Genomic DNA, 117,110 nt, shown 5'->3' with positions numbered 1-117,110 from the left:
CAGGCTCCACTGAATACAGAGAAATCTTTTCACGGCAACCTCTTGGCCCATAAGTTTTTGTGCTACACTTTCCTATCTGGGTCTTTTTTGCTTCTGTTGCAGGACCTACAGGACAGATGGGGGTGCTTTGCTGCACCTTAAGTCAGAAAATGCCATATAGCCCTTGCCAGGTGAGAAAAATGGGTTATTTATTGCCAGGTAAAAAAAGAGAAGGGCGTTGATGATGCAAGAGCAGGCAGAGAGCACGCTGGTGCCAGCAGCGGCTCTGCTCTGGCCGAGGGGTCTCTCTCTGCCAGGGAGGAGCAGGGGTGGGAGCGCAGGGCCGGAGCTGTGCTGGGGTGCTGCTGGCAAAGGCTGCTCAGGGAAATGGAGCTACTGAAGCTTCTCAGTCAGCATGTCCTTGATCTACATTTTTCCCTTTCGTGTCTGAAACTGCACCAGCTGCAGGCTCCTGTGTGGGAGCTCCAAATCCACCTCCGCTGTTCTAAATTTTGTACCGTCTTTGGGAAACATAAACCTCTGAACCCAACCTTTGTCCCTGCCCAGCCTACCAGTTTTGGTACCTACCTCTGAAATGCAGTTTAGCTTGTGTTTTCCACAGAGCCTTAAAGCTTTCCGTAATAAGAACATTCCCACGCTTGATGGTTCTGTACCAGAGTCAGATCAGCACAGCGTGAGCGCAGCAGCCGACAGAAGCCACTCGGGTGCCCAGCTGGGAGCATGCAGGGCCACAGCACCGGTTGCAACTGGTGAGAACTCGCTAGTACTCCAGGAAAGAGGTATCCTTACGAGTCAATAATGCAGCAGCAGTTAGTAACTGCTGAGTTTGGAAGCCAGCGCAGTTCTGTGCGTTTCCTTAGATTTACTGATTGAAGCTACTCCTATCTGCAACTAGGCTTTTGGGCCACAAGGTCTTGAGATCTGTACTGAAGAGCCCTTGCACTTTCATGCCTGTCCTGTCATGTCCTTTTTTGGACCATTCCCATGAAGATTAATATTTCATCCTTTATATAGCATACTTCACCTTTGAGTCCTAAGATATGTTATCAGTTCTTCTTAGTTATAAATAACTACGATGGCAATTGGCTGCTTGGTGCTTTTTATCCCAAAAAGACACAACTCCCAGAAGCAGCAGCACCAACAGAGCCTCTTCTGCCCCTTTGGTCTCTATTGAGCGTGTCACGCTCAGGCGCTGACCAAATACTTGTATTTTTACGAGCCACCATGCAGCAGCTCCGCTTCTGTGCACTGGTGTGTGTGTATAATCCTTGCATTTCTAATTGTGGCTTGTGATTTTCTTCTTAACTTAGCAGCTTTCAGGGAAAGCTGACTCTCAGAATAGTTCAAACTTCTGTAACTCTCTCCTCTAAGTTTTGCCTTCCCTGGTTACCCTCCCCCAAACCTGTACAGACATTTAGTACATCAGTTGCAGAATCATGGAGAAATAGATAATTGAATATTCACACATGCAGAAACAACACAGGCAGAATGTGGAACAATGTGGAAACAAGCGCGAAAAGAGGCGGCATCTGTTTATTGAAAATTAGAATGTAGAATAAATTAAGAGGGCAAGGTTAAAACACTTCCTCTGCAGGCAGAGTTTGTAGGGGAGGAAGACTTTGCAGGAAGTTTAGCACATAGACTATATAAAGGGTGTATACGGTTTTATTTTTGCAAAACAGACTTTTTTGCCTCCCCCCCGCCCCCCCCAAAGACACATTTTAAAGGGGAAAAAGTGTCCACATAATGAATGGTTTTCCAATAGAGATGATTATATATAGTTGTTTCACAGTAATGCCAGAATTAAAATGCTTGTTAACTCTTCCTGTGGGTAGATTAGGCTAAGTTGCATTACTTCAAGTACTGAAGAAGAGAGTAAGTATTTTCAGCAATATCCTTGATTCATGTAAGTGAATGATGTGCTAATTTTTCCACCAGTGCCAATACAGGTCATGTTGGCCCTTTCTAAAATGAATAATGAATTTAGCAAACTTGAATTTTTAATACCTGTTTGGATTATATTCTACAGGGAGGAGAGTAGATCCAAGATAGTGTTTCATGGACTGAAAAATGCCATGAATGTGGTTGTGACATGGAATTACCCTGCTGGCATTTCCCAAGGCCTGCAAAGACACCACATGTACGAATACAAGATCTGAGTTTTGTAACTTTTTGTTTGTTTGTTTTATGCATACCTTCACATTTCATACATTAAGCCTACAAAGCGTTTACCATTTTAAAGCTGCTCGAGTAGACAAAAGCCATATCCTAGTCATTCATCATAAAACAAGCTTAATTATGCTAGGGCATATTGACACTGCATCAAATTTTTAATCTTCAACATAATTTTATAACCATTGCTAACAGATGGGCTGATTACACTGAATTTGAGTTTTAAGTAATAGTTAAAAATTATAAAATATGATTAAACTGAAAATACCCACGCATACATAATTTTCAGAAGCTACTGAAAGGAGGAAAACCAGAGCATGGTAAAACCTCTTTTCAGTTTCCTGAGGGAAATATATTGCATTTAGGTGGACAGATATCAAAGTTCCTTAAATGACTCTGTAAGTAGCGTATGCTGTTGGCAGCTCCTCTTCTGTGCAATTACAACAGATATGCAGAACCTTATTCTTTCCATAGGTCTGCCGCTCTATTCCATCATAAAAGGCATAAATTTTTCTATTTCACAAGCTCTTTTATTGAAACAAGTGCCTTTCCCCTCTATTTTTTTTTTGTCATTGAAAATGAAAGCAAGGCATAATTTAAATTACCATGTTCCTGCTCTTTAGTAACAATAACAAATGGGAAATTCTTATAAAATAGAGGGACAGCTTTGTGGGACTAATGGAAGTTGCATGTGAATTTTGAACAGAAGATGTCTGTTTTTTTCAGTTATCATTTTAAGGTTACTAAAGGAAAGATAAGCTAGACTTCCCTCTCCCTGCTGGACATCTGTTTCATATTACAAAGATAATAATTGGTCTGAGGTGATCAGTATCCTGAATTCTGGAATAGGGAAAATATAGAAATGAAATACTTTCTATTCAGCTCTCAATTCTATATATTGCAAAAAGAAAAGGGCAGAGTAGTCCTCCTATATCCTGGAACAGTCCTCTGGCCAATGAGATCAGTGTAGAAAATGCTCACAAGGCTCACACATGCTATACTTTAAACAGGTCTCCTGTCAACATCATTAGTGTTTCTAAACGAAGGGAGCAGCTTACTGAGATTTAATATTTTGTTAAAATGCCACTGACATACAGTGATCCTATACATAAGAGTAATTAATTAATGTTCAAAATTGTTGGGTGATAGAACAAGAGGAAATGGGTATAAGCTTAGTCAGGGGAGATTCAGGTTGGATGTTAGGAAGTATTTCTTCTCTGAAAGGGTTGTCAGCCACTGGAATAAGCTGCCCAGGGAGGTGGTTGAGTCCCCATCCCTGAATGTGTTTAAGAATAGGGTGGATGATCTACTTGAGGATATGGTTTAATGGGGATTAGGGATGGTTGGACTCGATGATCTCTGAGGTCTTTTCCAACCTAGAAATCTATGAAATCTATGAAAATGGCTTAATACCACCAACTTTTCATATACAGAAGGAGAGCAGGACTAAGCCCAGGTGTATACGTTGAAGTTTTGCTGAATTTCATTAGGTACTCTTGCTACAGGTTTATCTTCAGGATCTTTTTAGCCTTAATTATGGAAGTTACAACTGCAGTAAATGTCCATCCTTGCAAGCAATGTCCTGGGCTGCATTCAAAGAAGCGTGACCAGCAGGAAGAGGGAGGTGATGCTGCCCTTTACTCTGCTCTCGTGAGACTCTACCTGCAGTACTGTGTCCAGCTCTGGAGTCCCCAACACAAGGAGGACAGGAAGCTGCTGGAACGGGTCCAGAGGAGGGCCACAAAGATGATCTGAGGGCTGGAGCACCTCTGCTATGAAGACAGGCTGAGACAGTTGGGGCTGTTCAGCCTGGAGAAGAGAAAGCTCCGGGGTGATCTTATTGCAGCCTTTCAGTACTTAAAGGGCGCCTACAGGAAAGCTGGAGAGGGACTTTTTACAAGGGCATGTAGTGAAAGGAAAAGGAGTAATGGCTTTAAACTGAAAGAGGGCAGATTTCTATTAGATCTAAAGCAGAAATTCTTCCCTCTGAGAGTGGTGAGGCACTGGAACAGGTTGCCCAGAGAAGTTGTAGATGCCCCATTTCTGGAAGTGTTGAAGGCCAGCTTGGATGATGCTTTGAGCAACCTGATCTAGTGGAAGGTGTCCCTGCCTGTGGCAGTAGACTTGGAACTAGAGGATCTTTGAGGTCCCTTCCAACCCAAACCATTCTATGATTTTAAACAACTCCCAGAGACCTTTCCCATCCAATAAGTAAAATGCTGCTGTAGCGCTACAAAAATGCAGGCCAGTATAAAAGGCAAAATCTGGGTATTACTCTATGGTGATGCTTCAGACCAAAATTGTGGCAAAGCAAAGGTGTCCAGAGTGGTCACCTGTTAGTACAGTCACCACACTCACTTGCAACATCACTTTGGCACATCAGATCTGACTTATAACTCACACCAATGTGGTCTCTTAACACATTGCCTTGCACTCAACAATGGTTTGCCTTTCAGCCCTTTGTTAATACTGAATGCTCCTGTGAGACAACAGGTTGACGGTCATCATGACTTTCTACAGCAGCGTGTGTGGGCATGTGCTGGCTGAAAAGAAGGGAATGAAGGAAGGACCTGGTTAGGGTTCTTAGCTAGCAATGCTGGTGCTCCAAGCCTGCGAGAGGACACAGAAGTCTGAATGAGCTGGGTAAACGAAGCAGAATGGCTGTGGTGTCTGTCTGTCCAAGTACCAGTGGTAAGATGGCTTGTTCTTGAAGGGTAATGTTTTAACATATAAACAAATACATCAACAGGGTCTGTAAATCATAGAAGAGTTTGGGTTAGAAAGGACTTTAAAGATCATCTAGTCCAATTCCCCTGTATTGGGCAGGGACAGCTTCCACTAGAGCAGGTTCCTCAAAGCCTCATCCAACCTGGCCTTGAATGTTTCTAGGGATGGGGCATCCACAGCTTCTCTGGGCAACCTGTTCCAGTGTTTCACCACCCACATAATGAAGAATTTCTTCCTTATCTCTAGTCTAAATCTCCCTTCTTTCAGTTTAAAGCCATTGCCCCTTGTCCTATCACTACACGCTCTTGTAAAAAGTCCATCTTCAGCTTTCTTGTAGGCCCCTTTTTAGGTACTGGAAGACTGCTAGAAGGTCTCCCTGGAGCCTTCTCTTCTCCAGGCTGAACAACCCCAACTCTCTCAGCCTGTGCTCATAGGAGAGGTGCTGCAGCTTTTGGATCATCTTTGTGGCTCTCCTCTGAACCTGCACACTACTCCAGGTGGGGTCTCACGAGAGCAGAGCAGTGGGGCAGAATCATCCCTCTTGACCTGCTGGCCACAGTTCTTTGGATGCAGCCCAGGATATGGTTGGCTTTCTGGGCTGCAAGCGCACATTGCCAGCTCATATCCAGCTTTCATCCACCAGTACCCCCAAGTGCTTCTTGGCAGGGCTGGTCTCAATCCCTTCATTCCCTAGCCTGCATTGATAGCGGGAATTGCCCCAGTACAAGTGCAGGACCTTGCACTTGGCCTTGTTCAACCCCATGAGGTTCACATGGGCCCAGTTCTTGAGTTTGTCCAGGTACCTCTAGATGGCATCCTGTCCCTCAGGTGTGACAACCGCACCACTCAGCTTGGTGTTGGATTAGGTCACACTCAGGCCATTGATCCAAACGGGACCAACAAAATGGGTAAAGCTCCCCCTGCACAGGTCTACATCCACACATGATACAAACAGCATAATCTCAACCAACATATTTTCCATAAAATGGTAGAAATAGCCATTATCTTCTAGAACAGCCTGAATGAATGTAAGCAAAAATCCTCCCGTTGTTGTAAAATTGTAAAGCAGATGCTGGGTGAAAGGAACACGTGTGTGCATTCTCAAGATATCATGCAGGCTCAGTTGCTTGCAAGAGTCACTGATCCCAAGCAAATCCACAATCCTCAGCTCGTTTGTTGCAAGCACCTACTTTAAGGTCTGGCATGCCCCCAGAAGCATGGCCCCCACTAGCAAACTGATTCACACAGCTGCTGCTGTCAGGGGTTTGGTGACATCCAAATGGCAGTTTCTGGAGTCCTTTCTTCAGTCAATGACAGAGCTCACGTTAATTATCAGTCTTATTAAGTACGGAGTAAGGCTTGGTATAGATCTCTGGGAAGGCGATCTTGGGACATACCTTTCTTCATCTGCTGGAAATCCTCACAGATTTGAGGCACAAGCCTTTTCCTCTAATCAACCTTATCACAGACTCATGGAAGCCTTGCTTAATAGCTTTGCTGTGATACTCACCTGGGACAAAGGGGAAAACAGGCATCTGATCTATATCACTTAGTGCAGCATGGGTGATCCTGCAAATGGATCAGCAGAGAAAGACATCTGCCCAGAATTGGTGGAACCTTTTGGTAACTCACTGCCCATTGTCTCTGAGAAACAAAGACTCAAAAAACTGTAAGGCAGGGCAAGGCCGTGACCCATATTCACCCTCTAGTCTGCAGAGAATTTCTGTCCTGATGCTGCCTGGATTTCTCCCTATACCACCTTGAAAACAGATGTCTTAAAGTGCCTGTCCCGACACCCACAATGCAGAGGTGATGATCTCTCAGTGAGCCTCTGTGGTTGCTCTATGACTCGCTGGTAATACCAGAAGCATCTACTGGTTCTGGTTCAAAGTCAAAATGCTTACAAAGCGCCTATACACACACTCTGGCAGGAAAACTATTCCACAACAAGATGTATAAGTAAGTATAAAATGTATAAGTAAGTTTCATAATAGGGAGTTACCAATTCTTCTTGGCTGCTGTCCAAAGTCACTGCACACTTAAGTATCTGCTGGCTAACCTCTAAGGCGACATCTTCAGCTGCCGTAGAGCCAAGCTCCATGTCACCGGTTATTGATCCCTGGCAGAACTAACAGCTGAGTTGCTTTTCCTACTCTGCATCCAGGGTCCATACAAACACCTCAGCACACGCCCACCAATTTCAGCCTTGCGCAAAGGACCACAGGGATGAGTCTTCAGTGGAGAGAGAAGAGGACAGCAGCTTGGCAGAAGACGAGTTCCTTTCCTCTGGCAGAGGTTAAGGATACCACTCACAAGTAGATGGAAGTCTTATTTCCAGATCTCCTCTTTATCTGATTTACAGCAGGCTCTATCCTATTGTTTATTAAGCAAAGTGAAGAGGCAGACTTTGCATCTACATGCAGATGAACTGCTCCTGTCAGTGATGGTAACCAGTGTAAAAGCTTTCCAGGATCTCCTCCTCTTTAGCTTAAGCAGTTCACCATGCATTGTATAAGGAAGCTAGACATTTGTACTGTTTGTAAACCAGACTGTTCATATGCAAAATAATACAGACAGGTTCAATTTAAATAATGTTCAGTGTCCTGAGTAGCCTTTACACAAGACAGCACCTAATAAGACATCATACGTAATTTCTTTTAGTTCATGGCAGTTTTCAGTCTTCACCTTTTCTATATTGCACTTAAAATCAGCACTTTCTTCTTTTCTCCTAACCAGTGTTGGACTGTTGTTTTGGTGTATACTTGGTAAGTCAGGCTTGACTAGCACTCTGCAAGCCTTCATCTCATTAATATTATCAGAACTGTCAGTCACAGCTGCAAATGTCCATACCAAATAATTAGACCAAACCAGATTGCCCATTTGGCAGTGGTTGATGAATATGATACAAAATGCTTTATTTCTGTTCGCATTAACTTTTTGACAGAGAAGAATGCTAATTTCCAAACTGTTTAAATTAGTTTCTCATGCACCAGGAGCTGCTACGAATTTACATAAAGCCCTGTTGCTCCTTCAGAAACTTCCAACCACTTCAGATAGTATTAAATATGTCTTTAACAAGCCACTAAACACATCATTAAATGTTTTGTTGTAGTACCTGCTCTATCCTTTAAAAGTCAAAAGGTTTTCCTTTCAGGAAGTAATACTACAGTCAGACATCTGTTCTGTAATCTACTATGCAGTAGGACTCAAATTTCAAAGACATTTCTATTATTCTTTCTTGGGAGGTTTTTTTATTATTATTATTATTTTATTTTTTAAAAAAGCTTTTTACAAGCACAATCCCCTTGAGATGAATAAAACTCCTCCCAGGTACAGAAGCTTACAAGAAGCTACAATGCAAGTTCATTAAGTCACTTTCATAATGAAAAGAACCTCCATGTTCTGCACTATTAAGTAGCCTAAAGAGGCTTTTAGTTACTGCATTATCTGAAGTAACGATAGCTGATTTAGGCAAAAAGATTATCTAGTTTGACTTGGTTAAGATTACTGTAACAAAAGAGAGGCTGCTCTGAACAAGATTTGAGAGATTTTTGTGGAGTAGTTAGCCACAAAAATAATCTTTCCTTCCCATTAATATCAAAATTAAAATTTGAATAACTTTAAGCAGCCTGTTCACCAGTGTTGCCATTAGGGGCAAGCTTGCCACTCCCAAAGTCCAGTAAGTAGTTGCAGAAATACAGGTTATTGAGGGAAGTGCAGAATGTGAATACCACGGGAATTAATGAAAGTTTCCTGTGAACTTTAGAAAAAAATGTAGAAAAAGTTACAGAGCTAGACCTGTCCTGGAAAGACTCAAAAGATAATCCAAGTCACAACAAAATATTTGAAAGATCCAACTTTCTAGGCAAACAGGAATAATTACTAGCCAATGATCAAATGGAGTAAGTTCCCCCAATGAGTATTTTCTTTAGAATTCTGTCCTCGCTGCTTTTTTCTCACACCATTTAGACCTAGTCTAAGTTAACGGGATAATTAACAGTGTCATGACTAACAAAAAGATCATGGGATCACTGGAAATTATGGGTTAATTTTGAGAACATAGTATTGAAAAGGAAGAGGACAAGAAACCTGAACCTACCTTTTCTTATGTTATCCACAAAGACAACAGAAGAGATTTTACACTGGAATCTGAAAGTCTTTAATGTTTTAACACAGGTGGAAGGTTAAGACAGCTATATACATTTTGTGCAACATATACAAAAGCCCTCTCTTACCAAACAATAGCTCTGGTGCAGATACTGGCACAACTCCTGGTGAATGCACTGCATTCAACAAGTTCGGTACTAGAGAGCACGATTTTTTCTCATTCTACTAAAATGATAACTTAAAAATTACAAAGTTATTATTTGCTTCAGAACATACTGAACAAGATTTTCAAAAGTACAGTGTTAAGAGGGTCAGGTCTCACTCAGTGTGAATTGAGTTGTGAAATTACTTTGATTCTTTGAAATCCTACCTCGTATGTGGCAATACAGGCTCTGCTCATACAGATGTTTTAACACGTAATAAATTTGCTGCATCTTTCAATCGCCATTCAACAGTATATTGGGAGTTACTCTTCAGATGCATGACGATATTCAAATACCACAGAAATTATTAATTAATACATAACTTGGGGCAGGGGGAACAACACAAAATTGATAATCATATTGCCATTGTAAAGAAAAAGAACTTTGCTAGTGTGTCGTTGAGTGTAGTTTCAGGTATTGACAGTGTCAGACCATTCAAGAGGAAACAATTAATCACCAGCACACTGCTAATCTGTCTCATTTTCCAGTTTTTGTATCTCATTTTGTCCAGCCTCTGTGAGGTAAGATAAGAGTCTTTTATAGGCTTCTCTGTTGAAAAAACCAAAAGAATGTAACATGTTACTTAAACAATCTCACACATCCTAGCAATAAGAGCACATGATTCCCAAATCCATTGTTTACATATCGGGATATTAAAACACAGTAACTTATCTTCCCCATCACCCCCCTCCCCCAATCTATTCATCTGCTTTGTTTGCTGTGAATTTTTAGCTTGGCCAGGTTGGAAGAAGAGTAAGGATTCATTGTTTATGGCTACAAGTGTAGCGAAGATGCTTACAAGTCTAGTTGTTTAGTAAAACATTGTGAAATATGTTTTTTTTTTTTAATTTTAAAACATGGAGTTTCCAAGGTTTAGATGAAATTGACATTCTGACTTCATCATGTTTGCTATCCAATTTCTGCATAAGAAATCTCTCTGTGACTCATGCTACAGCACAGTGATGTGAGCCACTGGCACTGGAGTGCAGACTGGCACAGACATAGATTCAGCCCATCATCCTCAACAAAGGGCAATGACTGTTTTAAAATAAACCTGGAATTCAGAAGAGGACTGTCATTCAAGTGCATTTTCCAGAAGAGTGCATGTGTGTTGACGAGACTTTTCACCTCAAGTTCATTCTAATACTCTCCAACCTAGACAATATAAGTACTATTAAAGTATTGCCTCTGACATTTAGGTCTATTCTAATTATATATCTTTTTCATGAAATACTAACTTGAGCAAACAAAACTGCAGTTTTCATACTAATTCCTTGCAATAAAAATGTTGGACATCACCGCTATAAGCATCTAATGCAACTTCTGAACTTTGTTGCTTTTATATATATGGGTTTACGCTTTAATGTCTACAATAATTGCACAGAATATGTTAATATAATGTTATTTAGTGGCCGGGACTGAAGAGAGAAAATCAGTTATTAGTATTCTTACAATAAAATGTTCATGGATTGCCTTAGACTGCTGGGTAATAGAGCACATTCTAAATACAAATTATTAATACAAAATATCAACAACAGGTTAGATAATACATATGTTAAGCGATGAAGCTAAAAGAAATTTAGCTCTTCAGAAATTTCCAAGCATATATTTCAGGAAGCTCAACCAACCTGCTTTTTTTTCTGTATTTTCTAGGTAAAGGGATGACTTTTACCTTATTAGCAGTGTAAAAAAAAAAGTGAAAGTTGGCTATGAAGTACATTGTCAAAAGATCAAATGCAGGTGATATGAAAATCCTGCACAAAATGGTACTTTAGTCTGACCTTGGGTGAATTCCTTTAAATAAAAGCAAATGTATTTGTTGTTAGAGTAATTAATTACAAATTAATTACATTTATATTTAATTATATATTTAATTATAATTACAAATGAATTAAATATATTTTTCGTTAAATGGAAAAGTAATACCCTTAGACTACCTTTTACTGACTCAAGAGTTACATTCTTGCATGACTCTGTCTTTCAGGTTTTTTTATAGCCCAGGCCATGCCGACGTGCACCTCAAAACTTCTCCAGCCTGAGGCGTGAGTAGGATCCTGGCCTTTGAGTAGTCCCAGTATGTGCATTAAAGCAAACGCCAAGGCCACTTCCTGGCCCAGACCCACACGATGGTCAAGGTCCAGCTTTCCAGTGAGCAGAGCTCACAGGAGGAGCCCTTTGGGCTCAGGTCCTACACTGGGCAGAGCTTCCTAGCGTTTTGTAACAGCATTTATATGGGTGCTGAAAGTTCAGTGCTGCATCTGCACCCAGAGACACCGTCATCTGTGCAGAGATGTTCACCTCATGTGCCATTTCCTCCTAATGCTAGATGGAGTCACAAGTCAGGTATCTCTGTCCTGAGTTCTTAGGGGCCAAACGGAGGAAGTGTGAGTCTGCTCTGCCTATCGGAGAGGGGAGATCAGCCTTTTCTGGACATCAAAACTCTCCGATGTTTCTATTATAAAAGAACTCTTGAAATTAACCCATGGGTATTTCTTTTCCAAGCATCTCGGATCATACATCATTATATTGCAATTTTAGGTATGACCCATAAAGTCCTCTAAAACAAGGACTGACAGGAAAATTATTCAGGGTAGGAATTATTCTTTTTTCTGTTTTGCAACATGCAGTGCAGTGAGCAGAGGCAACCTGGCCTTGCATGAGTTCTGCTGAGGTCTGTAGCCCTACTGTCAAAACATCTCTGAAAATATTTAGATAGTGTAAAACCATGAAAGGCCTGAGTGAAGGGAGATTTCTGGCTCAACACACTTAAAAAAAAAAAAAATCACTCATTTTTGAGTACCTGCGCTGCTGCCTAACATTGCCTTCTTTCAAGAGAATAAACTACTTCTGCTTATTATCAAAAACCAATATTAAATAAAAATCAAACCTCTGTGCAGCATTTCTTCCAAGACCTTGTTTGTGCTCTGAATCCTTCAGAGACTGTGTAATTGTGGGAATCAGGCTGGTAACGAACGTCTGATCCAAGACTGCCACTGTTTCTAGTATGCTGAAAACCCGGTGATCATAGACGGCGGTATAGTCCTGGATAAACTGCCTGAGGGGGACACAGAGGCATTTAATGCAAGGTCAAAACTAGATGCAGAGAACATGCCAAGAACAACTGAAGAGTCTAATCAGAACAAGCAATCTGGCTGCATGGCAATTTTCATATTGTTATACTGAAATACTCTACATGGAATACTTTCTCTAAACCAAGCTATGCTTTTGAAGGCTAATGCTAAAAATCCCACGTTTATTTTCAAGCAAATTGTCAGATTCTGCCGCTGTTTCACCAGGTCTGACTTGTTCCAGAGCACTTTACTTTGGTAAAACGTCTGTCTGAATGCAAAACTAAAATATATATTAAAAAAACAAACAAACAAAAAAACACCCCAGCAAACCAAGATACCTAGATTCAAGCCTGTGGAAATAACGTTAGCATTTCTTATAAAGCTCCACTGGATCTTAAGCAGGGCAGACCACTGTATGGAAGTGCACTTGTTTGTCTTCCTGAGAGTTTGAGCTCTTTAAAGATCACAGATTACATTTGAATGAGAAGAATTACCCTAAACATGAAACACCCCATGGAAGTGATGTATCACGTAGAGGGAGATTGGCAGCCCACAAACATCCATTCTTATTTCAGTGAGTCTCTCTTGAGCTTTCATCTAGGCATGACCCAGTGCAGCACCAGTGCTTAGGTTTGCAAAATGTCTTTAGGTCTCAGGTCATGCAGCTCTTCTACTGTATCCATAGAAGAAACTGGATTCACTTTGCAGAGGTATGGAATAAGTATAGTTTATGTTACAATAATCTGTTATTTATTTGTCCCAAAATCAAATCAAATCAATCAATTCAATTAAAAAATAAAAAAAGCTAAGCTTGTTGTATGAGGATTTGATCTCCAAATTAGGCATGCACATCTTTCACAGCACCTAACACTGACCATCCCCATTCATGAGAAGTTTTCCCATTGCGGCAGCAACACACCTCTCTATTATATACCTTTCAAACCAGTACCTAATTCATCAGAAAGAAGGTATGTTTCTCTCCTCTGCTTTTTTTCTCTGGCTTTTTGGCCAAGCTGTGTTTAAAACCCGTGCCAAAAGCACCATTATTTAAATACCATAAACAAATGACAATGCAGTATGTTAAGGATAATTAGTTATTTTAAAAAAACATGTTTGCTGTCAATTGGCTTGCAGTAGCTTCACTGCCAGTTGGCATATTTTCTGGTTACCTAAATACAGAAGTCAGCTGGGTGGCACGTTCTCCTCCTGACCCTGCTTGGCAGCCTTCTACCACGTACTGTACAATGTCTGTAGATATTTTTTTAACTGTAGAAGAAAAATCACAAGATTCACACAGAGCTCTTGAACTGACCATCTGGAGAATGTCTTTCATGAAGACTACAATTTTTAAATGAGAAAAAAAAAGGTTTTATCTTACTTTGATGCACAGGAAATGACTGTGAAAGCAGTCAGTTAGATTCATTATAAAGAACAAAATGAATCATAGATTTATGCAAAAGTCGTATTTTCACCACCATTATCCTTTAAACATACAGTTTTTAAGTACACTATGGTCTCTTTAAGCCAAAGCAAAGAGACACACACTTAAATAAAATAGAGAATTTTATTTAAATGCAAGTTCTGCTTGTATTCTTTAATCATTCCTATTTGAATTAAAGAAAAGTGGTCATGGGATTATATCCTGCCAAAAGCTATATAGATCTACTCCTTACTTTCAATGATAAGTATTGTTCTGAATTCCATCCTGCCTCTTTTTTTAAGGAGAAAAAAAAACCCACAACACAAAACCCCACTATTTTCTTCTCCCTAATTGTTTCCAAATAAATATTCAAATTGCAAGATACAGCTCTTCCTTTACAAAGGTGGAACTGGGTTGCAAGGACTTTTCTACAAGAGTGTGGTGGAGCCCTGCCTAGGCAGGCAGCGAGAGGGTGGCTGCAGCAGCACAAGATGTTCAGCTCATTCTACTCCACGGCACATTGCAAAGTAGGTGCTATCAGCTTCAGGCAGATATGGCTATGACGGCAAAAGGGGGAAGAAAGGTGTGTGATGATTCAGCTAATTTCCTAAACATGTCTCGTCCTTGAAACTTTTATAGGCCAGAATCAAAAAGTACTTTATTAGACAAAATTCCCAGGAGAAGTCAGAGGTGAATCCCCAGTTTGCTTAACGCTCCCACTTTGGCAGAAGTGGAAATTTTGAGCTTGTGCACACGTGCACATTCATTATACAACTGTGGGGTGAACAGAGTGCTTCATTTTTTTAAGAAGCTAAAAATAAAGAAGTTCTCATTACCAAACAAAGCACGCTAAAGAAGAAAGAAGACTCAAAGATGCCTTCAGAGAGCAACATGCTACTTTTAACCCATTTATAATGCCTCTACTGGGAGAACGTACGCTAGTCTTATTTGGTCTCAAATCTTTACATGCAAGAAAACTTCCACAGTTACCAAGTCTGGGAGAAATGAGACGGGTTTAGAAGGATGGGGAAAAAGGAAATGCTCTTCAGGTTCCTGAGAAGTTGATCATTAGTTCATTAGAGAGCAAAACAAGACAGGACTTCTCTGCCTTTTGGAGACAGACCAATTAATGAAAAAAGAAAGCCTGCCCAGTTTATCTGGCCAAAGTATCTCATTCACCTCATCTAAGAGTCTCTGATATTGGGATGAAAGATGCTGAGCAGTACAAAAACGTTACAGGTGTGTGGAGATGTATTTAAAGCAAACAAGCAGCTTACCTTGTAACTCATTAACCAACACCATGCATTTCAACACGGCCGGGAGAACTAAGTCAATGTCACATAGTTCAGTGCTCTGGGTTCTCTGAAGTACTTCAAGAATGAAAGCAAGAACTGAGGCCAAGCGAGGAGGTGGAGCGTTACCTTTGAACTGCAGGTAGTTTTCACTGGGAAGACAAAGAAAACCAAAACAGAGTCTATAAACTGTTTTTTTCCATTCAATGTAAGCACCATACACCTTAAAATAACTTTGTGATATTTCAGCAGGAGGCTTATTACAAAGATTTCTATCTTTATCTAGGCTCGACTAATGGCTTCTATTTGTCTTAGTCTTGGAACAACTCCCAATTTATCAGAGGACAGTGATGCCTTCTGACTCTTCTGTTGAGGGAAGTGAGAAACAGCAGCTATAAGAATTACAGTTAAAAAGCCAAGTGTGACCATAAAAGTTAAGATATAAAGGCAGTTTCATAAAATAACTGAAAAAAATCCAGAGAAATCAAGATTCTAAGACCTTAAACCAACATCCAAAATACAACTGTTGTTCAATTACTTTATTTAGCTTTATGTGCTTTTGTCAACTCACAATCCAACTTGTTATAACAGCTCTGCTGTTATACTGGTACTGTTATTTTATTTTTGTCAACAGTATGTTGTAACGGGACAGCAAATGTCTGCTTTTGCTCCGTCACAATTAACACAATCATGTCCAGTATAAAATTTGTCACAAAGATAAAAGGTGCCCTGTCAATCTGCAGCAAGAGCAAATTTTGACATCACGCACACTGAATGCTCCAGTTTGAACGGCTTGATTTGTTAGTTTTCCACAAAAGGATTTAAAAGTCTGAAGTACTGTTAATTTGACATTATAAATGACTTCACTGAAATCTGAAGACAGGTTTAAATTGAGACGTTCAAGCCAAAAAATGCAGGTAAAAAGAACAGAGCATTTATTAATCAGTTAGCAAGCGCACTCTCAAAAGCTGCAAAATAACTTTTTATATATTTAGTAGTAGCTACCATTAGCTACCCAAACAGGGCATGCATGTTTACTGAGCAACGCATCAATTAAAAAACACCATCTTTGTTAAAATCTTAGTAAGGCTTGCTTCTGCCACTTTCAAATGAAACCTGATTTTCAGAGATCTGAGCATTTCATTGCACAGCTTCAGAGCACTGGTGTAACTTGGCAAATGAAAGCTGTAACACTTGAATTCTATATTCCTTGTATCATGCGGTCTTACTCACTTTAATATTAGCAACTCTGAAATCTTCTATCCCATTAACTTACAAGGAAAATTTCACACCAATTTTTTTTTTTTTTTTTGGGTGCTCTTCCACTAAAATGGTTTTCTGAACTGGATAATACACCCCTGATCATTTGGTTCAGTTTCCTCTGTGCAGCAGCAAGATATTCACTAGCTTTCAAATGGCAAAATGGCGAGCGAACTCTGTATGTGTTTATGTGTAGACCTAGTGACCGCCTCCTGAGCACCCAACAGTTGCGCATCAGGCTGCTGCTCAGTTCTGAGATATTTTCCCCAGACCACTAAGGAACGTTTCATGTCTTAAAAATCACCAAGTGCCATTACATTTTCAGAAATTTCTTTCTACTATCAATCTTAAAATTCACCCATGCATGCACACACTCAAAAATAACTTTATTAAGATGACAAAGTTAGAGTGTTCATAAGTTAAAAACATATCAGAACTAAGACTGTGAAATCTTAATTCACTCCCTTACTATGTGATAATACAGGCTTTACTTACAGGACTGCCTATCATAGTTACTTAAGATCAACACTAAAATTCTTTTAATCAACATGTATACACACTCTTTAACAAAGAAAAAATATAATTACCTTGGATATAAGCAATCACCTTATATTTGAGAGGGTTTAATTGCTCTCCCAACACAGACAAAAGGTACAGATTCTTCCCTATTCTACAGTACATAAATTAAAGCTTTGGCCTTTCAGCAGCAGGGACCCAACATTTATAGCTGCTGTTGACATTGCGCAAGTAACGGTGGCACAGTTAACAAGTATCGTTTTGCTCTTCCCACAACCCAAAGTTTCCATTTCCCCTGGGTAGCTGACACACCTATGTATATCCTGACACTTAGAAAAGAGTAATGAGGCCTCCCATATAAAGGTAACTGTGGCAACTACAAGCACTACGACTCTGTGACCCTAAATACAGCCTGAGACACAAACATATGATAATGTACATTACAGCGCAGTATTTCTAGAAAAATACTTGCTTTTCATGTGGCCCCACGCAATATTTTTTCTTACAGTCTAGGACCTCCGTCCTCAATGACTCTCTCACTAGTCTCCAGATCTTCCCAGTTTCACTCTCCTGCTCTATAGATATTGTCCTTCCTCGCACTGAGAGGAAAAACAGTGGCATTCCCTTTCTCATTAGCTATCTGTGAAATCTGAACAAGTGATGGTTTTTTACTTCACTGGTCCTTACTTTACGACATGCAGAGTGGTCTTCCGTAGACGTAGCATCTGGGGGGCTGTAATGGAACTGCATAAAGCAGTCAGCATAGGATGCTGTCCGGCTCCAGGCACAGTCGGAGAAGAAGGGAGAAATCGTCCAAAATACTGTTGAATAATGCTCCCAAGCAGTTGATTTAAATAGGCACCCTGAGTTTGGGACTGACAACATATAAAGGACAAGCCCTGTAGGAAAAAATTTTAAAAGTGAGAAATGGAACAAATTTTTAACAATATTTTTGAACCAATCTTTAACAACCGTAGGCTAAATACCCGCTACACGTTGTGTAAACTGCTGCACACAGAGTAACTACTGCATGACAAATAAACATCAGTAATTTTCTGCAGATATGATGGTCTACAAATGCAGAGAGCCAGGGCAAGCCTTGCAAAAGAGAGAAAAATCTTTTACTAGACTAATATATTGGATGATAAACTTTGGAACATGCAATCTCCCCTTCGAATTTGAAATAAAACCTTGGCATTTCAGATCTGAGAAGTGTTTCAGTGCCCAAGACTTCCTCGTTTCTTTTTCAACTCTGTGCATGGTCTAACAAAATATATTAGTCAGGTAAGGTTTATGAAGGGAGAGAGAGAATACCTCATCTGTTTGTTAAACACCGTGTGAAATTTTTGTATGAATGACATAGCAGAAAAACGAGCACTTAGAATAGTGGTCTGACAAGAAAAATTTTGCTCATAGTGTGAACAAATTAGGGTAAATTAGGCATTTATAAGGGATTTAGAGTTTTTTAAAAATGTTTAAGGCCAAAACTGCTGTCATTTATCCAATATAACCTATATTGATTCAGAGAAAAATCTATAATGAAAGTACTTGTCCAGAAAGTGCCTATCTGAACACTACCCATAGTTATACAACATATACACGGTATGCCTCTGAAAAAAGAGTATTCTTCTTACTCGTACAAGTTGCTGTGAGAGAAAGTTAAGTGTTTCCTTCCCCTTCCTTTGATTACTGAAAGGAAGAAGAACAAATCACTAAGGAAGAAAAAAAAAAGTCCAGTGATCTCCTATCGCAAGGGTCACAGTCAGCGGCACAAACAGAAGCCTCTTGAGAATTCAGTTTTCACAACAGTTTTGTCCAACAAGAATAATGGCATAAAAGAAGTTCAAGCACAGGGTTCCCTAGACAGCAACTGCAACAGTACTTCAAACTTCCACTAGCATTGCAATTCAGTCTCCAGTTTTGGCAGGAGGAGTATCTGCCTGCATATTGATGATTCCTGAGGTAAGCTGATGCCCCTAATATATGAATGAACAGCTCAAGACAAGCTGCTTTTGTTCTCCAGCTACTGACAAAGAGTACTTCTGTTGCTTTTCGTAGAGGAGTCCCTGCCCCAAAAGATTTTAATCTATCCCTGTCTATGTGAACATGACAGAACAATTCTTTCAGCAAAAAAGCAAGCTGAGACATAGCTGAGAGTCGTCTTGGCACTTTCTCAAAATGGGGAGTTCCCCCTCTTGGTTCCACAGTAAACGAATACAGGAAAACATGAGATGTCAAGAAATGAGGTGCTTCAGGATCTGCCTGAAGACTTGCTGCAGGTGGCCTCGCTTGATCACAGACATGTTTGGTTAGAGTTTAACTTCACATACTTCTAGAGTTCCTTGGTAATTTTAGTAAGTCCCAATGATAAAAACCACACTTCCTGAACTGGGCCTTTGATAAGCAGTTCAGATTCTCTCCGCTTTCGTGTACATAAAGCAAAATTTTATAGGAAAAAGCAGTCACTGCTTTATCAGAATTCTTAAAAACATCGCTTTGCAAGTAGCAGACGCAGAGCCTGGTACAGATGACAGATTATTTAGTACGTAAACTTGAATGCTTGATGTTTTCAATAAGATGTTGCAGCGGGCATAAAGAAGAGTCACCTGTGCTTTCTGTAGTACAGCTCTTACAAGAAGACAGAAAATATTGCATAAACCCCAAATCAGAGCTGGCGCTCTTAAGACTCTAGACTATTTTAACACTAGAAAAAAAAAACGTGAGGAAGTGTATTAATCTATCTGATAAAAGGGACACAAAGAGCATCACAACCTTACAGAGGACATCTGTAGGAATACACGAAGAACATAACACCTGTGAAGAACTAACTGATAATTACTAAAATGAGAGAGTTCTTCAAATTGAGGATCAATAAACGCTACATAGTATGAAGAAAAGAAGGAAGAAATCAGTTATTATTAAATAATGAGTTACTATTTTTAAGAAATGATCCTAAAGATACTTAATTGGTGCAATAAAAAGAAAAAAAATATCATTTAGGTATCTGAAGGAACACTGACTAATTTTTGCAGATCTTCTAATAGCTTCATTTGAAGATGGATGAGCAAACCTAACCTGATTCTTCATAAAAGCATTTTTTTTTTTTTTTTTTTTTTCAGTTGAAGCAAACAGATTCTAAATTTTGGGGGTGTGGGATGGGGAGAGATGTAATCTGAAAAAGGAGGAAAGGATTAAATAAAAATCCCAACATCCTTTCAAGAGCATTACTGACTCGACTAGAGAGGGAAAAAAGGGTGGACGTTAACTAGTGAATTTTTTTCTTCAGTTATCTGATAAGGATAGAGAGAGGTCTTGTAAGGACAGTTGTTAAGATGCATTTAAAAACATAGAAAAGACCTTTTTTCAGTAACCTAATGTTTTTTTTAGAAAGTATTCTAGGTTTCTTTTTGGTGGGTCACGCAAAGATGCTGGCTCTCAAAAAAGATGTAATTTTTAAAACCACATAGTAATACAAAATTCTCTCTTCAGTAAGGACGATCCTCATCATTTTTCTTCATGAAAGTTACAAGATTAGCACCAACAGCTTCCAAGATACAAATTCTTTTTTCAGGTGAGAGAACAGTGAGAAAAGTCACCTTCCATTTTGTTGGGAGCCAGGAAAACACCCTCAAACAAAGAAATCCTTCTCTTCTACATTGTAGAAAAATCCATGGAATCCAAGAATCATCACACCTTTGACCCTGATGCTTCGACTGTTCCCTGAAAGTTTCCAGAATAGAACTTGGATTCCTCTTTTGGACATGAAGGTCCATTGACTGTAGCTCAACACTGTGTTCTTTATTTTGGACTCTTCCTTTTTCTTACAAAATGCAGAGAGCAACTGACCTGCCTAAGGTCTGACAATGCCATGTCCCAAGTGGCACAAGGGATAAATTACCAACACTGCACCGTAGCTGCAAATCTCTGAGTACAATGGCAAAACATCCTAGGCTGTGCTGGCTAAGGATGCGATTACAAGGAAATCACACGGAACTTTCTTCTTGTAAATCCCACCAGTAATTAACAGAGATGAAGGAAGCTACTGTTCATATGAGAGAGAAAAGAAACACATGCTACTGGACTGCAGTTCTGGACCAGAGATCTGAAATCAATCACATCAGACCCCTAGGACAATCCCTACAAAGCAGATGGACTTTAAAGGGTTGATAGAGCCGCTCACTTTTTCTTAACTATGTTCTTTAGCCATCTTCTGAGGTTAAAAAACCCCGAAAACAAACAGAAAAAAACAAAGACATTTTAAGGGGAGCAGAGGGGCATGGCAACATCTGCTCCTCATTTTCGCAGAAAGGCAACTGATTCCTGTGTGTGTTCACTGCAGGAACCTTTTGTGGCCAGAGCTGCCTCTTTCTGCTGATTTATCCATATATCTGTAAATCACCTGTGGAGAGCGAGGAACCGATTAGTATGGATTACTGGAACTATTCACTGCAGAAATGCCAAGCTATCTAATGATGACTTATAATATCAGTCCTGCTGTTGGAATAAATCTGCTGTTCACCAATTAATGTTGTACAATTCCTATTAAACACATACTATAATTCACAAATTGTATTAATAAGCTTGCTCAAATACCAGACCACAGATGTGGCTCACAGGAGGGCTTTTAAGGTCTGATCTCTGACAAATGCTGAGCCTGCACAGACCCATTAAAATCACTGGAAAATGTATGTGCTAAGCACTACTTAGAATTAAGCTCTTTCACCACTCTCCTGTATTTAGATAGAAATCAACCATCTTCTGTATTTGGACAGGATTAACGCTGATAAATCAAGCACGGTATCTTACCATCCCCATCATTACGTACATTATGTGTATTCCATGCACTCACACTGTATCCTGCAAGATATATTTAAACTGCTATTTCTTCTCTAAAAGAAGTTGTGTACACTGCTTCCATTATTTCCCATATTATTGGTAAATGTGTACTAAAATTCCTACAAATCATTCTCCAAGAAATCCATCCAAGAGCAATCTCAATATGAAATTTCCCATGGTAGGCTTCGGTGACCTGCTATCACACAAATCAACTCAACTCAACTTCTTTTTACAGTGTCAAATACCTAATGTTAGATTTTACATGCCTCACTATCTCGTAATTAAGAAGAGTTCCATAAAATTATAAAAAGGCTATTCATTCATGTTCTTCATGCTTTACTTTCTCAAGTCCGTCATTCAAACAACTCTGAGGACAATTTTGATATTATATCCCAACAAAATCTTTCTTAGGTCATCAAGTATTATCAAAACAGATGATGCACAGTGAAAAATAATATCCAAACAGTAATCCCTTAGGCAAGAAAAAAAAATATCAGTTTAAACGTCGCAAGAGCTAAGCTGTTTTGACAGGGCAGCGTCAGTGATCGAGTCTGAAGGAAACTTCTAGATAAGCTCAACGCATAGTGGAGAACAGACCAATTGCCCAGTAACTGTCAAAAGACACAGCTGTATAGCCCAAATTTATACATACAGTAAACACAAACATAACAAGTAAATACAGACAGTCTGAATTGAGGAGAGAGAAATGCAATGCCTAGTCTTAATTAGCATATTTGACAACTATTTGTGCTTGTGTACAATTAAACAGAGCCTATAATTTAAATCTATTAAAAATAAACCTGAAGGTATGAGGTGATGAAGGTGGGTGAGATACTGTCATCAGTTTTGATGAATTGTGAGGGTAGCAATAAACTATGTCGAGGATAGAGAAGGAGCTTCGTACGTTGTCCTACAAGACGAAGAGTTGGCCTCCGCCATTATCGGGCGGCGAACAAAGGCGATGCCCTCTCTTAGTACAGCACAGTGACAACAACATTGTCCTTGTTTCTAAGGCTGCCACCAAAGTCGCACGGCCAGTTGCATTACCATTACACAGAGTATGTGACTGTCTGGGGAATCTTTTTCTATACAATTGAGGAATTCTATAGGATTTCATAAAACAGCTCCATCAATGAATGTGTGAAATTAATTACCTGCTAGCAGGGCTGATTTCAAATCCTTTCAAAACCCACGTAGAATAAACCACATTAAGATTAGTTGTTAAAAGCTCTGGAAAGAGGGAAGTTTTGCTAACCACTGCTTGCAAAATAAGATGTTTTCTGAGATCTAAGGAGGTTTTTTTTGGACAAAGGAGGAGCAGCAGGCACTGAAGGAACTGAAGAAGGCGAATTCAGGACAAGAAAAGAAGACTGAGATGGAGTCTGGAACTTTTCAGAATACTGGAAAGAAAAAAAAATAAAAAATTGAGAAGACTTCTGAGTGGAAATGCTACTCCAGTGTTTTTATGCTTTGACTATGAATAAAGAATTTGCATGTATAAGAAGATATTTTGCATGGTTGCCAAATTCCTGTCTCTTTATTTTCATGTAACTGCCAAAGGATTAAGTTGTAAAATAGGGTATTAACAAGGACAGATGTATAGAACGATGTTTGTCTAACATTAGGGTGAATTAGGGCTCCTGCACTAAAATACCACTGCTCCACCTCCACGAATGGGCACCAGACATGGGGCAGCCACCCAAGGAGTGTCTGATCACACATCTCACCAGCAGTTTAAGGCAGTCAAGGTGGGGTTATTCCCAGATTCTGTTTCTCCATCTTTCCTCCCACCACGTTTACATGCTTTCCGTCCCACATATATCATTTTATCACTTTTCTGATATGCCTGTTTGGCTTTTGCTGGGGAGAGGTTTGTTTGGTTTTTTGTTATTCACAGAATCATCAAAGCAAATTAAATAGGAATGCACGTGGGGGTGAAAGGGAATTAATTTAGCTTTAAGACAACTGTGAAACGATAACCTGAGAAGTCAGAGTGCCTAGAATCCATTCGATCTCAAAGGAGCTCAGAAGTAGTCCTAAGAGAATTTTTTTTTTTTAAACATGATATTGAAATATTTTCATTTTGAGTTGATGCTAAATCAGAATTTTTCCACTTTCTCAAATAAAGGGAAGAAAGTATTTTGGAATGAATAAAGCATTTTGAAGCACTTAAAAATCTTGGAACTTTTTAAATACAAACAATTAATAAAACGTAGAAGGTTCCATATTGAAATAGGAAAATTAAGTCTTCTCCTCTTTGTCTTCTCTCCTCAAAAGTGTTTGTCAAATTAAAGAATTACTTGTTTTCTAGAAGCAGCATTTGTCTAAAATAGACTATTTGGTCAATAAGATCATCTAGCTTAGTTGGAAAGCACACAGACTATGCAGCAGACTGCTGAAGAGTAAGACAGTGAGGTCAGGAAGTCAGAGACTGACAAAGAAAACAGGAAACAAGGGTCCACAACACTTGGACTTCAAAACCAGCTTGAGTAGCTTCATCTTAAAACTACATCCGTATGTGCAGACTACAGAGAAACAGTGCTCTCTGACTAAAATACTAAATTAGCAGCTAGCAGACAGTCACACTCTGCAGTAATATCAGTGTCCAGATGGTCCTATATGTATGTAGCTTCTGAAAATACCTACAGAGGAGCAAAGCAAGTCATATTTTGCACATCATTACATAATCATATTCACTTCCATATGACATGCCATCGATCACAACGCAACTTTTGAAAGAGGAATAAATCCGAGGGATGTTTACAATGTCACCACTGCATTGTTTCACAATAAAATCCTTACTTTACGTAAGCAGTTAAGACTGCAATCAAAATGAAGACTAAGAGGGAAGAGGAAAAAGCAAGAAAAAAAGACCCAAGGATTTACAAGCAAAAACATGTCAACTTCTTTATTTTAAAAATATATCCTTTTCTCTTCCTCACTCACAGGAATTAGTTTCTTTCTACAGCATCACCAAGCCTTACAGGCTTTCAAGAGTGATAGGTAAGCTGAGAGAAGAATAGGAGGAATAACGGCAAGGAGGCTTTAGTCATGTAAGTTTAAGCAGCAGGAATTTCATTCAGGACAACATATTCTGAAACTATTAAGATAAAACAGTGCCATGATATGCAGAGGATTGTCTTTTGTTCCTAAGAGCAACAAAAAAAAGAGTATCTCATCTCTAATTATCTACAGCCAGTCAAGTCAGGAATGTTCTAAAACATTTGTTTGCTCTGTCATCTCAACAAGTGAACAAGTGTCTTGCCACATATTATGATTATTTGATCCACTATTTCAGAATTCTCTCACAGCAGAGACCAGTGTAAACAGCAGGTTGGCTAAAAGCTTCTTCCAAACACAGCGATTAGACTAGCAGCTCTGGAGCGTACCACAGCAGAGCTGCATGCAATGAGAGGAAAGCCAACGGGGTGGCATTTTTCCTTCCACTTCCACAAGAAGAAAAAACTCCTCTTGCTGCTTCTTTAAATTCAGTCAACGTTTATTTTGATTAGAGTAAAAGAAAACATCCTCTGCAATATGAATCTTTTCCTGAAAGATATGTTTCTCTGCTGATTAATAGAGTTCAGATACTTACCTGAAGATAAAGAGGCAGGCTTTCTTGAATGGCAGACAGCAAAGCCACAGGCAGCTCTTTGTCCTGCTGGAGCACAGAATGTGGGAGTAGCAAGCAATCCACGATGCGGAACAAGAGCTGCTGCGCTTTGGAAGTAGCCAGGATTGGTGCCCAGAACTTCACAAGACATCCTGTTGAAAAAGAATCAAGAAATTCCAAAGCAATTTAGTCAGGGGAAAAAAACAAAAAAAGATAAAACTAAGAAAGCCTAAAGAGGCAGTTATGTTAAATTAGATAATCCAAGAGTAGCAACAGCAACTGAAATGTCTCTGAAACTGAAAAAGTCTGATGAAGATGACTCAAAGTCCATTTACAGTTCAGCAAAATGAAAGTACTAAATTGATTCAATACGTTACAACTACAAGTTCATAGGCAAGTGAAGCTGCTTTAGGAAAAGCACAGTCATGATAAAGAAAGGACAGTCTCCCACATCCCTGCAGAAAATCTCGAGTAACCTTGACACACAACGCTATCGCAATCAGCACACATGCACTAAAATATTTACCTTACTGTGTGCATTTAACACATTTTACAGAGAAACGCTGCCTTTGCCTTCCCTTCACATTTATCTAACACCACTTGTGGCCACATCAGCAACTGCTAACACAGTGATTCAATGTTAGGAAAACATTAAGTATCTTTCAAATTGTATTTAATGCATCTAATTTGACAGATTAAAAAGAATGAGGGGCAGTCAACTCCATTAAACCAGCACAGTCTCTCCAGATCTTTGTGGGCTCTCAGTCCACAAAATGAGAGCCTCAGAGAACATCTTTCTTGTTTTCAACACATTAACATATCACTTGTGCAGCTTTGAGGCAGTTTTAAGATCTTGCTTTTGAGCTGAAAAAAAAAGGCAAAAAGGTGTTGATGTGTAAATGCCCTGACTTTGAGAAACATCTTTATCACAGGTGAGGTGTAATTTTTCTTGAGAAAATAACTCTATACTCATGAGTGTTAATACTCAAAATACAGATTAAATAAAACAAGATTTCTATGTAGTAGTTCCCACAGACACTCCTAAGTTTGTATTTGATTAGAAGCAAGGAGGCGTTTGCTGGGTTGAAAATACAGGAATATCCCAAGAAAATACGTTTAAGACTTCAAAAATACTGAAAGAGCAAAAGTAGGCTGCTACAAGGTATTATTAATCTATAAAAGTCATCCATTGCCATCTCTAAAAACAACACAAAACAACATTAATCTTGTGGAGTGAAAGAAAACACAATGATCAATCATAGAGAAAGAGAACGATCACTTAACAATACTTCTAATAATGTTGTCTAAGCTTCCTGTTTTGAAAGAAACACGCTCATTCCTGCTAGAAGTACTCTTTCTATTATCATTGCTGTGATGTATGGGACAGTAGAAGACACAATCTGACCACGGACAGGAGGTGTTTAGATTTGTTAAGTTTCTTGCTTTGTCCTTATAATTTAACAAGCCCACAGAATGTGGAGAAGTGAATGAAATACATTTAATTTTCTTTTTCTTTTAAACCTTTTTTATGTTTTCTTAACTAAAAAGAAAGGACAATTCCTTGCATGCAACAGCATGACTGAAGATTAATCATTTCCTACTGCAAAGAACACAAAGGAAAATACCAATCTAAAATTACTTTACAAGGCTCCAACCCAACGTCTGGATATCTAAAAGCATTTAATTTGACATACGTCCTGTATATTAAAATATGCAGATCTTGCAATAGAAAAGTAAAGTATTTTACAAAATTCAAATTCCATTACATTTGATGCACCTTCTGCATCACAGTTCACGCTTTTGACTGTACTCCTTACAACCATGATGTACACTGCGTGTATGTGCAAATCATTACCTCCATCCTTAGGATACATAAGGTTTGCCCTATTTTTAAAGGTTAAGTGGGTCAGACTGGCACATTTGTTCATAATAAACAGCATTGTTATTTTTCCATCCTATCAGTGGTTCTATACTTTCATGAACAAACACTAGAATTTGAGCTTTAATAAAGCACAGAGTGTATGTTAAGAGAAGCAGTTCTAAAAGGAAGTAAATTACATTCCTAAGCCAACCTGTTCACTATAACTCCAGTAAATACGATGCAGCATGTCATAACATTGCTTCACTGGCTTGCCACTGTTTCTGGTTTTGTTTAGGTAAATCAGGCGGGTTTCAGTGGTAAAAGACATGAAAATATCTTACTTTTGAAAACACTGATTTGCAGCAGTAATTTAAAAAAAAAAAACCATAAGGAGGTTAGGCATCAAGACAAAAACCAAAGAAAACTAGTGGAAGAAAATTAAATATCTAACTAACATCTTGATGACTTGCTTTTTTAAATCATTGAGATGGACAGTAGAGAGAAAAAGAAAGTATTAAACTCCAAGTTTTATGATTCTTTAAACTACTTCCTACAAGAAAAGAGGTTGCAAAATAATTACCTATGATCCAATATGTAAGCTGCAGACCTTCTGGAGGTCCTTTTACCTTCAGATAAGGTTTTACATACTTTAACACATCACCTAAATACTCCAGAGTCTTTGCTACCATGGCAGATTTCTCAGGGAGTGTCTGAAGGCCACTGTAAGTTCTGCCAACAGCCTGAGAAAACAGAAACATTGAAATAAATATAAGTAAACTTACTAAGTCTCTTAGAAGGTTTGTGTGAGTTAATTTCTCTTTGTAGACCAAAACTACTCTGATACATAATTCCTTTTCCCTAAAATTGTACCATAAAGCTAACAGAGATGTGCAGTACCTTAATGAATTGGACAAGTGCATTTTTAGGGTCTTGCTTGAAAACTGACTCTTCAACGTGAGCCTTTGAAAGAATGTTTTCTACTTCTGAGAGTTTAAAAATCAGTCTTGTCATTTCAGTCAGCTGCTCCATATAGGCTTTCCCTGTTTGATACAAGAGAGCACAGCAGTAAACACAGTATATAGTTATGCTTTTCAATTTACTTCAGTCCCAAAATCATAAAATGAAACATGACTTCAAAATACAAGGATTCTACAACCAACTGCATCTCTTTAGGCAAAGAATGTGTGTCTAAACTAGTTACATCTTTAATATAGATATTCAAGAATGAAGAGTACTAAGTATGTGTAACCAAATCTTTCATTTTACTGATGGTTTTCTTCAAAATCTACAAATTGCATATAAAAATAGCTGCTACAAGATGTGTTCTACAAATAATTAGAACTGCAGTGTTTTATAGCAGAAGCGATGAAGTATTGCTGTAAGAAAGTAAAATATCCAGTATAGAAAAAGGAAGAACTACTCGCAACTGGATTTTTTTTTTCCTTTTTTTCCTTTCAGGGCATTCACAGCATGATTTCTAACTATTTACTTCAGATTTTCACTTTTTTCAGAGCAGTTTCTCCATGGGGGAAAAATAGCTTGTCTCCTTGGGAGCAAGTTTTTGTTCTTTGCTTCCAAGGAAACAAGCTCTTTTATCTTTGTTTGTGATAAATTTGTCATATGCAGAGCAGGCAAACTATCAATAAATAGCACAAGCAGCGTAAAGAAACACATTTTGTAATTAGGTAAAAGTAAAGGAATACAAACAGAAATACATTTTGTAATTAGCTGAAAATGTTTGCCAGTTTTGCGATATAGAATCGTTACAGCAAACATTAGGGGAATGTGAACACTTACCAACTGTTCGCTCAGCATCTGTCTTGGCCAGCGTACCACTTGGTTGATCTATGAACATTTGCAAAACGCATCGAAACCAAGAACGTACTGTCAAAGCTTCATAGGATGTATATCCCATGCTAGAAAAAGCTTCACACAGTGCACTGCACAGGCAGAAGAGGAAGAAAAAGGTAAAGAGATCTAATAAAAGTATGCAAAAAGGTGGCAGAGCGTCTCATTTGGCTGTAGACATCTAGAAACAGTGCACAGAAACAATTATAAATAAAGTAACAGAAAGGCCAACTGGCATTCCTTTTGTGTACTCCTTTTGTGTACTACTTTTGAGTAACAGACTTTACTCACCATATCCTGATGCCTACATATAGAGAACATGATAAATTCGGTAAATGGTGACATAAAAGCATATACAGGCATATGCATAATTTTTCGGTACATAAAACAAAAGAGAGAGAGCGAAATTCATACAATGGGAAATGTCTTATTCTAAGAACAGATAATTTGACAGTATTAGCTAAATTTACAATGCACAATGCTGGAAATAGTTTATCTGAATCAACCTGGAACTTGACACTGACGCTGCTTAAGCTGCTCCAGCCTTTCATATAAAGCTAGCTCAGGTGCCCTGCACTACTCTGCAGACTGCTTACTCCTAACTACATAAAAAATGGAGAAGAGAAAGTCTGCTTTAGCAAATAAAGACATGTCATGTTAGATCAAAAGGGAAACACACAAAGGCACCTTGGAGATGAGAAAAGAAACCGCTCACACTTACAGACATACGTATTTATGTATATATACACACACAAGTATATACATTCCCACACAGAGCAAATTTGCTGTATATACTTTCAATCAAACACTCACTACTGTTCTACCAGCCAGGTGTCAGGCTGGAGTCAACGGTACCATCAACACTCAATGCACAATCCCTCTACTCTACTGTTCAGTATTCCCAAAGTTTTACTTGCCTTACCACCGCGAGTAGCTGCTGCAGTCACTTTTTTTCCAAGCACATCGGCCCCACATCATTAATTCTGCAGAAACTCCTTGCTAATGGACAGCGGGTCTGTTGTGTACCCTGTTTGCAATTCCTATCGCATGAGCTCTGGGTGTGCTTCAGGTCAGTGAAATTTCTTGAAAATAGTTATACCTTTTTATTTGAGAGATTTCCTCCCTGGTCAGTCCTAGGTGCTTTCACTTTAATGAAAAATGCTTGTACTCTTTTCTTGATATATGTACATATAAATCTACTTATTTTCTACTACTGAATTTTTACTCATGCTTGCAACAGAAAGCCAGCACAGGTCCAGGTGGAAACCAAACTGGATTCTGTTTCTCACTAAACAACATGAACAAAGTTTTTTTTTCCCTATTTCATTTAACTAAAACCGACGACAACTGTATATTTTGTCTGAACATCCTTGCTGAAGTAGTATTGACAAAATAAATAAGGAGACCAAATGCAAGCAAATAAAATATAAAAAACGATAATTAAATTCCAGTACCAAAAGAGAAAAAAACAGGAAGCCTATGGACTTAATGGTCTTTGCAGTATGTATAACCAATAAAAAATTCCAGCATTATGTAATCTTGACGTACACGCCTAGTCTACCTGGCCCCAAAGGCTCACAAAAACATTCTCTGCTATAGTCTCATTCTTGTTTCTCTTGCTTGCTGGTACGTAGGCCACTTAAGTATCTTCCTAAAACTGGAGAGGAATGTGCTTCTAATCCTTAAGAAAGGATGAACAGTAACTACCTGCTAGAAGCATGGCAAGTGGTCCTTATAAATCAGTGCACTTATATACATGCTCAGGGTCAGCTTAAACAGGTTATAATGCTATCACACGCTACACAACACGAATCTGGAGAGGAACTTTCAGGCACTACTGCAAAAGAAATGTCAAAACTTGTGTGCACGTTCCCAAGGGCACAGCTTGTCCATCAGAACCTTTATTATCGATACTGGAATAGCTGATATGCAGAACAAGCTTCAATCTTAAAGAGACCAGGCTGAGCTTGCAGGCTATGTAACAGCATCAGCAACGAAATAATCTTTTTACTTTTTAACTGAGAATGTTTGATGTGAAAATTATCACAACACAGTAACCATGAAGTCTTAAGATCCCAGCACTTAGATACTTTGATAACTTTTGCTCTACAACTGCCTAAGGTAAATAAGTACATGAATCATGCTACAAAAAATTCCAACTTATTAGCATATAATGAAATGACAGTGTTTGGAGTACGATACCTCTGTATAATTCCACCAAAAAAGTCTTATCTTAGGTACTCATTGTCCTTTCCAGAAGGAAATCTGAGCACCTTACAGCTCTGTTGAGGAGGTAAGGACATACCTTCACCTAGTCTCAGATACTTCAGTTTTCACTTTGTTGGTCTTGAGGCAAAAGATAGGGGGGAAAGAATTCTCCTTGAGGCTGAGCAATTGCAACCCCATCAACTCAGGAGCAAAAATATTTGCCTCTGTGTGAGCGCCTTCTATCCCATGCTTCCAGCAGCAGGGAGATTCAGAAAAGCAGAGAGTAACAGAGAGCGAGAACATAAGTGAGAGAACCAGAAAGAACGAGAACGTACACACACGTAAGCAAAAGACAAATACGCATCCTCACTCAGCTAGGGAATTATGCTTTCTCCTGCTAGTTCTCTCAATACAGATCCATGAACCTGACATTTTCAGTTAGTCCATGGGACAATCTGTAAGAGGAGAGCAAGGTCCTCTCGTTCCTTTCTAAGGTGATACTTGGAAATAAAGGTTTGAATTCCCTCAGAGTGCAAGACTCGCTTAACTTGGGTTTTCCAAATTTCCAAGTGCTCTAACCTCTCAACCAACGTACAACAGGTAACTATCATCAATACTAACTGCATTTTCATATGAAATTATGGCAGCAAGGCTGTATGGGAACTCAGTACCAGCCACGTGTCCGTGGTCTGCACTTGCTAATGCAATCATGCTCCCAAGCACTTGGGAACAGGAACGTTTACTGCATTTGGAACCATGGTCAAAATGTTACCTCAGCCAGCATAACATTGTATCTGTGGATACACATGTAAAAATATGCCAGGTGCTTAACGAACATTGCTAATGAATACTTAAGGAACTGCTTTCAATCACTTCCGTGTTTACTGGAGGAACTGGTAATTAGCCTTAAGCACTTGAATGATATCAAAATTCCAGGGTAGACATTAAAATATTTTTCTTGATCTCACCTGAAGAGCAACAGAATTCAAACTATAAATAGGTATTTACGTGCTTAACTCCTATTTCGTTCAGCACACGCTAGGTATTTGCAACCTTGCATGAAACTCATCCTATAGAGATCATACAAAAGAAATATGGCTAATCAGAGGACCAATTGCTCCCATCGAGTTCCAAACAGATACAGGAGAAACTAAATTCAACCTCTTTTAACATCTTCCTGCAAAAAGGCCATAGGCTCATCTTTGCCTACCACACTGAAATAGTCTTTACCATATCCTGATTTACAGCTATGCTTCTTAGTACAATATGCACCCTAAAAAGGTGCAACATTTTTCACTTTCAAATACAGTCCAACATGGAAACACTCCCTCTTTCTCTCTTCTCTCCCACCTCCCCTGCTTCCAAAGCCTGATTCTGAAATGGGGTAAGGGAAGAAAAAAAACTCACCACAACAACCACCACCACCACTCCCCATCTATCTTAGGTTCATAAAGGTCTACTTAAAGCAAATAAAATTTCTCAGGTATATAAAATTCTAAGTGAACAGAGCCCTGGACAACCTGCCCTACCTGACCCTGCTTGAGCAGAAGCATTGGACAAGTTAGTCTACCTGATCTCAAGAGTCCCTTCCAACCTAAACAATTCTGTGTTTCTGTGAAAATTCAACATTGGCATGTAAAACATAAGAATGCGATAAATTTTCTAAATTTTTAATTTAGCAAGTCTTAGACACCTGAGCTACCTGAATATTGATATGCACTCAGAAAGTGTTCCAAGCTTGTCAAAAAGAAAGTTTTAATGCATACATTTCCTTATGATCATTTTCCTTATACGTTCAATACTGCTCTACCCATCCTCCTCAGCTTCTTGCAGAAGTTCTTTTTGAAGAAGTCAAGATATTTAAGCATTGAATACTTACTATATAACATCTTCAGACTTCTGTGATAGCATTTATCTTGACTTTTTATAAGATTTAAGTTTTTGTGTTAAGTATAACTGGTAGGGGAAAAATAAGACCAGTACTTTTAAATGGAAATTTTTAAATTTACCAAGTTACGTTGTTCAACTTCAAGTGCAGCTAGGGCAGGAGGCTACTGCCTTGCCAAGCTGTAACAACTTTGCTCAAGTGTAACAACAACAGAAGGGGGTGGATAACTGTAACTATGCAAATTAAAAACAGGTTATGGTTTCAGGCATTTCACTTTGATGCAGTATTGCTCTTCACAGAAGTACTTCTCTGAAGATATTGTCCAGGTCACCATTTTCCAAAATCTGTTAGTAACAACGCTGTTTCCAATGGAAAAAGTAAGTGGGTAGCTATATGAAAGCTATATAAGTTTTTCAACATACTTACCTCTCTTCCTGAGAAATTTTGAGTATCTTAAGCTATTTTCACACAAAAACAAAGAAACAATCCAACCCAAATAACACCCATTATCCCCTGTGCAATGTCCCAGACGATTTCAACTTTAACAGATGCAAAGAATTTAGACCATCTTAACGAAACATTACTGCTTGAAGCAACATTTTCGACAAGTCTAATGAAGGAATAAGAGGGTACTGGAAGAACAAGCAGTCGCAATTTTCACCTGTTTTGAATTAGGTGACTTAGATATCTTGACACCAGCTGAGGCCACACCATGTCATCCCATCCAAACAGCTGCATCATTGAGAGAACGGGCTGTGGCTGGAGATCTGATAGGGCTTTGCTGGGTATATCCAAAGCTAAGAGAGTAAAACCTGATTTTAAAGAGAGAAAAACATGGCATCATGATAATAGTACATTCCCGTTCCATTAAAAAGCATTGAAAATTAATTATGATTAATAATGTGCAGTCCGAGTGTACCAGAAATCTCAGTTAAAACTGTTAAAACTATTCTAACAGCGTTTGTATACATGTTAAAATGTAGTCTCTCCCCTAAGGAGTTTGTAAGTCAACATGACACACTGAATGCAAAGGAGGGAAAATGGACCCAAACACACACGATTTTAAATATAATTATGAAACCACAGATTACGAATCCTGAAAGCATAGCTTTACGACCTGTGCAATTAAAATTATGTCTTAAAAACTTGCTTTTTTGTCTTCTTGGCCTCCCTTTCTTGCTTCCATCTACCATTTCACATAAGCATTACTGTACTTTACAGGGCTAAGTATTATTTATTTGCTTAGCTGTTTTTACACCTTCTCACAGTGAAGAACTGTATTTGGAAAGAATTCACTCAGTAAAAGCTGGTACCTCTTTATTTTTAGAATAGACTTTCATGTATCAGAAGTTACTGTGTAAATAAAGCACTACAGACAAGCTTATTCTTGAAAAGAAGGATCTTCATATAACAGTTGCAGATCTAGAAACTGGGACAGCTCTTTGCACAGAGTTTTTGATGAAGCATAACCTTTTGCTGTTTCTGTTAGGTCTGCTGTGGAATCTATACCTAACATTACCAGTATTAAAAATATAGCACATTCTTTATGCTGCAAATGACAAATGCATTTAAACTCAGAAAGAAAATGTAATCTGAAATGCTAACCTATAAATTAGGTTATAAGAAATGAGAGGCATCAAATTACTTTGCAGGACAATGAAATAAAGCGGCTCACTAGTCCCCAAATTCTCCAATTCAATTTAAACATAAGTGCAAAATTAATTTATTAAAATAATGATTTATAAAACTGCATGCATTGTGAAGCTGACTTTGAATTAGAAAGAGCTAGTTTTCAGAAACAACAATGAAGCTATTTTAATTAATGGTGTAGGGACGGACTACCTTAAGCGATGAAAGACTTCACATTTCCTTATATGCCTCAAAACAAAAAAAAAGAGGTCATGCAGAGTCCCCACTCTGCCTCAGGTAAGGAAGCAATTTGTGCCAGCCTTCTTCCAGATTATCACATTGTTTTTGCAGCATCAGCCATCACATGGGTGGGGGAGACATGGGAGACAGAAACGATAACGTGAGTCCCAGACTATTCGCCTGGCAGGGGGAGCAGGAGAGCTGTGACAGCTGATCTCCCCTCTGGGCTGCAACCTCTACGGCAAGAAGCTCCCACAGCGTGGGAAGGGTCTGCCTTCCTCTGTAGTGTTGCCTAACACAGCTCTATAAAGCAGGTCACAACTGCACTCCCCTGCTTCTGAGCGGAGTTTATAATAGGTTGTTCTTCTTGCTGTTCCACTGTGTTAATATAAAATAAAAAGATATGACACTGTAGGAAATGAATGAAAGTTTTGACATTAACAACCTCGTCCTTTGATTTGTATTGCTGTTGCCCACACACGCTTCGGTGGTGTGAGACCACTACCGTTGCACGCTGCCTCCTTCATTAACGTTACCTACTAACTACTGCAGAGCTGCTTCAAACGAAGGGTCTTCTAACTTCTCTATTACTAACTCGGTACTTCTGAGCGTACAACTGTATCTAATTCCTATCATGAGGGGAAAAAAATATTTCATATTTCACTTCTCTAAATTCTAGTTAAGCGGATACAGGATTTCAGAGTCACCAAAGAATACAATGCTAGCTACTGATGTTAAAGATCAAACCGGGATTTCTTTCTATTCACTGCCATGCTGACTCGTTGCACATGGAGTTCACATACATATGGAACGTTGTACTTAAAGATTAAAACCTTTCAGTGTAAAAAAAAAAGATAAATAATTAAAATGAATTATGAAATAGTTTTATGACCATGACCATATAGGTTCAGCAAAAAACAATAGTAATGTAATCAATCTTTCAAAAATTGTCTTTGAATATAAAATATTATTTTAAAAAATTTAGTTTGAATCACAACCATAACAAATAGTTCAATACAAAATTGTAATGAACTTCTATAAAAAGACGTAAATTCTAGATATGATGAAAGAAGTTATTTTTATTTATATTGTATAACATTTGCAACATTGATTATAATCTGTGACTAGTAGGGCAAAAGAAGTCAGGCTGGTATAGCTTCAAACCCCTTTGGAGTTCTCAATCTGTTTGTATAGCAAGTAATTCAACTCTACAAGATTTCTTCTTGTCAAAATACTTAGCATGGAATCTACTTTTTGCACTCATGCATATTTAAGTTACTACAAAGAAGTAGAAATATCCCAAAATACAAAATCCTTGAAAGTCTGTGACCCAGGAGATAGCACCCAATCCAGCGGTCGATGCGAGGAGGGAGGGTGGATGCTAACCTGCAGCTGTATCGGCAAGCTGTGGGGAAGGTGGCATCTGTGACATTCTTTGGCTCTTCAAATAGGGAAAGAAATTCCTCCAGAGAGCACTGGCGGCAGCGAGGTGGTGCTCTTTAGCCGCTAATGGAAGCGGCGCGCCCGGGGCCGCGCTCCCTGCTTGAAGCCCCTGGCTCACACGCTTGTGCACGCTCCTAGGGAGAAACGAAAACAACGTTTACGTTCAATAAACGAAAAATTCACATCTTTTTAAAAAAGGCATCCGCAACTACTTTAAACCGTAGAGCCTGAGAACTGAAGGGTCGTTTTGTGCAATTAAAACCTTCATGCAAAGACATTACGCATACCGGTTTATTTGATGGATGAATGATGGCATATTAAGCACCATAAAGTTAATGCTAATTACTAATGTCAACCATTAATTACATGCTTTTTAATATGTCAGATCAAAATGAGAAATAGGCAGCTTTAAAATGAATATCTGCATTTTGCAACTGCTAGCATGACAGACAAGCAAGTCTGCTTACAACCCGAAGCCAGACGCTTTTTTAAAATATTTGTCAGAAAGGTTTTTAGAACGGGGCTGCGTACAGCAAATAATGGCAAATGATTTTGATCAATTGTAAAGCTTCCTTCTGAAACCTATTCCTCATTTATAAAACCTCACTAGGTAGGAGTTTAGATAAGAGAAAAGATTCATTTTATCCCGATGCGCTGCAGACAATTAGGTTCGACAGCGATGCCCAGAGCTTTGTTAGTACAGTAAGGACAAAAGTTACCACTACACATAACTCCCATCTCTTCCTGAGACAATGTGGCATGAATTCAATAACACACTCAATTTTCTTTGATTCTTCTAGTACCATTCCTGCTACTTAATCTAATTTGGAAGTTGTGACTTTCTAGAGGTTTAATAGAGATATGTCTGCAGGGAATCAATGTTCTCAGAGAAATGGGGGGGGAAGCATTAATAAATTTGTCTAGTAGAGCAGGATAGGAGACATTACTGCACTGGGCTGATCAACTAAATAACATGCTTATTAAAAACAATCTGTAGGAATGTACTATCATTCCTGTTCCTATTTATCTTCTGGTCAACTCAATTGAGATTGTGCATTAAAGCACAGGCAGCATTATTACATTTGCTTTATTAAATTCTATAAACAGCACTGTAAAGTCAGAGTCAAGATATTTATAAGATAATGGCAAACAGCAGAGGCATCGAGACTTGCCTTAACACTAACATTTATAGACTATAATATTTCTTTTCTTAATTGCCGTTCTCACGATACAAACTGTTTCACAAAACTCTTCCCCTAGATCTTTATTTGGTGCTCACTCCAATATGAAATAAACCAAAACAAAAATAGAAAAAACTCCAGCCCCTAGTTCCCTTCTGGGAACGTGGGAAAATTATGAAAGAATTACACAACTCACAGCACTCATTAGGACATCTGAAACGGAATAATTTTAAATAAAGAGTAGGCTGGCTGCAAGGCCTTCCCACACTAGGGTTGATATTAGAAGTGCATCTCATTACATCAAATTAGTATCCAAAAATTCTGCTTAACACATAATTTAAAACATAAAACATACTGGCTGTCAAAGGTAAAGATACCTTACGCCTGCCTGCAGGCGTCCATTAGTTTCAATAGAACAGACAGAGAGAGAATTGAGTACTAGCTACTTTTCGAACAGCCACATTTAACACACACAGAAAGGTACGTAATATTAGGAGGAATCAAGTATTTCTTTGACAGGTGGCATGAGTCCAAACATAGGAACTGAAGCCAGGAATTCTAAACCCAAAATTTATTCCCTCTGGGGCTTCACATAAATCATACAGCCTTTGTTAGCCTCAGTTTCCCAGCCATGATATTTGGATAGTAAGAGAGCTTACCCTTTAAGGATGCTCTGAAAACAATCAATGCTTAGAAACTGAGGCTTATATTCCGTTGGTATTCCTATTTACAAGGCATATTCTCCAAGTCAACATGAATTGAAATAGAAGCGAGATTAGCCCAAAAAGTCAAGCAATGCTTCTTTGGGAGTACTCCCTTATTAAAAAAAGGACAAATAAAAGGGTGTAGAAATAGTGAGGCCTAGAGGACAAACAATGAAAAAGTAAAAGCTGGGTTAAAGAAAGAAGTTGAAAATGTATTTTTGCCTATTACAAAAAAAAAGAGAAAAGGTTAACAGTAGAAACAAAGTGCTTTTCTGTTTTATTTTGTTAAGAAAGGAAAGCATGATGCCTCATAGTGCAGAGAATAAAACTTCTGGGACCAAATTCTACCCTATTTACACCCAGACTACGCTGTAAAATTGTGCAAAGACCTTTTTCTCTCCTCTAAATTGCCTCTCCAAAGAAGGGTGTCTTGCATCTCCTTTAGCCATCTATGCAAAGTAGAAAGGTGTACAGACTTCCAAAGCAAGGTAATATATCTCTGTGTCAGTGGAAGGGCAACACGTACAAATCAGTATTTATGTTTATTCATAGTAACCTACACAAATGCTTGCAATAAGGTAAATGCTTAGAATCCATCAGGCATCAATACATGCTATAGCCGATGTAAGTCAGCTACTTCTACCAAAAAGCAAATTTTTTAATTCCATAAAAATATAGATAAATACAATTTTACTTCTTATTCAGGCTTCCACATTTCTCTAACACTAGACAAGCACACCACCAAACGTCACTCAGTTTCTGAAACTATATACATCTAGTTTTCCATTGTGTTAAGAGCTCTGGATCCACTGATCGCGTCATTATGATGGTAAGATCCTGGTGCGTTTTTTACTTGTTTTAAATCACGAATTTCCTATTTCCCTAAAAAGAGGTGGGCTTTGTCGTTTTACTATCAGATCAAATAAACCCTGGCTTTATAAAAGAAGGGGACGTTTGTGATACCTCAGTGAGGATTGCGCTGGATGTGTAAGTATAGCAGTAGCATGTGGGATTATTTTCTACATCCTACATCTGGGTAAGGACTTGAAGCCATTTATCTGGATGCAGATACGTACTCATGAACCATCCTTTTGCAAACATAAACCATGCCTTTGGAAGCCTGGATTACTAAAATGGAGTAAAACTTTAGGTCAAGCTGGAAAAGTAAAACACATAAAAGGCAAAAGTCTGTCTATATAATAGAAATTCCAAGTAACTACTAGTCCACAATCCACACTGGCTGCATATTGACATCCAGTCTTAATACAATGTCATTTAATTTGACCTACACAGCTTCAGAATTTCCCAACATAACAGAAGACCTCTCTCCTCCCACCAGCATTGCCAGGGACACACACTACCACCCTCAGGGGCTCCCAGACTATAAACATAGACACCGGTTTCTTCACAGATGGTATTCCCAGTTCCTCTGCTCCCAGATCATGCTAGGTCAGTCATAGCATTCACAGAACTGAGCTGGCCAGTACAGCCAAGATTAAGCTCAGGAAAGTCTTTTTAAAGGAAATGAATGACCTTTTGATGTTGAAACAAATAAATAACTAAAAAACAACACCTGCAGGACCAACACCCTTGGATAAATCTAGGGCGATTGGGTAGAGATATATGAGCATTTCTAAAACGATAAATGGCTTTGATGCTTAGAATTTCAACTACTAACATCAGTTCTTTCAAGGAAAACTCAGGCAAAGTAAAATGAAACAAAGCATCATCACACTCAGATTCAAAGACAGGTAATAGGGGATTTACGCTCTCTGCAGATCAATGGAACTTGAGTGATACTTGAATTTGGAGACTTCCCTTCCAAACATTCTCCCTCTTTTCGCATCACGGTATTATGATCAATGCAGTTTCTCACTTTGATGTTTTGGCAACAAATGCTTTGTGCCTTGGTCCTATTTTAATGTTGCCATAGAGGTAACAGCAACAGAAGTGAGTGGGGGAAGTTGAGGCTTCTTCAGCTCTGTGGTAGCTACGAAGATTTCAACAGGAAGAACTGAAGAGACATGGAGATTAGCCGATGCAGGGAGCAATAAAGTGACAGTTTTGATTTCAGAGAAGATGACAGAAGAGCTTTACATTCTCTCAACAAACCACAGACACAGAAGTGATTTCAGCTACTTGGAAATGTGCACAACAACAAAGTTATCTTAAGGTCTCCCAAAAATCAAAAGCCCCAAGAATACAATGAAAAGCATGTTTGTTTCTGCTGAAAAGATTATCAACAAGTTACACAATAAAAATGGCATTAAAATAAAATCCAAAACAAAAGTGCCAATGTTGACACAATTTCCTACAGAAATGTGTTTCTGCTTCCCTTTCCCTCTTACTTGCCAATACAAAGAAATCATATAGCACTATTGTATGGCAAAACACTGGGCTTTCCTGTAGAAATCTATCCAGTCATATTTTCTATGGTTGTATAAATCTCACTGCAGTATTACACTCAAAATTTGTGTCACAGGTGCAAAACTCTGAGATCTCTGTGAGACAGCAGTCTGCTCAGCTTCAGTGACCAAACAGTATCTACCAAGCAGCATTTCAGAATTTAGTTCAAAATTACTCATCCAATTTCTCTTGCTTCAAATGCCATAAAACATCAATACTTCTTTAATACTTCTACTTATTTCTTCCTTTCATTCTATCAGAATTGTTGCTTCTTACGGTGACCAGAACTGGAAGCAAGGTTTAGGCAGAAGCCACACACATTTCCAGCAACTAGTCCTATCCAAGATTAAGATGAAAAAGATCCTTGAGTGTCCTCCATATGCCTTGGAAAATAATCCAGTATGGGTATTCAACTAGGTAACCATTATGCCATTTAGTTACATGATGGTTATAGAAAACTGCAACTACGGCACGTATTTCATTGATCCATATAGATACCAACTTCCATGTTGACAAACTCACCATTCAACTTTTACTTAGTAATTTGTTCACAAGCATTTACTTATTTTTATGTCTTGAAATACACAGTTTACTCTAAATACATGTACATTTCTGAAGCCCTATTTTATAGTAGTATAACAGGTTATAATACAAAATGTGAAGGAGAACACATTTTTAGAGTCAAAAATAATTATTTTCATATAGAATATTTCAAAACATTCAAAAAAGAAAACCTAGTTTAAGTATAGACTATAATACTGGCATTCATGGTTGCATCTGGGTTCAAGTTTGCTTTCAAGTAGTATCATGGAGCTGTGCCAAGGTACAAGTAGCAAACTGCATGATTCTACCTCTCTTACACATGCAGATTCATGAAAATGAAATGGATCCATAGAAGTGGCACACTAGTTGCACAGTGGTTTCACAATGGCTCAGCTCCTTCAAAAAGAAAGTATCCAAACTAATTATGCTTGGAGATTGGTGGGAAGTCGTATATGTGGTTTTCAGGCATCTCATGGCAAAGGCTTTTGGCTTCCTCATCACTGGTGAATGATGTGACCACTTGACCTAATGTGTAAAAAAGTGAACCTTCCTTCTCTTGGCCATAGTTCTGAACGCAAGTAGGCCAGGTCTGCACTGAACTCTTCGTTATCAGCACGTTTAGTAAGCGCACTGACAGCATGCTTACAAGAATTTTAAGTGATAAAACATCTAGTTTACGTCCTCAAAGTGCCTCAGCTGGATGCTAAACAGCTAAGGCCTATGAAAACAGCCTTAATGTCTCTGGGCATACAAGTTCAGATACTTAGGGAACTTTAGTGGTTAAAACGGAGTCACCTACAGACTTTCAGACACTTCCATATTCAGGCTGTTTCTGTGAAACACGCAGGAAGGAAGGTGACTAAATTCTGATTCAAGCAACAAAGTTCTCTTTTAAACCTGTTTCTAAGCTGTTTGGGATACAATTTCTTTTTTATATTCCTTTATACAGCAACCAGTATATTGAGACTGGCATGACTGCAACCACTATCAACCGGACAGAAGTAATCCTACCTCAATTCAAAATCTCTCAACTTAAATTGTTTCCATATATATATATATGCACACATATACACAAAGTATCTGTAAAGTTTCTTCATATTTGAGCAACAGCCTCCTCATTCTTTGATAACTCAAAAAACCCCGGAAAGAGCACAGAATTTTAATCCACCTTTATGGAATTAAAAAACAGATTTCAGAAAGATTAGCAAATGAGAAACTTAAGGCCAAAAATAATTTTTCCCATCCATTGAAAGAAATATTTGAAAAAAAATTCCCAGTTTATAATGAAAGTGTCAGCACTGTATAAGCCACAAGGACAGCATCACCACTAGCACAGAGCTGTACTGCTGACTGTACAAACAGAACCAGAAAAATCATGATACAATATTAACAAACATTAACATGCCCCCATCAGATCAGTATTTATTAAATCATGTTTCAGTGTTCTCCCTTCAGTTTAATTTGCTTCAATAATCCACAACAAACTGGATGTTTAAATGTTTACTGCAAAAAGGATGTCCAAAGAATATACTTGGTTAAGTATGTGTATGATAATCACTGATTGGTGTGATGAGGTAGGGAAGGCTAACAAGGGAAGAGGGACACTTTTCAGAACCCTAACATCCAGGATTTTATCAAATGCTTTAATTCATCTATTCCTGCTTAAGCTTTTTATGGCACAGATTTGCACAACAACATATATATCAGTGTTACAACATGCCTTCATCAGGCACAACAATGTGAAGCATACAGAAAGTGACATCTTAGATGTTGGATGAGATCCAAAGGGATAAAAGGATCCAATAGTTAAAAAGCAAGGCACAAACAGATCTCAGGCTCCTGAATCATAATTCCCAAACTGCTCACTCAGATCATCCTCTTCTGACTGAGAAGTCCCCAAGGTGCTTGCAAGTCAGCTATGCAAATGCCTTCAGCTGAGCATCTAACCCACAGTCTCAGCCTACTGGGACCCAGAAAGCTGATCATGACTAACTCACACCAAGAAAAGCAGGCTGCACGAAGCACAGCAGTAGCTACCTTCATTTTAAACCCTGGAATAGATCTTTTTTTTTTTAATATAAAAATCAATGAGTCACAGCCTCAGAGTGGAGGGCACCTAGGTCCAGTTTTGATAGCCTGGTGTTGGGATCGGGCTCTGCTTTTGGATTGTGAGTTTTACATTTAGTCAGTCACTGGATAAAAATGCGAAATCCCAGAAAAAGGACTGGAGCACATAACACTCTCCCTCCCTGTATTACGTCCTATCCACCAGGTAACAGATATTTAATTGTTCAGACTACCTGTTGTCTGTTATTTAAAAAAAAAACAACAAAACAAACAACAAAGAAACCACACAGAAAAGACCCCACCAAAGTCAAACATGTTTAAGTACACATCTTCAGCAGTAGGACTTAATAATAGTTCCAAGCACACAGATTTCTGTTCTTCATGAGATTGAATCAGACATCTCTGGACCCACCAGACACACATTGGACTCAACTCTTCACTCCATAGTTTCTGTAGGTTAGCAGTAGACAGCTTCCCATGCAGGAGGCAAGAGTGGCTTGTTTTATAAGACACACATGCTGCACATGCCAAACAAGTTGCTGCTCAGCTGGACTTGTTACTGTAGGCCATCAGACCATTGAATCTTGGAAGACCTCTACATCATTTGAGAGCAAGAGCCTTCCAAGTTTTGGTGTCCTCCCAGCTCATCTGAACGGAGCTGGCAGGGAGGCAGATGGCCCTAATGCTCAGGAGTAAAAGGTCGACAGAGGCCTAAATCACTGTAACACTCTAGGACTGAGGTGCTTCAGATCATAATTTAAAGGACTTGTTTATATAGGTGTGTGTGTAGATATATATAGAGAGATAAATAAAAATACCAGGGCACCTAGCTCAGGCTGCAAGAGACACACAAACATTAGGGCAGCATTTCAACTAGGACAGCTTCTCTGTAAAGCCTTAGTTAATCATTGCTAAAAGATACTCCACCCTCCTCTATCCAAAAATCCTAACCATACTGTGTTCTGTTCTTTCCACACATACACACATATCAGGAAAACATTGACCTTAAACATCCTAAAAACATATTTTGCATTAAGTTGCCTTAATTGAAAAAATGCCTATTAACAAAATAGAAAAGGCACAGATCCTTTCAATTTACCACACATCAATTGCTGCCTGAGTAGAAGCAGATCACATACTCTTTCCAACTGAAGATACAGTAGGTTTAAAGGGAGCCATTCCAATTCTCTCATTGATGGTTTAAATCTTCAAATCTCAGTGGAAGAGCCTAGTATATTCCTATTGTTAGTGGATCATTGACAGAACAGACTCAACAGTTAAGAACCTTCTAATGTGACAATTTATATAAGCAGAGTAATTAAAGTATATTAGAAATCCAGATAATCTCCCCCAATCAAACCAATGAAGGGCAGCCCATGGGCATTCAAATCACTCATTGCAATTTAGCTCAGGGTCACCTTCCCAAGTTAAATAATATCAAGAGAAAATACCTTAAACTAAATGATCCTTACTCATTACTAAACCTATTCAGGAAATCACATAAAGTATTTTAAAGACACAAATATTTTAAGAACAGTTAACCACTTTAAACAACTACTTATTTCCTTTTAGTGATTTGAAGACTAAAGCCAAGTTTCATTTCTCAGACATTACTTGGGATATTCACTAAAACATAGGAAAGAGCAGGGAAAATGTGACAGATACTTTTAAATGTTACAATGCAAGTACAGCAGCAGAAATATTTTCTCACGTTATCAGAGTGTGTGCATTAGTACAGATGACGCAAGTTGTCAGTAATTAAATAATTATACTATCAACGGCTAGGGAATCTAGCTCTTCAGATTTTTTAATATTCTCACAAGCAATTATATTTTTTTACTTTTTCTGTTTCGTTTTTTTTTGTTTGTTTTATGTATCTTCTACAAGTAAGACTATCAACTGCACAATTAAAAGCATTTGATTACATTACATTTTGACATAAAATAACAAGTAAATAAAAACTAGTATTCTTTATAAAGCTTTCCGAGTTAAAGGTTACATTAAAAAAAAAAATCCAAAACATAACTGTCGCAACTGACCCTGTAATATGCAAAAATGGAAAACATACACTATGGAAATTTTAAGTCAATGTTCCTAACATGTTGGGTTTTATTTTCTAAACAACTGAAACTTTAAATATATTCATTCTTTGGGAGTTCATCTTCTGGACTTCTAGAAGTAGCACACAGGAGTGACAAAGAAGACTCAATATCTAGGTGTAATTCATAGATACTTCTTTACTTTTTTCTACTGAAGGGCACAAAGACCAAAGCAGTACTAGCCTCAACATTCCTGCCCTTTACTGGAGAGCAGTAAAAGTTCCCAGGATACCATCAACAGACTTGGCAGAGACAAGAGGATTAAAAAAAAAGTCTAAAACTCATGCTGTTGCAGGAAGAACTATGGAAATCCTTCAAATAGGGAAGTGGACAGATAGCAACTGCTGAAAATTTCAACTCAGAAAGAAAAAAAAAAACAAAAAATCCAAACAGAAATGAAGTGACTTCCAAGCACAGTCAGCTCTCCCTCCTCATTATACCACTTCTTTCATCACTTTCTTCCTGCAGCAACCTTTCCCTCATGCACTATATGGCAGAAGAGAGACCTGGAATGTGTTATGAGCAGCCTGTCCTGTCCTTCTGACTCCCGGACAAGTGTGGATGCAGTGAGACTTGCAATGATCTAGGCCAAAGAGATGCCATAATAGTGAGATGCAAGTGAAAAGGCTCATACAAACATGTGGATGAATTTTCCCCCAGTTGCTTGATGAAGGTCTTAAATATATGTAGAACTGGGCTAGCAGTCCACCTGAAAGGCTTCTTATTAAATTACAAGAAACAGCAAATATTTGGAAAAGAACTAGGATAAAATAAAATCATCGACAGAGAAAAAGGAAATCAAGCTTGAAATTCTTCTTTACTGGTCGGATTCTGTCTACTTTAATGAGAGGCAACGCAGGTGTCACCAAAATTGTGATTCTACAATGTGCAATATTAAAGATGCAGCAATAAGTTTGAATTATTTTCTATGCATTTAACTTTACAGTTTAGAGAAAGGCTGTTCATTAGTAGGTCTACATTCGTCATGGACACAAAATGTCAACACATCTTATATTGCTCCTTCAATCTACTGATACATAGGTAACACAATATTTTTAGATGCAGAACACTAGGAAATGTTTTTCTAAATTACTCTAAAATGTTATTTCAGATTTCTTCTAGAATGCAAATATTTTCCTAAAGCATTTACTGTTTTGTAAACAATCAAATAGCATAACAGTCCCTTAGTTAACCACTAAATCACTCATCAATAAATTGTTTTACCCATTTTTGAATGGTTAGGCTTAATGAGTATTCCCTGCATATACCTAGGTGGAGAAATGGCCAAGACAACATCTGCAGGACTACACTAATAGAAAAAAAAATAATAAAAAAAATCTGCACATCAAAAAGCTCATCTCCTAATATCAAAGGTTCTCATCTTCACTGGGATGGAAAGTGTTAATCCTGTGAATAAAAGGTTTTCAACTGCAGTTGAATCATGTGAAGATTATCAATATAGCAGCAATGTACAAAGGGGCTTCAGCAAGGTTACAGAGTTTAATATAATCCTCTCTATAGCAAAGCATAGTAATAGAGAACCCTGTGTTCACTGTGACAGCATGTTGTGTGCGCTCAGTAATACTTCTAAAATATACAGGGAGAGCAAGAAATCCCCAACATCTCTACTATATTCAAAGACAAAGTAAAGATATTAACAAGAACAGACACCCAAGCCTAAAACACAAAGGTACAAAAAAGCCAAACATTCAGAGCTGCAGAATGTTAGCACTTTCTCCTCAACCTTTCTCAAAGGGTTTAACTACATCACCGAAAAGACAAGGTGTTACGACCATAATTTAAATGCAAGCAACAAAGCCCTAGCCTGCTTTGGCTAGGTCTGCTGGGAGGGAATACTGCATGTGCTTCAGCCAGCCTAGCAAATTTGTGCCAGAGAGCCGTTGTCTTTTCCTAACCGCATTTAACTAAGATGAGGTTGCAAGAGCAGCCAGACAACATCACCTGCGTTAATTCAGCGTTACTACTTCACATTTCAGCTTGTGGAACAGTCCTGGGAAAAACAGACAGCTATTTTGAGCCCAACCGCAATTTTCCTTCACTACCTTCACTGGTATCCAGCCTCCCCTGTACTACACAGACATATGCCAAGATTGCCGTTTTCTTTGAGTCTTTAATGCAAAGTATGAACTGGAACACACACATACACACATGAAGTGACCCTCTGCCATCCCAAAAGCTCAAGTCCCAGGAGAGTCAGCCCAGGTATTCACTCACTTCAGCAGCGGGGCTCAGCCGTTCACAGATCTCAGCCAAGCACTCTGCGCTAGATTCTGTGGTGTTCGAGACACTGGGAGTCATCTTCTTGCTTTGAACAGGTAAGTCAGTGCTCAGTTCTTTCAAGAAACAACACAGAAAAAGCAACCACTTAAAAAAGACATTTAGCTTGCCTAAGCAGACTTTCAGCACAGGTCGGATTCAGAATTTTTTAATCCTCTGAAAGAACAAATAGAGAAAAATAAAGGGAAAAAGCAGACAGGGTACATTTGAAATTGATACTTTCCTAAGCTGTTCCCCTTTTTAGTTCAGATACACACAAAAAACCTCACCTAAATCAAACCTAATATTTCTAAATCACTGTCATTTCACAGAATTTAAAATAGCTCTGTTTCAATTCTTAAAAGCCTTATTTTGAATAGCAATCTCTGTAAGAGACTGACATTAGAATCATAGAATCGTTAGGGCTGGAAGGGACCTTCAAAGGTCATCTAGTCCAACCCCCCTGCAAGGAACAGGGATATCTCCAACTAGATCAGGTTGCTCAGGGCCTCATCCAACCTGGCCTTGAACGTCTCCAGGGATGGAGCATCCACCACCTCTCTGGGCAACCTGTGCCAGTGTTCTACAACTCTCATGGTAAAAAATTTTTTCCTAATATCCAACCTGAATCTACCTCCCTCTATTTTAAAACCATTACCCTTTGTCCTATCACAACTGGCCCTCCTGAACAGCCTCTCCCCATCTTTCTTGTAGGCCCCCTTGAGGTACTGGAAGACCGCTATCAGGTCACCCCGGAGCCTCCTCTTCTCCAGGCTGAACAGCCCCAACTCTTTCAGCCTGTCCTCATAGGAAAGGTGCTCCAGCTCTCTTATCATCTTTGTGGCCCTCCTCTGGACCCTCTCCAACTGGTCCATGTCCTTCTTATGTTGGGGACTCCAGAACTGGACGCAATACTCCAAGTGAGATCTCACGAGGGCAGAGTAGAGGGGGAGAATCACCTCCCTCGACCTGCTGGCCACGCTCCTCTTGATGCAGCCCAGGACGCGGTTGGCCTTCTGGGCCGCAAGAGCACATTGCCGGCTCATATTGAGCTTCTCGTCCACCAGTACTCCCAAGTCCTTCTCCTCAGGGCTGCTCTCGATCCATTCTCCGCCCAGTCTGTATCTGTGCCTGGGATTGCCTCGACCCAGATGTAGGACCTTGCACTTGGCCTGGTTAAACTTCATGAGGTTGGTACGGGCCCACCTCTCCAGCCTGTCGAGGTCCCTCTGGATGGCATCCCTCCCTTCCAGCGTGTCGACGGCACCACACAGCTTGGTGTCATTACAATTAGTTTTGATCAAAGTAAGACAAAACTCCCCTATAAATTTCTGTACACCGTGCAAAACTTCAGAGCAGTGTCTCAGTTTCTGCTGCACCATTCTGCAAAGGCCCTCTCAGAGCTGCTAGTGGGCTGTGAGCCACGTAACCTGACCCATAAACGCCATGTTCCCCCCACCGTAAGATTCAGAGCGTGTTCATCACACGACTGAAATACTCTCTTTATCAGAGGCAGCCATTCGGTCAGGAGGGCACAGTCTGCAGGCACATCGCCCCACACGCCGAGCGTTTAAAAGAAAAACCACGCTTATCCACCACCGATGGAGGGTGGGGGTGGTGGGTGTCATGCAGGAGTCAGGGGTAGCGCTCTCATCAGCCCTGACTGAGAGACACTTCGTGCTTTGGCTTTGAGAGTTTCATTCACTTGGTTGTTTTAAACAGGGCTCATCTTTTGTATAGAAGATTTGTTAGAAAACTACTGAGAAATCAAATTACATTTCTATAATTTTAAATTATAGGGACATAATTTCTTTTTTTTTTTTAAAGTATGAGACTAAATTTGGTTTCCAAAGTATATTATGTTTGAAAAAACAGAAAGTCTAGATTGCTTCAGATATCTTTATTCAAGTTCATAGTCTATCAGGAACATAAGTGCTAGTATCTGTCATATAGAGAACACACAGTATTAGTTGTTATGTATTTTAGCTGGGAACAGCAAATCACTGCTGGTACACAAGATCATTTTTAACAACCTTCCCATAACCGCTCTTCCTTCTTGCCATCAGAGCAGGATGGAATTATAATCAGAGACTCAAGGGTCACAGCAAATAAGCTGACTTAGCACCAGCTGCTCCCTGTTAAAGACCACCTTTCTTCAAAATATTCAAAAGCAAGATCCACTCAACCCTGTCAAGGCCTCCTGACTGAGATCTTTGGTTGTAACGTTCCAGCTAGATGCCACACATCAAACAATATCCTGGTATCATATGCAACAGTCCTGCTTTGAATACATACTGTTGAGTACAAAACCCACATTCTCCATTCTTACTGAGAAATAAGAGTATCACAAAATGGTTGAGGTTGGAAGAGATCTCTGGAGGTTATCTGGTCCAACCTCCCTCCTCAAGCAGGGATACCTAGAGCCAGCTGCCCAGGACCATGTCCAGACGGCTTTTGAGTATCTCCAAGACTGGAGACTCCACAAACTCCCTGGGCCACCTGTGCCAGGGTTTGGTCACCCTCACAGTGAAAAAGTGTTTCCTGATGTTCAGAGGGACCCTGCTGTGTTTCAGTTTGTGCCCAATGTCTCTGGTCCTGTCACTGGGCACCACTGAGAAGAGCCTGGCTTTGTCCTCTTTACACTCTCCCTTCAGATATTTCTATACACTGGTACGATCTTCCTGAGCCTTCTCTGCTCCAGGGTAAACAGTCCCAGGTCTTTCAGCCTTTCTGCAAGGGCGAGACGCTCCAGTCCCTTCATCTTTGTAGTCCTTCTCTGGGCTCTCTCCACTATGTCCACATCTCTCTTGTGCTGGGGAGCCTAGAACTGGACTCAGAACTCCAGGCATGGCCTCACTAGTGCTGAGCAGGGAGAAGAGACCATCTGTCTCCACCTGTTGTCAATGTTCTGCCCAATACAACCCAGGATAACATCAGCCTTCTTTGCAACAAAGTTACATTGCTGGCTCAAAACCCTGATGAAGGTATATGGAAACCTTCAACGTCATTACAAAATTAATCATATGTGAATGTAATTTATAGTGAGAATCAGAATGCCAGTTTATCTTAGAAACTGAAATAAAGTAGAAATGCTGAAGTGAAAAAAATGAGTGCTTCTGATTTCAGTCATGTTACTAATACAGAGGCAAACTGCGGATTGCAAATGGGTATCTTCCAGAGGACTCTTCTGTTAGAGCAAAACTTCTACCTGTGAAAATTTTATCCTTACATTTGATAAAAACTTCCTTCATCACAATCTTAGTCCATTGCTTCCTACACCTTTGCAAAAGATCTGCTTCCACCTCATCTGTAAGCCCCCCATTAGACTGTTGTACAAAACAATAAAATGCCTTTCCCTTGCCACCTCCCATCTAAGCCACCTTTATCTAAGGATGAACAAACTTAGTTTTCTCTGCTTCCCCTGACAGGGGATGTGCTTCAGACCCCTAATCATATTGGTGGTCCTCTGATGGACTTAAATCAGTATTTCAATGTTTTTTTTGCACTGCTTACTTATACTACGTAATTTACTTGAAATACATTCTTCTAGAACACCAGGAGAGCAATGAAGTGTAGCTGTCTATAGCTACACAATGACCCAGACTCTGATACAACAAATTTCCTGAATTTTTACAAGCTAAGCCTTTTTTACCAATTCCTTGCTGTCTTTTGTTCACAAAAAAATTCCACATAAATGATAACTACGCAGTGTGACTGGAATGCCAATAACCTGGTTCTGAAAGGCCAGTACTGAAATCCATTTTTAAGTATGATAATTTCCAAAGTCCTGCCTTTAGCTCTTCTGTGGGACTCAGATCAGTATAACACCAATTGTCAGAGAATTATAATAATGGGACAGGTTCATATCTTCTGTAAGCTACTGTTTACACTATTTAAAAACTAATTTTTCACGCAGTAAACATAGCTAAAAAAAATAATAAATTAAAGCTTCCAGGTTGACCTTAAACAGATTTCTCACGATTCAGAGCCCAGTAGTTCAACGAACTCCCAGACGAACTCCCAGTGTTGATTGACTCCCCACGCAGGGGAACAGACACACATACTGTACTAAAGTGGATCTCCGTTTAAGCTCACAACATTTCATTCAAACATTGAAAGCATGTAGATCACTTTGGAAAAGCTTACCATTTGAGAGATGTGATGGTAAATTTATGGCCATGTAAAGATCATTAAAATTCTTCTTAGTCACACTATGAAAAAAAAGTCAAAGTTTGGGAAATGGCTGGCAACAAATTCACCGAGGTCAACTTCACCACATCTCTCAGATGTTTTCCTTTATCTAGCACAGCTTTAAAAATGCAGTTTCTCTCATTGAGCATGTTCTCACCCAGACTCAAGTACCAAGAAGACACAGTGAAACTGATGAAGTAGCCATTCTGGCTGCAGAAATTCAAATGTTGAGTTGGTGTCACTCAGCTGAAAGTTCCTGATCTGATCAGGAGATGTGGAATGGACTCTGAGGATAACTATGCAAAGTTCTGATGGGAGGTAAAGGAACAGTATCAAAATATAAACCCCAAATACTGAAAAGAAAGAAACTAGAAGTACTGCATCAAGAGGAGCGTGGCCAGCAGGTCGAGGGAGGTGATTCTCCCCCTCTACTCTGCCCTCGTGAGACCTCACCTGGAGTACTGCGTCCAGTTCTGGAGTCCCCAACATAAGAAGGACATGGACCAGTTGGAGAGGGTCCAGAGGAGGGCCACGAAGATGATAAGAGGGCTGGAGCACCTTTCCTATGAGGACAGGCTGAAAGAGTTGGGGCTGTTCAGCCTGGAGAAGAGGAGGCTCCAGGGTGACCTTATAGCGGTCTTCCAGTACCTCAAGGGGGCCTACAAGAAAGATGGGGAGAGGCTGTTCAGTAGGGCCTGTTGTGATAGGACAAAGGGTAATGGTTTTAAAATAGAGGGAGGTAGATTCAGGTTGGATATTAGGAAAAAATTTTTTACCATGAGAGTTGTAGAACACTGGCACAGGTTGCCCAGAGAGGTGGTGGATGTTCCATCCCTGGAGACGTTCAAGTCCAGGTTGGACGAGGCCCTGAGCAACCTGATCTAGGTGGAGATATCCCTGTTCCTTGCAGGGGGGTTGGACTAGATGACCTTTGAAGGTCCCTTCCAGCCCTAACCATTCTATGATTCTATGATTCTACTGCTACTCAGTTATCTCTTCAGACATTCTCAATATAATTTCCAGTTAACACACCTGTCTTACCATTAAACATGTAACACTTTGTCATTACCATGCCATTCTTATTTTTCAGGTAGAAAGCCTGAGAAAATATTTTTCCGCATTTCTCTTAATTTAAAACAAGACTGTACAGAGAAAGGAACTGTAGTTCAAATAAAGTTTTTCCTTTTTACAGTGAAACTCTCTTGCTCCAGCTCCTCAAGCTGCCTTTGCAGAAAATCAAAAACTACATGCATATGGATACTCTCTAGCAACCTGCTGGGAGACATATACTGTAAGTGGTTTAGGAAAATCTTTCTCTCCAAGAGAGAAAACAGATTTTGGAAGGCAGACAAGCTTGTACTTAAGATAATGAAGTAACTTATTTCCAAATTCCAAAACAAAGTATTTTATTTCCTTCCTGAAAAATCAATTTTGTTCTTTATGGAGTATCTGTTGTTTTAGAGGATGCTGTTTGTGTAATACATCTTTTTATTGAAGGAGATTACTTTGGGTACCAAACATCCCCTACTAACATTGTTCCCAAGATTCGGTAATACAGACAGTAGAGCTAATTTTCTGTCATCCAGGAAGAACAGTAGGCTTGCTAAATTTTTATCATCATCCTCTCTGAAACACAGTAAAAATCACTGTTAGAACTGATAGTTTATTAGATCAAAGCTACCATCAACAATGTCAATTCTTCCTGGTCATGTTAACAGGAAAATGTTTTACGAGTTCTACCACTGGGCATCCATTTAACTTCCAGCACCAGCTATGCTGTAAAACCGTGCACATAATTTATTTGGTGACCTGCGTGTGTGGGAAGCATTATCCAGGCGAAACTTCTCACAGTCTGACAAAATGCTTTGATTTGCACTGTTCAGATGATTGAACAAAGAGACTTTAAGCCATCACCAACAACAGCTTTTATCTCCAAATGTGCTAAAAGTGTAATAGTACGTGAGGGCAACCTATTGCTTTAAGACTAGAGTTGATAAAATACAAGTGATTGGATAAATACTACATTTTAAACTTCTACACGTCATCCATTAGGCTTATGTATTAGTAAAATTTGCATTTATCTTTAACATTTTTAGCAATTTCCCCACACAACACTCATGCCTCCATGGTATCCATGGTAACCTCTTTGCTTACATATACCTTCAAATATACATTCATTCCAAATTAGATGAAGTAAACAGAAAACAGCCATTCATAATTCCTCAAGCCACTGCTCTTTTCTTTTAGATAGTATTCAGCAGTCTCCAGAAGAGTTCCTAGTTTAAGTGTACCACGTGTAGTCGATGACAGATAGGCGTGTCACCAAATTCTCTTCCCTGCATCACAGTAGAACTGATTTAATTACTCCCAATAATACACACAATATACAAATACAGATATGTAATCAATTCCTATATAATTCCAACAATGCAGATTCAATAACTTAACTGTGTTCCTTTTCAGTTCAAACGTATTGCTATTACTCTGCAAGGCTTCCTAGAGTTTAATCTATTCTTTCTCTATGCTATAAAAAACATCTGATTTACAATAATCTGACACATGCTGCAATGTCTTCCAAAAAAGACTCACCTCAGACAAGAAACATGCTCAATAAAATATTATATCTAGTATTCCATTGTATTTCACATCAAAACAGAAAGGGATGTTGTTTAAAAACTTGCAGCACATGATTTTTTAAAACATTCTGCTTCTATGGGCCTGTTTGGCATTTTTCTGAATTCCTTAAGATGCCCTCCACTCACCTAGTTCATAAATTCTGGGGTTTTTTTTGAGAAAGCAGCTGATAAAGGCATTTTCTGATGTTTTTACATAAAAACCACTGCCGTGAAAAAACAGCATGAGCCTTGGGACACCTACCAGCTCATACTACTCTGCTTACGTTCAGCATGTCATGTCCTTGCTACACAGCATCACCTACCACAGATAGATGACACAACGTTAATAATGTCAGAAATAACTGCTTAACGTTTTCCATGCAGCTGCTGAAAGAATTCAGAGACCTTGCAAGACACACAGAGTTAAAAGTTTAAGCTGGTTTTCCTATTTTGCTCTTCAAGACCTTAAACTAGAAAATCCCTTGAGTGAAAAGTCATCGAAAGGCTGCCATCCCTTCTAGGGTTAAAAGATGCTTTTGTAAGATTTTAGGTCAGATTAACCTTTTGCTCACAATAGGGCTAGTTATTGGTTTTATTTTTTACTGTCTTTAACACAGGTAAAAAAAAATCAATATGAAGCGAGACAAAGGGCTCTGGAGGCCCTGGCTACACCAGCTTTTGGGTTGGCTCATGCACAATCCTACAACATGCTGAGGCTGGGAAGGATTAGCCTGCTTGTGTTGAGTAAACCGATGATACTCAATAAACAGTTTCTGTTGTAAACCCCTTAGGACGTGCAAAGCCACACTAGTTGGCATTAGACCAGATAAGCTGCCGAACCAGCTGTAATCTCATTTAGACCTGAGCTGATCCTCCTGTCCTTTCATTCCAAAGGATCAAAGCAAACCACTGAGGAGGCAGCTGTATTATAGCAGCAGTGCTTGCTGGATGCGGCAAACATTTCATAAATTCCTCTCCTTGAAGCAAGCCTGCACATAATCTACCCAGAGCCAGTTCAATCAATGGATTTCTGAATTCATTAGTCTTATTATTACAGGATAACTGTTTTCTCCACATAGCGTGGTAGTTGTTGCAAGCCAACTTTGCAAAACAGCTCCTATTGCTGACCATTTCTTTCTGGTAATGTGCCTTTGCATTTTTGCTGTGCCACATGAAAATGATTTAAATCACTTCAATGCAGTATTTTTTTTAAAGGCTAGAAATAAAACCAATTCACGAATATTCAAGCAGGAAGCACTGAAATAGAGTAAATTCTTCCAAGCATAATTACTGGCTACCTGCTCGCATGCTTCCATGCATCAGTAATAATGACCAATGTTTTCTGAGCTCAATGACAGCAAATTATAATAGCGAAAGCAGAGATTATATCAATGCAGTAAAATAAATACAGACTAAAATTACAGATGTGAAAGGAGTCATTCTAAGAAAAAGACTTCTATTTGCCTTTTACTCTGTGTGTTCTCGGGAATTAAAAAGAAGAAATATTTTCATTGTTAAAGAAATGAATAGTGCAACTTAAAAAAATGCCAGAAAACCACAAGAGCAACAGGTTTTTTTGAACTAAGCAAAACCTAAACCCAAGACACTGGATCAAATAAGACTTGAGGGTACAACATTCAATTTCAGTACACTATTTGGAGTTTCCACTGTGCAATTATAGCTAAAACATTTATAGTGTAACCTTAAGAGCTTTAGAAGAACAGAAAGCGTAATCCAGAAAATGTGTCAACTGCTCCATTTCCCACCAGTGAAGTCTGCAATATAACACACATTCACAGATAAAGAAACTGAACTTAGATTTGTAACTTACACAGGAATAGGGAAATACTATTAAAAAATATTTTTAGTCCTTTGATTTGCTAATTGTATTAAATGTTAATGTAAAGATCTAACTGTTCTGGCGCAGCTGCATCAGAAAAAAAAAGGATGTAAGAACTATGCAGTACAGCATAGGTTTTTTTTTTTTTGGTTAGTGATTCTTGGATCACTCCTTGAAGAATGAACAGTAACCACAGAACTAAATTTGGCCAGAAAAATAGAGGATGCCAGGTGACCCTTACAATTCAAGTAAAATAACAGTGTTTGTGACTCACTGTTATTTGCAGCCAGTATAAATATGCAACACATTCATGCACACAACCTGAAAAGATGGAGGATTCCTCACAGAGAGCTGCTCTGAGTTTACAGAGCACAAGAGAAAGATCTGTATCATCTTTGCACGTGCATCCTAACCCACACTACACAGATCTATTGGACCTCTGTATCTAGCCGTTAATGTTTTTAATAAGGGTAAAAAAAAACCTCTCCCTGTTATAAAAAGCTTCAATGGAGTATAATAAAATCAGATGTTTAACACATGCAAATGATTTTTAACAGATTATAGAGATGAGATGTTCAGCATGAAACTTTTTTTAAGCACTAAAGCACAGATGTGCTAGAGCATGTCACAGGCAGCTGGCAAAGATGAACAAAAGGTATTTGCACCTATCGTCTACAGATGTGTAAAAAAAACCTCACCACACATCTCTTCCTCAATCACTTAGAAACCATCTGATGTGTTAGTTAATGATTCCCCTCTCTACACTTCATTCTTCAGACATAAAGGGGTCCCATTTAACATAATCACTTAATAACAGCAAAGTGATGGGTATCAGAACCCTAATTCTTCTAATATTTGCAAAATCCAGCTCTTTGTAATAATAATAACACCATGATAGCAAACTGTAAAACTGTGTAATTATACTTTAATTGTATTGTGAGGCATGCATTAATCACAAAGTTTAAGTACCAAGGATGGAATTATAATAATTCTGTAAAACAAATTTGAGCTAGCTAAGTAGGTCAGAACCACTAGCATGCAACAGGAGACCTCTGGGAATTTATCAGTTAATGGCTATTTATGTGCAAATGAGTGCCCTCCAACCCTCCCAAATCCTGTGTAGCTGAAGGGTATTTCTGTTAACCAGGAGCATGCTTAACTGCTGAGGCATAAATTAAACCATTTATTGGAAAGATTTTAATTCTTCTCTCCCCCCACCCACTCTTACTACTCCCTCCACCCTCACTAGCAGCACAATTTACAGTATTAATTTACATGGAGATAGGACTGCTGAAGAGTTTTCAGAAATTACTCTATTTCAAGGGAAGGGGAGGGGGGGGCAAGAGAAAGAAGAAAAAAAAAGTGAGAGAAAAACTTTCAGTAAGAGACAGTAACAATGCTACACTTAATCTTCAAATCTTCCAGAGGGCAGGTTGAGTTATTAGAAATTCCAGAGGTTCGGTATCACAGCAGTGCAGTGGAAACCCTTTTGTGATGAACTCTAAAAAAATGAAATTCTGTTTTATGTCCTCATGTTCTAAACTTGGAGAAGACAATGAAGCTCAGGGGGGACTGCATTGACTGTATTTTCTGTCGTAATGCTCAGACTGTACACATATCAAAGGTTTTCTTTTGAAAACAACAAAAATTTCCTGGCTGCAGGAAACAAACACTTTCAGTTTTTGAGTTTGACTTGGAAAAAACTAGTCATTTTTGATGTCTTAGGAAAATAGATACTTACAAAATACTCAGAATCAAGATGTATTGAATTTGCACTGTGATGTAAAATGAGGATAATTTACACAAAATATAAATGATTTCTCAACACTTATAGCAGTAATTCAGTATAGCAAGGTAATGCAAGCATAGCGTCAAGATTCACTTTTAGGATTATATTTTCATTATGTTTGGGGTTTTCTTTTTCCTAAGCACATGCACGCATTTTCTTGCAAAGCCTAGAGTCCCAGAATAACAAAACAGTAAAAGTTTGATTATCCTAACATCAATTAACCATAGCTCCCTGTTACCCTCAACAGGGTCACATCTCCCCAATGTCTAATAATTACATTGTAAAAATCCCTTGATTGCCTGAATAACTTCACTCTCCCTATGACGTTTGGATAATCATGGTTATGCTATAGTTAATTATTATTTAAGAGACGATCGCAGTGCTTTACTTTCTGATGTCATCTTTGCACCTTAATACAAAACTCAATGTAAATGTAACACACTGAACAAACACACAGCATTTGCTCCCCAAATCAAGCTGTTGTAGAATACCCTTGAATATATAGTGCGAATTGGAGGAATTCCCTGGGAGCAAATCTTTAGCAGCTTTAAAATATTTTAGGCATATACCTGGAACACTTACTGAATGCATATCTATACTGAAACGTATATCATCAATAGCTAATTAATACATTGCTGTCCAGGAAAACAAAGAATGCCAATGAAAATAGTCGCTTTTATTCTTGTGGTTGACATTTTGTAAGGAAAACAAGACTGCAAAACGCAGTAAAAGAAAACCTCATTGTCCTGGCAAGCACATAGGTACTTGCCTGTTCCTCCCTTCTCCTGCTCCTCAACAGAAGATGACACGCAGCCCCGGCTGTCGCCAGCGCTCCTGCTGCGCGTGTAACAGCTGCCATGGCTGCCTGCGTAGTCCCTGCCTTTCCATAGAGAGAAGAAGAAGGTTTCCCATTCTCAACATGGATTTGCAAGCACACACATTAAACCAGAGACTTCATACCACTCTTCGATGACAGCCAGAAACTGATAAACGAACCGAACTATTTAGCAAAAAAAGGTTCACTCCTGTATTTCAGACAGAATTAGCGCAGGTGAGTTATCGGCGCCTGCGACAAGCCCACGGTTACCCCGCCGGTCCCGACAGCGAGGGGCTGCAGCCTTCATTACGTCGTTACCTTTCAGCCATTGGCGGGGTCTCAGCGTTGCCCTAAGGCTTTAATTAACCCCGATTAGAGATAAAGAGGGCCTTCTGGTTGTGGAAAAGAGGAGGGAATAGACAGTACCTTCAGCTTATCAGAGAACTAAGTAAACCGCAAACTCCCTTCACCTTGCTCTACTTGCTCCTCCCAGTAACAGCGTCAGGAAGGGAACCCCACAAGAAGGTAAGATGATGCACGGTGTACAAGTTGCAGAGCACACTCTACTCTTCCCATTTCGTTTTTAGGGAGGATTGGGTGGCCTGCTATTTCAGGCTCATTTCATATTAGGCACATTTTCACTCTCCCTGGTTTCATATCACTGGAAAGAAAGCTGGAGCGTTTAGTGGCAATTAGTGGCACTTGGACTTGCTCCAAGCCAAATAAAACATGACGATGCACATGTACATGCCCTGTATCAATTAGCTTTCTTTGAAAATACTTTTTAGACATTTTCTGAAGTAGTTTTCTGGACAGATTTCAAGACTAAGAACACAAGTGGCAGAGCTACTGTGCTGCGCACACAGTACAAGCCTCCCTCATGCTCCCACTGCAGAAATTCCAAAACCAAGCAAAATACAGAAGCACTAAACAGGTTCAACTTTTTCCCCTCCCTAATAGAAAAGGGAAATTAAAAACGAGTGTGGATACTACAAATAAAAATGAATGGTAGATCTCCACAGTTAAATTTTATGGCAGATTACAGTTTCAGGTACAGTTTCTTTACCTTCCGATTTCACTGGTTTTGTTCCGTAAGGAAAAGCATAGAACACTGTTTAGGATGCATCCTTACTAATCAATCACCAGCTGCATCGAGTGCTCCTCAGTATAAAATCACAGAAACACATGCGAAGGGCTGGGTAGCACCTCGAGAGTCATTTAGGGAGTTCATCTCAGCAGTCTGGTAAGCTTACAAAGACTACCCTCCGGCAAATGTTTGTCTAATGCATTGTCTAAAAAGTAAAAAAAATGAAATTCGATTCCAACACTCCCTCTCTCAAAGTCTGCCAGAGTGTTGACATTTGCAGCCTACTCTGAATAACTACACTAAACTTCTGACCCGAATTAAGCCAATTCCTTCTTCACTGGCGTGGAGGACAGACAAATTGTCTTCTTTGCAACGTCCTTTTACATGCAAAATAACTTCTAGCATGTCTCCCCTCAACTTTTCTTAGCTAAAATCAGTTCTGTCAAACTTCTACAAACTTCCTACTCTCATCATTCACTGCTGTGGCTCTCTTCAATTTCCAATTTATTGATAAATGTTTTGTAAACCGACATATCCAGAACTACATACAGAACTACAGCTAAAGACTTAAACTACATAACTTGTTTTCATCTACTACAACTAGTTGTGCTAAACAGTTCCTTCTTTTCAGTGGTTTGAAGTGATGCCATTAAAAAGTGGTAATACTAAGACAATACAAGCAACACCAAAGCCTCATACTAATTACTTTCTTTATGAAAATGTTCTCTCATTCCCGTAGACTCACACTATTTTACAGTAAAACTGTTTATACTTGTAAGGCTGCTGTTTTCTTTTCTCTTCCTTTTTTTGTTACAGTACCCCGAAACTAGTAAACTGGAAGTTGTTTTACATCCCAGAAGAAATTTCATCATGAGCAAAAGCATCCCAGGGGAAGAAGAATCAAATGGTGTGTATATATATATATACAGAAAACAGAAGAACAGAAAACAGTAAACAGAAAACACAAAATCTGTTTAGATTCATCCCTTCTCTTCATCTGGTCATGGGTTTCATGAGAGCATGATTTTACTGATGAGGTAGTCCTGTAAGTTAGTAGTAAGAGAAGCTGACGCTGGTAGTTTACAGCTGTCAGTAACAGAATCTGTAATAAATTTGGGAAAAAAAAAAAAAAAAAAATCAAGAAAGTGGTAATTTATCATCATTGTAGCTATTTCTGTTTCCAAAGCAGTGACAGAGGTGGGGGGAAGAAACCCCAAGAGCCTGCTCTACTGAAGCACTGAATCGTTCAGAACTGCACAAACTACTCCAACCTGTGTAGTAGTGTTCAGCACCTGGCAGGTGCTTTGCTTGCTTTTCGTTTTCCTCTACCAAGACAAGCATATTGACGTGTTTGGCTAGCATAAGGATTCTCCTTTGAATGCATTCAGACTTCTTTTTCTCCTTTTTAAGGGTCAACTTTCTTTAAAACACACAGGCACAAATTAATTCTCCTCTCCAGAAATGACCTCCTTTCACAGGGGCTAGCAATGGCGAGAAGAGTACAAAGGGAAACATTTTGTGCGAGGCAGAGACGCGTGTGTATAGTTCAGCACACAGACGATTCGTCTAACCGTTCCTGAAGACCACAGTGGCTCGCTCTTGTCCCAAAACGCACACGCGCCATGCCATCGATCAGCCTGGCGATTCTCTGCTAAGAGAAGAGAGCAGCAACCTAGGGGAACCAGGTGGGCAGAGGCAGAGAGCGCACGTGGCTCTGCCAGAGAGCCCGAGAACGCCTTGCTGAGCCAGTGACCCACCCGTCTGGCGCGTCCCCTCGCGCAGACCGTCAGCAGGAGGCACCATCAGCTCTGAGAGCGGCCGCTCGGCACGGCGGAGCAGCTGGGAGCCGGCTTCATTCTTCTTGTCATTATATAAGCAGGATGACACTGTTCTCTAATCCAGCCAAAGCTGATAAGTACCATCAACCTGTCACTTCCTACATTTCAAATTCTAACATTGCAGCATCAAAGAGTTTTTACATTTCGATTTCTTTTGCTGGCAGCGGTCGGTAGCCTCTCATTCTCCCACGGTGTTCTAATGCAGCATTTGCACACCGGGGTTACTCCCAGCCTGAATAGCAGGTCATCCCCTACTCACTGAGCTCATCTGCGGCCCATGTGCTAGGCAATTTAGATCCAATCAGCCCTTATTTAGCTCAAGAGTAATGAGCAGCATAGTGACACAGACTTAAGCCTGACCCTCAGGACACTGCTCATCAAGCAGTAAAACTGTGACAAAATCATTCATCTTCCACCCGCTGGCAAGAAATAATACTCGCACTCACTGTATTACTTTTTCAAGATAGAGGAAAAAAAAAAAAAGTCCTGAATTTTCATGATGTGAGACATTAATTTGCAGAAAGCTGAATTCCCTTAAACCCCCCTGTTGCTATGAGCTCACCAGGGGGAAATAGGCCTTAGGAGACTGAAATGGAATAAAGAAAATTGCTTCAGCTTTCTTTTCATTTTAAATAAGCCTTAAATCTGACAAGAGATATCCTAAAGAGAGAAGAAATATATATCTTGTAAGGTAACGAAGAAACAATCAAAATTAAGAGATTAGAAGGCTACTTGCATATAATGGTTTTATTGGCGAAAGTATTTCTTTGTTTAACATCCATGACAAAAAAAAATCATTCTATATGAAAAGCCATTCTCACACCTCGTGTGAAGAATAAAAGAAGGAAAACTGAGAGCAAAGTTAATTTGGGGAAAACAGTTTCAAAAGTCAGACACTTCCATCAGAAAACAAATCTGCGCTTCATGTCCTTCAGGGAGCACATATTTCTCTAAACAACTGCAGGGTCCCAAGCAGCAGGTTCTCAGTACACATGGATATGATTTTACTCTCTGTTCTTGGTGGATTTACTCTTTCACAACAGTAAGTCTTGTACTGCTGTCAGGTAGGCCACAGAAAGCTTATGTGGATTAATTTTTGGGAGGTAAAACGGACCCAATGGATGAAACACAGAAAAGCTTTTCAATCTGTAGCACAGGGAACATAGCTGTGCATCTTCATGATTGATGTCCGAGTACTAGACAAGTTTCTTCAGCTTCAAGTGTCTACCAAGACTGGCTTTGTTTGGACATCAACAATCAGTAAGTCCTTTGACAGCTTTTGTTGTTTCAGTTTGTTTCTTGAAGAGATTCTAGAATAGAATAGAATTTTTCAGTTGGAAGGGACCTATAATGATCAGCTAGTCCAACTGCCTGACCAATTCAGGGCTGACAAAAGCTAAAGCATGTTGTTAAGGGCATTGTCTAAATGCCTCTTGAACATGGACAGGCTTGGGGCATCGACCAGGAAGCCTGTTCCAGTGTCTGACCACCCTCTCAGTAAAGAACTGCTTCCTCATGTCCAGTCTAAACCTCCCCTGGTGCAGCTTTGAGCCCTTCCCACGCATACTATCACTGGATACGAGGGAGAAGACATCAGCACCTCCCTCTCCTACTTCTCCTGCTCAGGAAGCTTTAGAGAGCAATAAGGTCTTCTCTCAGCCTCCTTCTGTCCAACCTAGACAAGTCCAAAGTCCTTAGTTACTCCTCATAGGACACACTTTCCGGCCCTTTCACCAGTTTTGTTGCCCTCTTAAGGCAGAAGCTCCCTATTACATCTTAAAGACCGATATGAAATTGATTTTAATCAATTATTCAGCTCTCACATAGTAGCCTACTGATTCAATTAGACAGTGAGAAGTGGCAGTGAATATTCTTGCTAACCTGGACCAATGCTAGACATACACAGGAACTCTTGACAAGCCAAGTACTAGGTACCCAGCTCCAATGCACACAATCTCATTTCATTCCTTTGAAAGACTCTCAGAGCAGAGGAGACACAATCAAAACACATGTTGGTTTTAGCTAGTCATCTTTAAAGATCAGAATACAGGGGACAAAGGTATAAACCCCATTATTTTAGACCCAAAAAAATCCTGAAAAAAAAAATCTCTAATCTCATATAAAGTAGGAGGAAGAGAAAAGAAATTCAGTTTTAACTACCAGGACCACACCTTAAGGCAACAACAGTAGCTAAGAACGCATCCAGTATTCCCACAGAAGACAACAGATTACTTTTAAGGATTTAGACACAGCAAACCTCAAAATGCTCCTATATTTGTGCTTGCTTCCCATGCTCTAAAACATTTAGAGACTAGGTTTTCTTCACACTCATTAAAACCTCAGTTTTATTAATGGAATAACTAACTTTAAAAAAAAAAATAATCTAAAAATACTTTAAACTATAGGTCAAGTTCGCACAGCAAGGCACGCTTCCTCCCCAGCCATAAGATCTATGTTGTGAAGTCAAAAAGGAAGGACTTATTTCCTTTTTTCCACACAAGTAAACAGCAACTTTTAATGACTTTCTAATGGTCATTCATTAAGCCTGGGAGATCTTGGCATCAAACTAAGATCTGACTTTCAGGTCAGTGGTTTAGCCACAGAGTTGCCTTCTGTGCTTATCAGGACATCACAGCTGGTGGCTTTAAATATACTCACAGGATAGGATGCGTAAGAGAAGACTTGTGCTCTTCCAAACTCTTCTGGATACAGTTTTCAGAAGTTCAACATCAGAAAATACATTTTACAAAGACTAACACTAAAACCCCTGAGGGGGAAGAAAAGAAGGAGGGAGGGGGGAAGACCTTTCTATTCTCCTTCTGAGCTTATCTGCTGACTTACACAGTAACAGAGAGGGAGAGAGAGGCTTCTGTCGGTCTCAGAAAGCTTCCCACAGGCTGTTTTGATGGCAAGTATAACACAAAAAAAAAAAATTACAAATGACTATACATTTCCATAGCAAAGATATACTGGATAATCCATTCCTATCGTGATTTCTCTCACAACCTCAAAGCTAGACCCACTCTAACAGACAGAAACATCCAGTTCTGCTGTTATCCATGGGTCAATTACTATTGTCACTTTTAATTAGAGACAGGTTTACCTGATTAGTATTCTTGTACAGCTTATGAAATTCACACACTGAAATTTTCAATAACTTTTCATGTCTTCCAACAGTGACAGAACAGCACAAACAGGCATAAGTACAAAAGAATTGTTTTGAAAATAAAATTACCATTTATTATGTTATTAGGCTTGTGGTACTTCTCATTTCTCCTATGGGAATCAGTAGCAAGTGTCCCTGACACTGAGCAAAGATGTTTGGAGTACAGCAGTGATTTTATACCTGGGCATGTACTTGCATTTTACAACCCTGTAACTCAGTGCTAATACACTACAAAACTCAAATGCCAGGATGATGATAATAAGAGAAAGCTCCTGTCAGAGCAATACCTGATTACAATAAAAGACATTATAACATGTTTCAAGCCCTTCTTTTAAGAATAACATATTGCAATGCTGGAACCTACTGTTTCCAGGCACTCAGCAGATTTCTCTGTGACCATTTTTTACAGCAAGTTCTGCCAAATCCATTAAATGCCTGTATTTTTATTAACCTAGGGTTTCTTTTTGTGTCATGACACACTCAGATGATGGGTAGTGCTAGAGATTTGGAACAAATGAAAGCACACATGGGCAAGCATCCTGCATTTACCTTTCATTAAAGAAGCAGCAAAAAAAAAAAATAAATCATGATTCTGCAACACTGCTTAAAAACAAAACCAAAAACTAAATAAAAAACTTAAGTTTAAGCTAGAAGCTGAATGCTCCAAGTAAACACAAGAAGGAAGTGCTTTGCATTTTTATTTTGGGGAGTTTTGTCATTGGTTACTGTTAATTTTACATATGTTTTTAGAAAGTAGACTATATTAAAATACAATCTTACACTTCATACTGAATCTCACTATGAAGATCAAATACGTGGAAGTGCCAGCAAGTAGCATCTTGTTTCCAATTATCCACTCACCACATATCAAAAACTAATAAAAATGAGTTCTCCTGCCAAATCATAGTTCTATTTAAACATATTGACACTAAAATAATCATGATGATAACACTAAAAATATAATGGTTTAAAAAAAGCTTATTTAAAACAGTCTAAGCATAGGTAAATACAACAATCAAAAGCTACCAGTACTTTTCTAACAGACAAGAAAAATACAAGAAAAACCTGGAAAGGGTTATATTAAAACAGAGTAGTGTAAAAATGGTGAAGGTGGGGGTCGCTTTTCAGATGTCTTTTAAGAAAAAAGAAAGGAAGAAAACAAGTGCACTTTCAAAACCTTGTATGCCAAGTTTTAGCCCAGAGCAAGTTTTCACTGCTATGTTACAAACCCTTGAAAATAAAGGTTTATAATGGAAATGCTGACAGACCCTTAACCATAGCAGCATGAATAGCTATAATTAAAGAAGAGCTTTTGGCTACACCTCACTCTGCAAATGAAAGATTGCCATTTTTACAGTGTCCTCAAATAAAAGCATCTGGGAAACCTGGAATGCGATTCTAGCAATCCAACAAGATATGATAAAGAGAACTGCTAAAACTATTTGACATTTTAAGCTTTAAATACTGAGGCATTTAGTTAACATAACCAAGTCAGTATTTTCATAATGCTACTTAATCAGCAATAAAGAATGCTCCTGTGAGCCATCATCTGGGGTTAGCAGAAAGTGGCACATGAAGTTATTATTTCCTAACAGCCTAGAGGGAGCCGCTTCTCTCTTTAATCAGTGATCTCACTTCCTTTCTACCTGTAAATTCCCTGTCAGTTATAAAATTATTAGAGAGCAGTGTACAGAAAAATTACATTTACAAAAGGCCTAGTATCTTATATCTGCCTAAATTTTAAAAACAGGAGAGAGAGAACGGCATTGAGCCATTTCATCCTTCTCCAAGTGTGCAGACAGATCAGGCCTAATCAGTCTGGCTAAGCCAATAACAGTTTAACACAAAGTCATCCACGTCTTCTCAACAAAGAAATTGTTTTCAGCGTTGTTTTACTTGTATGGCAACAGAAGACTCCTTCCAGTGAGTCTGTCAAAGTAGGAGAGAGAACCAGTAACATTTTCCTGTTCCATACAACCTGAAGATCAAAGCATTTTATAAACATTAAGGAATTAAGCTTCTCTGTAGATGGGATAAATGGGCAGGTAACAGTAACCAAATGTATAAATACAAAAGCTGAAATAACTAACTATTAAAAACAAGGCTCTAATAATCACTGTCATACCAATTAGTATTTGAGCACATTGATAATTCAAATATTTCAGCAGACCTTCTTTTTGTAAGAAAAGGTACGAATACTGTCCTATACCTTGTATGCGATGACCCGAAAAGTCTGTAATGAACTTCTACGCCCTCCTCTCTGTGTTACAAGAGGACCACATAACCCCCAGTTCTGGAAAGCTTTGAAATAATGCCAAGTTATCAAATAAGCAACTTTTTCACTAGTCTCAAATTTATCCCTATTTCATCTACAAAAACACCACAACAAATGCTGTGTATTAGCTAATGGAGAAAATGTCAAAGTATTTTTGAAGTCTGCAATTTATTCCAGTAAATACATTCAGTTGAACTGAAATAATAAATAATAAATCAACTAAACTTAGTTTCGTGCTTCATCTTTTTTCAAAAGGCTGCCTGAAAAACAGTTGTCTTTGGATGTATAAGCTATTGACAGCTGCAGTCAAACTACTAGACAATAACAAAGAACCTAGTTAAAGAGAGCTCTTGCATATGGGCCTGACTATTCCTATTATGCACTCTTCCACAGCTCTTTCCACATATTTCAGTCTTGCACATTTGAAGTAATGGCAGATCAATAGTTGCCTCTTAATATCTTATAAAAAAAGGCAGTTTGGGCTTCAAACTGGAGGACTACCTCTAAAATGCATCAGTAGACGAAAATATGCTTATTGAAGGGCACTGTGGATGTTGAAAACTGAACTAGTACATCAAAGCAAAACCGCTTGAAAGTGGTAAGCATGATTGCCTTCTTTCCTATCGAAACTCAGACAAGTATTTAAATCTCCATAACTGGTGTATTTGATTGCAACCTTGGTGAAAGAAAAAGAAGTTAGAATGAAGATTCTGAAAATAGAATAGATTCTCTGAAGAAAAAAAAAACCAACCACATAACAACAACAACAAAAAAGCCCTACCAAACACCAAAGCCCCCTATTTTAAGTAATTTAGTAGGGATAATAATTTTGAAATTTCTTGTGCCAAAAGAGAGATGGTATTGTCTGAAACAGTAGCAACTGAATGACTTTCTACAGAGCCACTAATTCATAAGAAAATATCAGAGATGTTAAACCTAATGCCCTCAAATAGTAAGGAAACATTTGTAAGATTCTAAACGCAGTGAGGTATTGTTGGATTTTGAAATTTACCATATTGTTCACAGACCTCCAGAGATTTGTCTTTCCTTTTACTCTATTTCAGTAAGAAACTAATATGAACTACAGTTTAATCCTAAACACAAAACCAACACACCAACCTATATCCAAAATTTAACTAAATAACTTACCGAAGTCTGGCTAGAACAACCTGAAGAAAATTTAGGACCATACTCAGTTCAGCTCCTCGACAAGCAGGCAGCAGCATAGTGAAGCCATCATTTAGCAATTTTTCCTCAGAAAGGCTCAAGTAGCAGCTGGTCTCAAACACTTCTTGGACACCATCAATGTAGGTTGAAAGTAGAGTCCAGAGATTTTGTTTCTGTGTGTAATCATTTTTGTTTACTAAAAACTCCTTTGCCTTCTCACGGAATGCATTTGAGAGTTTCTCAGCAAGGACACTAATGTCCATGTTCTTCTCAACGTAGATCAAAAGGAAAGCAAAATGGCCTCTCCAGATGAGAGCTCTCTGAGACACGGTGATGGAGGATGGAGTCAGGAAATCCAAAAGATCCAGCACTCGACTTACTATGTCTTCTGTCTCCGCAACAATTGCTAGCATGAGGAACAGGTTAAAAAAGTTCTGCAGCCCCACTTCTGTCAGCTCCTGCATTCTTCTCCGATGGAACTTGGAATAAATTCTACATTAAAAAAACAAACAAAACAAACCAGGAAACAGAAAGTTTCTTAAAGTATGCAATTTTTTATCTGCTTGATACAAAAAATTGTATTTTCATGCTTTTAGTTTCAGTTATTTTCTTGATACAAAAAATTGTATTTTCATGCTTTTAGTTTCAGTTATTTTCTTCCTATAACCCTTAATTTTTAAATACCCTCTTTCCCTTCCCCTTTTCAACCCTTTGGCTAGTGAAACAAACATGCTATTTCATTTTCTGCTCCCAATACAGGGTCCACATTTAGAGCTCTCAACTCTAGGTACAGCCTAACCTTTCTCCCTTATCCAACCCCTAGCACAAAGCTGAACACAATGTTATGAGCAGACTCTCTCTACTTTGTCTGTGATGGATGTTCTTCATACCATGCCTTCACATGAATCTAATTTAGCCCATGAGGGCTGCTAGGAAAGAAAGTTGCCAAGTGCCATCTCTTAGCAACAGCAAACAATTCTTTCACCCCAAGTTCTTCCCTAGAAACTCCCTCATTTCCTTGTGGCACAAATAAAATAAAATAAAAAAAAAAAGACCAGGGACCCTCCTTCCTTTAGCTACTGATTTCTGTTCTTACACTATATACACTCCCCCAGCTGCTGTGATCCAAGGCTCACCTACGCAGCCATCACTGCATTAAAAGGGAGAGGAAGGGTTCTGATGGAAAGCTCCTTTTCTCCACAGTGCTTTACCAAAATCTGTACTGACCTGTACTGCACACCTACTGTATGGACTGTGAACTACAAGTTTGGGAGAAAATGGGGAAACTGAGGCGTTTGGGAAAGAAACCTCTCTCCAGCACGAAGCTGTTAAGAAACTTTAAGCTGTATTGCTTATACAACAGTGCTGAAGTCCTAAGTAGCTGATAGTGAGAAGCATTGCTGCTTTGCAGATTTGAAGCGGTTGACAAAAAGGAGAAAGTTCACACATAGGTGTCTTTTCTGTGACCTTGCTCGGATCTGGACTTTTAAATAAATGCCACCATTCCTATGACAGAGGAATAAGATGAAAATGGCTTGCTTAACTTTTTCATTTGTGTGTTTAAAACCTTGGGTATATCCTTCACCTTTAATTTAAAGTTAAGTTCCACATACAGTAGTTAAACATCCATAAATGCTGTTTTCCTACTCTGTCACCTGGAAAAATAGTTGGAAATGGTGCTGAGGTTATCAAATCTAGCCACCAAAAATTACAGCAAATCCAATTAATGTTGTTGAGTAGTAAATTACTACTGACAGGCATTTACGTTCTTCGTGCATCAATTAATGCTTGGTTAGCTGCTGAAAACAGAGTTCATCCTAAAATCATAGCTGTAGGCTGTTAAATTTCGCTACTTGTGTAATTGATTTATTCAAGGTAGAAATGATGAATGCTGGTTGAGCAGACTGACACAGTGTATGTTGTGTATTATTATTCCCCCTCTTAAATTAGGAAAAGTAACAAGCTATAATAGCACAAAAATGTAAGTATCATTTGTTTTCAGTAAAAACAGAGCAGGCTAATTAAAATTACTAACTAAAGCAAGACACTCACTGATTCAGCATCCAACATCACCTTTGCCTCTATGTAGTTGCAGCATTTTTAAACCTGAAGTTTACTGACTATAACAACTCATGAAGTATACACAGACATTAGATATATTTTCCCTTTCTAATACCCAAAATAATCTTTCTTTCTTGGAAGAAATATACCACATAGCTTTGTAAGGCATACATATACATGTGCGTTTTTTATATATTTATTACTTGCATACAAAAAGATTTTAATACTTAATATTTTTTTAAAAATCAAAACAAAACTCATTGTCTTCTACATCCAATCAAAATTTTTTTAAAAAAAGTTAGCACCTTTAATGATCAGTACCATCTCATTACTATAATAAAAGTTTTAACAATTCAATAAGTATATAAAACATCAAGATTTTGATTTAAAGCACATATATTTCATATTTTTGATATCATGATTGACCATACCTCTTAATTAGCATGTTTCAAAATTAAATGAAAAAATAAACCCTTACAAAAAAAATATTGTGAGAGATTTTGGAAACCATGAAAAAGAAAATTGAAATATAAATGAAAATGCAGGTCTAGCAAGAGCCAGTCTGCATGGTCTTGGACAACACATGGCTTACATGCAGCTCAAACATAATTTCTGTGCTTTAATTACATTACCTGTCTGGCAACAGGGTTGTACCACTGCATAGGAGCCAGCGTACCAAATTCCTGGCCTGCGGGACAAAGTAAATCATCACAGGCTACGGATGCCAAGGTGATTCTTGAACCCTGTCACAGCCTCAACTGGCAAGAGAAACTTCAGGGAACAACTGCCTTCTTCAAATTACCAATCATCCTGGATCCCTCATTCCCCTTACTTTCCCAGGAACACAGTAACCTCTCCCTTGCTTTGGTATGGGGCTGGAAGGGCCATGCAGTCTGACTGACTAGACCTCTTACAGCACGAGACAAACTAAATAGCAGTCATACCGTCCTTTAATTTGTTTCCAGGGATGTGTGCCACTGTTCTCTGCCTCGTCTTTCATCATCCGTGCCAAAATGCTGAGAAAAATGAAGTAACTGTTGCTGGACTCGTACAGGGCGGGGATCTGCTGTTCACAACAGCAACTTTTCACCAACTCAAGCATTGACAATGAAGTTTTACTAACATTTGCCAGACCCTTCAGACCAAGCCAAGGAATAGTAAAGCCACTGTTCTAAAAGAATAAATGAAACCAGAAAAGATGATGAGTAACAATAAATGTTAATATTCCACAGGCAATAAGATGCAACCTTTCACACAAATAAAAGGACATGTTCCTACCGCGACTCAAAAAAATAAAAATGCATTGTAACCATATGCAAAGTGTTTTTACAAGATCTTAAAATCGGTAATCTTGTTGAAAAATAAAAGTAAAAATACATTATAATTCATTCTATTGTGACATAATGTAATGGACCATAACATATATTTAAACATGATTTCTCAAATTAATATAGCAAGTTTAGCGATACTGCCATTGACTAGTCAGTTTTACAAAAGTGTAGCAATCAAGCTTGGCTAGAGAAGAATCAGAATTAATTGCTAAAAATTGAGGACTGTCCACATGCAATTCTACATTTTTATATATTCATCTACTTACCAGGTTCTTGCTGTAATAATCCCAGAGTACGGTGACGATAGAGAGATTCAAGTCCCAGAAATTACACAAAGTCAAACAGCACTGTAGATGCATTCGTAAGTGTTCCTCTAACACACCAGTCTTGAAAAGGGAACAAAAAGTTTATTGTAGGAGGGGAGCATCACCTTGACTACATGTAAACTCAATACTAACACTATTAAGAATAATTTCCTAATATAAAATTTTTTTTTTTAATTATATAATGTTAAGTATGTTCATCTGCTAATACAAGCAATGTACTAGAAGATAAAAGCTGACAATTGCATCCTGCATTCCAGCTGATACAATAGTTCATCGCGCAACATTTCAGGCATCCACAGAGCTGTAGACACATTAAGATAACTGCCAACTCTACTGTAAGCCTAACTTGAAACATGACTGCATGGTACCGAACTTCACAAAACAGTAAATGGGGCATTTGCTATAGTGAAAGCGTGAGTCAGCTGAATGCTTAAGCCCTTCCATTACGTTAGGTAGGTCTGAAGGAAAGCTCATTTACCACTGATACATAGCGAAGGTGCAACTATCTGAGGGCATATGTTTCTCTTCACAGTATTCCAAAAAGAAGGATCTTTTCTTTATGAATCATGCTCCTCCTCAAACCTCTGCAACATAGCTACACCGCTAACATGTCAGACAATTCTAAATCAAGGGTGATTAAGTGTCTGAATACTGGCGGAAAAAAAGCGCTAACAAAAAACTCCCCACACCACATGACATTTTTTTGTTTTCATCTGTTCCGAATTTTGCCCACAAAAGGAAGAAAGCTCGTGAGAAGGAAAATAGGAAATTCCAAACAATTTCAACACAGTGAAGCACTCAGGCTGTAATTGTGGGATACTGAGAGTGGGATTCAGCTCATTCAGCTTTTGATGTCAGCGAAACCAGACTTGCATCGGAGGTAGGATCTTAAGAGCTCCATGTTCAGACTGACATCATGTGTTTAATCCAGCCTATTTTAGACATCTACTTAAGGATGATAAGTATAGGATGATAAGCCCTGGAAGGGCTTTATTGTCTCCGCTGACTATAAAAGTAGTTTAGTTGACCAGTTTGTGTGCATTTGTCTTAAGGGAAGACTTTTGCACATGTAGGTCTAACACATGTCTGGGATAGCAGTGAACTTGTTCTGTAACAAGAGAAACCCCTGACCTGCTTCTAGCTTTCAAATACATCTAAACACAACGAGTCTGGAATTTCTAACTGCATAAAATAAGCTAAAGAGGAATAAAAGGGGTAAGAAAAATACAAAAGATACAGAACAAGTTCTATGACTCAAAATCATAGCCTCAGGAAGGGGAACAAAGGAAACCATGTCTCAGATTCAATTCTGTTCCAATTCCAGTTCTTCAGTTCCAATTACAGTGCTAGGTCCTGAATTATGTTCCAAGCTCACCCAGCTCAGAAAACGCTTAAATAAAAAATAAAACAAATCACTGATGCCAGGTGATGGAAAAAGATAGCATTAGGTTATGTTGGGTTTTGTTGTTGTTTGTTTGGGTTTGTGGTTGTTTGTTTTTTTTTTTTTTGGGGGGGAGGTGGTGTTTGGTTGCTTAGTTTTAAAATAGTCTTTCATTAATTACGTGTTACTGGCAGATCAGGACTTCTGCACTCACCCACACTCACTTCTTATGGCTTACTATGTCTTAGAGCTGGGTTTTTTTCCTGTTTTCAATGCTACAGAAAAGAGTTTAACTCAGTAACTTATCTCTACCTGTCTATACATTCACATGGAAAACATAATTTGCTACACTTTATCAGAACACTGTAAATAATTATACCAATCATCTACAATAACTTCTGATCATGTCTGCCATGTCTTCTCATGAAGAATTAATGTAGGGCATATGGCTCCCAGAGTGGTATATTTCTAAAACAACCTTAAAATTGAAAAGGCATTTTCAGTTGTCATAGAAAATTACGTATTCAAGACATTATGTATAACAACATATGAAAAACACTGAAACAGAAAATAAACTCTGTAAGAGAGACTCATTAAAAGATGTACAGAATAATAGTTCAAATATAATAAAAATGCCTACAAATGAAAGGTGATCCTCAAGTACAGTCTTTATATACGACATTGTTATTTTGGGAAGACTACTCATTTAATAGATACAACTTTCTTATACAAAATAACAAGGGGCAGAACTGCAGTCATTTTCAACAGATGCTATTTTTTAACAAATAAAAGCAAGAGTCTTGATATGTACCAAACAATGCAGCTGAACATATCTACTTCTTAAGACAGATCTACCCAGTTACAAAAGATGTAAAAATATCCCAAATCAAAACACACACCCTTTAAAATGAGAATGGTTAGTCTTAAAGTTGTAATTTGTGCCTAGGATTACATTTAGGATCTAATTCAACAATGACTGCTTCAGTTAAATTAATTCAACAATAAACATGGTATTGTGAGCAGCTTCAATTTCAACCATTATTTATCTGTCCAACAATAGCTTTAGAACAGTTTCCAAAACCAAGATAGTACTGAAGGCTTTATCTCCAATTTAATATGAAAGAGTTCTCCAGACTTCAAATATCCCTGGGATTAATGGATTCCCTCATTGCTCTTTTGCTTAAAATGGTCTCTTGCACTGCTGGAAATACTATCAGAACTCTTGAGGTAGTCAGCTTTTAATTTATCGCAGAAGGGAGGAACACCAGATACTATCAAAATGATAGTACTATCTAAACACAACATTTTTCTCTTATGACCTCCTACTGTAGTAAAAAATTGGTTTCCTAGAACTCCAACAAATACTTCTGTATCTCTTTCAGAGTAGAATTAAATGAAAAATATAGTGAAGGTATAACAAAATCGAGGCAGAAATAAAAAAACATGAAGCATTTTCTAAAATGAGAGAAGGCTAATAAGAAATTGCTACTAGTTCTTATGAACAAAAGAGCTTTTGGTTCTCACTTACAATAAAATTTTGTAAGAACAAATCCATCTTATACTGACAATCCATAAATTCATTTGTTTTGATGTTGTCTAGTACACAAATATACGTATGTTAATATTCCTAGTGCAACAATTTCCATTTTGTAGTACAGATGGAATTGTAAACCAGCTCTACTTTCATCATTAGCCCAGTAACAGAAACCCAAATTACAACAGAAGTAGGGAATATCTCATGCAACTAGTTTCCCCACAATGTCCTTTTTTGTGATACAGATGGGAGATCTTTCACATGAGTAATTGTCTTAAACTGTATCCATCAAGAATTCTAAGAGAGCAGTTTCTGGCTAAGAAACTCACCAGTATGTCAACTGTTTGAAGCTGAAATGATATATCCAAGGAAGCAGTACTCTACACTTGCTCAGGTATTGCTCCTATCTTTACTTACAGTTTACAAATAGAGTATTTTTGCTGCTTCTCCATGTTCCATTTCATTATAGACTTCTTGATATCTTATCGTGCTTCTCATTCCTATATTTTCTGGTCTCAAAAATACTCACTCGGCAGATAATTCAGAGATACCAAAGGGTAAGATAAAAGTTAAGAGTGGTCACATGAAGCTGATGGATCAACAGAGGGGATGGACATGTCTACCGGTAAAAGAAAATCTCCTTCCTAGACACTGTCAAGAAGGCTGGTGTGCAGGAATAGGAATCGGGATGCATTTTTTCATAAAAGTATCTTCATGCACTTTTACGTGCTCATATAGGGAACTAATGCTCTCCAAGGAGCATTTCCTACAAGCAGTTAACTCCACAATGTAAGAAAAAATAATGAACAAATTAAAAAAGAAGAAAATAAACTAGATGGCTCCTTAGACGGTTGGTAATAGTTGCAAATATACCCTTGGCAAATCAGGGCTTGTTTTAATTCCAACAGTGGTTGCCTTTGGAAATTAAAACAGATATTTGCCTCATGTTACTGTGTCATGATTGACCCATTACCCAAATCTTCTGAACTTGGCCACCTAGCTGCCTTTCAAAACTGTCGACAATTCAACACTTGTTTAACAGAAGCATAAAAAAGCTGTGTATTTCACATATATTCAACTTCAGAGTAATCTTTATTCAAAATAATAAACGTTCACATGATAAAGAGAACTATTTTGAAAAAAAAAATGTAACTGCAAGTGTCCTCTTACTGTTTCTCAGGTTGCTGACATACAGAAGATGCCACAGAGGAAGGTGGCTAATAAGCTACTCAGTTTTTATGCTTCTTATCCACATCTCTCTAGTCTCTCACAGAACAGTAAGCGTCCAATAAGTGATGTCATCACTGTAGTTTTAATGTATATGAAATGTGTGTATTCAATTATATACTGTGAAATCATTTAAAAAGCGCTAACCTCTTCAGCTGAAAGACTACATAAACAAATGTTAGAGTTTAGGTATAGCATGATTCTTCAAGTTTTTAATACCCTATCTATCGTTTCAACTATCATAACAACTACAAAATATCTTTTTGTAAAAACTGTAGTTGTAACAAGTATTGTTCCATACTGCAGCTTCAACCACAGCTGTTGCAACTGCATAAGCAAGGCAGTGATAATAATAATAAAAAAGAACTGATTCCTCTTCTGCTCTCAAGAACAGAGCTTTGCAGGATTTTTTTGTATTTCAGCTGAGAGCAAATTAAAAAAATAAACATGTTTATTCTCATCTTAAGTATACACAAATTAAAGAAATTATTTTTATAGCTGTTGCTGATAGAGCATTTACAATCTGTACCATGTAACTTCAGAACAAATTTACAGAGCTGCAACGTAACAAATTTAAAAACGTGATGAACAGCATATTTAAAAGCATTTTAAAAGGAGGTCAATTCTGACCTCTGGGCCATGAAGCATTGCATTAACAGTTCTGCAGAAAGAAAAATGATAAGGTATGAAATGAGTGCTCAGAAACTAGAACCTTATCAGTAAGAGTTTGATTCAAGCCTGTAAGACAAATTGCTCAGCAAGGCAAGTCACCTTCCCACTGTGATGAGGATATAGCTGAATTTTCAATGCAACTGACTATCTCCCTCATCATGTCTCCTCAACTTGATATCCTTACATTCAGTATCTGGTTTACATTTTCTAAGCATCCAGTTCTTATTCTGAATACATCTTGTCTGAGCAGCCATATACCTACCCTTCCAGGATAATTATCTTCTTCCTTTATCTGACAATTTAGCATCAAGCACAACCACTTTAAAGCAAGTGTAACTGCTAACAAGAGTGGAACTATATACTGCCATAGTTCAACTACGTCTAGGATGTTCATTTACCTGTGATAAAAACACTCGAATTCCAAAAATACACTTGTTATTTGGACTTTGTTTCATGCACTGTCTTTTCCTGAAAGCATGCCTGACACTTTTCTTGTTCATTATTTCTTCCTTTACAGACTTACTTGAGCATCAGTGGATTTTTTAAGGAGTTCTTCCACAAATTTCCAATTGGATTCCTTCTGCTTCTGAAAAATAACGATTATCAGCATGAAACAGCATTTGTATTCCTCACAGGAATCATTATATAATAACATGAAAATAAGCAGGCAAGAGATTTCCAGAAATATTTCATTTCATGACAGCATATTGTAGTCATCATTGGTTTTATGAATGTAATTGATATCTGTCCTAAAAATTAGGCCTCAAAAATAAATAGAGCCAAAAATAAAGAGTACGCAATTTAAACTGGTTTAAGGGACTAATTTGCAATCCAAACCTTTGCTTTTAGTAAAGAAGTAAAACATTCAGGCATTTTTTATTAGTACAAGCAGTATGTCTTACAATTTTTTCCTTTAACATTCTGTAAAAAGGAAGAGATAAAGGATAAGAAGGAGAAAAAGGCACAATCTCACCTTTTCTTGTTTTTTTTCTTTTTCAATGAACAAAACTACTCAACTCATTTTTCACTGGCCAAACATTAAGGATTTTTTTGCCAATTCAGTAAAGAGTTGGCCAGATAGTAATGGCCTATATAGACAGAAACTCTGGAGAACAATACTCTGGAGAGTATTGAGAGACTTCTAAATATGAACTCTTTAAAAAGATGCACTAATATGTATGTAACACAACTGGCTACTTCGTGGCTTTACATTTTTGCACGGAAAGAAAAAGAGAATTCTGAAAGGTTGCCAATGGTAGCAAGTTGCAGTCTGTAGACTGTTCATGGAACAAATACGAATGAAAGGACAGATCTGCAGAAAGTTATGCTAAAGCTGTGATTTCACAATTCAGGAACTTAAGCAGTGTCAGTTAAGGAGTTCCCACTGCTTCCTCCTCATCCTGCCAGCTGTTCTTCCTACCCTGCTGCTGCTCATTAGTTCTGGTACTTCTGTTTGTGGGACACAGTGTGAACCAGATCAGTGAACCAACCCAGAGCTTTATGAAAGAAAGAAAGAATGAAAAAGGGAGGAGGGCCTGACCTAGGTCATAGAATAGGGACACAAATCATTGTGCCAGAACAGCAAAGGGTATATCATGCCTAGGGCGGTAAACAAGACTTCTTAAGCTGTTATTGATGCCAAAGCCTTTGTACCATGAAACCAGAGCTAGCATCCTGTCAGGAGGAGAGGCCACTGCATCAACAAGTAGCCAAGGAGTAAAGGCAGCACTTCAATAATAAGCAAAACCCAGGAAGTGTACAATCAGCACTCCCAGACAGTTCTGGCTAGTATTTACATCAGATTTTTATTTTGATTGCTGCGTTTTTGAGCTTGATGTACATCATGTGAATACCTACATGCTGGCATGGTCCTACTGCAGATTCCAAGTAAAGCTAATCAATTGCTCAAAAGCCAGATTTATCAGAGATAAGTTGATATTAAGAGTCATGCTAAATGGCTATGAGACCTCTGAACGTCTCAATCAGACTGCTCAGAACATGCTTTTAGCACTCCCATAGTCCAAGGATGCATGATTTATACAAAAGGTGTCTATTGCCAAAGTTCCAGCTCAGCTGCAGATCACCTTACAAGATCCTGGAGTAATCTAGGGCAAACTCCTGATGCCAACTGGCATTGATTACAAGAGTGCACTCAGGTTCAGCCCAAACTCAGAAAAGAATGACACCAACCACCTCTATTTTTAGCCTCAATTGTCTCTATCTTTTAACAGACTTGTTTCATTCAAATCCCACTAAATTTACATCCTAACAGTATTCCGTGCTACACTGGCAATATGGCATGGCAACTGTTTACAATCCATCCTTGTCAGAGAATATGTACAATCTACATCTCTTACTCCAAACCTGCTGGCTTACAACATCCTCCCTCCATCCTCAAACACTAAAATCAACAGAACCTGAAGATGTTATAGTGCATAGAAGTGCTGCTAAAACTAACAACTTGAGCTGAGACCCTCTGGGTTCTCGGGGAGAAACTTTTGCAAAGACTAACAGCTGACTACCTGGAGGAGCTGTACTAGGCTTCTCAGTGGGAAGTCCATGTTTGCATATCTTGCCACGTAGTCATTTCGGATTATTCTATTCAAAGGCAAGAATTCCTAGCCCCAAGTAATTCTGCCTATATTTCCCTGGCCCACAGTATATTGAAATTGACCCCTGCAATGTTTAGAAGTAGCAAATTTTCTCATCAGGTCCCATTTGGTTTTTAAATGTATAAATCCAGCTTTTCAAGAGTGAAGTGGGACCTGAATGTGAGGTTATGGAAAGAGACATTTACTATACATCCCTCATAACAAAGTCTCTAGGAGACCTGGCCAAAATTTTCTAGTTTAAAAAAAATGGTTTCATATGTATGAGATATATATTCGATATATATGAATCATTGCATATTTGAAATTACGTTATATAAGCTAAAGGGGAAAAAATAAAAAGAAGCAAGTCTGAAACCTATTTAGAATTTTAAAAGCTTTCGTAATAACCTCAAGGCCATGCAGACCACATTAAAAAATTGAAAACCTTCCACAGATGACACAGGCTTAGAGGCAATTTTTGCTACAGAGCACATGAATAACCATCACTGTGGCACATCACCCTCCCACCTCTGATCACAGTTAATTAAAAGAAAGCCTGTGTCATGAAGCTATCGCATCACATGTTTAACCAACAAAACAGGACTACATTGAGCCCTGATGTAATACCACCGACTTCACAAATTTATATCATGGACTATTTTATCCTATAATGTTCAAAGAATGTTTGAGGCTGTAATTTGAGGGAGGATGGAAACTAAAGAAATGGTTACCATCAACTACCTATGACAGACTACATTCTTCTGGTGCATGAAAAGGCAGTGTTGTTACTGATAGATTTTTTTGTAAGCACCCATGGCACTTAAGAGAACAAGGATCCCTGGACAAACTCACAGCCACACTCAAAATTGCGAAGCACAGCGAACAGTCTGAACAAAAAAGACTACTGGAAACATCAAGAGGAATGCACACAGGATGGAAATTCTGGAAATTGTCTTCTCCCAGGTGAGCTCTAAGGAATAAATATTATTTAATCTTGGGCAAGTAACTTCCTGTTACTGTGTCTCAGATTCCTACTCTAAAATATGAACAACAGGAATCCTTTTTTCCATTCTACGTCTGTTTGGCTTATTTAAATAATATAGTGCCTGAGGCAAAAAATAATCTCTCACGAGGCTAAATACATAGTATGTATCAGTATAAGAGACAAGAAAAAAAAAATCCAATGATCAAAGTCAACAGTATCACTGCATTTTGATTAGGGCATAAAATATAAGAAACTCAGGATAAATGTCTGCTTCACACTGGTTTCTGTATTTGACCTGGGAATAACCTTGTCTCTCCATCTAACTTCCTCTAATAAGGAGGGAGCATAGTAATTCTATCTTCCCAATGTCCCTCTGAAATACACTATGGACTGTGGTCCTCCCTCATTACTGTAGTAAAGGGGCAAAAGCAAGGGAAGCTTGAGACAACCTTCAGTGTAACAACCAGATGTGGTCTGCAATTTTACACTGTACGAATGTGTAAAAAGTTGCTTTATTTTGCCAGGGCATTATCAGTAAAGACTGAACCACATAATAATGAGCAGTCTGCCGTGGGATCCTAAAAGATCTGTCAACCCGCAAGAGCAGAAGCATAAGCATCCCACGTTCATCAAGTTCTCTACTCACCAGAAATGGACATGAGTTTTTCAACTAACTATTCAAGCACTGAGTTACCACACCTTCTCTTTCTTTTTTTTTTTTGACAAATCAGGGAATTTTTGCCAGATATAAAGAAAATAAATTCTTACTTTTATTAGAAAATCTAATTTTACTTAGGATTAAAAGCATTCACAAAAGCTCAACATTTTTCATTTCCTCTATCTTTATACATTGATGCTTTTAAAGGAGGGGGGATTTTTAAGTTATCAAAACAAAGTGGTTAACTGATGTGATCAGACTCTTTCCTCTTTACAGATCTTCAGTTCACACGCATGTTTTAACCTTTCATCCTAAGTCAGCACGGAAAATCATGGCGAAGATTTTAACAGAAAAAGGGTATGACCTTTCCAGTTTTAATACACACTATTAAATTAAAAATAATAAAAGACACTTCACAAGAAAGGGCAATTTAGCCCAACTTGTGGAATAAGCTGCATAGAGCTGATGCTTGGCAAACTAGGGATTATAAACAATCCAGCTGAAATGTAAAATCAAAAAAAACCCCAAACCCAAACACAACTACAATGAGGCAAAAGATAGAAGAACAGAAAGACAGATGACAGAAGATGACACATCCTGATTCTCCCTAGTGCCAAAAACACTATCAGATAAAAAAAAAAAACAAATCACAAAAAAACCTGGATTGCTGGGTCTTCAGATATTTCTTTGGCTTCTAGTCAGCTCCCTTCACAGTCAATTAAGAAAAAATGGCAGCTTTCATACCTCTCAAAACGGATGAATTGCTTCAGCAAGCACCTCCTTCCTTCCTAACTAAGGCTTAGAAACTTAAAACTAGGCAGGATGAATCTCAGAGTTGAGACTGAAGAAGAGTCAGGGTTTACATGTCTTCAGAACTGCAGAAAACTGCAGTGAGGTCCATGAAGGAATCTGATGCATCAGTACCAAGCATGGCCCTGCATACATCTTACAGGTGTAGGAATGGCATGTGCAGGTTTGTTTCATCCAGGCCCCTTACAGAACGCATGGTAATGGCAAGTCCCTCACAATGAGATTCACAGACAAGAACCTGATCAATCAGGGACTAGTCCGCTCCAGCCAGCAGGAAAATCTAAGACTATCTTCTAAAAGAAAGTTTCTTGCAAGTTACTGCCAGAACTTCCTAAGCCGAAGCTTGAATTCAACAGTTATTAGACAGTGTCTATTGGTACCACACCAACACAGAAGATTAAGCAGTATACACGAATATATATGCACCTCATTGTGCCATTGCTGTGATGCAAAGGGAATGGAATTAGACAGACCGGAATTTATCCAGAGCAGAGCTACTGCTTTTTTTTTTTTTTTAAAAAAGTGGCATTAACAATTACGCAGTCAATGTTGGAGGTTCATACTTCATATGATACAACCTAATGTGTTTGGTTGCTAAAACAACAAACCCAGTGAAGCATTTATGCTGCAGGCAGACAGTCTTAAAACATACCCTACATTATTAAGTATATGTGCTACTAACTAGTTGGGATATCTCAAGTTTCCTTAATATAGTAATCTACTGAATCTCTGGTGTATAACATGAATATCTCAAGGGGCTCCTGGAATGTTTACTTGTGTACAAAGCACACCTTAACACCAACAACCTTGAAGGACCTTTTAAGGAAAATTCCTGTATTACAACATGAATTGTTTTCAGTCAACAAAAATAATCAAGAAGAGTTAGAGACTTAAATAAGTTACAATAACTTTTAGGTTTTTAGAAAAAAAAAAAGCATACCCACCTTTTCATCTAGTTTTCCATTACGGTCAAACTGGTAGAGTGATGCCAGATGAGTAATAATCCACCAGCTAAAACTCAGTGGGTCTTTACACTGAATTGATTCAAAACCAGATATCCTTTCAGAACTACTTGGCCTTTCAAATATATTCTTTAGAGTTTTGTTCACCAAGCTCCAGAAAGACTGCAGAAAACGCAAAAGTAAATTTGAACTATGTTGAACAACAAAGCCTATGTTAACAATTTTCTCTACAATACTGTCCTATTGATTAATTTGCGTTTACAGAGAAAAGCAAAATTACAGTCATTTAAAGAAAAGAACCAAAACAGTGTTCAGTATTACCAGAGAAAACCTGGAGGTAAATTAGAATGTCCTCTCTCAAATGCCAGTAGAAAGCAATGTGAAAGGACAAGCTTTAGTCGCAAGGAAGAACACAGTGTGATACTTCACAGGCAAAATTACAAGCTGATGGAATGATGATGTACAGACAGGATGGTGCATCAACACTCACATGAGAGAGACAGAGTTCTTTAATGAAGACTTTTTATAACAGATTTTTGAAAAACTTTTAGTGCCAGACTAACCTAACCAAGAGGAAGATAGTAGTAGATGGTAGAGAATCAGTTGGAAAGACAGCAAACTGAGGTTCAAATTCCCTGGTTTTGTTCCAAGTCTGTTCCAGCACTGACAAATCAATTAATTCTCTTTGGCTCACATCCCTTCTATACCACAACATTATATCTTCTTAACAGCCTGTGCCTATCTTCCCTAATTATACGGAAACTCTCTGGGACCTCTTTGCACCTGTATTTCACTCACCTTAGCTGGGTCCTGATCCTAACTTATGCTTCAAAGTGGTAGGGCTAGTGCAAACACTTAACACTAATGAAGTTTCACTTGTGTTGTCCACCTTGACCTCTGTTGCCACTAACAAGTAAATAGCTATCAGTAAAAACACTCTACTGTGAAGTACTTCCTTCTATACGAAGTGAACAGTACTCATTGTGCAGATGGCAGCTTTGTTTTTTATGAAGATTATTTCAGAAAAAATTTTAAAGGATTTTAAAGGATTTTGACACTTAATATTCATTAAGAGAAACATCAGCTCAATTTTAACCAGTAGTCAAGAAAGAAAAAGCATGACACTAGAAAATATTAGCAAAGGAAAAGAACAAAATAGAAAACATCATCATGCATATCATTGTGTATAAACTCATATGGCCACCTAATCCATACTTTGAATACTGCATGCAATCCTGGTACTCTGCCATTTGAAACAGGATGTAGTAGTATGAAAAAAAGCTCAGAGAAGGGTGAAAAAGATGACCACAGGTAGAGAATGGCACTTGTAAAAAGAATGACTGAATACATTAAAACTCTTCAGCCTAGAAAAGGCAGAAATCAGGAGGTATCAGAAAAAAAAAGCCTGAAGAGACACATGGTCATATTGGCATAAGGAAGAGGAACAGGTAGTGATTGGCTCTTCCAATAAAAGTATAAGGGGGCATCAAAAGAAGTCAGCAACTACAAGATTCAAGAACAAAAACCAGGTGGTTCTTGTAAAGCTAGTTAAAGTATGGGTATCAAAGACAGAAACATGGGCTAGATGGATCATTGGTCTGGCTGTACCCGTGTTTCTAATGCCTGGAGATGAATCATTGTATGACATAACACATAAATTGTAAATAATAATAAAAATTTGAAAACTGAGTAAAGATAGTTTCTTTTCTTTTGTCCTACCATACAACTTTCACACTCTGTTCGCTTGCTTTGCTTTTCTTAGCCCAAGGAGCACTCCTTATCCGTGCCCTAGGACACAACCAAACAGTACACTGCAAACCTAGAGTCGAGACTCGATGCACATTCACGACAGTGGTCTAAAGCATCACGGTTTGCATGCAGTCGTCCTAAAGCAAATGTAAAGTCCAGTTCTGTCACCAGATATGTGAACTAGTGCATTCATGGCAATCTGGGAACATTTGGCGATTGTATTGCATATGTAACATGCATGCATACGTAACAAGTATTCTTCCACTACCTCTGTGTGAGACCCTTTATTTCTGTGGTCCAGCAGCTGAATAAGTAGAATCCATAATTCTTTAACACAGGTACAGGGATAATGGTGATTAGTAAGAGCCTCAGAAGGTCTCACCTGAAAGAGAATATGCAACACAATTATTCAGAGAAGTGTTATTTTTGAAATTGCATTTTATGTGCCAATATTTCCTCTGGTTTTGGCTGCTTGGTTGCTGTGGGTTTTTTTCAGTTAAATAATATTGCTACAATTACACATGGGAAAGTGCATTATTTCATTAACATCCAAAATATATTCTCATACGACAAAGACTGTTTCCTAATTCTACATAACTTACAGGTTGTGCTATTTCTTAGTTTCTTCTGAGCTACTTTAAAACATTATTTAATCAAATGAAAATGGGTTTCTGAGACCTAAATGAAACAGAATTGAAATAAATACTGATTCATTGCCTGACACAACGGAAAAGAGAAAATGATTGATTAGATTTTCTTTATGTTCTTGGGAAGATAAGAAAAAGATTTCCAAAGATTTAATAGCTATTATTGTTGTTATTTTTAACTGAAAAATCCTTAATGACCAGCCATAATGCTAGTAGAATACGTTTCTGTTGGCATGAGGATGTTAATGTTCCCACAACATTTCACAAAATCTGCTTTTCGGTAAATTTACTGCAAGGCATTCTTTTAATATGCAGAAAACAGCATATTTCAAGTCATGTACGTTATTTGATTACTATTCCATATTTAACAAAATTCACTCAGACTGATGCATTTCAAATGCAAAGTAGTCTTCTGTGATTCATCTTTCAGTTTTACATTCCCTGAATCGTGAAACAAAATAAGCAAAACAGCAAAAGGAAGTGCTAAATATATAAAAATTCTCTGTACACTTTAATGTTTTTAAGACCTACCAGCACTGTATTTGAAATAACCATAGTATAGACAAAACTTTACTTATTCTATCTTAGGACCTATGAATCCACTGAACTGTATTCAGAGGTAGTAAAAACAGCAAGAAAAGCTTTGGCTAAATAGCATAATTCAGCACATTTTACCTTCAGCAAGGACATAATGGCAGAAATGTAGAAAGAAAAGGGACAAGACAAAGCAGCTCATACTTAATTTATCCCTAAACAGCGAGTAGTCCAAGTTTGAATAATCACCCTACATCCCTCTAAAGCAAACAGAGGGGAATGGGCACCTAGAAAGACTAATTCATCTAATTCACTGCAGAAGAAAGAACTGTTGCTATCCTTCCCTAACAATAAAAAGGACATTGGGTGACTAGTTTAGCCAACTAACTCCTAGACACCTAGATGTGATGAGGTGAATCCTGAATTTTTATATCCTCATGCTCTTCCTGATACATTCATGCACAACTATTATTGAATCATTCTGGTACTTAAAATCATTTCTGAATTTGGAAACCTAACAGTGTAAGTTAAAAATTAAAGGAAAACACGCAATGCCAGTGACAGCAGTAGCTGTGGGAAAGAGACATTACAGAAGTGGAAGTGAATGACTAAAAACCACAGTCGCACAATTAGAAGAATAAGTAGATCACCAATAGTTTCAAATCTGTATAATATTCTATAAGGATATATACTTTTTATTTATCATTTGTATTTAGAGTAATATGTTTACAAGTACTGTTTTCATACAGCTCCAGATCATGTTTAAATACTGAACACTTAATTAGAAATATCTGTTGGAGCGGGTCCAGAGGAGGGCCACAAAGATGGTCAGGGGGCTGGAGCACCTCTCCTCTGAAGACAGGCTGAGAGAGTTGGGGCTGTTCAGCCTGGAGAAGAGAAGGCTCCAGGTGATCTTATTGCAGCCTTCCAGTACTTAAAGGGGGCCTACAGGAAAGCTGGAGAGGGACTTTTTACAAGGGCATGTAGTGATAGGACAAGGGGCAATGGCTTTAAACTGAAAGAGGGGAGATTTCAATTAGATACAAGGAAGAAATGCTTCCCTCTGAGGGTGGTGAGGTGCTGAAATAGGTTGCCCAGAGTTGTGGATGTCCCATCCCTGGAAGTGTTCAAGGCCAGGCTGGATGAGGCTTTGAGCAACCTGATATAGTGGAAGGTGTCCCTGCCCATGGCAGGGGACTTGGAACTAGATGATCTTTGAGGTCCCTTCCAACCCAAACCATTCTATGATTCTATGGTGATTCTATGATTTATAAGTATGACACTCCATTAAGAACCCTGCTTACCCTATGAAATTGCCTGACAAACAATTTAAGAACATCATGACGTCAAGACTGAAATACTAAAAATAATTCTATTATTCACATTCCACATATACTGTTTAGAGTTTTTTCACGTGCCTATGCCTCCTCACACTTCTAATTAAAGATCCATCAGGGGAATCTCTCACCAACCTGAATTAATCTTATGTAAATATTATCTTGAGGATAAACTCCAGTGTGACCACTAAAGTCTATTGAAAGACTTTATTTAACTACTTTTATTTAACTACGAACTTCCCCAAACTGAATGCCTCAAAAATACTCTGGTTATGATGCATCAACAAAAAGCAAAAGAGATCCCTGCAAAAGGAACAGTCTACTTATTACAGATAAACTGTAATACTGGAGGATTTTATGGAAGTATTAGGTACACAAACTATCTAAAAAGTTAGATTTTCAGGCCTTTTACATGGAGTACCAGTTATTGCAGCAACTATGTTTCTTCATAGATTCATAGATTTCTAGGTTGGAAAAGACCTTAGAGATCATCGAGTCCAACCATCCCTAATCCCCATTAAACCATATCCTCAAGTAGCTCATCCACCCTATTCTTAAACACATCCAGGGATGGGGACTCAACCACCTCCCTGGGCAGCTTATTCCAGTGGCTGACAACCCTTTCAGAGAAGAAATACTTCCTAACATCCAACCTGAATCTCCCCTGACTAAGCTTATGCCCATTTCCTCTTGTTCTATCACCCATCACTAATGTAAAGAGCCCCTCCCCTACCTCCCCACCATCTTTTCTCAAGTATTTATAGGCCGTAATCAGGTCTCCCCTCAGCCTCCTCTTCTCCAGGCTAAACAGCCCCAACTCCCTCAGCCGCTCCTCATAAGTTTTATTTTCCAGCCCCTTGACCAGTTTAGTCGCCCTTCTTTGGACTCGCTCCAGGAGCTCAATATCTCTCTTAAAGCGAGGGGCCCAAAGCTGGACACAATATTCCAGGTGCGGCCTCACAAGTGCCGAGTACAGGGGCAGGATCACTTCCCTGCTCCTGCTGGTCACACTATTCTTGATACACGCCAGCATCCCATTGGCCTTTTTGGCCACCTGGGCACACTGCTGGCTCATATCAAGCCGGTAGTCAACCAACACCCCCAGGTCCTTCTCCGCCAGGCAGCTCTCCAGCCACTCCTCCCCGAGCCTATAGCGATGCTTGGGGTTTTTATACCCCAAGTGAAGGACTCTGCACTTGGCCTTATTAAAGCTCATGCCATTGGCCTCAGCCCAACGATCCAGTCTGTTCAAATCCCTCTGAAGGGCCTCCCTACCCTCGAGCAGATCGGCACAGCCTCCCAGCTTGGTGTCGTCCGCAAATTTACTGAGGGTACATTCAATCCCCTCATCCAGGTCATTGATAAAGATGTTAAACAGAACTGGACCCAGCACGGAGCCCTGGGGAACCCCACTGGTGACCGGCCTCCAGCCAGATTTAGCCCCATTTACCACCACTCTTTGGGCCCGGCCATCCAGCCAGTTTTTAACCCAAAGGAGGGTGTGCCTATCCAGGCCAGCAGTTACCAGTTTCTCCACCAGAACACTATGAGAAACTGTATCAAAGGCTTTACTGAGGTCCAGGAAAACTACATCCACAGCCCTTCCCTCGTCAACCAGGCGGGTCACCCTGTCATAGAAGGTGATCAGGTTTGATTGGCAAGACCTGCCTTTCATAAACCCATGTTGACTGGGCCTGATCACCCGGTTAACCTGTATGTGCTCATTAATAGCACTCAAGATAACCTGTTCCATGACTTTGCCCGTCACCGAGGTCAGACTGATAGGCCTGTAGTTCCCCGGATCCTCCTTCCGCCCTTTTTTGTAAATGGGGGTAACATCCGCCAGCCTCCAGTCCAGCGGAACTTCCCCAGTGAGCCAAGACTGCCCAAAGATAACGGACAGGGGTTTGGCAATGACATCCGCCAGCTCTCTCAGGACTCTCGGGTGGATACCATCAGGCCCCATAGACTTGTGGGCATCCAGCCGAAGGAGCAGATCCTTGACCCGTTCCTCTTGGATCACAGGAGCTTCAATCTGCTCTCCCTCCCTGCACTCAGACACCAAAGGCCAGCTCACCTGGGAACTGCTGACCTTATTATTAAAGACTGAGGCAAAGAAGGCATTAAGGACCTCAGCCTTGTCTTCATCCCTAGTGACTAACGTACCCCCTGAGTCCAGTAGGGGCTGGAGGTGATCTTTAGCCCTCCTTTTGTTATTAATATATTTATAGAAAGACTTTTTGTTGTCCCTTACGGAGCTGGCTAGTCTAAGTTCCAATTGGGCTTTTGCCTCCCTGATTATCTCCCTACATGCCCTAACTTCCTCCCTGTATTGATTCCTGGATGCCTGCCCATTCTTCCAAGACTTGTAGACATCCCTTTTTCTTTTGAGATGTTCCCAAATCTCCTTTGTTATCCAAGCTGGTTTTCTACCCCGGCGGCTCGACTTCCGGCACACAGGGACAGTTCACTCCTGTGCCTCCAGAATTTCCTTTTTGAATAGTAACCATCCCTCCTGCGCCCCCTTACCCTTGAGAGCTGTCTCCCATTGGACTTTGTTAACCAGACTTCTAAACAGCCCAAAGTCAGCTCTCCCAAAGTCCAGCTTGGCCGTTTTAGTGTTCCCCCTCCTAACTTCCCCTAGAATTGAGAATTCTATTATCTCGTGGTCACTAAGCCCCAGGCGTCCTCCAACCTTCACATCTCCCACAAGACCTTCTCTGTTCACAAACCGCAGGTCTAGGGGAGCTCCTTCTCTAGTCGGTTCACTAACCAGTTGTGAGAGGAAGTTGTCCTCCACACTCTGCAGGAACCGCCTAGACTGTTTCCTGACTGCCATGTTATACTTCCAACAGACATCAGGCAGGTTAAAGTCACCCATAAGGACAAGGGCTAGTGAGCGCGAGACTTCCCCCAGTTGTTTAAAGAATAGCTCATCAGTCTCACTGTCCTGATAGGGTGGCCTGTAGCAGATACCCACTACAATATCCGCCTTCATAGGCCCCTCTTTGATTTTCACCCACAGACATTCTACTAGGTCATCCCCAACACTTAACTCTAAACAGTTTAGATCTTCCCTTACATACAGGGCAACCCCACCACCCCTTCTACCTCTCCTATCCCTCCTGAAGAGCTTGTAGCCATCCATGGTAGCACTCCAGTTATACGAGTCATCCCACCATGTTTCAGTGATGGCAACTATGTCGTAGTTTCCCCGGATAGCAAGAGCTTCCAGTTCCTCTTGTTTATTGCCCATACTGCGTGCGTTCGTATAGAAGCACGTAAGTTGGGCTTTCGACCCCACAGCACCCCTAGGGGGGGAAGTTTTATTACCTGAGCTGTTATTTTTGGGATTCTCTTTAACCTCTAGGCAACTTGTGTGTTGCTCTTGACTACACATATCACCCCCTAGTATCACTGAGGCAGCAGGCTGAAGGCACCTGCCTACACTCCTTTCTTCAGACAATGGAGGGCCGTCCTCGGCTGTTAATCCTCTAAGTCTGACAATACCCCCCACCCCCTTCACATCTAGTTTAAAGCCCTGTTGATGATCCCAGCCCTGTTGATTCATCTACTACTTGAATCTACTACTGTGCTCTTCTACAATATAGGAGGCTGTCTTCTGCAGGAGACGTGCAGTATCCGTCCAGGATAGAGTTTGGCTAGTGATATCAAGGCAAGACACTATATTGACATTGGTTAGACTAAGGATAACCAAGACACTGTTTTCTTCAGAGAGAGTTTGGATTTCCTCTTGCAACATCCTGAGTTCGGTATCTTAGTAAGAAGGGTACTGTTGAGGCAATAGAGCTCTGGCGCCAGAGTTGTTCTGCTGAAAATAGAAAGAAGATATCCAAGGATATATATTTCTCTGCCAAATGTATCTCAGAGCGCAACAGTCTCAGTACATGATCCAAGTCTTGATATCAGAGCTGCCCAAGAAACAAGTTTGAATATATGACTATGAAGGATTTGAGTTTATGTCCCTCCTCCTTCCAAGGATACCCACAAATGTTAAGAACTGCGCTTCTGAATATTCTCAACTAAAAGTTTAATTATATGTTTTAGTGATGAGCTGACAGTGTCATCTATTACAGGTAACAGTTGTGTTTTCAGTGATTTTGAGGGACATTATTTCCATTACTGGATTATAGCCATGAATGCATACTACAGGAGGCATCAGCTGAAGACCCAGCTCAAGTCCAAGCACCACTTGAAATGAATCTCAAATATAACTAGTTCAAGCTATGTGGCCCAAGCCTAGGGAGAGCTGAAGAAAAAGTGGTGGCAAAACAAGCTCTTCAAAAGGAAAAGATGTGGCTCTGTGGAAATAGGGTGAATCTGTCATACTAGTATGCAACATTTCAAAGCCTACCATCACGCGCAATGGTAAACAGATAATATTTGAATCTTCCATTAAAAAAACAGTCTCATTTATAAGCCTTTTGACAGAGGAGGAGGTTGAAGTATTATGTGATAATTTAATAGATCAAAACTGATTTTAAAAGGTAATAGAGTTCTCCACAGGAAGACAGTTTAAAAGAACAGTTATCAAATGCTACTTACAACCATTTCCCCCTCCCTCCAGACAGTAACATGAAAGGAGGGGGACTCCATTTTTCATGTCTTTGTACTAGGAAAACATAAATTATACAGTGGTCACTGCTACTTATTCTCAGAGTTCAGTCCTGCACTCATGGATCACACATGCCCATCTAAAGCAGGTTTCACAATGACACAGTCAAAGAAGATTATGCAGCTCTTTTACTGGCTGCTATATGGAGCTATTATGACTTTCTAGCTTCAGAGTGCTCAAAACAAGTGAGAATAACACTGCAGCTATAGAACGAAGGAAAAATAAAAGAAAAGAGAAGGACAAGTTTTCCCTCGACAAACATAAAAGCGCTGTAACAGAAAGATGAGGTTGCAGAAATAGGAGCAGTGCAACAATAAATTGTAATATGACATTCTGTTAGCGTCCAGTCAGCTTACTGCCAAGATTACAGTCATTCTCTTTTTGTTCCTGTTGAGATAATTTGAAAAGATTTTTTCTTTTTTGCATCTATAGCTCTGAACCTTTTAGACTGTGCCATGTTTGGCATTAAACCTGGAACACTGAACTTAGGAAATGTGGCACTCACTTCTGCTCTGTACACAGTGCATTTCAATATTACTCTCTCATTCAACTGCCAGATGGTCATGAATAAATACAACACAAATTTGAGCTCCTAACAAATAACACTCTTTAAAACATGGAGATACGAAGCCATACATAACACACATAATTTTAAAACTTAGCAGTAAGAAGTGATCTATGCATTGGTGCAATATCTAATTCATATGGTTCCCAATACAAGCATCTAACTGCTCATGTCCTATATAAAGAAGAAAAGTTACCTTTATATACTTGTTGATGGACAAGCTTATTAAATCAGATATGAGATTTCCACAATGTGTTTCAAATAAACTGATACTGGTTAAATTCTCTCCGGTTAGATTTATGAAATTGTTAGCATATATAACTTGTCCTAAAACACAAAAGAAAATTAGACCTATTTAGTCCTGGGTTTGGCTGTAGGAATCCAAGAAAGACAGGAAACTTTTTTCTATCCTATATATTTTAGAATTGGTTTGTGGAGCTGTAAGTAATTTTAATTTACAAACTTATCTGGGAAAGTTAATCCATACTAAGTTCAAGTTAGTCCCTTCATTATTACACTGAAGTCTAGTATTATTCTGATTAACAATAAAATAGTTTGGCACTTTAAAGCCTTTTATTGGCACAGTTTTCACAGTGGAATAAAGATTTATTTATCTGCAAGTTCCTCTTTGTCACATGCCAGTGCGCATGTTCTGAAATCATGACATGTTTTTGCAGATATGCAAGTTGATGACAAACAATTCTGGAGAGGTCTAACACTTTCCTTTGGATGTGTTGATGTAAAAATCTGGCATGATCATATTCCAACTTGAGCATTTGTAGACATTAACACAGATAAAATGGTAAAGTTAAGATCTTATCCCACAAGCTTTCCAGCAGTACAACTCCCTTGACATGAGTGGAACATAAGATCCATAGAACAAGCCTGTATTTTATTCTTGGAAAAGCAAGGTAAAGCTCTGAACCCACTATCCTGCCATTGGTCTCAGCAGTGTGAAGTCTCCACTCAGCATACTTTACAGAACAAGATGAGAACCTAAGAAATGCTACAAGACACATAAGAATATAAGACAAGATAATAAATGCAGAGATACTACTGTCTGGACTAGTAAGTCTTGACTTGCCGGTGTTATTACTCAGAACTTTATATAGAAACATAGAATTCTGGACAATAAATTGCCTCTGACAGTATTCCCATCCTTTATTCAAAAGATTCCAAAAAAAAATGTTATCTCACAATGGATCAGAAAAGAAACTTAGAATTATAGAATGAACAGCCAACCCACACATTATCCAGTAGCACAGACATGCAGAAACAGTGAAGATGCATTAATCCGAGCAAGGCTGCGTTGTGACAGCACTCAGAGCAGGCAAAAGCTAATCCAGGAGCTCAGATTCAGTACCAGTTACCTAGACTAAACATACAGTGCATTCTTTCTAGACCTCAACATTACTCCAACTGTTGCAATTCCTACATGGGACTTATACTGATGATTTATAATAATGGGAGGAGGTTTGGTTGTAGTGACACAATGATTATAGAAGAAAATACATTTTTGTGATTTATTTTGCTACCATGGACATAAACAATAGAAATAATTCTCAAAGCAAATAAAGTTCTCTTCTGTATTTTAACAATTCTTCAGTGAACTAAACTACTTTTGAAGTTGGGTTCTTCAATTGCATTTTATGACCTTTTTTATCTAGCTTCTATGAACAGCTTACTCTTATCAATCTACTTTTTGCCCTTTTAAAAGTTTTTTTTTTTAAAAAAGAAGCTGTGCATTGCCCTTTTCTTGCTATACTTTTACAAGCTCCTCTGACAGAAGTTTCTTTCTTTGTTCAATATTCTCTCAGTGTCACGTATGGCTAACAATGTGAATTATCTGTTCTGAGATGCTTTCTTCTAGTCCATCCTTGAACACATTTCTTACATTGTTTTCATCAAATTGCTGTTCACTGCTATGCATTCTGGATCTCTGCAAATGCATCTTTATTTGCAATATCAAAAAGTGTATTGTTACTAAATATTTAGTATGTTGGGAACAAACTTCATAATCTTGGTCAAGTTTTGATAGAACAAATTCCTAATACTATTACATTTAATTTGAGCTGCATGAGGATTCACAAAGAATCTGCTTTCACCACATTTGAGTTACCCAATTAAATATAGCTACGCTTAAAAACCACCAGAAGTAGTAAATGATTCTGAACAAATTAAGATGAGAAATCTAGGTAAGACACATGTATGAGATTAAGTTCAAGAAAAAAACCCTGCATACTTACTCATCATTTTTTCACCTAGTACATGAAGAATTTCCAATACTAGCCAATGAATATCCAAGTGAAGGTGTAGTAAATGCCATGATGGGGGAAAGACCTGTGAGTAGAAATACACACATTTATTGTATTTTATGACCTTTTTTATCTAGCTTTTTTTAACATTTCTTTCTAATTTTTAACATTTCTTTAGTGAATTCTGGATACTGTACTAAGACACACGAACACAGGCACACATTTTGCCTGCAGTGAACACTACAGATACCTATGATCAAATACACTGTAACATACAAACACGTCATTCAGTTAAAAAAAAAACGTTCACAACAATTAATTCTCTTTGTAGAGGATGTTCGTGAAGTCTTTAATCTGCTCTAAACTACAACTTAAACACAATGTCTTGATTCAAGCTTGACAGATTACAACACTCTTAGTCATCCTTTCCTTTCCAGAAAAGTATTAGGTATCACACAAACTGCTAAAGTAAAGAGTCCTCTTAGAGTAATTCAGAATTTCAAAATTCTCTTCCTTAAAGTTTACTTGAAATTACTGTTTCTTTCATCCGCTAAACAGTGGCCCTAATGACAAGCTAAACAAACAGAAAGATTCAAAACGCTGCTTCTCAGTGGATCATTTCTCTCCAGATATTAGTTTATACAATTTAAGACTTAAATTCTTTTTTTTCTTTCTAACAATTTGAAAGCATTACTTATTATATGTATGCACAAATCTTACTGGTGCATACTTCACTAGTGTTTAATGTTGCAGTGCCTACTTTCATATTTACACTTTTCTTCTTTCTATGCAAGATCCTTTCCTATTTTGAGTTAGATTTCAGCATGTATTTTTTAAGTGCCCCTCCTGTTGGGAAGCTCAGAAATTTTAAACATTAGTAAGGACAAATGAGGAATTTTTAAACATGCTACACTAATCCAAGCCTACATATCTACCTGTAATTGGTATTATCATTAGCATAGTGCAGGAAGAATTCTAAAAGCATAAACATATAAATAAAACCAGTAACTGAAAATCCAAAGTTCATTAGTTGTGTTTGCCAAGTATGGGATGGCACTTAGTTAATACAGGGGGAAAAAAACCCTAAAATGTAACACTTAACTTTAATTTCAGCCTGAAAAAGATTAATTTTTTAGCAAAAAAAGATTAATTTTTCAGCCAAAATTTATCAAGTTGAATATGTACTGTTACACACAAAAAAAATTCAAGTTATAAAAGACATCAACCTTTGCCTGATGTTGAATAGTAAATGCTGCCAGGACATTACTAGGGAGTTCACAAAGGTGACCAATGTGCATGTTCAAAGCATGAAGCTCTTCCACCAACATTGATGGTAACTGCGCTTCTAGTTCTTCGTATGGATGAAGCATTCCGTCATTTTCCACTTTAGGCGGTTCCAGATACCTGCACAAACACACAGACACACAAAAGACGAGTAAGAAAGCTACACAAAGCTGAGTACATAAGTTCGCAAATTGTGTGCGAATCTCACCTGAAGATGAAAACTTTCACATAATGCAGAAACTCAACACATTGACGCCTGATGCTCTCTGCTTCAGAGTGCAAGTTTGCAGCTTGACCTGAAGTAAAAGAGATCAATAGCTTAAAGCAGATGTGCCCACACTGACTCACACAATATATGCATTCTCCACAGTAATTAAACCAGACCACTGGAAAGCCACCTTCTTTTCTGAGGACAACTTGGTAGACAGCTGCTGGCAAACACCCACTTCTAAATGTCATCTTGCCAGAGGGATCCACTCTTTCTCTCATCATCTCAGGCGCATATCCAGATACAGAGGGAAAAGGCGGCATCCAGTCCCTCAGGCAGTCCCTGCCATCCAGAGGCAGGCAATCAGTGCTAGAACAAATCATTCAGCCCTACTGCTCTGCTCTTTGTCTGCTTCCAAGACACCTTCACAAAAGCCAGGTGTGAAACAGTTTCTCAGGATCCTTTTCTTTTGGGGAGCTTAAGCAGGTGGACTTATTTGGAAGCACACTTTGTAACTTCTCTTTCTAGGAAGCATCACATTGCTGCACAGTGCCTTAGGTTGTGTAATGCTAAGAGTCGTCCATTCACAGTCCTGTAGCCGGCCTTTCCATTGCAGCTCTGTATCCTTTCAGCCAATTATTGCAGCTAATGTGTCTCCCTTCCTTTACTCTCTAAAGTTGTTGCTCTCATGGTGTTACTCTCCTTGTCTTGCACCTGCAAGCTCAAACACCATCATTACAGCAGAGATTCACTGGAAGCTACTGTTATTGGTGTGAGAATCACTCCTTATTTATTCCCACACCTTGCCTTGTAGCTTTCAGCTTATATTAGAGAAGGATGAAACTCAGTGCATAACAAAGCAGATAGTCATTTAAATACCCAGTAACTACTGCCCAATAATATATACATACACAAGAGCTTAGCAACCAGTCAGCCTGAAACACTTGCACCTGATTAAGCACATGCCAATCATTGTTAAGAGAATAATAAACTGGAACAGCAAACGAGGCACCTGAGCAGGCCCCAACGAAAGTGTATTGCACCAGAGGAGATGTGGCAAAAACTCTGTCACCTACTGCACTAAAGAACTACAGGGAAAGGCAGTCATTTTTGCTCCTCTCCCCAGCTGGCCACTGAAAAGTCTTCCCTTTCCTTTTCTTGCTCGCTCTCCCCTTTGTCTCCCCCATCCCCTCCAGGTAACCCTGAAGTTTACATGTGACACTTGTTATGGATCCCACAAATAAAGTTTTGTGCATATAAGCCTGTCTCAACATCTTCTGAGCAACAATGCTCCCTGAGTGGAGCAAATCAACTGGTACAAGTACCATAATATTCCAGTGTATAGCCTACCTCTGCTACATAAGAAGCCACAGGATCTGCCATGGTATTAACCATAGGTTTAGAGGATCAAATCACTCTATTCAATTCTTTATAGATATTAATTCTGTTTTGTAGCAATTACAAATATTTTATCTTAAGTTCCAGGAAGTTCTGTTTAAGCAAAATTTTATATTACAGTATTTCACTATAAAATCTTTTGCATGCTGTTATAAATCATGGATCAGGGAAATAAGTGGAACAAAACAGGAACAGTAGAATGTTAAGAACAAATCAGGCATTTTCAGAAAAAAAGGCACAACAACACAGAGCACAAGAAAAGATTTTACAAGGCTTCCACAATACACAGTTCTCAGTACCAAGTCTCCAAAGCTCATTAAGATGGACAGGAAATTAAATTAAATTAAATGTACAATATTGATATCTGTATAATATATATGCACAACAAAGATTTACTGAGATGATAAAACTCTAAACTGGAGTTTTAAACTGTGGCAATAGCACATTTGTCTAAGACATCAATAATGCATCACGCTGCCTGATCATTTTAAATATTTCAATCCTCACAACCCTCCTCTACTACTAGCCTGCTTGTATCAAGGGGGAACTGAGTCACAGATATATCAGTGACTTGCTTTAAGTCACAAAAAAAGCCTGGTGCAAAGCATAAAATTCAACAGTTTTTTATTTTTCTAGCTTATTTGACATAAAGAACAGCACGCAGAGAAGAAAAAAGACCAGATGCTTAAATTTAAGGGAAAAAGAACTACAGAACAATTTCTTCATGTCCAGCTACCATATAACAGTTCAAATGTAATTTAAAATAAGGCTATTTCCACTTAGGTATTTAATGTCAACAAAATTAGACTTTTAAAATAAAATCAAGAAAAGTATATGAAAGAAGCCTGGTGATAAATTCATACTTTAAATGGCAGAGCATGACAGTATCAAACCAAAATAATAATAATGTGTAAAAACTTTCACTTGTACTCCTAGAACACTAATAATTTATCTATAATGAGAGGACACAACAGGCAGTTCATTTCTGAGTAATTACTGAACTTCTCAACTTGCTACGTAATTCAGCCTTCAAACTTAGAATATGCCCAAGGCTGCAGCAATCCTTCAGAAACATACTGGTTCTCATGCCTTAGTACTTAATTGAAAAAAAAGAGTTTTGTAGTGATCCCATTTTATCAATCCTGCTGCAAAGATAAATTAAGTTTGTAAATAACTCCAAACTAAGCAAATATAACTAACTTGGTTAAATGTAAAGCCAAGAGAACACTGAATAAAGTCCCAACCCACTGCCTTTGTAACTAAAATATTGACATAAATACATATAAAATAGTTATTTTGATGCAACTTTCCATTTTTAATTAAACAAGTTAATAGTTTTGCCAAATTCTACCTTAGGGGTGATATCTTAGCTCAAGTCAAATTAATGCGACGCTCTCCACGAAGGTCAGGATTGCCCTGTGCACCTACTACACAGGCAGATCTGGTTCCAAACTGACCCACAACATTTCCACTCTCTTTTCACACTACCTTGCATCAACTTGGTTGCCTATATTTGTACCCTTACTACAGGTTTATGCCGGTTATATGCTGTTCTGTGGCACATTCCATGACCCCTTAGTCAAGAGTCAAAGCACAAGTGTTATATGTGATGATATAGATAGTTCTGTAATGAAAAGGTAGACAGATACTGACAACAATGTCAAATTAAACATGTTAAACTTACCAAAATCAGATGAACTCGTTTGTACTAGGTTTTCCAGGCTGTATATCTGTTGCCTAATTAAAGGAATAGAAAAGTTTACGGTATTTATATAGGTAAAAGTTGTTTAACTACATTTTAGTAAGCTCTAAATAGAACAGAGAGATGAGAGGTGTTCCTTGCTTTGTATTTCTGGAAAAGCTTACAAAAATGTAACTTAGGATAAGAGCATTAGTGGAAGGGAACAGGCACATCCAGGTGTGAAGGGATGACAATGGATAGAATTTTTGCTTGTTTTTAAAACATTAAACACAGAAACAGTAAATACAAAATTAACTACATATCAGTGAAGAAAAAAAACAACCACACACGCACACACACGAACACCCCAAAAGCCATTCCCTGTAAGTGATCTTCGTATTTGACCACAGAATAAATCTGGAAGTTAGTGCTCATGGCATATTCTTAGTATACATTAAATTAATTCACATGTGAACGAACACTAGAAAATTCTGTCAGCAGCTTTTCCCACATCCTGCTTAGGGTGGTCTCCTGCTTGAATTGAGCACCAAAGATAAACAGCAACAAATACACTAGAGTAAAAGGAGAAAAACATCTCTAGAAAAGTTAAATCTCAGTTCAGCTTTGGAAGGGAGAGAGAACATTTTTAAAGAAGCTGCTAACTGCCACTGCAAAAGAAAATTAAAAAAGCTGTCACATAGGTAAGTACTCTGCTATATTCTGCAACAACTGTAATTTTCAAGTGGTCTCAAGTACAGTCTCCACAGAAATAACATTGTACTGAACTGAATACATGAAAAGCACAATTGTGTAAGGAGGACTCAGGGAACTACCAACCCGTCAGCCTCACCTCTGTGCCTGAGAAGATCATGGATCAGATCCTCCTAGAAGCTATGCTAAGGCACACGGAGGACAAGGAGGTGATTTGAGACAGTCAGCACAGCTTCACCAAGGGCAAGTCCTGCCTGACCAACCTAGTGCCCGTCTACAACAGAGTGACTACATCAGTGGACAACAGAAGAGCTACAGATGTCATCTATCTGGACTTCGACATGCTCCCACACAACATCCTTCTCTCTAAATTGACGAGATATGGATTTGATGGGTGGACTGTTTGGTGAATGAGCAATTGGTTGGATGGTCACATCTAGAGGGTAGTGGTCAATGGTTCAATGTCCAGATGGAGTTCAGTGATAAGTGGTGTCACTCAGGGGTCAGTATTGGGACCAGTACTATTTAACATTTTCGTCAATGACACAGACAGCAAAATCGAGTGCATCCTCAGCAAGTTTGCAGATGACACCAAGCTGAGTGGTGCAGTTGACATGCCTGAGGCATGGGACACCATCCAGAGGGATCTGGACAAGCTCAAGAAGTGGGCCCATATGAACCTCATGACGTTCAACAAGGCCAAGTGCAAGGTCCTGCACGTGGGTTGGGGCAAACCCCGGTATCAACACAGACCAGGTGATGAAGGGATTGGGAGCAGCCCTGTGGGGAAGGACTTGGGAGTGCTGGTGGATGAGAAGCTCAACATGAGCCAGCAGTGCGCACTTGCAGCCCAGAAAGCCAACTGTACCCTGGGCTGCATCAAAAGAAGCGTGGCCAGCAGGTCGAGGGAGGTGATTCTGCCCCTCTGCTCTGCTCTCGTGAGACCTCACCTGGAGTACCATGTACAAGTCTGGGGTCCCCAACACAAGAAGGACATGGAGCTGTTGGAGGGAGTCCAGAGGGGGGCCACAAAAACAATCAGAGGGCTGGAGCACCTCTCCTGTGAAAACAGGCTGAAAGAGTTTGGGATTGTTCCACCCGGAGAAGAGAAGGCTCTGGGGAGACCTTATTGGAGCCTCTCAGTACTTTAAAAGGGGGCCTACAAGAAAGACGGGGACAAACTTTTTAGCAAGGTCTGTTGCAATAGGACAAGGAGTAATGATTTTAAACTGAAAGAGGGTAGATTTAGACTAGACATAAGTAAGAAATTTTTCACAATGAGGGTGATGAAACACTGAAACAGGCTGCCCAGAAAGGTGGTAGATGCCCCGTCCCTGGAAACATTCAAGACCAGGCTGGAAGAGACTCTGAGCAACGTGATCTAGTTGTAGATGTTCCTGCTTGTTGCAGTGGGGTTGGACTGGATGATCTTTAAAGGTCCTTTCCAACCCAAGTTATTCTATAAACTATTCTATGATTTTAAGACTTTTAAAAGAAAATGCTGCATAAATTGAGGAAGGAGGTCTCTGCTTTATTTCTTATACAATCAAAGCAGCAACTACTGAAGGATTCAAAAACAGGATACTTAGATCCAACCCACATCAAATGTTCTTATGAAAAAAAAATCAATTGAAAACTAGGAAGTGCCTACAAGGACCAAAAAGCCCAGGTTGTAACCTGCATATTAAAGGACAGCCCCACGTTAAAATTATGCCCCTCAGCTCTTCCTTCCTTGGATAAAATCATGTCAGCTACCCCAAATTACCTTCTGCCATTTAGGTGGGTTGGGGATTTTTTTTGTTTGTTTTGTTTTGAAATCAAAGCTGAATTTCTGCATGAAATTTTCAAGTATTTCAACCATGTAGAAAGGAAGGAAGTTTAAAGCCGGAGGACTTTATGAAAGAGGGCTGTTGAGGCTGAAGGTTAGAGAGAGAGATTGTCAGAAAGGAGCCACATACGAAAAAAAAACCAGCTTCCCACTGAATTGACAAAAGACAGAATACAGTAGGCTGATAGAATCAAAGCAGAGACTGGGCATGAAAAGCATAACAAAATATCATCAGTTAAATAAGTCATTTCATTTTCAATTTGTACCTGAAAGATTGATCCTCATGGTTGTTAATCATTAAATCACCTGATTTGCAAATAAATATTCTGACAGTTAAACTGGTACTTCTGTTTATTAATCAAAGATACCTTCTCTCAATATATCCACTTAAATGGTTACATAGCTCTCACTCACTTCAACTCATGCATCTTCAATCACATAAAAAAAAATCACAGGTAAGAATTCTTTTTACTGTGCAATTAATGTTTTTAACTTGCAGTTCTGCTGAATAATATTATACTAATTAGCAATCTTTAATATTTACACATTAAAAAAGACTAGGTTTCTGTAACCATGCATTTACACAGACATTATTTATCCTTTATAAATTGAACTATTTACAGCCACCTTATCATCAAGGATCATTACAACTTGTACTAAACAGATAATGATTCCTACAACGGAAAAAGGAGTTTTCCTACTTTCAGTTGTCAGCTGGTCTATAAATGAAAGTGTTCCATTTTATGACTGAACAAATGAACTGAAAGAGAGAATATCTTTGCAGAAGGACTTGCCACACCAAAAGACAGCTTAGCAACCAAACTCTCATAGGCAAAAGTTCGCTGAAATCTATTATTTCTACCAGTTCAGTAGGTTTTAAAACATGTATAGCTTGAATACTTTAAAACCACAATAAAATATATTATGCCTTATGTTCATCTCTATTAAAATTACAGAGAAGTTTATATTACAGAAAAAAAAAAGATTTAATTCAAGAGATCAACTACATCGCTGTTTCACTGCCCAGTGATTTTATGTTAATAAATAGATCAGATTAAATGCTGAAAGAGATACAGTGCTTCTTGTAACTAAGTTATCCTCCTATCTCCTTAATCAGATTTTTTTAATTATTATTTATTTAAAATCATCGTGAAGTCAAAGATTGCATCAAATAAGCAAAGCTAAATAATACTGGTTTTAATAGACGTCCTGTCATCTACGCCATCGTGTTTCAATAAGCCAGACCCTATTAATGATATTTCACATCATGCCCTTGGTCACACCCTAAACAGATGGAAGAATCCACTACAATCAAAGGAATGATGGAATATATCATACATATTTATGGAATCATCCAAAAGCTCCTCTCCCATCCACTCTCTGTATGTGCTGTACAACCTGAGGATTATCAGTACCAAAGAGGATTATCAGTGATCTGTGTATTTGCATTGACCAGATTAAACATCTACACTGAATTAGTCAAACACTGAGTCACTGTATCTGAAGAGATTGCTGAAGCTATCCTAATCCAAACAATTGAAGAAAGTGCTGCATCCAGCATTTACAGTATTAGATTTTTAACCTTTACTTCTCTTTATGCACAAAAAAAGGACTTAAAATCTTCCAAAGAAAACTTTAATTATATGGGTAGCACAATCTCATTCAAGGAAATTTTATACGGTTTATTCATATAATCTGAAGCTAGAGCCTTCTAAAGTAACCACAACACTGATGTAATAACTGTACTTACCAATTTTTATCTGGTGATGGCTAAGATACACACCACACCGCTTAGAAACTTGTTATTAAGTCCAATAATATTAAAAATCTGTGACACAAAATTTACTTTTTCCTGTAATTCCATCTGTGTCTTGTCCATCACTTACTGGAGCGTTAGGTAGACACCATAATCTTTTTGGATGCATTGCATAGCTCACAGTCTTTTATTATTTTACTATCAAAAACTTGAAAAGTTTGTTACATCCTTAAGGTGGGTATAATTACAGAAGTGGATTAATTATAAAATACACCAACATTATCATACCTAAGTAATCCAAAGAGAAGTTCACAGGATTCAACTAATGCCATTTCGGTAACCCACTGAAAGCCAAACATTTCCACTACATCATCTTCATAGTCATTTGGAGAAGGATCTAGTTTCAGCAACACCCTGTAAAATAGAGCCAAGAATATTCACACATTCCCCAGAAATAAACCTGTAGAATACAGTCTCTACAGCTGGCATATGCATCACTGATATTTTATCAATATAACAACAATTTGTATACTATAGATAGGAAGGTGTAGCAGCGCTCTCAAAAGACAGACTCTTATACCTTTTATAGCAATATAATATATAGTACATAAAATATGACAACTCCTAGCTTCAAGAGCATAAAAACATGATATAGTCACAGGGCACAGCATATTTTAGAAACAAATAAAAATTAACAAGCTACCACCTTGAAGCATCTTCATCCTTACAAAGAGGCTGAGACATAACATACAGGCTGTCCTTAACAGAAGAGGCTGCTACTTTAGATAATATTTTCCACTGTAAATGTATGTTTGGAATCTGTCTCAATGTACACTACATGACTAATGGACTACAGCTAGAACACACATTTGCTCCTTTATACACATTTAATAAGATTTATATAGAACACATTGATAAAAGCGCATTAAAAAAAGTTTAGGTAAGTGAACTGATGAGGGTCACAAAATGTGGCTGCATTATTGTAACTTAAAGTAACAGTAGGCCACTAACAGAGCCTTTGCTCTGGCTAAAGAAAATCAATAAAATCAGAATTAACATTTCACTCAAAGTGGAGAAAATCAGACATCTGTACAGACTGTTAAAACATTTTCAGCATAGGGGAAGCAGAATTCACTAAGATGCAAGAAATATTTCTATTTTTAAAAATAAAAAAAATGTACAGGGTAAGCACTTGGTTTCCATTATTAATATATATTGTGACAGCCAGCATGGCTTCACCAAAGGCAGATCGTGCCTGACCAACTTGGTGGCCTTTTATGATGGGGTGACAGCATCGGTGGACAAGGGTCGACCAATGGATATCATCTACCTGGACTTGTGCAAAGCTTTTGACACTGTCCCGCACGACATTCTTCTCTCTAAACTAGAGAGGCATGGGTTTGATGGATGGACCGCTCGGTGGATAAGGAATTGGCTCAATGGCCGCACTCAGAGAGTAGTGGTCAACGGCTCGATGTCCAAGTGGAGACCGGTCACGAGTGGCGTCCCTCAGGGGTCCGTGTTGGGCCCGGCCCTCTTCAACATCTTTGTCGGTGACGTGGACAGTGGCATGGAGTGCACCCTCAGCAAGTTCGCCAATGACACCAAGCTGTGTGGTGCTGTTGACACGCTGGAAGGGAGGGATGCCATCCAGAGGGACCTCGACAGGCTGGAGAGGTGGGCCCGTACCAACCTCATGAAGTTCAACCAGGCCAAGTGCAAGGTCCTACATCTGGGTCATGGCAATCCCAGGCACAAATACAGACTGGGCGGAGAATGGATCGAGAGCAGCCCTGAGGAGAAGGACTTGGGAGTACTGGTGGACGAGAAGCTCAATATGAGCTGGCAATGTGCTCTTGCGGCCCAGAAGGCCAACCGCGTCCTGGGCTGCATCAAGAGGAGCGTGGCCAGCAGGTCGAGAGAGGTGATTCTCCCCCTCTACTCTGCCCTCGTGAGACCTCACTTGGAGTATTGCGTCCAGTTCTGGAGCCCCCAACACAAGAAAGACATGGACCAGTTGGAGAGGGTCCAGAGGAGGGTCACGAAGATGATAAGAGGGCTGGAGCACCTTTCCTACGAGGACAGGCTGAAAGAGTTGGGGCTGTTCAGCCTGGAGAAGAGGAGGCTCCGGGGTGACCTGATAGTGGTCTTCCAGTACCTCAAGGGGGTCTACAAGAAAGATGGGGAGAGGCTGTTCAGGAGGGCCTGTTGTGATAGGACAAGGGGTAATGGTTTTAAAATAGAGGGAGGTAGATTCAGGTTGGATATTAGGAAAAAATTTTTTACCATGAGAGTGGTAGAACACTGGAACAGGTTGCCCAGAGAGGTGGTGGATGCTCCATCCCTGGAGACATTCAAGGCCCGGTTGGACGAGGCCCTGAGCAACCTGATCTAGTTGGAGATATCCCTGTTTGTTGCAGGGGGGTTGGACTAGATGACCTTTGAAGGTCCCTTCCAGCCCTAACGATTCTATGATTCTATGAATATACACCATTACACATATTCTTCTTGAACTAGGCACTACTACCAGTTCAGTTCTCAGAGGGAAAAAAAGCATCTACTGAATAATCAGCTCAATCTCCCACAACACCTGTAGTTTACTTGTAACTGCCTAAACATTGGTTTGTTTTGAAGCCTTTAGCAATTAAATACAGTTACTCCTGTTCCAGACACTGAAGACAGAGGAGTCCCTCACATGCAGGCTTTTCCAAGAATTTACAATCCAAATAGGCAAGGTGAATAAACAACAGAAGAACAGTATTATCAAGACTGTAGTGATCTGGGAAAACTCTCTACATGCAAGCTCCTGAAGGAGTTTTCACCTGAAATTGTTTCTGTCATGAAATGCTTCTTTGTCAGTGTGGAATCCACTACTGATATGTTCATGCAGACACAGGCTCTCTCAATTCTCTACTTGACATCAATTTGAACAAGTGTGCTTTGATCCAACAAAACAAAACCAAAGACAAATAGGTATGGAACGGGGGAGGTGCAGCAGAACCCTCTAAGATTTTACAGAAAAGGCTGTGGAAATGAAGGTTAAAAACCCTCAAAGTAACAACACAAAACATGAGGCTTAGCAGGACAGACAGACAGAAAGATTATGCTTTTGTAAGAAAAACAAGTCAGTAAAGAAGATATTAACTAAACCAAAGTAATGTTTTAGAATCTCACGGAAAATATTTACTTGTTATGCATATGACTTCCGAACCTTAAATCCAGAATGCATGCAAAAGTAGAGCTTTGAGAAAGATGGTCTTAAAGCTACAAAGGACAGTCCCAGCAATCTGGAGAAGCTGGGCAGAGCACGTTTGTTTCTATTACATAGAAAAGAGAGACAGGGCCAGCACTGAATAGAGCATACGACTGGAAAAAGCAGTGCTGCAGCTGCCTCAGAAATTTTAAGGGGTCTTGGATGCTGTTGCACAACAGGCCAGTTTGAAGTGTCCTAACAGGCCCACAACAGGTCCTTTACAAGACCTTAAAGTAAGTTTACAAAGCTAGGAACTGGACCTAGAACACTGTTCAAAGCAGTGTATCAACACAATTGCCCTTCTCGCTTTGGTATACCACCATGTTGATCTCAGGATCAGAAGAGCTGAAGAACAAACTGATTTGGAAACCCTGTCAACATTTAGAGGCACCAAACACCATCTTAAAAGGTATTATATTTGTAACTCAAAAAAACACCCATACCTCTTAAGAGACCCACTTGCTAAATAAGACTCTGTAGAGAAGCTTCTCCCTCCATTTTGGTTCTCAAAAGCACAGGAAAAACAAGGCAGATTTGAGTTCTCATTCTCCACTTCCATTGCCATTTCCAAGCTTTCAGTGAGGAACGGAGGTGTGGAGGAAGCCACAAAGTCATCGTCCATTGTTTCCACCTGTTCCAGAAAATAAATAGATAAATCAAAAAACACTCATAGTGTTTCTTCAAGTAAGTTTCTCATTGTTACAACTCCTCATCATCATTCAGCTCAAGTGAGGACACAGACCTGACTAACTGTAACATCAAACTAACACACAAAGAGGTACCACCAAGAAAGGCAATCATGGTCTCATATCCCGCCACACAATTCTGCCACTTTGTACAACTTCATCTTCCTCCTCACAACCTGTTCAGGGAGTCACAATAGTGAAAAGCTAACCCTATAAAAACCAAAATAGGTTCATTTTCTTCTGGTTTAGCTCTCTAAATTGACTAGTCATGAGGTCAGACTAGCCCTAGGGTAAAACAAGAGGCAGGAATGCATTACAAGTTATGGGTGAGCTACTTTCAGCAACACTTCACAATGAGAGTAGCTACGCTATGAAAATACATCACGCACCACAGGCCACCAGTTGTCCCTGACTTTAAGGCAATATTACAGCTGAAGTTCCTTCTAAGAAGCAGTAAATACACCCTAATTCTGGAACCCTGAAATACTGAAGTTTTAAAGCTCAGGTAACGAGCGTATGGCTGATTCTGACATAACTAAAGTTGGAATTTTCTATCAAAAAAGTCTGACTTCCCAAAAACCTGAAAAAAGAGAAACAAAAGTAAAAGAAGAAGGAAGATCATGTCTGAAAGAAGTTCATGGTATACTTAATTCCAGTGAATGAATATTTTATACAACATACTGAAAGAGTAGAACTAGGCAACAGGTGCCACAGAGTTCTACAATAACATGCCAACAATATAATTAAAAGTATTAACTCTATATTAAGTTTTCAATGCCATTGCTGGCAGTTTTTGATCATATTCTTGCAGAAACCAGTTTACACAGTGGTCAGAGGTTGGCAATACAGAGGCTTGACTGAAAAACGAGCTCAAGGAAAAAAAAAAAAACAAACAGTTTCTGTCCTACTTTCCCCCATCCATTCGCATTCCTGCAGTGTGGTCAGCTGTGCAGCAGAAGCAGTGCAAGCATGACTTCAATGCTTCAGTTTACAGCAGGACCCTATGCACAGATGTGTTAGCACAACTGGCAAGGCAGAAATAAGCAGCTAAAGGGAACGCCCTAAATCAGAAGAAGAGTTTCTAAGAAAAACCTGAACAATTTAGGGTACGAAAATCGCCCCACACGATAGAAAACACTGAGGAAAAATAAGTACAAAAAAGGCAGCTCTTCACGGCCGCAGCTCACGGGAGTCCTGTGCTTGTCCATCACATCCCTGCTCCAGCGGAACCAAGTGCTGACTTTAAGCGCCGCAACCTCCTCGGCCCACCGCGCCACAGAGCAACTTCCCAGGCGGTCGCAATCCGCGGGCAGCAGCTGCGAACCGGCCATAGAGCCGCCGGGAGCAGCACCCCAGCCGCCTGCCGGGCGGCGGCCACCGGGCAGACGGGGACCTGCCACCACCACGACCCCCACCTGTAACGCCCGCGGCCCAGCGCCGCTCTTCTCTCCCCGGTGGCGCGTCCCCGCCGGGCCGAGCCGGGCCAGCTCAGACCCAGGCCGGGCCGGTGAGATGCACCGGCCCCGCTGGACCGCGGCGGGCCAGCACCGGGACGGGACGGGACGGGAGTGCGCGGCCGTAAGGAAGAAGAACCGCGCGGTACCTGCGCGCTGGCGGCGGCGCCGCTCCCCTTCCGCGCCCGGATGCTTTTCCGTGCGTCCCGCGCGCTCACCGTCGCCCCGGCACTGCGCAAGCGCTGCGGCGCCGATTGGCCACCGGCCGCTCCTCCTTCCCCCGCCGCCCGGCTCCGCTCCGCCCCGGGAGCGGGAAGGCGGGGGAGGGGTCGGTGCCCCCCCGCCCCTTTGTCGCGCCGTTCCGCGCCGCCGCGCGGTGCGCCCGCCCCTCCCCGCAGCCGTGGGGCGGGCTCGGCTGTCGGCCCTGTCCTGCCGGTGCGTGTCCCCTGCTGCCCGCCGGGTGTAGGGCTCCCGCCGGGTGTAGGGCCCCCCCCCCCTCCCCCAAGCAGGCGCGGTCCCGCACGGCCCGCCTGCCCGCAGGCCCCGCCGCGCTCCCATGGGCGTGAAGTCCTGCCTGCCCCCCTCCTTCCTGCCCCTGTTCGTTCTCAGTGCGCTTCTTACTCGCTTCTGGGAATTTAGGTAGGCTTTCGTGACAGCCGCTCGCCCTCCCCAGCCCGTAGGACTCTCGCCAAGCGCCGTGTTTTCATTGCCTCACTAGGTCCCTTGCCTGGCCAGCCACCACGAGCTGTTCCTGGCCACCACGAGTTGTTCCTGGCCACCTCTCACCTGAACACCACCATCTTCTCACTGCTAGTAAGTGCCCCAGATCTCACTGCCACTTCCTCATCTGGTACCTCAGCTGTCCACTGCCTTTGTCTGGTTTCCTTCTCATCTAGCCTGGACCTGAACCTCATTTTGCTCCTTTTCCTCTACCACCTCGGTTTGCTCATCCCCATGCTTCCTCACAGCCATGGGCAAGAGCTCCTGGTCTTTTCAGATGCCTTACAGACCCTGATCCAACCTTCCCATGTTGGTCAGGTAGTGCTCCCATCTCCAGACGAGAGCAATTCTCATCAAGCATGGGAAGTGGTGTTTAGTACATTTGGAATTCAAGCTGGGTATTGCTCTTTTCTTTCACTGGAGTGCCTTCATTGGGTATGACAGTCACCGCTGTGTAGGGGCCAGGGAGAAAGTCCAAAAACCTATGCCTGGCATGACGTAGCTTGAAATGCATGCTGTGCACCTGGCGGCTTCTGGCCTTTTTACTAATTATTGTGGTATTTTGGATTGCCTTGGTTCGATTTAGTTTCAAAATGGTCCTCCAGTTTTGCCTGAGTTTCAGGTGAAAATTAGCAGCAGTGCGTGAAACTTTTGTTTCTAACGAGAAAGTTGCTGTAAGAAGTTTTGCTGTTGCTGCTGCAGCTTGCTGTGAAAACTCTCCTGTGTTTAAAAAGGCTTCATTTGCTCCTGTGTCTGTAAGAATTCCTCATTTCCTTCTTTAAATTCCGGTCTAATTAAAAAAACAGTACATCATGGTTAAATAAAACTGCACCCAGGATAACCCTGATTTCCATATGCAGATTTATCTGCACTGACAGCCCTCTCTCCCTCTCTTAGTCTTTCTGTTTCCTCTCTCCCTCCCTCCCTCTCCCTCTTTCTCTTCCTCTCTCTTTCTCTTCCTCTCTGTCTTTTTGTCGCTCTTTATGTCTATTGCATTATGCCTGAATAATTTTCAGCCTTTTTTTTTTTCCTCCCCTCTTGCACGCACACGCTAAAATAACTAGACAAAGATGCAAGGTGGTTGCTGCAGTCCCTGTCTCTAGGACAAAATCAAGAAAGCTCGTGATTGCAATGCCACCTTTCCTTTTTTTGTCTCTTTTTTTTTTTTTTTCCCCACCCGTGCTCGGTGATTAAACTTCCCCAGGATGGGGAAGAGAAAGGAGCTGGAAATGAAATAGGGTTGAGGAAAAATCCCATTGCAGCAGCTGCAGCCAGTGGTGTCTGCTGCCAGATGTGCTAAGGTTCCTGTGGTCCTTGACACTAAAAGGCAGTATTAAAATACTTGGAAACAAAAGCTGCATTCTCAGTGATCATTTTCTTTATTTAACATGGCAGCAGGCACTGTGTGGGGGAAAATCAACACGATGGATGTTGAATTGGACTTTCCTCCTTTCTAGGATGAAAGGATGTTATCTATCCCGTACCAAGAAGGAACTGAGGTAAGAGAGCTGATCCAGCTCCTGCTTTTTCATAGTATTTTTCCTAAGCATCTTTTTTGAAACAACCTATAATATATATATGTATGTATATATTTATATATTTCTATGTTTGTATATTTCTGTATTTGGTTTCAAGTCACTAAGTGGTAGTGTGGGGTTTTTTTCTGTCTTCACATCAACCCAGAGAAAGTTAATTCATAATATATATTCAGAGCTTGTTTGGAAGGGTCGTTTTGTGGTGGTTTTTTCAAATACGTTTTTGTTTCCAGAGAAGACTTCAGCAATGACATCATGGTCGACTGCTGATATTAAAACCAATTTTCAAAGTCTTAAAAGAAAAAAAAAAAAAAAAAAAGCCAGTAACTTTGCGATAAGAAATTGTGCTGGAGATTCATATGCTCTGTTTTTCGGTTGCACTCTAAATATTGGAAGTCTTATTAAAGCGATAGTGAGATTTTTTAAATTATTATTATTTCTAGCACAGAAGCGATGAATACTGCATAATTAAGTACAGTATTTAATTTGGCTGTTGTGAAGCAAAAGAATAAGGTAATAATTTTTATTGTACTAATCAGACTCAAGATGTTCTCTGTGTTAATTGGGTTAAAAAAATTGCAGTACTTATTAGAAATTCTAATTTCACAATGCAGCACTGACAATAAGCTCAGCCAGTGAATTATTCACATCTTTAATTTGCTCTCTTAATGACAGTGTTCTGTAATCAGAGTGCAGAGACTGCTTCCTATGCATTATGTATGATGTTCAGGACTTAAATGCAGGACATTATGAAGCCTCTCAGTGGCTCAGTAATTAGTTTTCCACAAGACGGGGCTTAGATATTCACAGATAAAAGTCTACAGTTGAGATGATGTTAAGGTGGTGACTCACACTAACAAAAGCAGGGAAGTTCAAGTTTAATGCTGAAACTGCTCTCCATTCTCCCTCATTGTGCGTAGGTGCAGGGGGAGGGGAAGAAAGTCTCCAAAACTCGCCTGCCGTGGTGAGTACCCTGCGGACAGCCCAAACGGGCAACCCGGGGGCTCTCTGCACATTGGGGCCGTGTTTCTGGCAACTTTACTGATCAGAGGATGGAGGTGGAGTTGCGTTTGGTGCCTCTTTTTAGAGGTTGTGAAAAGGGCGATAATGTGCACACCATGAGAGAGCAATCATCAGTAGGAGAGATGAAATGTATTTTAAAGGCTTTTGTCTGAAGCACAGGCGTTTGTAACTTTGTCAAATTACGATGTGTTGAATGGGAGCTACTTTGTTATGTGTAGAAACTTTGAGAACACCTGATGCTTCATTTGCTCCTGCAAACACAGCAATATTGTGGTTGTACCTGTTTCAGTTGTCATGGTCTTTACAGTATACGCATTTCAGAAAACATGTTATTTTTCTAGCAGTTTCGTTCTCACCACCTAGAACGTGAATCATGATGCAGGTTTGTTCTTTTTTCCTTGGATCGTTTACCTCTTGTTACATCGGGTGATTTAAATGTAGAGAACATGCATGGTTATGTAACTTTCCTACTTCTCTATGCTTCCTGTTATAGAATAAAAGCCAAGAATATTGAAATGAAGTTGGAAAATGTTACTTTTTCCGTACTTAGTCTCTAGTCAGACTGGCAGCCATACATTTGTCCTAAGTTCCCACATTAGAACAATCATAAATTTTTACTGGAAACAAAATATCTAGCTAGAGAAGGTTATTTACCTATTTGGTGTTAACTCTCCAAAACCCACTTTGAAATAAACATACTCTTGTGCAGTGTTTACAGGGTTGCAATTCTAATTACTAAAGATTATCTACCAGTAAAAGTTTTAGACTTAAATTTAAAAAAACTCCCAACTTAATAGTCAGGTACAGAGACGGGATTAAGAATTTTGAGTACATCTAGATTCTTGAAGCAATATATTTTAAAGCTAATTCCTTTTAAAAATTGTCACCAAAGACTACAGCTGGAATTCAGGGTGATTAAGAGCTGTTGCTAGTGTTGTCCAGCTTTAAGGCCATGGGACAAGTCATTAAGTCATTGCTCTGGGCAAACAAAGTACTATATACTGTGACCGGATTAGACATTATGTTTATGTATAGTCCAGTCCTGAACGAAATTTTTGTTGAACTGTTGAGTATCATAGGTGATCCATAGGTAGAAGATTGTGTCAGAATCCCAGTGACTGTCTACATGAAGAAATTGAGTCTTTTGCAGAATATGGCTTTCATTCCAAGTCATTTCTTTGGTCATTTCACCATAGAATCATACAGTTGAAAAGGACTCCAAGAAGGCGTCCTGCTCATCCTCTCACTCATCCTTCAAAACCAGAATCAATAAAATTTGGCTTTTTAAATGAACGACTGTCTGTCTTCATAAAGATTTGTTAATATTACTTACCCAAGTAATCTATTTCAGCATTTCACTAGTCTTCCCATTATAATTTTTTTCTTGACTTATGATCCTAAACTTAACTTGCTGAAAGTAAATTACTTGAACTTAGTAGTTTTTGCACAGTAGTTACAGGAAATGAATTTCCTCTTTGCAGCAGGCTTTTACATATTTGAGATTCTTAGTCATGTTTTCACTGTGTTCTTCTCTTAATTAATCCCCATTTGTTATTTTCAACTTTATAGGAAAATAAAAGTTTTGTTTTTTTCTTGTTCTACAAGTAATTAATTCTCGTTGCTCTCCTCTGGCCTCTCCCTATTTCTTCTTTCTTGAAATGCACTGCTCCAGACTTAGGCATGATATTCCAACTGCCATATAAGTTCTATATTTTCATTTCATGAAAAGTAGTTTGTCACTGCTATGGTTTCCTCAAGAAAATCTTAACAATATATCTTGCACATTGTGGGTGCCATGACATCTGTTAATCCTGGATACAATCTAGCACTATATGAAAAGACGCAACATGTATTTGAATAGGTTTTTAATTCAAAGGTTTATGCTCCTAGCAGGAGTCTTCATGGATGTGTCCCTGCCCATGGCAGGGGGATTGGAACTAGATGATCTTTGAGGTCACTTCCAACCCAAACCATTCTATGATTCTATGACATATTATCCAATAGCCTGAACTCTCATGTACCTGTGACTGACCTGATTAGTGATGTCCGGATGCGAGCCATCATACCAAAAACAATATCTGAAGTCTTCAGTCCTCAGAGGATTGTTTCAAGGTGTAGAAGCACTATCAGAGTGTCAAAATTTTAGCCTGTGCCTCTGTTGTAAAGCAACTTGGGTGGCCAGAAGAAGTTAAAATCTGAACTTTTCCACATAACTCCAGCCAGATTGAATAATCCGAGTTTGAGACACTGCAAAGGTCAGGTGAGAAAACTTTTTTGTGAAAGTGACGAGGATGTTAGTGGCAATTAGAAAATAAGGTCTAGGATTCACTTCAGCAAAGATGGACAGTATGTTTTCGTAAAAAAAAGAAGTTTAGGAAGTATGAGTAAAGTAGAAGTCAATTCATTTTTAGTTCTGAGGAAGGAAAGGCCCACTAGGCCCACTCCTAGGTCAGAAGAAGACAATTCATAGTATCCTTGAGTTGTCATGGCATGGGAGGAGAACAAGGTTTCCAAAGCCTAAATGGAAGAGTCATATGTCTGAAGAATTAAAGATGACTTGCGATGTTTCCAGGGGATCGGTGTTAATACAATCTGGTCATGAAGACATACTGCTACCAAAGAAAATTTTAAGGACCTTTATGTGATTACACAGGCACATATTTCATATATGTGGAATGTAATCCTTTTACTGTTCTCTTACTGGCCTGTAACTCATGTTTAGGGATATTGCAGGGTTTTTGGGGTAATCTGATTCATATTTCCTGTGGTCTTATATCAAAAAGTTAAGAAAATAGTTTTAACTCTGTGAAATTTTTAGTGGTATCTCTAATAGAAAGTTAAGAAAAATCCACCCATAATATATTTCCAGGAGTAGTATTTTGTGCTTTTATTTATATTGCTCCAGGCTCAAGTACCATTATAAATATTAGATTCTGAAGTGGTATGATGAGTTAAGTATTTCCAAATGTCTTCTCTTAATCTAGCTTAATAATGCAGTCCTTTCATATGCATAATTCCCATAAAAACCAGTGAGAGCACTACACTGTAGAAGGAATAACAGATATACATGCCAAGGTATCTCCCTTTTGAGTTATTATTTTAACTTAATTGACAAAGAATGAAGTTAACCAAGAGAAACAAATATTGAGAGTGGAAAGAGGGTTATTGATAGTATTTTGAATTCTGTTTCTCCAGAAATTATCTGTTTCTCCACTGAAATATAAGTGCCAATGGAATAACAGTAGTCAGAATATCTGGTAGAAATCTCAAATGCATTTACATTCACAAATGCTTTCTGGGAAATATTTCACAAGTAGATCATACGCATTCTAGTCATTAAATTTCCGTATAATTGATGTGATATTAAGAATTCCAACCTATATATAAACCTATGCATATGTTGTATAAAGTAGAATAGTGATAAATGTTCATATTATAAGCTCAGTTTGCGCCTTTTTGCAAGATCAAACTAGAAATAGCATAATGTACTGTATGAGTTCACGTACTCTGTCTTTCTAAAATCTGTAAAACTTTGCAGTTCTTATCTGCCTCCATAGTAGGCCAGAAAAAAATAGCAAGAATACTTAATACTGCACAAAGGCATCTTGCTGCTTCCAACTGACTTCTCTTCTGTCTCGTCATCTATACCTACTTTCTGTACCTACTGTCATGCTAGGAGCTACTTTGTATCCTCATTAAACTCCAGCTTTCATTGCTCACTTGCTAATTTTCAGCTACTCTTCTTAAACTTTTCTCCATGCCTGGATTGAAGCTCCGGAGGCTTTTGCTATTCCCAAAGCATCCCTCCTTAAAACTCGTTTGTTATGTTGCTACAGGAGTTGACAACAGTTAGTAAGACTGCTGATGTCCTTGAGATCTCTTCCTATCTCACCATCTTTTTTCATTGTTTTCTTGTAGTATCCCATTTCTTGTCTCTTTACGTTTAGATTGCAAGGTCTCTGATGAAAATGCTGTTGGTTTATTTCTGTGCTTGTAGAGACTGCAAAATAGAAGGCTTTTAGCCTCTGTCTTAATACAATGAATAATCATCACAGCAGTAATACACATAATGGTTGCAGTTAATAATTTTAACTGCTACCCTTTTAATTCCTAGTAACACAGACAGATTTTTCAACTCTTAACAACTTCTGTGCAATAGAATTCTGTGGGGCCCCCGGGAAGTTGACAGGTTAGGGTGGTAGGAAACTGAGGAAGAAAGTAGGAAGAAAGAGTCCGAACACAAGCAAAACAGAACTTACCCTCAAAATATTTCTATTCAGTGGTCTCTATTTATTATCTTTGCTTCTCCTATGTAATACTTTATCAAAAAGACCTTAAGTCCAGTAACAATTGTGCTGAAAGCTTTTTTAGTGGTTTAGGCCGATCCGGCAACTAAACTCCACACGACCACTCTCTCACTCCTTCTGCAGTGAAGTGGAGAGGAGAAAAGATATAATAAAAGAACTGAGGGTCGAGACAAGAACAGAGGGAGCACCCACCAACCATGGTCCCGGGCAAAACAGACTCAGTTTCTTAAAGCAAAACAATTTATTAACAGTTGCTTAAAAAGGACAAAGGGAAGCAAAAACGGTTACTTGAGAGGATAAAGAGAAAACAAGGCCAGATCTTAAAAACAACACCTCCCCACCCCCCTTTCCTTTTGTTCCTAGCTCTACCTCCCCCCCATCAGTGCAGGGGGACAGGGAATGGGGGAGTGCAGTTCAGTTCATCCATGTTGTTACTGCCGCTCCTTTCTTAAAGGAGGAGGAGTCCTTACACCATTTTCCCTTGCTCCAATGGATCCCCTACTCACCAGGAAAATCCACAAACTTCTCCAGCATGAGTCCCATCCGCAGGATGCAATCCTTCCCCATCAGATTGCTCCAGTGTGGGCTTTACCACAGTCTCGGATTCTT

The 117,110-nt window shown here is 39.1% G+C and overlaps 1 protein-coding gene across 1 annotated transcript; it reads right to left on the bottom strand.

Moving 5' to 3' along the window:
- Positions 1 to 9,676: 9,676 nt before the first annotated feature.
- On the bottom strand, positions 9,677 to 109,092 carry MMS22L (MMS22 like, DNA repair protein). The gene is made up of 25 exons (XM_086608170.1): positions 109,066 to 109,092; positions 107,220 to 107,407; positions 103,812 to 103,937; positions 99,232 to 99,284; positions 96,150 to 96,237; positions 95,884 to 96,061; positions 94,649 to 94,742; positions 92,599 to 92,729; positions 84,952 to 85,065; positions 82,917 to 83,096; positions 77,452 to 77,514; positions 72,055 to 72,174; positions 71,402 to 71,628; positions 68,379 to 68,888; positions 36,278 to 36,468; positions 33,684 to 33,834; positions 28,876 to 29,018; positions 27,976 to 28,118; positions 27,659 to 27,818; positions 25,200 to 25,369; positions 17,456 to 17,667; positions 14,978 to 15,144; positions 13,450 to 13,546; positions 12,097 to 12,264; positions 9,677 to 9,758 (listed from the first exon to the last, which is right to left on the bottom strand). The coding sequence occupies exons 2-25, from the start codon at positions 107,396 to 107,398 to the stop codon at positions 9,677 to 9,679; spliced, it is 3,747 nt and encodes a 1,248-aa protein (XP_086464296.1). The 5' UTR covers positions 107,399 to 107,407; positions 109,066 to 109,092.
- Positions 109,093 to 117,110: the final 8,018 nt, after the last annotated feature.

This window comes from Tauraco erythrolophus, chromosome 2 (genome assembly GCF_009769465.1).
Source record: "Tauraco erythrolophus isolate bTauEry1 chromosome 2, bTauEry1.pri, whole genome shotgun sequence".
Taxonomy (NCBI): domain Eukaryota; kingdom Metazoa; phylum Chordata; class Aves; order Musophagiformes; family Musophagidae; genus Tauraco; species Tauraco erythrolophus.
Note: the sequence above shows the minus strand (reverse complement) of the source record. Positions and strands in the feature narration are given on the sequence as shown.

Bases quoted from the DNA above. Each gene is read 5' to 3' on its own strand.
- MMS22L (XM_086608170.1), bottom strand. From the start codon at position 107,398: ATGGACGATGACTTTGTGGCTTCCTCCACACCTCCGTTCCTCACTGAA. The intron at 71,629-72,054 runs GTAAGTAGATGA...TTATTCTTTTAG, and splicing joins ATTATTACAGCAAGAACCTG to AACAGTGGCTTTACTATTCC. The intron at 17,668-25,199 runs GTAAGTATCTGA...TTTTTCCTACAG, and splicing joins GCCTGCCTCTTTATCTTCAG to GGCTTGTCCTTTATATGTTG.